General features: G+C 41.9%; 2 protein-coding genes, 1 long non-coding RNA gene and 1 other non-coding gene across 6 annotated transcripts; 3 read left to right on the top strand and 1 right to left on the bottom strand.

Moving 5' to 3' along the window:
• Positions 1-42,100: 42,100 nt before the first annotated feature.
• LOC132380488 (uncharacterized) lies at positions 42,101-64,829 on the bottom strand. The gene is made up of 3 exons (XR_009507791.1): positions 62,154-64,829; positions 61,206-61,276; positions 42,101-42,628 (listed from the first exon to the last, which is right to left on the bottom strand). It is a non-coding gene; the product is annotated as an uncharacterized LOC132380488 (long non-coding RNA).
• Positions 58,711-89,456, top strand: matn1 (matrilin 1). 2 transcript variants are annotated; one of them, XM_059949331.1, is made up of 9 exons: positions 58,711-59,033; positions 59,427-59,676; positions 64,838-65,181; positions 74,081-74,303; positions 77,220-77,342; positions 80,634-81,038; positions 85,240-85,389; positions 87,469-87,555; positions 88,464-89,456. In XM_059949331.1, exons 2-9 carry the CDS (start codon positions 59,514-59,516, stop codon positions 88,517-88,519), a joined length of 1,551 nt encoding a protein of 516 aa, XP_059805314.1. In that variant the 5' UTR covers positions 58,711-59,033; positions 59,427-59,513; the 3' UTR covers positions 88,520-89,456. The 2 variants fall into 2 exon arrangements, with proteins under 2 accessions (XP_059805314.1, XP_059805312.1); XM_059949329.1 differs by having other exon boundaries at positions 58,711-59,676.
• A 6,473-nt stretch (positions 89,457-95,929) lies between these two features.
• On the top strand, positions 95,930-139,141 carry LOC132380487 (nuclear inhibitor of protein phosphatase 1-like). Of its 2 annotated transcripts, none has more exons than XM_059949332.1 (7): positions 95,930-96,085; positions 115,739-115,799; positions 119,040-119,193; positions 126,057-126,274; positions 127,106-127,250; positions 128,497-128,561; positions 136,421-139,141. In XM_059949332.1, the coding sequence occupies exons 1-7, from the start codon at positions 95,952-95,954 to the stop codon at positions 136,778-136,780; spliced, it is 1,137 nt and encodes a 378-aa protein (XP_059805315.1). In that variant the 5' UTR covers positions 95,930-95,951; the 3' UTR covers positions 136,781-139,141. The 2 variants fall into 2 exon arrangements, with proteins under 2 accessions (XP_059805315.1, XP_059805316.1); XM_059949333.1 differs by lacking the exon at positions 95,930-96,085 and adding an exon at positions 118,555-118,720.
• Positions 116,942-117,102, top strand: LOC132380795 (small Cajal body-specific RNA 1). Its single transcript, XR_009507867.1, has one exon. It is a non-coding gene; the product is annotated as a small Cajal body-specific RNA 1 (non-coding RNA).
• Positions 139,142-144,179: the final 5,038 nt, after the last annotated feature.

The raw sequence follows: 144,179 nt of genomic DNA, 5'->3' as shown, positions 1-144,179 counted from the left end.
GTACTCTGCACAAGGTGCCTATCTCCTTGCCCCCCTGATTGTCACCCATTTACTTGTGTCCTGCACCTTGGGTGTAACTATCTCCCTATATGTCCTGTCTATCAACCCCTCAGCCTCCCAAGTAGTTTAGTGTTCATCCAGTTCCAGCTCTAACTCCTTAACACTGTCTGAAAGAAACTTCAGCTGGGTGCAATGCTTGTCGTGTAGTCGTCAGGTCTCCCTGTGGGATGAGCATTCCACTGTCCTGCCTGGCATCCTCACTGTTTCAACAGTACAATGAGAAAGAAAGAAAGAAAGAAAGAAAAGAAAGAAAGAAAGAAAGAAAGAAAGAAAGAAAGAAAGAAAGGAAGGAAGGAAGGAAGGAAGGAAGGAAGGAAGGGAAGGAAGGAAGGAAGGAAGGAAGGAAGGAAGGAAGGAAGGAAGGAAGGAAGAAAGAAAGAAAGAAAGAAAGAAAGAAAGAAAGGAAGAAAAAGAAAGAAAGGAAGGAAGGAAGGAAGGAGGAAGGAAGGAAGGAAGGAAGGAAGGAAGGAAGGAAGGAAGGAAGGAAGGAAGGAAGGAAGGAAGGAAGGAAGAAAGGAAGAAAGGAAGAAGAAAGGAAGAAAGGAAAGAAAGAAAGAAAGGAAGGAAGGAAAGGAAGGAAGGAGGAAGGAAGGAAGGAAGGAAGGAAGGAAGGAAGGAAGGAAAGAAAGAAAGATTGATTAAAGGGGAAAAATCCTCTGTGGTGGTAGACCTTCCATCTGGCTGATTGCTGGCAAAGCCAGATTTTCCACACTTTTCATGCACTGGGTATGAAGAATATTCATCTTTTGCAACATCAAATTCTAGTGGCAGACCTCCAGACACCATTGCAGGGTTTTTTTTTATGCACTTAGCTACCAGGAGGCACTTGGTTGACTCAGAGCCTGAGGAGAAATGGCTTCTAATTTTATTATTTTACTTCAAGGGTCTTGGGCCTGAAACACCAACTGCTTATTGCTCTCCATGGATGCTGCCTGAGCTGCTGAGTTCCTCCAACATTTGTGCATGTTGCTTTGGATTTCCAGCGTCTCCAGAAACCTCTTGTGTCATATAGTCCAAGATCTATTTGCCAGGGGGTTTGCTCCTCTGCTCCCCTGCCATTCTCTGAGTGTCCTACTTGTCTGAGAGGGATATACTCAAAACAATAAGTAAGGTCTAAGAGAGAAAGGAGGCACCATTTGAACTAAGGACTCTTTAGTCTCCGTAATGGAACAATGCAATGCATTAACTGGCATTCTACACTATGTATAGTGTTACAGAATTATACAGCATGGACTCATGCCATTGAGCCCAAATGGTCAATGCCAACTAAGATGCCTCATCCAAGCAAGTTCCATATGCCAATGCTTGGTCAAGGATCTTTAAACCTTGCCAACACAAGTATCTGTCGAACTCTTTTAGAAGTTACTGCACCTACCTCAAGCAGTTCATTCCACATAGAGCTCAACATATCAGCTGAATGTCTTTCCAATGGCAGTGCATCCCTTAATGCTCGTTCATTAATTACCCAGTTGAATGACATGGGCTTTCCATAACCATGATTGTTCTGGCAAATTTTTCTACAGAAATGCTTTGTCATCGCCTTCTTCTGGGCGGTGTCTTAACAACTTGGGCAACACCAGCCATTGTCAATCCTCTTCAGAGAATGTCTGCCTTGCGTCAATGGTGGCATAACCAGGATTCGTAATCTGCACCAGCTGCTCATACGACCATCCACCACCTGCTCACATGGCTTCACGTGACCCTGATTGGGGGGTGTTAAGCAGGTGTTTCACCTTGCCCAAGGGTGACCTGCAGGCTAGCGAAGGGAAGGAGCCCCTTACACCTCCTTCGATAGAGATACATCTCTACTCTGCACATCACAGAAACCAACCTCCCATCTATGGACTCTGTATTTATTTCTCACTGCAACAGTAAAACAGCCAGCATAGTCAAAGACCCCACGATGCCTGGACATTTTCTCTTCCTCCTCTTCCACTGGGCAGCTTGAAAGCATCTACCACCAGGCTCAGGATAGCTTCTACCTCACTGTTATCGACCATTAGTCCTTTAGTATGATAAGCTGAACTCTTAGCCTCACAGTATACTTCGTTGTGATCTTGCAACTGTTTGCCTGCACTGAACTTTCTCAGTAGCTGTTACGCTTTATTCTACATTGTCACGGCTTTATCTTCTTCTACCCCAATGCACTGTGTAATAATGATCTGATCTGTGTGAATAGTACACAAGCCAAACTTCTCACTGTATCTTGGTATTTTTGAGAATAATAAACAGGTTCCACAATCCAGTTCCACATCTAACAGAACATAGGTTGCGGTCCAAGAAGAGATTTCACCTCCAGATTCTCAAAACCAACTCAGGATGGCATTCAAATCACAAACAAGAGAAAATCTGCAGATGCTGGAAATCCGAGCAGTCCTGCCGAAGGGTTTCGGCCCAAAACGTCGACTGTGCTTTTTTCCATAGATGCTGCCTGGCCCGCTGCCTTCCTCCAGCATTTGTGTGAGTTGCTCAGGATAGAATTAAATGCAGCCTTTGCATGCTTTGTCAACTAACTTTAAAATTATATAATTAAATGCTTCTGATTTCTTTCCTTTATCTGACAATTAATTTCATCAGAAATAAAAAGCAATACAATACTATTACTTCTGCAAGTCTTGTCAAAAGTAAGTGTAACAACCTTAAACAACATAGGCATTGATTTACACAATGCCAAAAGTACTAATCCTAAATATTTTTTGCAGTCTTGTGTTTTTTAAAAGTTGTACCTAGTCAAACTAATAAGATCTGATGCCAAAGATTGTGCTTAAATAGTAGCAATGTAGTAAGTGTTATTTAAAGCTCCGCGGGGAATAAATTAGAATAAATATTTCCTGCTCCGTGTTATGGTGCCACTAAACACACAAACAAAACTAGTGAGGCCCATCTAATCTGTTAATTCCTGGTCATTTCCTTTTTACATTATTGATGGAACTTCAGCACAGGTTATGAAGAAAAGCTGTCCTGTTTAAAATAACTGCAATTAAATATTTATTGCTCCAGATGCCAACTTTTTAACGTAGTTCTGCAAGATTAGATGTTAACTTTGCTTTATTTTAATTCATTCATGAGATGGGGTTGTCACTTGAAAGGACAACAATCATTGGTCATAATTGTCCATGGAAAAGTAATGTTGAACCCTTACATCCTTTGCCCTTGCTTAGATCTTCCCAAAGGACCACAACCTTGCTGCTGGATTTGGAGGCTTGCGTCCCTCAATGACCCAGAAAACTATTTTGGCTGGTATCAGGGCTTTATGCTTTGGCTCTTAGTAGGGGTCACCGATGCCAAACAGGTCAAAGGGTAGAGGCCAGACTAAGAGTGACCCACCGGTCCTCCAGGTTTGGAGGTTCGGCTCAGGGTTAACAACCCTGGCTGGTAAGACAAAACTGCTATGTGAGTAAGTCTTACTATTTCAGTGAGTAAGTCTTCAACACCTGAATGCATGGTATTCCTGAGTCTCCATCCGGGACTTGCATGACTCACAGTAGTGAAAACTGAGAGGAGGCTGCTGAACACTACCAGGGATGGAGGACCTTCATTGCTGCCCTAAACACCAACAGCGTAACAGGCAAGGTTCCTCTCTCTCCTTGCTTGGATATTGGATTCCAATGTACTGTTTCCTTAAAGCACTGGGATTCAAATTGTATTGGCAAGAGACAAAATTGTGTGATGTGATTAGCACTGTACTGGACAGTAGACCTAGATTTAGTGCCTTTAATGGCTCAATGGTGGTAGTTATAGGAGGGATGGTAACATTTCCCATTTTACTGAACTCTAAATTTCAAGCAAAAGATACAGCACGCATTGTTTTACCACCTAGTTTTTACTGATAGTGATTTATTTCTTCTCGCAGGACAATGCTTTATTATTTCATGTCGTTGTTATTATCAAAGCCAGTCTCCTGCTACTGTTCAAAACCTGAAGGTACAGAACTGGGACTCAATACTCCACCTAAATGCCTGTGTCACTATAGTATACCTGCAAGAATTCCATCCTCCACCCTACCATCAACGATATCTTCAAAGGGTGGTGGCCCAAGAAGGTCATTCAGATTATTAAGGACTCTCACCTTTGGAAGCACGCCTTCTCTTGTTACTACAGAGGGGGTACAGGAACCTGAAGACCCACACTCAATCATTCAGAACAGCTATTTCCTGTCCATCCTCAGAATTGTTCATGAACCCACGAATGCTACCTTGCTACTCATTTACTTTGGCAATATTTATTTATTTTGCTATTTATAAGTAACTTAATATCGTTATATTGTACTGTGTCAGAAAACAACAAATTTCACACCACATAATACAGTGATAATAAACATGGCTCTAATTCTCAGAAATTTGATAAGGGACGGGAAAAGGACTACAAGGCTTCTCAGGATTCCTGATGACTCTCCTCAACAATCAATGTCAAATACAAATCTATAATTTCTGGTCTTTGAGTTCAAATCATAGCTTCTTCAATATGTAAGTGGATGGATGGGTTAATAAATTTGCTGATGACGCAAAGGTTGGGGGTGCTGTGGATAGTGTGGAGGGCTGTCCGAGGTTACATTGATAGGATGCAAAACTGGGCTGAGAAGTGGCAGATGGAGTTCAACCCAAATAAGTGTGAAGAGGTTCATTTTGGTAGGTCAAATGTGACGACAGAATACATTATTAATGGTAAGACTCTTGGCAGTATGGAGGATCAGAAGGATCTTGGGGTCCAAGTCCATAGGACACTCAAAGCAGCTACGCAGGTTGACTCTGCGGTTAAGAAGGCGTACAGTGCATTGGTCTTCATCAATCGTGGGACTGAGTTCAAGAGCCAAGAGGTAATGTTGCGGCTATATAGGACCCTGGTCAGACCCCACTTGGAGTACTGTGCTCAGTTCTGGTCGCCTCACTACAGGAAGGATGTGGAAACTATAGAAAGGGTGCAGACGTGATTTACAAGGATGTTGCCTGGATTAGGGAGCATCCCTTATAAGAATAAGTTGAGTGAACTCAGTCTTTTCTCCTTGGAGCGATGGAGGATGAGAGGTGACCTGATAGTGGTGTATAAGATTAGGAAAAGCTTTGATTGTGTGGATAGTCGGAGGCTTTTTCCTAGGGCTGAAATGGCTAGCATGAGAGGCACAGTTTTAAGGTGCTTGGAACTAGGTACAGAGGAGATGTCAGGTGTAAGTTTTTTTAAGCAGAAAGTGCATAGAATGGGCTGCTGGCGTTTGTGGTGTAGGCGGATACGATAGGCTCTTTTAAGAGACTCTGGAGAGGTATATGGAGCTATGGGTAACCCCAGGGAATTTCTCAGGTAAGGCCTTGTTCAGCACAGCTTTGTGGGCCGAAGGGCCTGTATTGTGCTGTAGGTTTTCTATCACTGGCAAAGCCCTCCCCACCATTGAGCTCACTTCCAAGGAGCCCTGTCGCAGGAAAGCAGTATCTATCATCAAGGACTGCCACCATCCAGGCTATGCCCTCTTCTCGCTGTTGCTTTCAGGAAGGTGGCACAGGAGCCTCAAGTCCCACACCACCAGGTTCAGGAATAGTTATTACCTCTCAGCCTCTCAACACATGACATACAGAAATTTAAGAAGTGAAAAGACACCAGAGGAAATTGTAAAATGAAGGAACATGAGCAGGAAGCTGTAATCTTACTCATTCTGCTTTTAATTCATCACATTTCTGGAGTTTTTCTACTTTTTTAATTTCTATATGTTATATGTTTTTGGAATGGCTATGTCTATTAAGTAAATTGTTTTTTCTTGTTTATTCTGTTATATTATATCCAGACGCTTACTGTGGATTGTCCTGTCTGTAATAATGGATCAGTCATAATGTAATTTGTCCGACTCTGACTCTAAAACTGGATCAGGTTTGTATTTAAAGTAAGATATGTTGTCTTTTATGAGTTTGCATTTTAAAGAAGTATTTTTATGAGTTTGATGAATATATAAATTCATAGAAATATTTTGATGAATGATGTTTGTCACTTGATTGTGCCTGTGTAAGTAATCAGATTGAGTTAAACTGCTGCAGGGTCCTGTAATGTTTTTGGTTTCACTTGGCATTTTCTACATTTATCGCCTTGAATTTGTTTGTCATTTAATTATGCTAAACACCTGGCCCCCTGTATTTCCACAGGGAACCCCTCTGTTTCTGGGAAGAGGTCTCCAACTCTGATCCAGGTATCCTTGTCAACGTGTAGTCTGGTCAGATTGTGGGGATGCCTTCCATGGTAAGTCATGCTCTTCCACTGGTTAACTTTTTCTTCTGTTGTGATGATTTCTTCATTTTTCTGGGTTGAGCTTTCACTTAAGTTTGGTGGCGTATTATGGCAAAAGAATATGTTAATATCAGTAAAGCAAAGATATACATTGCCTTTGTTATATTTTACTATTGAACTCTGTTTAAGTCTTGAAGTAAATTCTGAGACTGGCGGAAGTGGTTCTGACAGTGGTAGCCACATTTCTTCTTCTTTCTTTTTCTTCCTCTAGTTTGTGCATCTTGATCTTGTGAAGGTACATTTAGTCAACTGGAGTATTCCCTTATTAATCCTCCTTTGCTCCCTCTACAATCTGATCTCTTCTCTTGGTTTCCTTATCCACAACATCATCTGATGAATCCTCGGTTTTCATATCTCCATTCACTCCTTTCTTTTTGACCTTCCATTCATCCAGCTGGGCTTTGGTCTTGCACCTACTTTGACAAACAGCTTTTTCATCTTCCACTTGAAGTTCCTGCAATAATCTTAATGCACACGGAGTAAGTTTCGGTTCTTTATATTCATAAAAGCCAAATACTTGCAACTTTCCTGAAGCTGCTTGATCTCTCTTCCAGCTTCAAACATTTCGCAAGCAACTGCCTGATTAACATATTACAAGCCTTCTCAGAGATGTTGCCTACAAAAACTGTTGTAGTCACACCACTGCTTTTGTCATTTCCATACTTCCTCTGAGCAACATGTCCTTGGTCCAATATGCTTTCCAGCCAGAGGCACAGAGGCTAGCACCAACACCTGCTTGCTCTCTGTAGAGGAACAGTATATGGTGTACATCATGGAGATGGATGTGGCATCATTTAGTATCCTTTTTATTTTGCTTTCAGTTGGTTTTCATTGCAGGAGATGTGACATGCAAGTGGTGGATGGATTTCTGATCAAGTTGTAGTTGTTTCAGCCAATCACGCCCCCATAATTCTGGCCCTCCATACAAACTCAAACTGGTTTGTTGGTTGTTGTATTTCACTATCACAAATGTCATTTCAACAGGAGTGATCTTGTCTCTAGTATAAGCTCTTAGCTGGATATCTTCAGACTTCAGTTTACTATCTTCGAAATGCTGTTCAAACTCATTTTATGGGATGACTGAAGCAACTGAACCAGTGTCCAATTCTATTTTATTTAATTTGCCAATTACTTCTGGCATACGTGATATTGCTTACCTATTATTAGATTTCATATTGAAAATCTCAAGGGATTTTCAGTCCTGCATTGCTCCCATTCACAGATTTTCCATGCAGATTAGTGCTCTTTTTGAAACTGCAGCTTGACCTTTTAGCATTTTTTTCTTCCCTGTACAGTCCATTTGTTTTTGTCTGCCTGACATGCTCTTTGAATGTATCCTGCTTATTGCACATTGGTAAATTATTATAGTATATATCATTATTTTGTACTTTATTATTAGGTAATATTATTATTAAATTTATTATTTATTATTATTATTGCTAAGTGTGTTTTAACTGTTGCTGCTATAATGAAATAACTTCCCACTCAGGAACAATAATGTACTTACTATTATTGTTATTACTTTGTTGCATTTTCTGCAAATGTCACCTTAAAATCTGCTTTTGTTTGGTGTATGAGATGGCACAGTGGCACAACGGTGGCACAATTTCTTTCTGTTTAGACATTGCAATTTTGTTCACGCTCACTTTCATTCCTGGCTGCACTCAGTTGTGTCTCTGTTTGCCGTTTCCATTGAAACAGCGATTTCAACTACTTTTTTAAATGTGAGCTGTGCTTCGGTTAGGAGCCATTTTTTGAAAGCTTTATTGTAAGATTCCACAAACTTAGCAATCTCTCAGGGCATCACACAGCCCATTACCAGACTGGCAATGTTCAGAAAATCTCTTTTATTACCCCAGGTACATCGAAGTAGTCTCCCCTTCTTTTTGAATCCACTTATGAAACCTAAGACATTCTGCAATCAACAATGGCTATGGCTCCAAATGTTCCTACATTGCTTTAACAATTTCAGCAAAGCACATTTCTGCTGATTTTGCTGGAGTAGTTAATCTCCTAAGCAAACTGTACACCTTTAAACTCAATGCACTCAGTAAAATTTGTATTTGTTTCTCATCGGCTATTTCATTTGCTTCAAAATACAGTTGAATTTGCTCACTATATAAAATCGTTAACTGTTATGTAATCAAATGTATTTTTCTTTCTGATATAGCCAGCCATATCTGCTCTTTTTTATGATTATCTCCCAGTATTCACTCTTTATGAACCCATGAATCCTCACGTTTTCTGATGATTTTTTAAACTAAATCATGTCTTCCTTCCAAAGAGCACGTGCTATGCCGCTTCATTTTTACTCAGCAGACTCTGCACATGCTGGACTGTGTTTTTACTCCCCATTCCTCTTACTGCATCTTTTTTCGTTCAAACGCCTCACTGCACTTCAACAGATCAGTAGCCATTTCGAGTTTGTTTTAAAAATACCTGGTAGCCAATATTATGTTTTCTAACTTCAAAATGTTAAACTGGTTCAAAGGAAGACATGGGAGTCTGGAAACTTAGTGTTTTCTTTAAGTGAGGCGGGCATATATCACATATGACATATAGAAACATAGAAAACCTACAGCACAATACAGGCCCTTCAGCCCACAAAGCTGTGGCGAACATATCTTTAATTTAGAAATTACCTAGGCTTACCCATAGCCCTCTATTTTTCTGAGCTCCATGTACGTGTCCAGGAGTCTCTTAAAAGACCCTATTGTGTCGGTCTCCACCACTGTCCATTCCATGCACTCACTACTCTCTGCGTAAAGAACTTACCCCTGACATCTCCTCTGTACCTGCTTCCAAGCACGTTAAAACTGTGCTCTCTCGTGCTAGCCATTACAGCCCTGGGAAAAAGGCTCTGACTATCCACACAATCAATGCATCTCATCATCTTATACACCTCTATCAGGTCACCTCTCATACTCCATCGCTCCAAGGAAAAAAGGCCGAGTTCACTCAATCTATTCTCATGCTCCCCAATCCAGGCAACATCCTTATAAATCTCCTCTGCACCCTTTCTATAGTTTCCACATCCTTCCTGTAGTGAGGCAACCAGAATTGAGCACAGTACTCCAAGTGGGGTCTGAACAGGGTCCTATATAGCTGCAACATTATCTCTTGGCTCCTAAACTCAATCCCATGATTGATGAAGGCCAATGCACCGTACGCCTTCTTAATCACAGAGTCAACCTGTGTAGCAGCTTTGAGTGTCCTATGGACTCAGACCCCAAGATTCTTCTGATCCTCCACACTGCCAAGAGTCTTACCATTAATAATGTATTCTGTCATCACATTTGACCTACCAAAATGAACCACCTCGCACTTATCTGGGTTGAACTCCATCTGCCACTTCTCAGCCTAGTTTTGCATCCTATCAATGGCCCACTCTAAGCTCTGACAGCCCTCCATACTATCCACAACACCTCCAACCTTTGTGTCATCAGCAAATTTACTAACCCATCCCTCCACTTGCTCATCCAGGTCATTTATAATAATCACGAATAGTAGTGGTCCCAGAACAGATCCCTGAGGCACACCACTGGTGACCGACCTCCATGAAGAATATGACCTATCTACAACCACTCTTTGCCTTCTGTGGCAAGCCAGTTATGGATCCACAAAGCAATGTCCCCTTGAATCCCATACCACCTTACTTTCTCAATAAGCCTTGCATGGGGTACTTTGTCAAATGCCTTGCTGAAATCCATATACACTACATCTACTGCTCTTCCTTCATCAATGTGCTTAGTCACATCCTCAATATGATGTATAAAATTCATCTATTTATATGCATAACCTATAATAACTTATTTGAACAATCAAGAATGCTTAGTGAAACAATATACAAATGTTTGTATATACAAGACTGAATGAACTTGGCCTTTTGGTTGAGTGAACTTGGCCTTTTCTCCTTGGAGCGACGGAGGATGAGAAGTGACCTGATAGAGGTGTACAAGATAATGAGAGGCATTAATCATGTGGATAGACAGAGGCTTTTTCCCAGGGCTGAAATGGCTAGCGTGAGTGGGCACAGTTTTAAGGTGCTTGGAAGTAGGTACATAGTGGATGTCAGGGGTAAGTTTTTTTCACAGAGAGTGGTGAGTGTGTGGAATGGGCTGCTGATGACGGTGGTGGAGGCAGATACAATAGGGTCTTTAAATAGACACCTGGATAGGTACATGGAGCTTAGAAAAATAGACGGCTATGTGTAACCCTCGGTAATTTCTAAAGTAAGTACATGTTCGGCACAGCACTGCGGGCCGAAGGGCCTGTGTTGTGCTGTAGGTTTTCCATTTTTCTATGTTTCTGAGATTATTCAAGTGTTACTGAAATATTAAATATACAACATAGCTCTTTCAGCATATTTAATGTTCTGCACTTACCTGATCCAAAAGGGCTTGTTTATATGTTTAGAAAATGGTTCTGCTATTTGAATGGATAGTTTTTTACTGATGAAAGAGCGCATAATTTCAAATTGTCCATATATAGAAGTTGAGTTAAGGTATAAATCATTTGGTTGACACTTATTTGCTAGTCTATTTTCATCCAATTTAGTAAATTAGAGTGGGTTTAAAGCTAGATAAAACCATAGTTTGTCCATAGTTTAAAACAGTGTGTTTAGAGTCACCCTGGAAAATGCTATTCTTCTTCTTCTTATTATTATTATTATTATTATTACAGTTTATGTTTTCTCAGCTCAAGCTGGTAAAACCTGAGGTATGGGCATAGCCAAGCACACTCATTTCTCAAATGCTAGGAACTTTCAGACTATTACAGAAGTATTTAGTATTGTGGCTTTCTGAAGATTTACATCGATATTATTGTGTAGCCCGAATTGTTTATGCTATTGTGTAGTGCCATTGGGATGATACCAGTTGTATCATCCTTTCAAAGTCCTTACTATCAGGACAATGGATAGCATGTTCATGTTCCATAGTCTTTCAGTTTCCTCTTTTAATTCAGCATATTTCTGGTGGGTTTTTTTCACTTACTGATTTCTGTAAGTTATGCGTGTTTGGAAAGGCTGTATTTATTAAATAAGTTGTTCTTGCTTGTTTATCTTGTCCATATGATTATTATGGATTGTCCTATCTGTAATAACTGATCGGTCATGATAAAGATGTTATTTTCCTTTCTTTTTGCATTTGGACAGCTTGTTGTCTTTTGCACATTGGTTTTTTGTCCGTATCTGTCACATGTGGTTTTTCATTGATCCTATTGCATTTCTATTTATTGTAAATGCCCACAATATAGTATACGATGATGACATATATGTAGCTTGATAATAAATTTACTTTGAACGTTGAACTTTGTTCTCTGGCTCCACACACAGATTACCTCTTTGGTCCTTGGTATCCTTTTGTTCTGAATAAAAGCCTTGGAGTTTACTTAGCTTGTGACCATAGATAATGGAAAAAAAACATTTGAAGTGTCATTAGGTAAAACATTTATTGCAGGATATCCGGTGCCATGAACTGCTCTACAGCCACTGTATTTATCAGGTTGGCCCATTTGGAGTCCTGGTCAGTGATAATGTCCGGATGACAAGGTCCCATATGGAAGGTTAGCTAGGAAGATTCAGTCGCTAGGTATACATGGTGAGGTAGTAAATTGGATTAGACATTGGCTCAATGGGAGAAGCCAGAGAGTGGTAGTGGAGGATTGCTTCTCTGAGTGGAGGACTGTGACTAGTGGTGTGCCACAGGGATCAGTGCTGGGTCCATTGTTATTTGTCATCTATATCAACGATCTGGATGATAATGTGACAAATTGGATCAGCAAATTTGCTGATAGTACAAATATTGGATATGTAGTGGACAGTGAGGAAGGTTTTCAAAGCTTGCAGAGGGATCTGGACCAGCTGGAAAAATGGGCTGAAAAATGGCAGATGGAGTTTAATACAGACAAGTGTGAGGTATTGCACTTTGAAAGGAAAAACCAAGGTAGAACATACAAGGTAAATGGTAGGACACTGAGGAGTGCAGTAGAATAGAGAGATCTAGGAATACAGATACAAAATTCCCTTAAAGTGGTGTCACAGGTAGATAGGGTAGTAAAGAGAGCTTTTGGTATATTGGCCTTTATAAATTAAAGTATTGAGTATAAGAGTTGGAATGTTATGGTGAGGTTGTAGAAGGCATTGGTGAGGCCGAATTTGTATTGTGTGCAGTTTTGGTCACCGAATTATAGGAAGGATATTAATAAGGTTGAAAGAGTGCAGAGAAGGTTTACAAGGATGTTGCCGGGACTTGAGAAACTGATTTATGGAGAAAGGTTGAATAGGTTAGGACTTTATTCCCTGAAGCGTAGAAGAATGAGGGGAGACTTGATAGAGGTATATAAAATTATGATGGGTATAGATAGAGTGAATGTAAGCAGGCTTTTTCCACTGAGGCTAGAGGAGAAAAAAAACAGAGGACATGGGTTAAGGGTGAAGGGGGAAAAATTAAAAGGGAACATGGGGTGGGGGGGCTTCTTCACACAGAGAGTGGTGGGAGTGTGGAATGAGCTGCCAGATGAAGTTGTAAATGCAGGCTCACTGTAAGATAAACTTGGACAGGTACATGGATGAGATGTGTATGGAGGGATATGGGCCAGGTACAAATCAATGGGACTAGGCAGAAAAACAGTTCGGAACAGCCAAGAAGGGCCAAAAGGCATGCTTCTGTGCTGTAATGTTCTATGGTTCTATATTGGTGTGTGAGTCTGCAACAGAAATTCCAAATGATGTATTTGGTTGAATTACAGAACATGTTGCAGAACAACAAATTGCCATTATATGATGTCTTGGCATATGACAACATGTACCATAGGGGGCTGATATTAAGCAATATTTGACACAGTCACAAGTAGATATTCAAAAAATGATGAAAAAAAAAGAAAAGTGTCATGTCAAGTTTCAAAAGAGGAGTCTAGAGATGGAAATATTAGAAAATCAATTCTTGAATTTAAAGCCTAGACACTAACATACAGCCAATTAACAATGGAGAAATCAAAACCAGGAATGTGTAAAGAGTTACAATTGAAGAAAAATTGCCTTGGAGTGTTGTTAGGCTCGAGGTGGTTGCAGGGTTAAAGAGCTGTGAAATCATGAAATGTTTTGAAAGTGATGAGAATTTTTTGGATCCAAAATACATTAATCAAAACAGACATTTGTTTGACAGATAGCACAGGACAAGTTTTGGATTAAAAGCTTATAGAAGATGCATGATGAGAGAGTGGATTGCAAAGTGTTAGAGTAGTGAAAGGTGATGATAACAAAATGACAAATGTTTATGTAATTGTTATTATGCTATTGTAATAACTATATAATATTGTCTGTGGATGTACTTCAGTTTAGTTATACCAATAATAAAATATGAATACTTAGAGAATTTGTTTGTAGATCATCGTTTAAGTTACAAAAATAATGCAGATGGACCAATAACTGAAGACTTTTCTTAATAGTGTAATTGAAGCAATGTTTTTGGGTCTTCAGGAGACAGGTCACATATGAATGGAGTCACAGGAAGATATGGAATTTCCTGACAAAATAAAAGGTGCTTCATGATTTTAAGCCGGTTGCCGTTCATTACCCCGTTTGATATTCTCAGTGTGCTGCACAGACAGAGACCTACTGTCCCGAACTCCACTTGAAAACAGTATCAGCGAAGTTTGTTTGAAAGGTGCAAAAACAAATAGAAATTGTGGCCATGTTCTTCATAAATTGCAAATCCCTGAAACTGTGTGTGGAAGGTATTCACTATTTTGATTGCTAGTTTTTAAGCAGTTTTCAGGCTCAGAATATGACTGAGTACCCTTTGACTACCTTTGCATTCCAAAGGTCTGCAAGTACCTATTAGGCAAATAGAGGTACTGTTGCAGAATCTTCAGTGTGGTAGGAAGCAGTCATGGCCAAAGGAACATGATGCTGTTTTTTTGTAAAACTGTGAATATGAGTACTCACTCCTTAAATTCCTGCTTCAGAATTTTGGTTAATTTCAAGGAGCTTACTATGGTACAGTTCCATTTTTATAAGGAAAAGTTGTACTGTATTTTTCCATTATGTCTGGGGCACTTTATGTTATCACAGAATATTAAAATGAAGTAATTTAAAATGTATTATCCGGTGAATAAAAAGTCAATTGTGTAAAAGTTCATAAGTATTCAGAACTGAACAATATACTCGTCTGTAATAGTTGTAGAGCACAAGCTGATAGAGAGTAAAGTGGGAATAAAATTCTTCTTCCAATGACCTGGGATAATTCCTGCCTTTCTTTGTAATTAATAGTTGGTATGCAACATTCCAGCATTGGAGGTTGCACATTGTTTAGCTGCATTTTTTTGTGTTTTGCTTCAAGTTAGGTACTGAACAAATACACTATATTCTTCTGACTTTTGTTAATGAGAAGTCTTAAAACCTAACTCAATAATAAAATAAACTTAGAATCCATTACAAGACCCACTTAATATTACCATATACCCATATAACAATTACTGCATGGAAACAGGCCATCTCGGCCCTTCTAGTCCATGCCGAACGCTTACTCTCACCTAGACCCACCTACCTGCACTCTGCCCATAACTCTCCATTCCTTTCCTGTCCATATACCGAGCCAATTTTTTTTAAATGACAAAATCAAACCTGCCTCTACCACATCTACTGGAAGCTCGTTCCACACAGCTACCACTCTCTGAGTAAAGAAGTTCCTCCCCGTGTTACCCCTAAACTTTTGCCCCTTAACTCTCAACTCATGTCCTCTTGTTTGAATTTCCCCTACTCTCAATGGAAAAAGCCTACCCACGTCAACTCTATCTATCCCCCTCATAATTTTAAATACCTCTATCAAGTCCCCTTTCAACCTTCTACACTCCAAAGAATAAAGACCAAACTTGTTCAACCTTTCTCTGTAACTTAGGTGCTGAAACCCAGATAACATTCTAGTAAATCTCCTCTGTACTCTCTTTAACTTGTTGACATCTTTCCTAAAATTCGGTGACCAGAACTGTACACAATACTCCAAATTTGGCCTCACCAATGCCTTGTACAATTTTAACATTACATCCCAACTCCTATACTCAATGCTTTGAATAATAAAGGCCAACATACCAAAAGCTTTCTTCACCACCCTATCCACATGAGATTCCACCTTCAGGGAACTATGCATCATTATTCCTAGATCACTCTGTTCTACTGCATTCCTCAATATTACCAGCAGTGTTAAATAATCACATATTTGTAGAACAACATTCTGTCTACAATGAAAGCTTGACCTTTCAATCAGTCAATCTGAGATTAAGGTAGGTGGTTAAAAAAGAAATAGATGAATTTATTGTTATGTAAAGTCTTATTTCTAATTAAAGTGCAGGACACATTTAATATTAATGTTTCATTGGCTTTCATATTTCCTCTCTGTAAGGATTTCTATTGCTTTTAAGCTCTATTGTACATTGCAGGTGTCTTTAAATAGAAATTCCAACTACCTGGGGCTTGCAATAAACTTCATATTAGCATTAATTTATTGAATCAAAACACTCACTATGGTAGAAGCTTTAAAAAGTGTGGATTAACTTTCAAATGCTAGATCAATGGCCACAAACAAAATCTGTAAAGGTATTGGTCCAAAAATAGCTGCAAGTACCCGGGATGAAACAGAGATGTGTATAAAGGCCAGCCAATGATAAGTGTAAAAGCATAATTGAAGAAAGATCAAAAAGATGTAGCCACAAAGGAAAAAGTCATATGGACTGCTGTGGTTTACCAGAAAGCCACAAGGAACTCACCACAGCGGATCTTAGAGCTGTTGGTTTAAGTCATTTCATGTATTTATATTTGAATGCCTTGATAATTATCTGCTGAAATGTCAAAACTGTGGATTCCTAAGCAAAACTTACCAAGGCAGCACATTTGACGTAAAGGAGAGACATTCCATTGATTAATAATGACAACCAACTAGCATCATAGGGTGATACAGTACACTTGTGGTCCATCGTATCTGCACTGACCACTATGCCCAATTACCCTAATCATACCTACACACCCCAGTTCCATAGCCTTCTCTACCTGACTGTATCAAACATTTACATTGATGCTTCTTAAATGCTTTGAGAATAACTGCCTCCACACCACTCACAGGCACTACATTCCAGATTCCCACCACGCTGTATGAAAACAATCTTCATCACATCCACTCTAAAGGCTGATTTATACTTGTGCATTGCATCTACGCCATAGGTAATGTGTACCCTACGCCTTAGGGTGACGTGCACCTCCCCAAAAAAGTAACTCACGCGTTGTGGCGACACAGACCGCAACAGCTGTGAGTGGTCCACTTGGTGGCATCGCATTTCCGCCTACGCATTTCCGGTCGCTTCTCCTCCGCCACGTCTGTACACCGATGCGAAATAGATGAACCAAATCGTCAAATCTACCTGCCGACATGTGAAGATGTTCAAAATGCATTTCCTCGTCCATGTCCCTCATGAAGAAACTCAACATAGTGGCATGGAAACCCCACTGCCAACTAGTGTTTTGGCGCACTATGGCCTAGAGCGACGCAGGAGTGAAAATCAGGGTTATGGCATAGGCTGCAGCGTAGCCCGTACACACAAGTGTAAATCAGCCTTAAGCCTCACACTTCAAAAATATGCCTTCAGACCATTTTTCCTATGATTCGTTTCTCCACCCAAGGGACAAAATGCAAATTAGAACCCTGTCACCTTAACCAATATTATTTCTGCTTCCATATAAAATTTCAGGAAGAAACACTCTAGTTTCATGCCGGCTTCCTTGAACAAATGATTCTTCTCTGATAAAGGACTGATCAAAGTTCAAAGTAAATTTATTATCAAATGAGATTCATTTTCTTGCAGGCATTCACAATCGAACAAAGAAATACAATAGCATCAATGAAAACTACACACAAGCAAAAACTGACAAGCGATCACTGTGCGAAAGAAGGGAACGTGTGCAAGTCCAAAAATAAATAAATAAAACTGAGAACATGAGTTGTAGAGTTCTTGAAAGTGAGCCCAGAGGTTGTGTTTAGTGATCAGTTCAGTGCTGAGGTGAGTGAAGTTATCCACACTAGTTCAGGAGGCTGATGGTTGAAAGGTAATAACTGTTCCTGAACCTGGACGTTGGGGAGAGTTTTTCTTGTGATTGACTGAGCTGTATCTATATTTTGGCCTCTGCCCTTTAACCTGTTTGACATGGTTGTGACCCTACCAAGAGCCAAAGCATAAAGCCCTGACTCCAGCCAGCATAGATCTCAGGGGTCATTGAGGCACGCAAGCCTCCAAAACTAATTACAAGGTTGTGGTCCTCTTGGAGGAAGTCAGAAATAAAGTTTATTTTTTAACATGGTGAAATCTTAGCGCTCAGTATCATTGCACCTGCAACTTTAAGACCTTAATGGCTCTGCGCCAAACTACTCAGTATGTTTCTCTCCAGCTAAATGGGGAGATTAATGTGCATGATTTAATTGATATGAAATCATTACATCTATGAATAAATTATTGCATTTTATTCTCTACTGAAGTCTTTCATTGAAATTCTGAAGTTGATCTCTAATTGTTGAAGAATGAGTGTGTAGGCACAAGTCATCAAATTTAATTAGTCAATTACACAGTTGCGTATAGTAAATGCGTTAATTAATGCCATGCTCTGATTTTGTGAAAAATGTAATTTGTTTTCTATGTTGCTGGCAGAATCTCAGATGGTAACAAGGAAGTGTTCGGGAGCGAGATATACCAGCTAGTTGAGTGGCGACATAGCAACAACATTGCACACAATGTCAGCAAAACCAGCGAGCTGATTGAGGACTTTGGGAAGGATAAAATGAGGGAACACACACCGATCCTCACAGAGGGATCCAAATAGAGAGAGTGAGCAATTTCAAGCTTCTGGGGTCCTGACTTGGTCCCAACATATTGATGCAGCTATAAAGGAAGCAAGACAGCAGCTTTCATTAGGAGCTTGAGGAGATTTGGTATGTCACCTAAAACACTCGCAAGTTTCTACCGATGTACCATGGGTAGCATCCTGACTGGCTGGTAGGGGGCCACTGCACAGGATCGAAGTGAGCTGCAGAGAGTTGTTAAATTAGTCAGGTCCATCATGGGCACTAGCCTTCATAGAATCCAAGACATCTTGAAGCAGCAGTACCTCAAAAAGGCGACGTCCATCATTAAGGACCCTCACCACCCAGGACATGCCCTCTTCTCATTGTTACCATTGGGAAGGAGGTACAGAAGCCTGAAGGAATGCACCCAGCAATTCAAGAACAGTTTCTTCTCCTCTGCCATCCAATTTCAGAATGGACCTTGAACCTCTAAATATATCTCACGCTCTCTCACTATCCATCCCATAGGATGATGTTGGTTGCTCAGAAAGGAACAGCATGTGCGTGAATGGATTTTAGGTGAGTAGAGGGTTGCACGGGTCCAGACCCCCCTCCCTCGACATCTCCTCCTGGATCCGGCAGCACGGCGGGGTCCGAGACGGCTTGGGGGAAGTTCAGCTGCAGTGAATGGCCAGACCAAGCTTCGATGCAAGGGATGCCCCTTCCGCGCTTCACGACACGTGTTTGCTAGATGGCCGTTGACCCTACGAGAATGTTCATCCGCCTTGTTTCTCATCCTGCAGGTGTCTAGCCACCCTCCTCACCAGGTGAACCGGTTTAGTCACCGGCCACCCGACCATGCGACAGGTAGTTCCTGGGTCACTCAGACGAGTGACCTTAAACCTATAAACACTACCTCACTACTTTCCATTTCTATTTTTGCACTATTTATTTAAATTAACTATTTAATATACATAAATATATACTTAATGGAATTTACAGTTCATCTTGTGAGTTATTTTGTATTGCATTGTATTGATGCTGCAAAGTTTACAATTTTCACGGCATATGCCAGTGATATTAAATCTAATTCTGATTCATCATATATTTGATGCCCTATCCATTTTCTGTGTAGTTTTTGAAAATTTACCATTTTCCTATAAAATAATAATAATTTTAGGATTATTTCACACTTGTAATAAGGTGCGTAAATATACTGACCACTTAGATTTTGACACCATTTAAGTGAAGTCTAGACGATCAAAAACATAGTCTCTTTATATCCAGTTTCCTACCCAGACACCAGAACCAAATGATCTGGTTTTCTTCCTGCTTTTCCTTGCACTGTCATGCTCTCAAGGGTATGGGTAAAATCCGCACGTCAAAAATATTTAGTTGCTGCATAAGCTCCCTTTCAACAGTGCCACCAAGAACACACAGAAATCTTGTACTTGACAACCTCATTCAGATTCTAAAAGCTACAGAGCAATAGACATTCTAAGGTCAAAGCCAGAAAATGTTCCATATATCGGATTACTTTTCCAACGGACATCTGAAGGTCAAAGTCACAAATGACTTTTTCAGTAGAAATTTGTGATACATATTTCAAGTTGAACTTGCAACAGTGCAACAGCTGAATCGTTATTTTCTTCACTACAGCCAGCCAGGTATTTTCATAAAAAACAGTACATTCGGATCTCTTTAGGTTCATTGACCACCACCTCCTATTTTTACTGGTTTGTGATTAGCAATTCAACCTCAGTTGATATTTTAGACATTATACACAATCATTAATGTTAAGTATACAACTGGCACTTTTAGGGGAGGCCAAACTGGAGAGCGTTAGAAAGCAGGTGAGTGAATTGTAAATTGTAATTCAAAGCAGTAAACACAAAGTGATTTTAGTGATGTTGGAAACGACTGGTTTTTAAAGTAATACTTTTTAATAAGATATGGACATTTTAAGAAACTCATGTATTCTTCACACTCACTGAAAGAAAGCGGTATAGAAGCTAAACTAATGATTTATCATCTGCCTTATTTTTCATTGGCTAAGTATTAGCACATTACCCACGCTATGTAATTGTTTTAATTATGTAGCCTATTAATCAATTTATCGCTGAGGAATGTTTTTTATCTTATCTACTTTGATAGAAGAGCCATCTTTTATTTCTTTATTCCTTTGTCTTACACCCCTTAACATTAATTCCTCTCTTAGCATCATTTCTCAGCTCTTTATTTAGTTTGCTTAGTGTTTGTATGTATGTATGTACCCTAAAATAAACTGAAATCTTGAATTAAGACAGCTCTCCATCTTGACTCCTGGAAGAACTCTAAAGATCAGAAATTAAACAGAGATCCAACAGTGACTAGCAAGTACTAAATGATTTGTTGCTCCTGTCTGCGCCTTGGGCAGCAACCTTGCCATTTGTTTAGAATTTGTCTGTTTTTTACAAGGCCAAGTTACTAGCTCAATGCCCAACCCAGCATGGATGGAAAGTGTGCAAGGAGCTGGCTGGATTCGAACCCGGGACCACTTGGCTCGAAGTCCGGTGCAGATACCACTACACCAACAGCTGGATCCAACGGGATCCCACTACCAAACATATTTTTCCCTCCCCCCCTTTCTGCTTTTCGCGGCTCCCTTGTCCATTCATCCCTTCCCACCGATCTCCCTCCTGGCACTTATCCTTGTAAACGGAACAAGTGCTACACCTTCCCTTACACTTCCTCCCTCACCACCATTCGGGGCCCCAGACAGTCCTTCCAGGTGAGGTGACACTTCACCTGTGAGTCGGCTGGTGAGGTATACTGCGTCCGGTGCTCCCGGTGTGGCCTTTTATACATTGGTGAGTCCCGACGCAGACTGGGAGACCGTTTCTTTGAACACCTACACTCGGTCCACCAGAAAAAGCAGGATCTCCCAGTGGCCACATATTTTAATTCCACGTCCCATTCCCATTCTGATATGTCTATCCATGGCCTCCTCTATTGTCCAAATGAATCCCAACTCAGGTCGGAGGAACAACACCTTATATACCAGCTGGGTAGCCTCCAACCTGATGGCATGAACATTGACTTCTCTAACTTCCGTTACTGCCCCTCCTCCCCTTCTTACCCCATCCCTGACATATTTAGTTGCTTGCCTGATCTCCATCTCCCTCTGGTGCTCACCCCCCCCCCTTTCTTTCTCCTGAGGCCTCCCGTCCCATGATCCTTTCCCTTCTCCAGCTCTGTATCACTTTCGCCAATCACCTTCCCAGCTCTTAGCTTCATCCCACCCCTCCAGTCTTCTCCTATCATTTCACATTTCCCCGTTCCCCCCCACTACTTTCAAATCTCTTACTATCTTTCCTTTCGGTTAGTCCTGACGAAGGGTCTCGGCCTGAAACGTCGACAGCGCTTCTCCCTATAGATGCTGCCTGGCCTGCTGTGTTCCACCAACATTTTGTGAGTGTTGTTGTTTGAATTTCCAGCATCTGCAGATTTCCTCATGTGAGCAGCTGGCTACTAATTGATTTGGCACGCATTATTCAATTTCATGGCTGGCTATTACCAGTTTAAGCTAGGTGGCACCAATTAAAGTTTACCATGCATTTCTTAGAGTGGCATTTAAGGTCAGTATTGTAAATAATCATAGTTAAACATTTTTGCTACTTTCTGGCCAGAAATGGTTCTCCAAAATTCCCTACCTTCGTTCTCCCTGCCATTCTCAAGGCCACCAAAGCCCCATATCTGTCAACCATTGGTCCGTGATAAAATTAAATTGTGACCCTCAGCCAAAGACTTAAAACAAAAAAAAATCACAGACTCATGACACACAAAGACATCAGCACATTGTGTTCATGCCTCATGTGCTACCCACTTTGATCCTCATTTTTCAGTAGAGCTGGAGTTTTGCTGGTAATGTGAAGTTCAGATCTCCAACTATCCAACTGCTTTATTAAAGCATTCTGGGAACAGTTAAATTAGGTCCGATATGCCTCTTGGTATAAATCACTTTTCAGTCTACTTACTTTCAATGCTCAGTGCTTTCTTCTTGTTTTCCATTCTCTTTGCTTTCTTCTCTATTTCATCTTTTATTGAGATCTGTTGTCATTTCTCCCAACTTTCCAGCCCTCTCAGCAGGTTTTCCTGCTTTCTCTTCATACATCCCTATAATTTAGATCAAAGTTCAAGGTTCAATGTAAATTTATTATCATGGTACATTTACGTCACCATATAAAACCCTGAGATTCATTTTCTTGTGGGCATACCCAATAAATCCATAATTGAATCAACGAAAGACCACACCAACCAGTTCAACCAGTATGCAAAATAAATAAACTGTGCAAATAAAAAAGATAAATAATAATAACAAATAAATAAACAATAAATATCAAGAACATGAGATGAAGAGTCCTTGAAAGTGAGTCCATAACTTGTGGGAACATTTCAATGGTGATGCAAGTGAAGTTGAATGAAGATATCCCCTCTGGTTCGGGAGTCTGATGGCTGAAGGGTAATAACAGGTCCTGAACCTCATGATGTGAGCCCTTAGGCTCCTGAAGCTTCTTCATTTCAAATTGTGGAATTTTATTTCCTCTGCATGTCATTATTATGACACTGTTTTGTTTCCTTTGGACATCTTGCTGCTCTATGGGTTTGATTGTCCAGAGCTTCTACCTATCTCACTTTCAGTCTAGATTTTATTCTTTCATTTCCACCATCTAAGTAAATCCTTTCCTATGACTGAGCTGGAGGTTCGCCTCTTAAGTAATCAACTTCAATATCAACATTCTGAGTAGCCCAATTATCTCTTCCAGAATTAAAGTTTTCTACCTTTCTGGGTAGGCTTAATCTCAGATCAGTCAGTCCAGGAACATTTTGTCCATTTCCTTGAACTTGCATTTACTGGTCATCTTTCTAAGTCTTGGAAGGAAACCATCAACAAACTTATTTGGCTCTAGCCTCAAGCATTGTAATTCATGGCTATAGATGTGGTGGCATGTTTTCAGTTCTCGGTATTAGATAAATCCTTCAAAGAAGTTTATTTTCTGGCTCACTTATTTCCCAGCTGCTCTAAAGGTCTTGCACTGACATTCATAAACAGATGTAGCTACACTTGTCTATATTACAGGGACCTTTCATTACACAGTTAAATGTCAGTTTATGACAAATTGTCCAACACCTCCGCAATATTGCTGGCTAACCAAGTTATTTTGGGAAGGAATTGAGCATTTCAGGCACTTTTCACATACTCAGCATGCAGTAGGATATTGTTGCTATATTTTGTAGTGTACGGATCTATTTCTTCTAGCGCAGTAACTCCCTTTAGCATTAATTATTAACTGATAACTTACCCATGTGCATTGATTCGTAGCTCTCTCTATGAAGTGAATATACAAGTTAACCACCTCCAAGTGCATGTCTTTACTTGATATATGTCTTTTATTTGATATGTAGCTATACAGGCACAACAAATTGGCGATGAGTACAAACTTGAATGTCAGTGAATATCACCAAATGCACTGACAGTTACGAGGTGACAGAGAGAGGAAAGAGTGAGCCAGTACAGGGAAGGCAGTCACAGATGCTAGCACAGGGATGTTTGAGTGACAGTGCACAATACAACAATGAGAGATGCACAACTAGCAAAACTAAAGTGAAAATAACATGATGATGGCCTTTGTTGGGAAAGTTTTCACATTTGACAGTGCTAATGAGGACTGGGAATGGTAATGGTATAATGGTACAGGGTTGAACTGCAGTGCTAACAATGTGGATGAAGAAAAGGAAGTCTCCACACTTCTTAGGTTAATGGGTGCTAAAACATGCAGTCCCTTACTCAACTTAGTAACTCCTGAAAAGCCAGCAAGCAAGACGTTCATCAAAATTATTGAAATTTTTCTAGATCACGTATCCCAAATCCACTAGTAATAGCATAGAGATTTATATTTCACGAAAGGAACCAGTTAAAGGATGAAAGCATTTCTGAATACATTGCAGAACTGTGCAAACTTTCCCAGTACTGTGACTTTAGAGATGGACTTTCTGATGCTTTAAGGGACAGGCTTGTATATGGCATGCATAGTCAGAGCACTCAAAAGAGGCTACTGTCAGAAAGAGATGTAACTTTAGAATGGGCATTGACCATTGCAATGTCAATGGAGACAGCAGCAAAGGATGTGTCAGAACTACAAAAAAACGAGTTTAGAATGTGAAATGCACAAAATGGCCCTGAATGGTGCAAAAAGGCAAAAATGCTATCGATTTGGCAAATCCTCTCATGATGCGAATGATTTTTGTTCAAAGAAGAATTTTTCAGCAAGTATCACAGACAAGGCCACACAGAGAGAGCATGCGAGTTCGACAAAAAGCCCAACCAGAGAGAGAAAAAACACAGAGTGAAAAATTTCAGACACAAAACTAAATGAATGCATAAAGTGACTGAATGTGAAACTGCATCAGACAACACAGAATCTGACAAAGGTGTGCTGCCAGGCCAAGAACTGTAAAGCTTCACAGAAATAGAACAAAACAGATATATCTGGTGTAAAAATAAAAATAGATCTGGATACAGGGTGAGTTTTGTATGTAATTTCAGAGGGTGACTGCAACAGGCTGTTTTCTAAGCTGCCGTTCGAAAAGACCTCAGTGATACTGAAGACCTACTCAGGAGAAAAAGTGCCTCCCCAAAGATAAACAGAAAGTAAATGTGATGTACAGAGGAAAAACACTGTAGTTAGTGCTTTATATGTTGAAAAGTGAAGGGCCAGCACTTTTCGGACACGAACGGTTGAGAAAAATCCAACTAGACTAGCACATAATCAAAGCTCTCAATGACAGGCAACTGCGGCCCAAATGGCAGCACTAACCAAAGACTGTCACACTTGCTTAATGCTAATAAGGTGTTTGAGAAGGGAATTGGTAAACTCAAAGGCATGAAGGGCAGAACTGAACTGAAGAAAGCAACAAAACCAGGATTCCATAAAGCACGCCGAAGTACCTAATGCTCTACTTCCTAAAGTGGATGCCTAACCTCAGACCTTCAAGGCATCTAGTATTCTCTCCAAGGTTGAGTGGAGTGAATGGGCCACCCCCTTTGTCCTGCTGATCAAGAAAGAGGCCAGAGCTGTTTCCATATGGAGGGTTTTCAAAATGAGCTTCAACCTTGTGCAGTATCCCCTGCCGTGAATAGAAGACACTTTTATATCTTTGGCAGATGGTGAGATGTTTCCAAAGATTGACTTGTCACAACTCTGTCTGCAACTGGATATTGAAGAGTGAAGCAGGAAGTTACGCACAATCAACACTCACAAGAGACCGCTCCAGTTTAATCGCTTCGTCTTTGGTGTCACATCAGCTCCAGCAATTTGGCAAAGAGCAATGGGCCAAGCGGTCCAAGATTCCCAGGAACAAAATGTAACGTCATTATGCTGGTAAGAATGACGAAGAGCACCTCCAGAACCTTGGTAAGGTGCTTACCAGGCTGAACAAGTATGATCTGTGCGCAAAGAGAGGGAAATGTGAGTTTTTCAAGAATGGGATCTCATATTGTGGACATGTCATTGACAACCAGGGCTTACATAAATCTCAAGAGACAACTGAAGCAGTGCTACAGGCACCCAGACCTGGAAAGTGTCACAACTCAGGTCATACTTGGGCCTCATAAACTACTACCACCGGTTTCTCCCAGACATTGCTACAGTTCTGCAGCCATCGAATGCACCATTGCAGACAGGAGCAAAGTGGGAATGGTCAGAAAGATATGAAAGAGCATTCAAGGAAACAAAGAGACTAATAACATCAGATGAACTGTTCACCCATTATGACCCATCTCTGCTCATCCGACTGGTGTGCAGTATTTCCCCTTACGGCATAGGTATCATCTTGTTACACACTACGAAAGATGGATCTGAACATCCGATTGCATTTGCTTCATGATCACTGACGAGCTCAGATCACAACTACGCACAAGTCAACTGAAGGGCCCTTACTCTAGTATGGGGAGTAAAGAAGTTCTACCACTACCTCTACAGACAAAGGTTTACCCCAGTAACAGACCACCAGCCCCCTTGTATTCATTTTCAATCCCAGTGATGTCTGGTATCCAGTTGCAATGTTGGGCACTTTTCCCGGGCGCATTCCTATGACATAGAGTTCCAGGGTACCAGACAACAGAGCAATGCTGTTGGCTTGTCACGTCCTCCTCTGTTGACAACTGAAGAAGAAAAGTCTTCATTCTGTGACCCAGCAGAAGTGGACCAACTGTCGGTAGCAAATTCTGAAACACAAAGAAAAACAAGGAATAACCCAACATTGTCTAAAGTCTATGACGTCACCATGCAAGGATAGCCAGCTCATGTTAATCTTATGTTTTCAGAGTGAGACGAGACCAACTGTCTGTATTTCAAAGAACCCAGATGTGTGGATCTCGTGTTGTGGTTCCCTCTAAACTGCGCACCAGAGTGTTAGAGAATCTGCTTGAAGGTCACCTGGGTACAGTCAAGATGAGGAGTCTCACCCAGAGCTATGTGTGGTGGTCAGGAATAGACAGATCGTAGACCTGACCAAAAGCTGTTCAGGATTCCACAAAGTTCAAAACGTACCCTCCATTGGCACCTTTCCACCCATGGGAGTGGCCGCCTTCACCACGGCAAATAGTGCATAATGATTTTACCGGGGCATTTATGGACTCCATGTTTCTGATTGCTGTGGATGCTCATTCGAAGTGCCCTAAGGCCATATCAATGAAGTCAATCGCATCAGAAAAGACTGATTCCACTCAGAAGGCTATCTTCTCAAAAAAAGGCTTACCCAAACAAATTATGAGTGACAACAAACTAGAATACACGTCAGAAAAGTTCAGGCTATTCATGAAGAAAAATGGCATCAAACATTTCAAGTCAATCCTCCCCACTCAGCAACGAATGGTTAGCTGAAAGGTTCGTCCAAATCTACTAGAAGTCCATTAAAGCAATGGACACGGAGGACATTTCTCTTTAGCACAGGGTGGACAACTTCATTTTTGTGTATCGGAACTCTGTTCATGCGACAACAAATCAAACACCTGCAATGTTGTTCATGAACAAGAATATGAGATCTAGCACAGACCTCCTGAAATCGACGGTGGGAAGTGCAGAATAAACAGTTCAGACAGTTGCAAGGAGCTTTGAGGTTGGACAGGAAGTCCTAGCGCGTGATTACTGAGAAGACAAGCGGACACCCAGTAGGATAGCTACAAGAATCTGTGGATATCGGTGACCATACATAGAGACATCATGTGGATCTGGCACTGGATGCCCAGCCAAAGAGCACACCTGGGCCATCTGCATCCAACAAGGCGGACACATTGCATCCACCGGACTTACCTCTCTGTGATGACCAGGTCACCAACAGAATGTAACATGTGCAACAGAGAAAGTTGTCTTTGACAAGATTCCTGCCAAACCTGATGCCACTCCATAGATCCAGAGGCGCTATCCTGAGAGAAACAGAGTGCCACCCAAAAGACTGGATCTCTAGAATAGTGAAGTTAGTTATGTACTGTTATTTTTTTTTAAATATCAAGCAAACACTGTTATTGTGAAAGCATGCTTATTTGAACACAGTCTGTTAAAGGGAAATTGAATGTTTTGTTACATGTACAGTTTTACATTACATTAACCTAAAGGAAGAAGGAAATGCAGTGTACAGATCTATTTCTTTTAGTGCAATGGCTAACCTTAGCACTAATTATTGACTGACAACTTGCCCATGTGCATTGATTCGTAGCTCTCTCTGCAAAGTGAATGTACAAGTTATCCAGCTCCGAGTGTGTACCTTTATTTATTTAATATGTAGCTGTGCAGACACAACTTTTCAGTCAAATTCATAATTTTGATGATATTTTGGTTTTATTTTTTGGCCTAACAGATGTTTCTTAGATGCACTTTGAGACTCAAATCTGTGGTTAACGTTGTTTTTATTTTCAGGTTACAGGATAGGTGCTGCCTAGGTACAGTGTATATCTTCTATAAACAATATTATTATCTGGGTTAGAAGTGAATGGCACCTTGTTTTCTTGGATTATTGTCTACAGTTTTCCTTATAGATGCCTTAATACAAGTATTCCCTGAGTCTAGTAGGTATACTTCATAGAAACATAGAAATATAGAAAACCTGCAGTGCAATATAGGCCCTTCGGCCCACAAAGCTGTGCTAAACATGTCGTTACCTTAGAAATTACCTCGGGTTACCCATAGCCCTAAACTTCAGGTTATGAATAGTATTCCACTTGTCTTTCCAAAAATCTTTAATGTTTAATAATTGCTCGTTAAAACGTCTCTTGTCTTCCAAAGATTGCAAAATTCAGACCGTATCTGGAAATGTATTCCCAAAGCACATCAACACAAAACAGCTTTTGTTTCATTTCTTGGTGGTGGGTAAGGTCCCCGTGAAATCTGTTTGCCCACTTTGCCATTTTTTCCACTAGTTGCGTCCCAATGGTATATTTCAGATACGCAACTGAAATTTACCACACTCTTCCTCTTGAGGGCTGTGGTACAAGTACAAATGGTAACTCGCTACTGTAACAGCACTTATCACTTACTAAGAGTGTACTGAGAAATATTTCCTCCTATCATAAGCGTCCCAATAACAGCACACAAAACTCTGAACAAAAACTTGACTTAGTGGCATTGCCAACAGTTACAGACGGTGTCATACAGTCAAAGGTAGAAACAGTTATATATCAAAGTACAATAAACTTCTCACAAAAAAAAAGTGTTTTGTAAATGCAGTCATGATACGCGCTGAGTTCTAAGTGAAGGGATAAGGACATTTAAACCGCTTCTGGAGTTGATCTTTCTTTTTCTTTGTTGTGTCATGTGATATGAGGGAATGGAATCAGGAAGTGGCGAAATTCGATGTTACGCCGTTTAACGGACATTAAACAGCCTGAACTAGCCGGTTTCACACCGACAACAGTTCGGTTCATGGTCCGGAGGAAAGCGAGTGAACATCAACGAGGAACATGGCGCGATTCTTCTCCAGAATGTACCATGGCAGCCACAGGTTCCTCTGCTGCCATGTCCGAACCGGGAGCATAATCCTGACCGCCTCTTACACGGTGAGTTTTTTAAAAAAAAATGAAAACAAAGTAATGAAATGAGGTAAAACGTGAGAGGAGAATCTCGCCGCCTGAGTGAGGTTAGTGAAGTGAGGGCTTGAAGCGCCGCCGTTTTATAAATTTTTTTACCAAGGATACATTTTAAAAACCTTTCGGCAAGCATAGTTTCGTTTTAAAAGTAGGCAATCGACAATAAAAAAGTAATTTTTGTGAGGATAACAGTTTATTTTTGAAGTTTTAAGAGTGCCGGCCTTTATAGTCCCTTCGTTGGCCTTTTCCCGCCGAGTGCCGGGAATAACGGTCCTTGGGCGCGCGTTCCGGCTAATTAAGTTTAGAAAATTGAAAGGTGTTTAAAATGTATTTTAAATGATAACACGTCTTTTCAGTATGGCTACACGTGGATTACACACATCTTTGACCCAGTATTGCTGTATGGTTTGTTCAATTTTTTAAGTTGATATCCCACGGTGATCCCTAAGGGTGATCAGACACTGACATACTCATTTTCTAATACTTGGAGTTGTGGATATTGTCTGCTATTTATCAGCCCTTTACCAGGTCCTGCTATAGACTACATCATGATCTGCCGAGTTGAGAATGAAATGAATTATTATACGCTCATCAGTGACAAAATTGCTAAAGGTATAGTTGGAGATAGGTCGGTATTTGGAATTGGTTTATTATTGTCACCTTACCAAGGTACAATGAAGAGCTTGTCTTGCAAAATGTCCACACAGATCAGATCATTGCACAGAGCACTGAGGTAGAGCAGAGTAAAACAATGACAATGCAAAACAAAGCTATAGAAAAGAAATGCAGTGCCTGTAAACAATAAGGTGCAAGATCAAAAGTAGATAGTTTGTGAGGTCAGGAGCCTTAACTTGTGGTATGAGGGAATTTAATAGTCTTAAACCTCAAGGACCACTGTAGTAATATAATTTGGCAGTATAGGTGTGCACAGTTGAATGACCATAAACTGAACTTGAACTTGAAAACAATGTTGGCAATTATTGAAAGAAGTACTAATCACTTTTGATTTGTGATATGGCTGTTGCTGTCATTCCCTTAGGGACTGCTTGTTGGCCTTTAAAATGTGAAGATTTCCCCCTGAATGTAGCATCATAAAATTGTATTTGTGTAAAGCCCTCGAGCAGACATACACTTCTAGGTGTTAGGACTATAGAACTGTAACTTCAGCTATATAAGTAGACTATTTAAGTCTCTGGTGCTTTAGGTCCTTTCATCTGGTAAAGGTGATCAGTGCTATTGGGAGAATCATTTAATGCTTAAACAAACCCTAATCTTTGGGGTATTACCTCAATATAAACTCAAAGCAAAATCTGATTAAATTTTTTACAATATTTTACAGAGAAAGGTTGAACAAATTAGGTCTCTATTCATTGGAGCGTAGAAGGTTGAGGGGGGATTTGATCGAGGTATTTAAAATTTTGAGAGGGATAGATAGAGTTGACGTGAATAGGCTGTTTCCATTGAGAGTAGGGGAGATTCAAACGAGAGGACATGATTTGAGAGTTAGGGGGGCAGAAGTTTAAGGGAAACACGAGGGGGTATTTCTTTGTTCAGAGAGTGATAGCTGTGTGGAATGAGCTTCCTGTAGAAGTAGTAGAGGCCAGTTCAGTTGTGTCATTTAAGGTAAAATTGGATAGGTATATGGACAGGAAAGGAGTGGAGGGTTATGGGCTGAGTGCGGGTAGGTGGGACGAGGTGAGATTAAGAGTTCGGCACGGACTAGGAGGGCCGAGATGGCCTGTTTCCGTGCTGTGATTGTTATTTGGTTATATGGTTATTGAAGTGACTGGAAGAAATCCAGTTAATATTCAGAAATGGTGAGATTATAACCCTGTTCTATGAAGTCCAAGAACAGGGAATATATATATTTTTAGACCCATCACACTACACTGAGGTGAAGTTCCCTTTGATCTGTAAAAGGAACTTGGCAAGCACTTTAGAGGAAAAAGTCATTGGCAATTATTGAAAGAAGTGCTGATTTACTTTTAATTTGCGATACGTTCAAAGTAAATTTTATTATCAGATCATATATGAGTCACCACATTCAACCCTGAGGTTCTTTCTCCTGCAGACATGCTCAGCAAATCTATAGAACAGTAACTGTAACAAGATTCAACGAAAGATCAAATGGACTGCGCAAATACAAATATAAATAAATAGCAATACAGTAAATAACGAGAACATAAAATAACAAGTATGGCTGTCACTGTCACCCTGATAGAGACTGCTCCTTAGCCTTTAGAATCTGAGGATTTCCCCTGATTATAGCATCAAAAGATGTGTTATTGACTTGGTTTGTATTTGTGTAAAGCCATGTTTCAAAGTTTACTTATGCCCTCAAGCAGAAATTAAAGACCCTCAGGTAAAATGAAAAATCAGATGCATTCTGCTCAATGCCTTATTCAATATTTATCACTCATAACATATTAAATCTGTACATTATCTAATTGCATCTTTGGGGATCTTGTTGTGTGATGTTTCACTATTTGTGTCTTGCACATCTTAACTACAGCTGCAAATTGTAAGCCTTGCATTGCCAAGAAGCACCACAAGCCATTTAGATAGCATGAGATGGGATCAGCTTGGATGTTGGTACATGTTTTTAATATCTTTTTGTCGTATAATAAATCCAAGATGCTTGCATGCAAATCATTTCAGTTGTATTTAATGATTTTTTTCAATATGTTGAAAGTATTTCTGCCTTGTGTGTCTACAACAGATAGCTAGAATATATTCCTCCCAACGTTCCCTCTGAATCTGAGTCAATTATCATGTTTATTATCACCAGCATGTGACGTGAAATTTGTTAACTTAGCAGCAGTTCAATGCAATACATCTAGCAGAGAGAAAAAAATAAATTAAATAAAACATAATAATAAATAAACAAGTAAATCGATTACGTATATTGAATAGATTTTTTTAAACGTGCAAAAACAGAAATACTGTTTATTTTTTAAAAAGTGTGGCAGTGTTCAAAGCTTCAATGTCCATTTAGGAGTCGGATGGCAGAGGGGAGGAGGAGGTGTGTGTGTGTACACACACACATCTTGTTCTAATAGCGCACAAAGGAATTTAAACTGCACACAAACTCGTTGGCTTGTTAAGTATATTTCACAATCGTACACAAGCACATTTCCTTTTCCAGTTTCTGATTCAGACAGTGTTGACAACGTGGGGTTTGTGATGATACGTCTGCAGATTTTAAAACTGGCTTATTTATACGTTGTTATTGAAGAAGTTATTGATTCACTATGTCAAACTCCAAAGAAGCAAAGAGTGTGAAGTGCAGGAGAACTGCTACTTTATTTAAAACAGAATCGCTTATTATCCTTAGAACAGCTTTGGGTTAACATAAAACATAGAACAATACAGCACAGTACAGGCCCTTTGGCCCACAATGTTGTGCTGACCCTTAAACCCTGCCTCCCATGTAACCCCCCCACCTTAAATTCCTCCATATATCTGTCTAGTCATCTCTTAAATTTCACTAGCAATTTGCTTCTTAGTAAACATTCAGTGTGCACGTTATCACTGGGCAAAAAAATTGTGCAGCACAAGATTTTTGCACACTCTGGTCATTACAAACTAGAGGGAGCTTTGCTTCCTTCCATTTCAAATGAAAATTTGTCTGCTCATCTTTCATTTTTGTGGATGTTTGACAACTCACTGTAGAAGATCCCTCCCCACTTTTTGTGGCGGTTTTAAGGAGGAATTTGCAATTTTCTCTGAAACAGGACAGCTGAATGGATATATGTCCACTCTTACCAAATGTTGGCCAAATGACTGCTGTTAACATACACAAATGCTTTGTATTCTGACAGGTCATTTGGACAGTAATGGCTGGATTTGAACTGGTGAGATTATTCAGGCCTGAGTCAAAAGTAGATGTTTCTTTGATCGGTTTGCATTTCGAAGGTGCTTTTCACAGAGGTAAGTAAATGCTTTGTATACTTTATCTGGATTTTTTTTAATGCAGTTTAGGTGAGAAAATCTTCAGTGTTATTTACAAACAAACTGTCCATTTCTTCGATAATTGTGAACTATTTGGAGAAAAAAAAAGTTATACTAAAGTGACTAGTTTTGGCAGCAGTTATTAAATTAAATGAAGGTTGATAAAGCTGACCTGAGTGGCCCTGTTGCCTATTCAGATCATATTTACTCTGTTGAGCAACCTTTTTCTTGGCCCCAATAAGCTCATTTAAAAATCTTTTGGTGGTAAAACATATAAAATAGCCCAAGGATTTGAGTACCTCTGACTCTGAGTCAAAATTGTAGGTTTGGAGACCAATACATTAACCAGACTGAAATTTTAATGTAGTATCAGGAAGGAGCTTTCCCATCAGAGTTTCTGATTCTTGGATGGGATTGTAAACTGCAGTCCCACCTGCCCCTTAAGTGAGTAAAAGAAGTGCTTTAGCAATATTTCAATGAATAGCGTGCGTTTAGTAATACCGCACAGAAGCAGGGCCTTTAGCTCAACTGACCAAGAAGCCAATCGAAGTTTGGCTGATATCCCTTTTAAACATTCCTATCCACGTACCTGTCCAAGTAGCTTTTAAATGCTACAATAGTGCCTGCCTCAACCAATTCCTCTGGCAGCTTCTTCCCTATATATATTATGTTCTGCAAGAAAACATTGTCCATCAGTTGCCTTTTAAATCTTTTACTTCTCACCTTAAACCTATGCCTTCTAGTTTTTGATTTGGCTAACCTGAGAGAAGAAACTGTACATTCACCTTATCTATGTCCTTCATCATTTTATATATCTCTATATGGTCACCTCTCCGTCTCCTATGCTCCAATGAATGAAGTTTGTCCAATCTCCTTAAGCTCAAGCTCTTGAGTATAGGCAGCATTCATCTAAATTGTCTTTGCATTATTTCCAATTTAATGGCCTCTTTCCTGTTACAGTGACCAATAATATACATAATACTTACACAACGCTGGAAGAACTCAGCAGGTCAGGCAGCATCCGTGAGAAAAGAGTAGCCAACGTTTCGGGCTGAGACCGTTCATCAGGAATGGGGGGGAAGGGAGGGCCGAAGCCCAGTAATAGAGATAGGGGAGGGGGTAGGGCCTAGAAGCGCCAGGTGGAGAACCAATCAGAGGAAAGATAAAGGGGGAGGGGGAGGGGATAAGCATGAAAGAACTGTAGGGATAAAGAAGCAGAAAGTTGAAAGGGGGGAGAGGCAGAGAGGGACCTGGGATAGGGGGAGGGGGAGGGAATTACCGGAAATTGGAGAATTCAATGTTCATACCACCAGGCTGGAGACTACCCAGACGGTAGATGAGATGTTGTTCCTCCAACCTGAGTTTGGCCTCATCATGGCAGCAGAGGAGGCCATGTATGGACATATCTAGATGGGAATGAGAGGCATTCACCACTGACTCTGCCTTCACCACTCTTGACACCACTTTCAGGCAATTACGTAATTTGTTGTACAGCACTTTGTGTTACACTTGTTCACTGTGACATTATTGCCCTGATTTGTTTTCCCAAAATCTGTATGCAACCTAATGGACCTTTAAGGGAACCTAATCTCTCCTTGGCCACCCTTTTGCTCGTCCGATATACCTGTAGAATCTCTTCAGAATTTCCCTGGCTGTGCTTGCCAGATCTATATCTTTTTGTCCACCTGATTCCCCTTCTTTGTGTACTCAATGAGAGATTCATTTGATCCTGCCTGTCTAAGCATAATCCTAAAGTATGCCTCCTTTCTTTATCCTTAACATTTTTGCAATGTCTAGGACAATATTTGTCCCTAAGTTAACATTCCTAAGCTTTACTGCACTTCGTTTAAAGCACTTAAGGGCGCTTTCACTGTGTCAGCAGGCGGCGTGTCCAGACAGGTATATGTAGTTCACCACATGCTGCATCTGTGAGGCTGATTCCAGCGGCGCCATGGAAGTCCATAGCGGGGGTGTTCCCTTCTGCCGCCTACGTGGGATGACAACTCTATCGGGACCCTGAGGACTTGTGGAAACTGTGTAGTGGTTTCTTTCAAACTTATAGTCTTTTAACATCTTTATACTATTTTTACTGTGCCCATGATCTGTTTTTTATCAATTATGGTATTGTTTGCACTGTTGTAACTATATGTTGACTATAACTATATTTAACTATTTGGTTTTGTGTAGGTCTTGTAGCTTTAGTTTTTGGTTTATTGGGTGGTAGAGTTGGTCTCTTGACTTGGTGTGTCTGGGTAGTCTTGTTTGTCTGGTGGGTTTGGAGCTCCTTTCTGGGCAATGCGCTAAAATGGTAGCGTGATATTAATACGCAGCAGCCTCTCCGGGCTCTGGATTTGGGAATTGCCAAAGGTTGTGTGGATTTTCTGGTGTAGTCTGTTTTGTTGTGTGCTTTTCTGGAGAAACATTGTTTCATTTTTTAACTGCAATGCAGTTGTGGTTTCTAAATGACAATAAACCAAAATTCACTTCAATTCACTTCAATTAAGGACCATCCTGTGGTTGAGAAAGGTGCTATATAAATGCCAGGTCTTTTTTTCTTTCGAGTACAATTTCAGTCCTAACCTAAGAATTATTAAAATTTCAGCTAATTAATCTACTGCATTAACTAACTCAATTAAAATGTAGTTCTGTGGTTGGGACTCTTGAGTAAAATCGAATTATTGTCACTCTGCTGTAAAATCAAATTGTAGTCCATCACTCCTCAGGCAGTGTTTCATTCACAGAATGCTGATATTTCTCATAATTTCTATTAATGTATAAAAATGTACTATTGTCTTGCAGTGGACAGCTGTGCATCTCTTATTCTTGATGTTTCCCTGACTGCTGTCAGTGGCTTAGGAGCTTATGGAATTATTAAGGTAAGGATCTATCAGGTTTGTGGTAAAGTTAGCAAGAAAATAGCTCTGAATATTCAGTTTAAATTGTGCAAAGCCACAAGCTGTTTTATATAAGACAAAAGCTATATTATCATCAACAAATACAACTGGTAAGATTACCTGGACGAAAAAGCTACGAACTTTTTAATCATGTTGCGCTACAAAGAAAGACTGTCTAAGTCAGGGGTTCCCAACCTTTTTTTTAATGCCATGGACCAATACCATTAAGCAAAAGGTCCATGGACCCCAGATTGGGAACCCCTGATCTAAATTAATCTGGTGCAGAACTGTCTCTGTAGAATGGTGATACTTGGCCTCTGTTTTTAATATGGGTAGAATTCAGCAGGGTATTTAGCTTTCAATAATACTCGAATTGACAACAACAAAAGGTTCAACTTTGTCGATTTCCTTCACTGCATTTGCAGCAAGGAAGGTTTCCCGTTGGCCAATCATTTTCAAATGTTCATTTTATTTAAAAAGTATACATTCTCTGAAATTCTTCAATTCTCCGGGTAGCCAGAAAGAAATGAAGGCAGTAGGAAATTAAACCCCCAAATCCCACCTCCCACACAAAAACCGAGCAAAACGGATCAGGCATATCGACCCCAAAGTCCCCACAAAAAAATGAACAAAATGGATCAGGCACATTGAAATGTTATCATCCAAGTCTATATCCAAAGCACAGAAAAAATCCTGGGCAACACTCCCGCAGCGACAGGCTGTCCCCTCTCTGGCAGCAGAGTAGAACGATCAAAAGACAGGTGGCTGGTGCCCATCCTCTTCGATGCTTCATTCACCCTTATCACTTTAGTCGGTGAATAATGGAAGCTTTAATCAGTGAAATGGAGTAAAATATCAGCTTGCACCCCATCCTGCAGTATGCTCACTATGAGGTCCATGCACGCTGCCTCTATCTCCTGGAATCTTCTCAGAGACTGCAGAGCAACTCCCAAATGATCTCCAAACTTCCAGACTTACCTCAATGCTTCAGTCACCCTTGTTGTTTTAAACGGCGAACAATGGAAGCTATAATCAGCGAAATGGGATCAAGCATTGGCTCATACACTATCCTGCAGTCTTCTTGTCACAAGGTTCATTCACGTTACCTCTACCTCATGGAATCTCAGAAACTGCAGAGTACTGAAGCACCCAAGTGATCTCCAAACAGCAAAATACAGTCTCCAACAGATCCAGAATCACATCCAAGACAAGAAACAAACATAAAAGAAGTGAAAAAGATGGTTCCATGATCTATCCAGAAGATGTCGACCTAAAGAGCGTTGTACGCAGATGCCATCTTGACCAGAAAGAAGGGATTTTAATTCCAGTCCCCGTTTCTCATTCCAATATGCAAGTCCACAGGTTCCTCAACTGCCACAGTGAGGCCACTCTCAGGTTAGGGGATCAACACCTCATGTTATGTTTGGGTAGCATCCAACCTGATGGCATGAACATCATTTTCTCTAACCTCTGGTAACTCTTCCCTTTCCTCCTTCCCTCTTTTTCTGTTCCTCACTCTGCCTACTCAGGCTCCCCTCTTAATTCCCTTCTCCTCACCTGCCTATCACCTTCCCCTGTCTCCTTCCCTTTCTCCCATTATCCACTCTACTCTCCTACTAGATTTCTTCTTCAGTGCTTTACCTTTTCCACCTATCACCTTCTAGCTTCTCCCTTCATCACCCTCCCTCACCCACCTGGCTTCACTTATCATTTTCTAGCTTGTACTCCTTCCCCTCCACCCACCTTATTCTGGCTTTTTCCCCCTTTGTTTCCAGTCCTGATGAAGGGTCTTGTCCCAAAGCATTGACTGTTTATTCCTTTCCATGGATGCTACCTGACCTGCTGAGTTCATCCAGCATTTTGTATATGTTACTCTGGATTTCCAGCATTTGCAGAATCTCTTGTGTTTATTATCTGTTCAACCATTGGTGAATTCAGAGAATTATGTAGTTTACTTGACTTTCACCCAAGCCATGAAAACAGATTGTCCAGAAAATTACATATGTGTGGCCTTAATTTGTTTAAATTGTCAAGAATATTTCCAATTTTACAACTATGTTTGCACTTCAGAATACTTGATTAGCTTGATTAAGGTTTTAGGATGTCATAAGATCATGAAAAACTCTTTGTGATTCTAGAACGAAAGAAGAAAATTGCATTTGATGAACTAGCATTTAAAAATTGATTTTAATGTACTGACATTCAATGATTTTGAGGACAGAGGCAAGACTCTTGGATTCAGTTGTGGATTATGCCTGACCACCCACAATCCCAACCGTCTCCCCCCATGAATACATTGAGTGCATCTAGCTACAAAAAAAAACTCTCAACCAAATAACAATCGCCTAACAGCCATTTTCTATTCCATTAGAGATGGTGAAAAGAAATGGGGGAAAAAGGAAGTGAATTGTTTCAAAACTATGTGCCTACTGAACTAAGTCAGCCTTCTATGTTTTGCCTGCCTTAAAGTATAACCGTTTTTCTTTCTAAGAGAAAGCACTAAGGCGTACAGGTGTCTGCAATTAATGGACACTCACAATCGAGATTTAAGTGTGGCTGATTTTGTGGGTAGGGCGTGTTTCTAGTGCAATAACAAAGCGTATAGTACCTATTTGTTCAGCGGCCACTTGATTAGTTGCAGGAGTAGAGCCCGGTGTGGTCCATCCAACTTCAGGATTTGAGGTGTTGGCTCATTCAGAGATGTTCTTCTGCACATGACTGTTAAAACGTGTGGTTATTTGAGTTACTGTCACCTTCCCATCAGCTTGAACCATTTTTCTCTGACTTCCTGCGTTAACAAGGCATTTTGCCCACAGAAGTGCTGCTTACTGGATGTTTCTTGTTTTTTACACCATTCTGTACATGAAAATCCCAAGAGATCAGCAGTTTCCAAGATATTCAAACCACCCCATCTGGCACCAATAATCATTGCCAGTCAAAGTCACAAGTCACATTTCTTCCCTATTCTGATGTTTGGTCTGAATAGCAATTGAACCTCTTGACCATGTCTGCATGCATTTATGTCAGGGGTTCCCAACGTTTTTTAATGTCATGGACCAATAATACTGTATTAAGCGAGGGGTTCATAGATTCCAGACTGGGAACCCCTGCTTTTTGTGTTGAGTTGCTGCCATGTGATATTTACATTAACAAGTAGGTGTACCTAATAAATTGGCCTTGAAATGCTAGGATATCATGCACTGATTTGATCAATTTTGGATGAATTCTGTTGACATTTAAAGTATAGAGTATCATATTTTGCATGAGTAATTATCTCATTATCTTTAAATTTACTAACTCTTACACATGTGGGGTACGTATTACTGTTATTGATATTTTCCATTTTTATTTTCTGATCTAGTACTATGCACAGTTTCTGATTCCATTTATAATTTACCTGGTAGTGGACTTCATCATCTATAGCATAGAAGTACTTGGCATCTTTGTTCAGCTGCCAGAATATGTACATATCACACATTATGTTCAAAATGTGGTAGGTGCCCTTCTTTCTTGCCATTTTAATTGAAAATGAATGGTTTTGGTTCCTTACTAGATTGTGGTTAATGCCTGGGGTACTGGTCTCCTTTAGAAATGTAACACACATTTGCCAAAAAGCCACTTCCTCTGTGTTCTTGCAGCCCAATCTGTCTGCCGTCACCTTCTTACTCCACAACCGTATTTCTGGTTGAATTCCTCCTGTACTTCCAACTTACTCCAGTGCTCAACGTGCAGCAAGCTGGAGGAACTCAGCAGGTCCGGCAGCATCCGTGGAAACGTTGACTGCTCGTTTCCACGGATGCTGCCCGACCTGCTGAGTTCCTCCAGCTTGTTGTACATGTTGCTCTGACCACAGCATCTGCAGTGTACTTTGTGTTTACTCCAGTGCTCGAATTTTCCAAGTAGTATCCCCTGTGACTGAGAATGATTGTGATACCTTTTTGGCCCAATTGATTTTTGTAGTGCAAAACATCTTTTTCATTCATTGCTATTTTCTGGTTTGATCCTGTAGTAGAAGGAACTCTTACAGAGTCTTTTAATTGACAACTGACATCAGAAGTTGTCAGTAACTATATCTTGGTCTCCACCTATCTTGCAAGTTTTCCTCCATCTGAAGATGAGATAACCAGGTGACAAATGTACTCCTGAACCTACCATCGTCGCTTCCTCAATCATTCAACAATGCTGTCTTTTCCTCAGGCTTCCTGGCTGACTCCTTTGGGCAGGTAGCAAAGCTGGGAATAGTGTGACCTTTTTTTGGGAATCTTTTGTGGGACAGGCAAGCTGTAAGGAGTTTGTATGTTCGCTCCATGACAGCGTGGGTTTCCTCCCACAGTCCAAAGATGTACTGGTTGGTAGGTTAATTGGTCATTGTAAATTGTCCAGTGATTTGGCTAGGCTTGTATCAAGGGTTGCTGGGCAGCACAGTTCAAAGGCCTGGAAGGGCCTATTCAGCACTGTATCTCAATAAATAAAATTAAATACATGACCTGCCAAATATAGCGAACAAACTCCCCACGGAAATGGAGCTAATCTGCAGAATGAATAGGAAACTGTTCAAACTACTGTGACTAAAGAATCATTAAGTATTAACTTCCTTCATTTGAACACAAACAGAATGCAATTCACTTTGCCATGTCTGACCCTTACTCTCCAGAGAAGCTGATTCCTCACAGTCTGCTGTCTGACTTGGAAATGTGGTGGGTCTATATAATTTTGAAGATTACCAAGATACACCAAGTCCCTGATCGTATCACTTCCTCTATCACAAGATATCTACTTCCAGATGTGTTTTAACACACGTCTCTATTGCACTTCAAGTGATCTATTGCTGAACCCCTCATCCACATTTGTATCCGTCCAGCCTGGAAACAAAGATGCAGGGATCGTATCCTAATCCCTGATAGGTCCTGCACATCTGTCAACACTGGTAGTTGTTGATTCAGTGCCTCTCTCTTTAAAATCTCAACCTCGTTAAGATCATCCAAAACTTTGCTGTCTCCAATCCTGCAACCCTGCAATCCTCCAAGTACTTCCTCCAATTTAGCTACATATGTTCTTCCTCCATATTAGTGGTTTCCTCAGTTATCCATGTTCCCCAAAGTAAAATTCTCTAAGTTCATCTGCTCCTCATTTCACTCTGATACACTTAACGGCTACCTGTTTTTGTTTAGTTGCTCCCGTTTATCCATTTTAGAGTAGCTGTTAATTTTCATTTGTACAATCTTCACTCCTGTGAAATAAGATATAGAATTAGGCCATTTGGCCCATTGAGTCTGCGATGCCATTTCATCATAGCTGATCCATTTTCCCTCTCAGCCCCAATCTCCTGCCTTCTCCCCATATCCCTTCATGCCCTGACCAATCAAATCTATTGGATCCTTTTCTTACATTAAAAATGACACAAATACTGGTTTTTGAGATTTCCTTAAAGGTATGTAATCACAAGTTCTTGATTTTACAATTGGATTGGGTTGTTCTGTCCTTGTGACATAATGCAGGGATTCTAATCTTAAAACGTATCTTGGCACTGTGTTGCAGATCTGTTAATTTACTAACTTTTGAAAAGAAATGCTTACTACTTCTCTGTAATTATGGAATTTAGTTGCCCAAGTGGAAAAAAATTTTTGACTTAAAGTGGTTCACATGTTTGATCACAGGGAATCTTTATGGCTAGTGTACAGAAGGTATATTCATCCTATCGGGCTAGGTTGGGTTTGATTACTACTGAGTTACAGTGCCCATAATTAGTAACTCCATTAAACTGTTACAGTATTAACATCCAAAGGAAGAGCGGAATGAAGAAATTGTGCCATATTCATGTGACTTATATTTTTAAGTAAATGATATTTTTCTTGCTAAGTTTTATTTCCCAGAAAGAGATGCTATTTCTGGCCCAGGCTCCAGCAAAGCAATGGTTATGTATTCACTTATGTTCTTAACAGTGATGCTTTTGAAGGTAAGAAATACAGATGTTACTGAATATAAGAAGTATGTTGGTGTCTTGATAAAACTGTTAATTTGAATGAATTTTGGGATAATCTATTATTTTAATAGCTTACATCATATGGAAGCAACAGGTTGGTGCCAATGGTAAACTAGATGAATTGTAAATTGCAGTAATTAAGTCTACAACAGCTAAATGTCCTTCTTCTGTATCTGGTGTTAGTATTATCATTCATCAGATACTGTAACGCAGAAACAGCGAGCTGTTGGCAGGAGCAATGCCTCTCTCCTCCACGTTAGGAAGAGAAAGAGCCGATGGCATGTCAGACTGTCCGGTGGAAAGTAATTTGTGATGGCCTCTAGCTCATGGTCTCTTTGGGGACTTGCTATTCCTTGCATAGTGGGTGGCGAGGGGGATGCTGATGCTTTTGTTGAGGCAGGCAAAAGGAGGGGGTAGGGGAAGTTGATGCTTTTGCTGCTGCTTCTGCTTGGGAGGGGCAAGCTTTGGAGTTTGAACATTTTTCTGCCATTCATTCTTTGTGGTTTTTCTTCTGTTTCATGGATGTCTGTGGAGAGTAAGAATTTCAGGTTGTATACTGTATACATTCTCTGATACTAAACTGAACCATTGAATCTCTTACATATTACTCCGTACTTCTAAATATTCATCTAAACAGCCTTCTGAAAAATAATATAATGTGTGTGTCTTAGTTAATGTTTTCTTTAAAACTGAAGAGCCACTTGGCCATTCAAAACTTTTTGAATCAGAGTTCAGTCTAGTGAATCTTTGCTGAATTCCCTCTGTGCATGTATATCCTTGGGTAGGAAGATCCAGCCCATGCATGTTTCAGGCATGGTCTCCCTTACGGTCCTATATAGTTACAATAGTATATTATTTCAGGATGAATTGAGTACTAGAATAAGAGGTTATGACTGATGTCAAGGTAACCTGGAAATTCCTAGTTTTTCCTTTCTCCTGCTTTTGAGAAAGAATTGGATTTCCTTTTAACTCTGTTTCTTCTGGAAGAAAGGAGGCAGAGCAACTACAGTGTACCCTTGCATTATGGCTGTTTGAATAACAGAAATTTTACCCTTGCACAATACCATAAATTACAACAAAAACTGTGGTGGTTAGCACAATGCTTTAAAGTATAGCGATCCTGTTCAATTCTCACTGCTATCTAAAGGTTTGTACACTCTCCTTGTGACCACGTGGATTTCCTCCAGTTGCTCTGGTTTCCTCCCATGGTCCAAAGATGTACCAGTTGGTAGGTTAATTGGTTATTGTAAATTGTCGCATGATTAGGCTAGGATTAAATCAGGGAATGCTAGGCAGTGAGGCTCAAAGGGCCAGAAGGGCCTGTTCCATGCTATATCTCAGTACAATAAATTTTTGAGTTACAAAATTTATGTGTGGGGTGGAATAACCAAGTAAACAACTTATTTTGTCAATTTTTGTCAAGGGTTCACGTTTAAGGATAAATCACAATACATTCTGCCATAATGTTTGGGTGTGCTATATAACCTTTTCATTTCTAGCATAATCTAGGAGTGTCATTTTAAATATAGAAGAGAAGATTTTGGAAGAGCCAATTGGAATGATGAGATGCACAAAGTATAAATGTCATCGTATAGTTGCATGAAATGCTGTCTTTTACAGCTGTAAATTCTAAGTGAAATCTTAGCTCTTTTTTGGAACAAGTTGCAAAGTAGAATTAATGGTTGCTGGAATACTGGTATTCCAGGTCCTTTCTGTCTGTCTTTAGAGAAATTTATTTACCAGATGTATTGAAATACAGCAACATTTCAAATGTTCTGATGATTGCCTACAGTGTTGAAGGAGACCTTTTTGGATTGGACTAATTTTCCGTATAACCTATTATTGCATTGCCATCAACTACCCTCGATGGCCCCTCACCTACCCATTAAGCTCAATTTACAGTGAGCAATTAACCTACCAACTTGTATGTTTTTAACCTTGGAGAACTACAGGAAGAACATTCATTCTCCATACAGCACCCAAGGTCAGGTTTGAATTTGAGTCACTGGAACTGTGCAACAGTAACTCCACTAGCTGTACCACGGTACTGCCCCACTGTGGTCAATCTAAGACATGCACCTGTGCTTTTACAGTAGAAATTCCCAACAAAACTAATCCTTATCCTGTGGCGATCCACTTTCTGCGCAAGCGAACCAGCTCACAAATAGCCAGCGCGCGGGGAGAGATTTTGGTAATGCACCTCTGATGTCATTTCCGCCTGGAGAGGGCGGGTGCTAGGGATTTAAATACCAGCACCAGGAAGTTTGAATAAACTAGTCTCGAAATGACTTACCGACTGCGTGTTGTTATTTCAGCACCGTGTGTAGCACATCGCTACATTGGTGACCCCGATGGTCCAAACGGGATTTGACTGACTCTTCATCTGTTCACGCAGTTTCACTACAACTGCCGACTTTCTGGATGCTGCGACAACGCGTGTGGTTTAGCCAAGCAGAAGCCCAGTTCCAGATTTGGCAGATATCCTCTGATTCCACACGTTACTACCATGTGGTGAGCGCCCTTGACCAGGAGACGGCCGCCCAGGTTGCGGATTTCATACAGTCACCCCCCAGAAGAACGCAAATATGAAGCATTCAAGGCACTGCTCATTGGGACCTTTGGCCTCTCACGGCGTGAGCGGGGTGCCCACCTGCTTCACCTGGATGGTTTGGGAGACAGACTGCCATCAGCATTGATGAATGAGATGCTGTCCCTGGCTGGCAGACACAAGCCCTGCCTCATTTTTGAGCAAGCGTTCCTGGAGCAACTGCCTGAGGACATACATCTGCTGCTGGCCGACACAGATTTCAGCGACCCCCGGAAGGTGGCGGCCCGGGCAGACGTGCTGTGGAAAGCCAAGAGGGAGAGCATGGCGTCCGTCGGTCAGATTACTAGGCCACGCGCCCAACAGCAGACCAGACCAGGCCCGGCAGGGGGGCGCACACAACACAGAGGCAGGAGTGAGGAGGCCAGTGAACAGTGGTGTTTCTACCACCAGCGGTGGGGCACAAAAGCCCGCCGTTGTCGCCCGCCATGCCAGGGCCAGAGCCAGCTGCCACTAATGACTATGGTGGCTGGCCACCAGGACATTTGGTGACATTTGGGACTTGGACATTTGGGACAAACAGTCGGGACGCCGGTTCTTGGTCGACACTGGAGTGGAGATCAGCGTCTTGCTCTCTTCAGGGTACGACACCCGCAACAGGAAGCCAGGACCCACCCTGAGGGCTGCAAATGGCAGCACGATACGGACCTACGGCACCCGCACAGTGCAGCTGCAGTTCGTTGCCAGCTGGTTCACGTGGGACTTCACACTGGCCACAGTGGCCCAACCACTCCTGGGGACGGACTTCTTGCGAACTCACAGCCTGCTGGTCGACTTGCAAGGGAAAAGACTGGTACATGCTGAGACTTTCCAGACATTATCCCTGGGTGAAGCCAAGTTGCCGGCCCCACACCTGGACTCCATCATGCTGTCGGACAACGAATTCACCAGACTCCTGGTGGGCTTCCCATCGATTCTGACACCGCAGTTCACGGCAGCCATGCCCAGACATGGGGTACAGCACCACATTCAGACCCAGGGACCACCCCTCCTCGCCCGCGCACGAAGGCTCCCCCCAGAAAAGCTCCGCCTGGCGAAGGAGGAATTCAAGCGGATGGAGGAATTGAGGATCATACGGCAGTCCGACAGCCCATGGGCCTCCCCCCCTGCGAATGGTGCCCAAAGCAACAGGGGGCTGGAGACCATGCGGCGACTACCGCAGGCTGAATGAGGCTACGACACCGGACCGCTACCCTGTGCCGCACATTCAGGATTTTGCAGCAAACCTGCACGGTGCACGGATCTTCTCCAAGGTGGACCTCGTCTGGGGATACCATCAAATCCCGATGCATCCGGACGACGTCCCCAAAATGGCACTCATCACCCCTTTCTGCCTTTTCGAGTTCCTCTGCATGCCGTTCGGCCTAAAGAATGCCGCACAGACAGTTCAGCGGTTAATGGACGCAGTGGGATGCAACCTGGACTTCGCTTTCATCTATTTGGACGACATCCTCATAGCCAGCAGCAGTCGTCAGGAGCATCTGTCCCACCTCCGTCAACTCTCCGCCCGACTGAGTGAATACAGCCTGACAATCAACCCGGCCAAATGCCAGTTTGGGCTCGACACCATCGACTTCCTGGGCCACAGGATTACTAAAGACGGGGCAACCCCTCTGCCCGCTAAGGTAGACGCAGTCCACCATTTCCTCCGACCCAACACAATCAAAGGCCTTCAGGAATTCGTGGGTATGGTAAATTTCTACCACTGTTTCCTCCCTTCAGCTGCCCGAATCATGCGCCCCCTGTTCGCCCTGTTGTCGGGTAAGGGCAAGGACATTACCTGGGACGAGGAGTCCACCGCCACTTTCATTAAAACGAAAGAAGCCTTGCACCCCAGAATGGATGTCCCTACCGCCCTCACAGTGGACGCATCTAACACGGCAGTCAGTGGGGTGCTGGAACAACTCATTGAGGGTCGCTGGCAACCCCTGGCGTTTTTCAGCAATTACCTGCGACCACCCGAGCTCAAATACAGTGCTTTCGACCGGGAACTGTTGGCACTATACCTGGCAATCCGGCATTTCAGGTACTTCTTAGAAGGCAAGCCATTCGCCGCATTCACGGACCACAAACCGTTGACCTTAGCATTCACGAAGGTGTCCGATCCCAGGTCGGCTCGCCAGCAGTGACATCTGCCCTACATCTCGGAGTACACGACGGACATCCAGCATGTCTCGGTAAAGGTCAGCGTCGTGGCGGACGCACTCTCCAGACCAACTGTCCAGGCCCTGTCCCTGGGGGTGGACTATGCAGCACTGGCGGAGGCGCAGCAGGCAGACGACGAGATGCCCAGCTACAGGACCGCAGTCTCGGGTTTGCAGCTGCAAGACTTTCTCATAGGCCCAGGTGATAGGACCCTCCTGTGCGACGTGGCTACCGGCCAACCTTGCCCCATCATCCCGGCAGCCTGGAGGCGGTGGGTTTTCGACTCCATACACGGTTTGGCGCACCCATCTATCAGGACAACCGTCCGGCTGGTCTCCAGCAAATTTGCATGGCACGGACTTCGCAAGCAGGTCAGTGAATGGGCCAGTACGTGCACACAGTGCCAAACAGCCAAGGTACAGCAGCACACTAAAGCCACAACAGTTTGAACCTACCCACCGGAGGTTCGACCACATTCACATGGATATCGTGGGCCCCCTCCCAGTGTCCCGAGGAGCACGGTACCTCCTAACAGTGGTAGACCGGTTCACGAGGAGGCCAGAGGCGGTCCCACTCACTGACACATCTGCTGATTCCTGCGCCCGAGCACTGATCGCAACCTGGGTAGCACGCTTCGGGGTACCGGCCCACATTACCTCCGTCAGAGGCGCCCAGTTCACCTCCAGCCTGTTGGGAACACAGCTGCACCACACAACTGCCTACCACCCACAGTCGAACGGACCAGTGGAACGCTTCCACCGTCACTTGAAGTCAGGTCTCATGGCCCGCCTGAGAGGACCTAACTGGGTGGACGAGCTTCCCTGGTTCCTGCTTGGAATTCATACAGCGCCCAAAGGATCTGCACGCCTCGTCGGCCGAGTTGGTGTATGGCGCACCCCTGGCCGTCTCGGGAGAGTTCATACCAGCCCCAAGGGGGCAAGAGGAAGAACCCACAGCAGTCCTGGACAGGCTACGCGAAAGGCTTGGCAACCTGGCCCCCGTACCAACTTCACAGCATGGACTGACCCCGACCCATGTACCCAAAGAATTGCAAAACTGTAAGTTTGTGTTTGTATGAAAGGGTGGACACCGGGCGCCGCTACAGCGGCCGTAAGAGGGGCTGTTCAGGGCGATCAACAACAACGGGTCCACGTACGTTCTGGACATTGGGGGGAAAAAGGAGGTTTTCACGGTGGATCGACTCAAACCAGCCCATGTGGACTTGGCACAGCCGGTCGCGGTTCAGGCACTGCGGCGCAAAGGCAGACCTCCCAAACAGAGTCCAACCCAGACTGAGGACATTGGGGGGTATATCGCCAGTTCTGGGGGGGGGGGGTTATGTGGCGTCCCATTTTCTGCGCAGGTGAACTGGCTCACAAATAGCCAGTGCGCAGGGAGAGACTTTGGTAATGCACCTCTGATGTCATTTCCGCCCGGAGAGGGCAGGCGCTAGAGATTTAAATACCAGCACCAGGAAATTTGAATAAACTAGTCTCGAAACAACTTACCAAATGTGTGTCGTTATTTCAGCGCTGTGTGTAGCACATAGCTACAATCCCTCCTTTAATAAAAGTTTGTAGTTCTACAACTTGGATGATATGTCCTGAATAAAGACTGACAGTACTTGCCCCTTTATTTTTACTCAAAATTTGTGCTATTGTAATATTTGGAGGCTAATATTGTAAATTCAAGATCAGATTGTTGTTATGCTAAATATATACTGCAAGAATTAAATTATATTTCTTTTTAATATCTTGATTTATCTAATAAATCAAGATGCTTTACTGAAGCACTAGGGGCAATGGACATGACAGGCAACTTTCATTGAGAAATCAAATAGTTTGCTTTGTGAATAAATCTTTTCCCCAAATGGAAAATTGCTCTTTACTTGCAGTATCTAATAAAAGAACATTCCAAAAGATTAAAATGCAAAGTAATTCTCAACTACGCAAACTACTTCTTGTATATCTGCCACTGTAAAGTTCAGAAACTAATAGCACTAAATTTAAAGAGATTAAAATGGAAAAATATTTCTTCCCCTACATTAATTGAATGGTTTTCTCAAGTGATGTTATGTCTTAGTTTGGTAAAAATTAGGAGTAGAATTTTTGATCCTGGATTTGATTTTGAGAGAAGATGGGGTTCTTTTGCCAAATATTATCATTTAATTTGAATTAAGTTATATGGTATCCTTCCAATTTTATTTTTTTATATAAATAAGAAATGGTGGTTGATGACTTTTTTTATATATATTTAGATGATGGTCAAATGTATTGCTCTGGGGGGGTTGATTCCTAATGGGGCTTTTTTTGTAGTTGGTGGGTTTTTTTCCTAGTTAAATGAGGTTCTTTTTTTTCCCTTTTCTTATATATATATTTTTTTTCCCATTTTTATATTTTAAGATCAGTTTTTTCTTCAGCTTTATTAATTGTATACATATTAATCTGTTGAAGTTTTGTATCATTTTATAGTTGTTGAAGATTATATATCAATAAAAAGATTCTAAAAATGAAAATGAAAATGTTGGTGCCTACCAAACGTTGTACATTTATTTACTGGTAGGCAATCTCAATTAAAATGATAAAGCTGTTTTTCTAATCTGCCTAAGTTCTGATATTTTAGGGGAATACAGTATACAAATTAAACTCTCTTGTGTCTCTGTAAAGTAAGTATTGTGATCCAGATAATTTTCTGATTTTTGACCCTAGTGGTATTTAATCAGTACTGTCTGCCGATGCTTCAAGTTCATTAAGGAATTGGAACAGCAGAGCAGCTTGGTGGACACTCTTCTTGATCTTCGTTCCCGGGTTCGTTTAACTTGATGATCAATAAGCTGGAAATAGATGAGTGTATTAAATGTGCTGCCTTCATTCATTGGGGGCATAGCCAGTAGTTGTACTTCTCATTACAGAGGTTTTGTTTAGAACTCTTTTTTTTTAAAGTATGTGGTCTGCATGTAATATTACTTCTATTAGAACCTAAGTGCATGGTGATTTGGGCTGTGATTTATGTTGATATGAACCTGCTGGCTAGTGTTACAGGGTTGGTTTTTATGAAATTGTTCAGAATTTGTGGTAATGCACGTGGTTAAATAGATAGTAATTTGCCCATAATTAGTAAGATTTTTAATGAAAACTTTAGATTGCTGTACATCTCTCAACTCTTCCAGAGAGATCGGATACCTTCCCTACTGACAGTCTGTCAGAGTGGCACGTACGGTGTGTGTGTGTTACTTGAACATCAAGGTTATAGTAACAATGACAAATGATGAAAGAGAGCCAATCAGTGAACCTGACAACTGCGAGATTCAAAGCCACCTCGGCTTCATATGTGCAGTCAAGAACCACCTTTGGTGATTATGTGACCGTACATGATTGGTCAATCACACTAACAGGAATAGTTTAAAGGTAGCTTATCAAACTGCAGCTCTATCCCGACTAACTTTCGGAATCCACTCTGATCCTTGTCCACATAATTTTCACTCTTGTGATCGTCTTCACCTTTGCCTCGCCGTTCCTTTGTGTGCTACTACCGTTGTTCCATCTGTGTCAACTCATTGCCATCATCAACATCTGGTAGCCATTCCCAGTTTGTGTTGTGATCATTTTTTATTTTAATATCGCCCTGTTTGTGATTGATAAATACATACAGCACTATCTCTGAGCCTGACGGCAGAGAAGCCTTGAATCCTAATCCTGCTAAGAAACAGAAACTACAGAAAGTGCATCAGTACAATATTACATATCTGGAGAATGATTTTATTCCATTCCTGTTAGATCAGGGATGCCCCTTATGTCTTATTTGTAATACTGTACTGTATAATGGAGCTGTGAAACCATCAAGATTGCAGGAACAGTTCCATAAAAGACACCCAAAAAAGGCTACTTATGGAATTACTCAGTTCCAGAAGATGAAAAAAGCATTTGAAAAGTGTTGCATATGAGTCATTTGCCAAGAAAGCTAAAACTGACCTTGATAGTACTCTCTTTGCTCCTTATAACATTTCCAAAGTAATAGCAAAGTGTGGGAAAAATCTCTTACAATTGGTGAAAGATTAATAATGCCTGCTGCATCAGGTATGTTCACCACTGTTCTCAAAATGGATACCAGTGTTTTAAAATCAATTCCTTTGATTAGTAATATTTCATTGTCATATTGATGAAATAAGTGAAGACATTATGTATAACTATGCGCAGAGCTACAAAAAACAGAATTTGGGATACAACTGTATGAGTCAACTGTGCAAGACAATGAGGCATTACTAATGGCATATGTAAGGTTTATCAAAAATGGAAGTTTATGAAGTGATTCTCTTTTGTAAAACATTCAAAACAAATTTCAATGGAGAATTAATTCACGATGAGCTCAAAATGTATATTGACGATAAAAGTATTCTGATTAGGAACATGATTTCTTGTGCAGCAGGTGAAGTATCATATATGACAGGTCGCCATGCTGGTTTACTGGCACGTATGAAAAAAGAAATTCCAAGTCTGTTTGCCATCCATTGTGTAATTCCTCGTCAACATCTCACAGCCAAAAACCTCAGCCTGCGATTTTTTTTTCAAGCGTGACTCTTGTAATATCTACTGTCCATTGAATAGCAGAATATTTTACCAGTTATGCCAAGATAACAAAGAAAAGTTTGAATGCTTGCTTCTTCACGCTGAAGTGCATTGGCTGTCAAAAGGCTGCTGCTTAAAACATTTCTTTGATCTTTTTGACAATGTGGTTGAATTTTCCCTCAAAGTTGACAAGAACTTGGGAAACAAGATTGAACTTCTATATGGAAATTTGGCAGACCTAGCCAATCTGTATGACTAAATGAACATTCTATACGTGAAACTGCAGGGTGAGAATTTCAATTTAATCCTGGCAAAAAGTACAGTGTCATTTTTAACAGAAAATTGGAAATATATAAGCAAAACATCAGGAGAACAATGTTCTCACAGTTTCCCTGCATGGAACGTATGGCACTCTCTTTCACAGACGGTGATTTGCAAGGGTTCTGCTGACACCTGCAGTCAATGAAGAAAGATTTTCAGAATTGATTCAAGGATTTCAATGATCTGGAAATTCCGAATTGGGTAATTAATCCATTTCTTTGCAAGGTGGAAGAGCAGGAAGAGAACTTGTAAGAAGAAATCATCAAAATTCAGAATGATGAAGCAAATATGTTTTTCAAAAATGTCAGCTTTTGTGGTACGTGGCTACACTGTCTTGCAAAGTTTCTTGGTCTTTGGAGAAGAGCTAAACTGCTCTTCATTGCATTTCCATCCTTTTGTTGAAAAAGTCAAGTGAACCACATACTGACAAAAATCAGAAACGGCTAGGTCATTGTTACGTGTGGGGACTTGAGGATTTTGGTGTTACAACTTAAACCAGATATTTCAACCCTTGGTAAAAGCCATCAAGCTCAAGGATCACATTGATAGCAAAGTTCCTGATAGCACACAGGTACTGTGTAAGCTAGATAAAGACAAATTTGTCTTTAATTTGTAAAGACAAATAAAAATTTAAAGCACAACCATATGGTGGACATGTTTTTACACTCTGGTGGTGCAGAAAAATGTATTGTGCCTAAGAGGAGCGTTGGCAAGAATGAAGGTGCTTTGGGGGGCATTGGGCTAAAAATGTTTGGAAACACTGGGTTAAAGGAAATGTGAAGTGTCATTGCAAACACATAGAAATGATAAATGTCTGTTCAATTTGGAATCAGTTTATGTTTGTTGTAAATCAGAGTAAATTCCCTTTGTTTAGTACGTAGTTTCAGTCTTGAAGATGTAAATTATTTTTTTCTTGGGTTTTTCCAAATAGGAGGCATCTTCCCAGGGAAGTAAACCGAAAAATCAATAGTGAGTATAGTTTAGTTTAGACGGTTACTAAATTACTTAAATCATCTGTAGAAATGTTTTTTTTAAGAATCAGCCGATGTATATGATTTCTTATTTCAGGCTAGCTATGCAACTGTAGTGTATTAACAGTGTTTATTTTATTTTGGTCTGCTGTTTACATTTGTGCTATTTGAAATGTATTTGTTTCATGGTTCTGTTGAACCAATCCATTTTATGCTTACAGATTCTATCATCATTCGTTTTGGTACATTGACTTCGTGATAAACTATAACCTTTTGAGAAATCTGTCCATTTTTGCACTTGCATGAATAGATTCTCTCATTAGATTAAATTTTATTCACTAACATTGGTGTGTAATGAAAGTTATTTCTCATTCAGACCCAGCTACCAGCAAACACAGATATCATGAAGTTGCCATTATGTGAGGAGGATGGGAAAAAAAGCACCAGAATTGACATTCAAGGGATCTCCGCCTTCCTACACATCAATGTAATTTACAGTGGCCTGATGTGAATATTTGCATATTCAGTACCTATGAAAAATATCAGCAATATTGTATTGAGCTTTGAAAGCAATTTGCACTGAATGTGCTTTATAATGGCAACTTGTGAATTTTGAGAATTTTGTTTTGTGTAAATGGAAATAATAATCTCAAAATCTATGCAAGTGGGAACAGTTTGGGTTTTTATAGAATTGTCCATTGTACTTGTTTATTTGCTAGTTCTGATACTGACAGCAATTGAAACCAAGATTGTGTGTGTAAGTAGTGTTAAAGCCATACTGGGTGATAATTACCGATTCCTGGATGCTGCTGGTGTTTTCCAGATAGTTTGTTGGGTGTTGTTTTAAACAATGAGAAGCTACCTATAAATCCTGCAACAAAAGTGAGAGAACCCTAGAGGTGGCAAGCAGATCCAGCTGGCTATTCATTATTGACAGTGGAATCCATCCCACAAATTCTAGACCAATTAGTGTAACTACTTTTAAAAAATGTCATCAAAAAGTTATCGGGAATGAATTTTGAGTGGATAATAACTACACAGCTTATAACTTCCCCTTTTCATGTACTAAAACATTGCCCCACGGGGTACTGTAGTTTTTAAAACTAATACTGCTTTGTCTCCAATAATGTCAGTCATCAAACACAATTGGTATGTTTGCAGATATCAGAGTTTGTAGAAGATTAAAGTTTCATTAGATTCTTGTTTGGTAGGAAACTCTTAATCAGTTACCAGCTGTGACACAATGCAACAGAACACATTTGTCAAGTGAATTCCTTGTGTGCAATTCTTATGAACCAGATTCTAACTGCTAGCTGACTGAAAGCAGACCTGAAACATTATAATCTGTTCATTCAAAGTAATAAAGCTGCTTGTGTTTGAATGACTGGTATTAAAGATAGCTGTTAAATATTTGTGCTATTTATTACACATGATAGATCAGCAAGGTAGAACAAGATTCTCTGAGCTGAAATTCCTGGTGAATTTGGATCAGAAAGATGACTGTGTTACTTATTTTGAACAAAAAGTTAAACCACATCTTTTGATCATATTTGAATTCTGCAACATCTTTATAAGGGAAGGGCTATGAGGGAATAAGAAAATCTGCTCCTTTGATGTAGTTAAATCTTTTTCCATTTAAAAGTTCTGTTTATGAAAGCTTCACTCATTTTCATTATCTATCACAATTTTCTGATTGGGTGTATTTTAGTGTTAAGAATTTATATAAAGAGCAATTGTCTCGTACTTTATTGTTTAGTGTAAACAGTAAATTCTGTTAAAAAGTGGTATAAACCACTTCAAATGGAGCATTAGCTTTAGAATTAGTTTTTAATTGTTCAAAATCCATACCTTACGAAGAAAAAAGAGCATTGAAATGTTTAAGACTTCTAAGCTTCAAATGTGTCATTTTAGTTTTGAACTGTAAAATTGTACAAACTGAATGTAATTTTTTCCTTGCGTATTTGAAGATTCCCTATAACTTTTTGATATCTGTGGTGCGATATCTGCCCTCACATTTAGTGCAATCATAACAAATGATTTTTTAATGCTAGCTGTTCTGTAAAATGTGCTTATTTCCATAAATAAATTATACAATCAATACAATTTTATTTGTGTTGTGCCTATAGTTGTTTGAATCGTGTAGCTTTTCATAAAGGAAAGACCCTTGTGTAATAACACACTAATTATATTATTTATATTATTCCTATGTTATGTTACTGAGAATAGAGCTATTATCTTGCATTGTCTGTTGATCTCCGTCACAAACCACTTTTAGGAAAATAGTTATCGGTATTTTGACATTCCTTAATAGTTTACATGCCTTTTACAGGTGCATAGAACTTAAGTGTCTGGTTTGGGTGCTTTCAGACATATAGGGGCAAATTACACCCAAAATTACACTGGCTTTTATAAAGTAATTTACATTCCCAAGTTTCTGATCAAAATCAATTTCACATGTAAGATTTTTAAACATGTAAAATTCTTCCAACTTATCTGTGATGATTATAGTATTGTCTTTGTTCCAATTTGCTGATTTTCCTTGACTTCTGACAAAGTAGTATAGTGTTCAGCACAACGCTTTACAATACCAGCAACCTGGATTCAATTCCTGCTGTTGCCCCTAAGGAGCTTGTACGCTCTTCCCATGACCGTGTGAGTTCCTCCAGGTTTCCTCCCACAGTTCAAAGACCTACCGATTGGTAAGTCAGTCAGTCATTGAAAATTGTCTTGTGATTAGACTAGGATTAAGTCCGGGGGCGGGGGATGATAGGTGGCATAGCTAGAAGGGTCTATTCTGTGCTGTATCTCAGTAAATAAAAATATATTTTAAATACATTAAATACCCCAGTGATTTAAGGATCATTCCATTAGCTGTATGGTTGACCATAAAGAGATGTACAATCTGCTAAACTAGGAAAAGATTGCATTTTCTTATCAAAACTAAAGTGTCACCATTACATTTACTTGATGATAAATTAATTGCTTGATGCATTCAGAACCAACCTGAAAAAAACGTGTTTGTTCTGACTTTTCCTTGCTGCCAACTTGCAATCTGTATTTGTAATATATCTTTGAAATTTAATGCATTCGGCCACCTGGATCCCAGTTATATGACTAAGTTGTTAGATGAGGATAGATTTAAGATTCTGGCCAGTCTCCAAGTAGAAACCTGATGCAGTCAGAACTGTTAAACTTGATGGCTGGAACTGCAGACTCCAAAGGTGAGAAGTGGTGCGAGTCTATTGGATGGAGCTTTAAAGTACTTAGCCAGAATGTGCTTCGTTATCAACTATCAATGTGATGCCAAATCCTAAAGTATTACAGGTATCCCAATCATTCAAAGCACTGTAACTGTAATCGACAGCTGCTATTGACCATAAGATGCAGGAACAGAACTAGAAACCATTTGGCGCATCGAGTCTGCTTCACCATTGGTTGATGGCTGATGCATTTTCCCACAGTCCCATTCTCCCGCCTTCACCCCGTGTCCCTTCGCGCCCTGACTAATCAAATATCTCTGCCTTAAATATACCCAATGACTTGGCCACTACGGCCTCTTGTTGCAACAAATTCCACAGATTCATCACTCTCTAAAGAAATTCCTCTTAATCTCCAGTCTACAAAGGACGCCCCTATATTCTGAGGAGGTGTCCTCTGGTCTCAGACTCCCCCACCAGAGGAAACATCCTCTCCACTTGTTGGTAATCCCAGTTTTGAGAATCAAGGGTTTTAAATGAGCTGGAATTGCAGACTCCGAAGGTGAGATGGGGTGACAGAGCCGACTGGATGGAGGTTCAGAGTACTTGGTCTGCATGTGTTTGGTTATTAAATATCAAGATGACGCCAAATCCTGAAGTGATGCAGGTATTCCAAACACTTACTGATTCCATTGCAACTGTAGCTGTAGCCCAAGCTGTCCACAGCTGCCATTGTTTTTTTCATTTCTCTTCCAAATCAACTTTGAGCAATAGAAGGCGCAGTTGTTGGAAAAGTGAAGGTCTTGATTAGATCCTTTGATCAATTATACATCAGCAAACACCAGAAAGTTCGGCACCTGCACTAAAACTACTCTCTGCCAGACCTTGAAGCGTGCGTGCCATTTAAGGAACCATTTCTCACAGAGACCATTTTTCACAGTTGAAGATCTGTTGTAAAGTAAATTCTTGGAAAAGGACCGGAGTAAGTAAATATTTACGAAGTCGGAGTTTGTTCCTGCGCTCATCAGTAGTGGTCCCCTAATGCTGGATATAAAGCAGTGTTGTGTTTGCCTTGCGGGTTTGTCAGATTTCACGGAATATTTGTTGAAATTGCATTGGCAAGAGCGTTCCGAGTGTGAGTGTGTGTGCGCGCGCGTGTTTGTGAGTGTGTGTGTGGTGGGGGGAAACCGTAGTGAAGAGTTAAACATTTTGAACACCCCATTCATACCACTTGTAAGTGAATAAAGTTCACGTCTCCGCGCTACAAAAAGAACATGGAACATGCAAAAAGTTGTTGCAGGATCTTAGAACCCAGAGCTTCCGGCTATCGGACGGCCTGGTGGTGTTCCTGGCAAATAGCAGAGCGAGGGCCGAATGTCATCCAAAACAGTGAGGGTTTCAATGCTCCTACTGGCGAGGAGGAGGTGGGCTCCAAGATGACCCGCCATAAACCATCCGGTTTATTTTTCAGGCTCGGGGTGAATGTTGAACTGTGCGAAGAGTTTGAAATAAACTTATTCACGCGAATTCAGCGCTGGGGAAAGCGTGTAAATGGTGTACAGCGAGGGTGGGAGCACGGATACTGCCCTGCAATATTAATACCACACACACACATACACACACACACACACACACACACACACACACACACACACACACACACTCACTCCATCAAATCTTGTTGTGCTGTTGAGTCAAGTATTAATATCGAATAGGGGGAAGCCGAATTCTTAAAACCTACGGTCGTGGCTAAATGCGGTCATCGAAAAAAATTCACCGTGTCTTATCAGAATCAGGTTTAATATCTGTCGTGAAATTTGTTAACTTTGCGGGAGCAGTACAATGCAATACCTGATAAATATAGATTTTTTAAAAAACTAAATTACAGTAAGTATATATGTATATTCAACCGTTAAGTAAGTAGTGCAAAAACAGAAATAAAAAAAAGTAGTGGGGTAGTGTTCATGGGTTCAATGTCCCTTCAGAAATCTGATGGCAGAGGCGAAGAAGCTGTTCCTGAATCGTTGACTGTGTGTCTTCAGGCTTCTGTACCTCCTTCCTGATGGTAGCAATGAGAAGAGGGAATGTCCTGGGTGATGGGGGTCCTTAATGATGGACGCCGCGCATCGCTCCTTGAAGATGTCTTGGATACTACGGAGGCTAGTGTCCGTGATGTTGCTGCCTGAGTTTACAACTCTCCGCAGCTTGCTTCGATCCTGTATTCCCCCCCCCCCCCATACCAAATGGCGATGCAGCCCGTCAGAATGCTCTCCTCATCTGTAGAAGTTTTCGAGTGTTTTAGGTGACAAACTAAACTCCTAATGAAGTATACCCCCGTGTTTCTCTCTACGGCTGCATTGATATGTTGGAAACAGGTTAGATCCTCGGAGATCTTGACACCCAGGAACGCGAAATTGCTCGCTCTTTCCACTTCTGATCCCTCTATGAGGACTGGTTTGTGTTCCCTCGTCCTACCCTTTCTGTAAAGTCCATAATTATTTAAACGGTTTGTCGGAGATTAATGGGAGGAAGGGGGCCCATTGGCTGCGGACAAACGTCGAGATTTATCAGACGTGTTCCGCTCTTTACCACTTAAATGTTCAGACCAGTAAATTGTGTTTTCAAGCGTTTGTTTCCTGTACCCTGACCAGTCTGGAGACTGGGATCCAACCACAGAGGAGAATCATTTACTTATAATCTCTCTCAATATCTCTCTCTATCTCTCTCTCTCTCTCTCTCTCTCTCTCTCTCTCTCTCTCTCTCTCTCTCTCTCTCTCTCTCTCTCTCTCTCTCCTCTCTCCACTCTCACTCTCACTCTCACTCTCACTCTCACTCTCACTCTCACTCTCACTCTCTCTCTCATGACGTGGGTGGGCTGCGCAGTTAAAGGTCAGGGTGGGTCTCCGAATATCCGAAAGACGGGCAGCGCCGCAAAGGGGAGAAGAAGGCGAAATTGAAAATGCAAAGGGAAACAAGCGACGCTGGCGGAGTAAAAAGTCAAATTCGGGCTGATCGAATGGGCAAAGTTCGCAGTTGCTGATCGCAGCTAACTCACACTTAACCTCAGTGAAAATAATTAGTCAAACAACCCCTGCAGAGAAAGTTTATTCACTCCTGAGGGGGATGGGTACGTTCCACTCAAATAAAATAATCTACTATGTCGGTCTGAAGAGTGCTTCTTCTCCCGCTTTTTGCGAGGCGGAGTCACCCGCTTTCTGATTAGATCCCGACACGGTTGATTGCAATAACTGTCGGGGGGGGGGATGTTAAAATATAAATTATTGAGAGAGGGAGAAAAGCGGGCTTAGAAATAAAACGCATTCAGAAATCTTCAACGATGTAAGGTTGATGTAAGATCAATCTTACATTGTAAGATCAAGGTTGATGTAAGATCAGGCAATTTTCCTGACCTTCAGCCTGGCTGAGCCTATCCGTTTTCCTGACTCGATCATTTCCCCCTCTCTATAAACTGCGGCGGTCCAGGGGACGCTGGGGACTAAGACTTTTTTTTTAATCAAAGAGTTAAACCTCAACGCATTTCCTGAACGGGTTGTGTGTGTTTCACACGTGTCGGGCGGCGTTCCGGCCTCTGCGAGGGGTAGGTAGCATGTTAATACCTGGAGCCGGCCCCACTCTCTGCCACACAACCCTGATCTCCTGTAACTGCTCGCTCAACAAGATGAAGGGACTTCTCAACGGGCTGCTCCTTTCTGCCTTGATCCTCGTTCAAGTAAACTCGGTGCTTACACTTAAAGCAAAGCCTCCGGCAGGTAAGAAGATACGCTTATTAAAAAGTAGAATGTCGTCGGTTTCTTATATATTTTATGGGCTCAACATTAATTATAGTAAATAACCAGTGTTTATACTTTCTGCAAATTTGTGCTTAAAATCTTTCACTTTTTTTGAAGAGATTTTTGCATCCACACCAATATTGGGTAAACACTACATTCCTGATGGTACTATGCTGAAATTATAAGTATGAAAATTTAAACACAGAACAGTACCATTGCCCACAATTTTGTGCCAAACCAGTTAAAATACAAATCAAAAACACCCAATCACTAATCCCTTCTACCTACTCCTCCATATCCCTGCATCTTCCTTACACTCATGTGTCTATCCAAATGTCTCTTAAAAACCTCTCATGTATTTGTCTCTACCACCATACCAGGCATCCACCACTCTCTGAGTCAAAAACTTACCCCTCACGTCACCCTTGAATTTACATCGCCCCCCCCCCCCCCCCCCGCCCCATCCACCTTTAATGCAAGCCCTCTAGTATTAAACATTTCAGCCCTGGGAAACAGACACTCTCTGAAAACTCAATGGCTCTCATGATCTTGTAAACCTCTGTCGGATCTCCCCTCTGCCTCTGCTGCTCCAGAGAAAAGGACACAAGTTTATCCAGCCTCTCGTGATAGCACATGCTCTCCTAACCAAGCAGCATCCCGGTAAACCTCTTCTGCACCCTCTCCGAAGCCTCAATATCCTTCCTATAGTGGGGCGACCAGAACTGTATTCAATCTTCCAGATGTGGCCCAACCAGAGTTTTATAAAGTTGCAACATAACTTCCTGACTTGTGAACTCAATGCCTCCACTGATAAAAGCAAGCATGTCATAAGCCTTTTTAACCACCCTATCGACCTGTGTAGACGCTTTCAAGGAGCTATGAACTCATGTTGTCTTTTGTTCAAAGTCTTCAAATCATTCTTCAAGCAGACTACACTTACAGGCTAAGAAGTTTTAGTTGGGATTGTTTGCAGACTCTTCATTATCATTGTCACTAAGACTTTAGAAGCTCCTTCAAGGTGCATTGTACTTGGCATTTAAACTCAAATAACTAGAACTATTCTAATACATCAGCATAAAAAATAATTTTAGTAAAACAGCAACTTGTCTGAGTTAAAGTGTTAAGAAACTAGTGCTAACTTCCTGCAGGCCCATTAATAATGCCAAATCATTGAAGAAAGTACATATGATATGGATTAAATATATTAAACCAGATTTACAAGTTTAAAATATCCTAAGCAAATAGCCACCAATGTTCATAAAATGCTGGAGGAACTCCAGCAACTTGTGTGCGTTGCTTGGATTTCCAGCATCTGCTGATTTTCTCTTGTTTCTGACTATGTCACCAATATTGTCACCCTGATATGAAACAGCAGAAATTCCACATGTCTATACTTGTACCATAATACACAAGTTAGACCTCTGTTTCAGTATAAGGTGCCACCTCCGAAATTACTAGTTTGATCACTTACAATGAGCAGGAAAAGGAGAATTATCAATGGAACTGACCTTTGCGTGTCTGCCAGTTAGTTAGACCGCAGCTTGTGACAACATTATCTTCTTTGCCTTGTAGCTATGTACTATTAACAGAAAATTATTATTAAATATTGGATATCAGCTGCTAGTATCTTCAGTGTTCCCAATTTCATTCTCAACTTTCACTTAGTTGATTGTCTCATCCAAATGTTGTGATCGCCCATTAAAATCCGTCTTTACTTTTAATATGGATGGTTCCTATCAAGTTCCCAAATGTTTGACCATTTATCCATGTTCTCCGTGGTTCTTGTTGCTTCCCCACTTCACAAAGAGCAGACCATTATGTCACTTTCCTCTCAGTTTGTGAATGATTTGGAATTGATGGCTTGGATGTGAGAAGCTGAACTTGATCTTTCTAAGATAAACTATTGAAAGTAGTTTTCTTTGGAATTAGGTATTGTTAAAGCGTTTTTTTGAGGGTTAGCACTTTTGGAAATAACTTCAGCAACTGACTTCAGATGCAAATATGAACTGTGGATGAAATCTAAAATGCAGCTCTGAACAATGGGTTCCTTAGAACCAGGAACCAGATTAAAACTCAACTCAGATGTTTGTGGTGTGGGTATGAAGCGCAAGGTGTGAAGTTTGTGTGTAGTTCAAAGAAAGCATTGTGGATGCATTGTAAATATGGAATTGTCATTTGATCTTTAGCATATAAAATGTCATGTAATGTTGGGTCATGTAGGCCTTTTTCCTCCAAAGTCGGTCTCAACATAATGCCTTCTCTATTTCATTTTGTTGAATAAAGAGACTGCTTCATATCTATTAGTACCTCTCTCCGGTGACTTCGTTCACAGGTATCATGCTGTTTTCAACCCACCAAGTAGAATTCTATGTTCATGATTGTGGCATTTTAAAATAGATTGCAGACACTGTACAATTTTTTAAAAAGTAAAACCTGCTTTTTACTCCTGTTATTACCTTTGTTGTTGTCCAAGTTAATATTACTGCTGGTCCATACAGTCCAGCTGAGAGGCCATACAGTGAAGCTGAGACACATTGGATTCCGTCTGGTCTGATCCAGCATTTGCAGATTTTCTCTTGTTAGTGATTGGACACATCTGCACTCCGTTAAAGTCACTTGTGTATTTCTGTATTTTCTTTAATTCATCCTCCTCTGTTCAATTTATTGAAGACAAACCAAAGGTCAATGTCATGGGAGGTGAATTAATGGCCTGTGCATCACCTGATGAAGCAAGTTCCACATTTACTCAAAAGCTGTGCTCGGTTGCGAGGGGCGACCACGAATTATTCTCTGAGCACTTAAATTGAGAAAGTATAAGGTTTCCGACCCTAATGATGTCCACTGATCCTTATTGAAAAGTCCACAATCATACTGCTGGTATACTCTTTATATTCCTTCAGTATTAAAGCAAAAGGGCTGGTCTTGGCAACATTAGTGTTGTTTTGGTAATATAAAGTATCACTTATGCTTCAGATACAGTTTTGGTGCATAAATACTTCACTGTTGCGCAAATTACAAAGGCTAGCTTGTTCCATCGGCCTTAACTGCAATCCTTTATGCTCCTTCCATATTTCCTTATTATATGGAAGGAGGCCATTTCAGGCAATCGACTCTATGCCGGCTCAGAGCACCAGCTTCCCACTTTCTCCCCCTTGTAAAACCTTCCTCTGTTGTAGGGTAACGTACCTAATTCACAGCCACCGACTCCAAGCTGGGGTTCACTTTAAGAGGCTGGTCTGACATGATGACGAGTTCAGATGAAGTTTTGTACGGCGCAGCGTGTTCTGTGTTTGGAGAACAATAAAAGAGTTGTCATGGCTTCCCTTAAACTTAAAACCGTCTCTGCTGTTTTATTTGCAAAAACCTGCACTATCAACTTCCACAGAGTTTATCACTCACCTACGCATCAGGGCTTGAATCACCCTACATCTCTTTATGATGTGGAAGGAAACCGGAGCACCCCTATGAAACCCACCTGGTGTGAATTCTCCGCAGACAACACCAGGGATTAGGGTTGGACCCGGGATGCTGGAGCTTTGAGACTGAAGACCTACGAGCTGCACCAGTGGGCCGCCCCAAATTAATCACAGAAAGCGTTGCTTCATTCATAGTCCAATACTATGTGGGCTGCGGGTGTTGGTTTGATGAATATGGATATTGCCCACTGCACATCTCTGGTACCACGTGAGGGCCAACCGAAGCTGTATTATTTGCCTCCATGCTCACTGTTTAGACCCAGATGTTTAATCCAACTGTTAGGTGGTCAAATTTTTCATAAAACAGACCAGGGCTGATGGAAATCACATGAAATGCTGCTGCAGAGATCTTGTTCAGGATTGGCAATACATCTGACACCAAAGCTCAGGAGGAGGGAAAGAAGATTATTATAGCAATAAAGGAAGAATTTTCTTACCAAAAAAAGAAGTGGTAATACACCAATATTTCTCCAGAACATCAATCCAATAATAGCACATTATAAATCTGCATACTCTCATTTGTGAGTTTATCATTATGTATTATGAATAGCCCATAGAGTCATTGAGAAGAACATCACAGAAACAGGCCCTTCAGCCCATCTAGTCCATGCCAAAATCTCTATACCTTAATTTTACATCCATTGTATTTACATCTTTTAAATATTCAAACTAATATGTGTATTTTTATTTTCTTAATTACATGTTATTGTATACTCATGTTTTCTAATCAGGTTATATTTCTCTCCCAATTCTTCAACAGTCTTTGTAAAAATCACAGACAATACTTAGAGAAAAGGAATATGCTTCATCCAGTACGATAAAAGCAGGAGGTGTCAGAAATGAAGAACAGGGACTCCATGTGTCTGTGAAGCCACCATGTGTTGGACTTCTGTGTCCCACAATAAAAAATAAAGTTTTATTTTTCTGCAGCCGGCTGGTGGTGTAGTGGCATCCACACTGAACTTCAGGGCGAGTGGTCCCGAGTTCGAATCCAGCTGGCTCCTTGCATGCTTTCCGTCCACGCTGGGTCGAATAATCAAAAATGCTAAAGGAACGGCAAGGTTGCTGCCCGATGTGCCACAAAGCACAGAAAGGAACAATAACTCCTTTTCCATATTTCCGTGATAAAAGAATACAAGAATCACAATGACAGTAGTGGAACCAACTGTCCCTACAGAGCACAAATGTGGAATAATTGCGCACTTAGAGGGTGTCTGATGCAGGTCTGACACTTTAACTTATCCGAGTACCCCTAATGTTGCAAAGCAACGTCCTTTTGCTTCTACACTGTAAATATTCCTTCAAAGAATATACCAATAGTTTACCTTAACCCTGTATTATTGTAGATCCTACACTGTGGTTAGAACACAAGCAAAATGCAATTACTCAGTTTTTCATTTATGAATCCCACACCCTAGTAATTTTACTGATACGTTACTGATAATGTCCCCCGGTTGTTGTCTGAACTAATGGAAAGTTGTAATTGAATTGAGGACAATATTCAAAGACAAATTTGAAAATAGAATGCACAGGACCACTGACAGAAATCAAACAAATTCTGCAAAGCCAAGGATCGTGCAATACAGAAAAATACTTGACTCCCAATTTTGTTTTCACCTACATTTTGCCCTTTTTTTCACAACTTTCTTTATCTCTTTGTGCAGGTCTTTGCCGAACTAAACCAACTGATCTGGTCTTCATCATTGACAGCTCGCGGAGCGTCCGCCCAAAAGAATTTGAACAGGTGAAAGTATTTGTATCCAAGGTGATTGAATCCCTTGACATTGGACCAAATGCCACCCGGGTTGGACTGGTCAACTATGCCAGTACAGTCAAGAACGAATTCAGCCTCAAAACACACCGCACCAAAGCCAGCCTCCTGCGAGCTGTTTCCCAGATCGAGCCTCTTTCTTCGGGCACCATGACTGGCTTGGCCATCCTATTTTCTACCAATGTCGCTTTCAGTGAGGCTAACGGGGCACGAGTGAAACTAACTGATGCCAGCAAGGTAACCATGGAAACGTTTTTAATGGGACTGTCTGAAACAATAATAATTTAATGACATTTGACTTAATTTTCTTTTTAGTGTTAAACTAAACTCATTTCTTTTAAACTAACTTGATTACGACTAGCAAGGCTTTCCATCTAGCCCGATCTTATTTGAGGGTTGAGTGGATTTTTCTAGTGTAAAGGCCAGCAATAGGTTTTCATCATTCCAGGAATACTTCGGCATTTTCGTCAAATGGGCATGGAGTAAATCTGGTTAATCTTACATCTTTATGTGTTAGTTGTGTGCCTAAACTATTGGAAGCTTTAAACCAGGGAACAAGGTGCTGTAGAATGTGCAACAAACTATTTGTTGCTTTTTGAAGTTCTTGAACATTTGAAGTTGCTTGGTTCCTTAAGGTGCAATTAACCTTGCCTTGTATCAGCTTTGCTGGGTCTTGCACAGAGCGTTTATCATTGGTACTCAATTCTAGTCAACGTGTTTGGCTCTTCATTCTCCTCCGCTTGTGCAGAATCGTCAGAAAAGACGTAAAGATGCTGGTGGCCATGGAAAGCTTCTGCTAGATCTTTCAAATGTAATACAGGTTTGCGGGTTTATTGATAATTAATCCCAATGTGGTGTATCCCACAGTAATAACTAAATACCAGTGACTACTGGGACTCCTTTGTCTTATGTGTGTTACTGCCTGTAACGCCGTTGGCATTTAGGGCAGCAATGAAGGTTCTCCATCTCCATCATGGCTTCCTTCATCGTCTCAGCTTCCTCCCGGTTTTCACTACTATCAGTCATGCAAGTCCTGGGTGACGATTCAGGAACACCATCCCCAGGTGTAGAAGGGTTCTTCATTGCTATCTCTGTAACAGTTTTGTTTTACCAGTCAGGGTTGCTAGTCCAGAGATGAACCCCTGAACCTGGAGGAGCGGTGGACCACTCTTAGCCTGGCCTCTACCCTTTGACCTGCTTGGCATGGGTGACCCTAACAAGAACCAAAGCCTAGACTGCAGCCAACATAGCTCTCAGGGTCATTGAGGGACACAAGCCTCCAAACCTCAATAACAAGGTTGTGGACCTCTTGGAGGTTTGTCCTATATGACTTAATATAATTTCACGTCTATATCATCCCCAATTCAACCTCAGTTCAGCCTCTGGAATACTTGTTCATCCCACTGTTAATTGTAGACTTGTTTATTCCAAAGCTCTTCTGACTGGAATTTGGCAGTGTGCAAGTTCTTTATTCAGTTTTGGCATATAGCGATTTTCTTCAGCTTTAGTTTTGTGATCCTTAACAAGTATAAAAATGAAAACTGATGTTCTCCTCTCATTTCAGCTTCCATCTACCAGTGTTAAAAGCAGGCAGTGGCAGCTAGTATGTATTAGAGTCTGACTTACATATTTTCTTCTGCTATAATGGCTCTGTAGAACTAACCAAGTTAACACCTCTGTCTTTTTTTACAACCATAACCAAATGTGAGTAGATGAACAGAAATGTAAATTAGAATGGTGGTGAATATTGGTAGCTCGGGCTGAGGCGTTCGATGTTGTGGTGCTCGACAAGCTTGGCTGTTTATTTCATCACCAGTCAAGGTGACATCCTCAGTGTGTAGTTCTTAGATTTTCTCTCTGGGAGTGCTAGTGTTTATATAGCACCCCCCCCCCCCTTCCATTCGCATGCCTCAGTCCTGATTGGCTACCCTTTCAGTTGACCCTTGAATTCTATTGGCTCACATTTCCTAAGAGCCAAGGAAATGTGAGCCAATAGAATTCGAAGGTCATTTGAAGGGGTAGCCAATCAGGACTGAGGCAAGTGAACGGGGGCCTGTATAAACGCGAGGACTCCCAGAGACAAACACCAACAACTATGCACTGAGGATGTCACCTCGACTGGGGAGGAAACGTCTGCAAGCTAATTGCCACGCTCAGCGAACAGCGCAACATCAGAAAAATAAATTATTGTTGATGCTTAAGATCTGTAATAAAGCAAGGGAGGGTCAAAAACACACAGTAGGTTAGCCAGCATATATGGTGAAGCAGACCACAGTTTGAGCTGATGGCTTTTCACCAGAACTCTTACGAAATAGTTTTTACCAGAAATTCAGGCTCTCTGCGTCAGTTTGCAATGCGGCCCGCTCTATCACGTCCTTAGAGTTGCCATCACGTCGTGGAGTTTCCCTGAGAAATATTTTCTAAGAATTCTGGTTCTCAGTTCACTTTAATCAAGCTTTAAAAGAAGGATCTCTTTCAAATGGTGAAAAAAAACGAGCTGAAAGTAAAACGGAGTACAAAGAGACTCCAGTCATAGTTCTAGAGGGGACTGTCTGAGTAGAGCATAATGCACATGCTGTGTGAAATTGTTTGACAAGGTATGTCCACACAATATTGAATGAAGTTACAGTTACAGAAGGATTAGTGTTTTAAGGAAGCATCATTTTAAAAAAATTACACCAAAGAATAAATGGAGAATGTCATCCATCTGAAGGCAGTTAATCTAATATTTAATGGTACAGGAGATAGACAGTAGTAGATGGAAATGTAGAAGGCAGGAAACTTCAACAAATCTTGCTTCTTTTGCTCAAACGCTATGAGCTAAACTCAGCCGCGTGGGCACCGGACAGAGGCTCCTGCAAGGAGTGTATTATTGGGAGGATTATCCTAGGTTCAGGGGGTTTTTGCCTAGGAGAGAGTAGATATATTTATTTACTGAGATACGACACAGAATAAGCCCTTCAAGCCTCGCCCCCCTCGGCAATCCCCCGATTTAACCCTAGCCTAATCTCGGGACAGTTTACAATGACCAATTAGCCTGCGAACCAGTACGTCTTTGGACTGTGGGAGGAAACCGGAGCACCCGGAGGGAACTCACGCGGTCACAGGGAGAATGTACAAACTCCATACAGGCAGCAGTGGGAATTGAATCCGGGTCGTTGGTACTGTAAAGTGTTGTGCTAACCACTGTGCTACTGTGCTCTTAAGGATAAAAGTCCTTAGAGCAGCTCAGTCACTGCCAAATCTCGGCTACTAGAGAGATAAACAGAACTATTTATAAAGTAAAACATTTTTTAGTAATAAATATGAATCCATGTCTTTATGTACTAAAACGCTGACTGTAGGCACAACTAACTGTGAATGGAATTTTACAATCACTAATGGGTAGTAACACAGAGTGTTCTGACAGCTGAGCAAACTATGGACATAGAAAAAGGCCCTTCAGCCCATCTAGTCCATGCCCACCCATTTACACTGTCTGCTCCCTTTGACCTGCTCCCGGACCTTAGCCCTCAATACCCCTACCATCCACGTAACTTTGCTTAAACGTTAAAATTGAGCTCGCATGCACCATTCCGCACTCTCATAACCTTATAAGCGAGGAAGTTTTGCCCCATGATCCCCTTTGAACTTTTCACCTTCCACCCTTGACTGATGACCTCCGGAGGTAGTCCCAACTAACCTCAGCAGAAAACGAAAATCAAGTCACAAAACAAGAGAAAAATCTGCAGACGCTGGAAATCCAAGCAACGCGCACAAAATGCCGGAGGAACTCAGCAGGCCAGGCGGCATCTAGGAAAAGTGTACAGTCAACGTTTCGGGCCGAAACCCTTCGGCAGGACAACCCGACTGTACTCTTTTCCAAAATGCTGAGTTCCTCCAGCATTTTGTATGTGTTGCCCAGTGGGAAAGCCTGCTTGAATTTACCCTATCAGTACCCCTCATAATTTTGCATACCTTTATCCAACTCCTTCCAATCTTCAATGTTCCAAGGAATTCCAGGGACTGTTCCTATTCAATCTTTCCTTATAACTCAGGTCTTCTAACTCATCACTGAGTTACTTGATCGGAGATACTTCCCAATCCACTTAGGATTTTCCTAACAAAAATAGTTTATGAAAGCAACACAAATGCCACTAAGGAATTTCTCTCCTTACAACCCAACCCCAGTGCTCTAATTAAGTTCAAAATTTGCGAAACTTGCTAGCTTGCTAAAGTTAAAAAGAAATATGCAGCAGGTCAGCAGAATGTCCCTGGAGGGTGACATTTCCAGGTCAGCAATATTTAGAATCTCTTCCGATGTGAAGTTTCTCTCATATTCAACTGGACAGTTGTCACAAGACAGTGTTGGAAGCATGATGTTGTTTTTATGTATTGGTAAAATCAATACCAATTTCAAACTGAGGAGCCTGGGATGGAAATCAGGAAAGGTCTAAAGGAAGTGTGTGGCGCGTGGCTGAGTGGTTAAGGCGTTGGACTGTCAATCTGAAGGTCGTGAGTTCGAGCCCCAGCCAAGGCAGCGTGTTGTGTCCTTGAGCAAGACACTTAACCACACACTACTCCGTCTACCCAGCTGAAAATGAGTACCGGCAAAATGCTGGGGGTTAACCTCACAATAGACTGGTGTCCTATCCGGAGGGGGGTGGGGGGAGTCTCATACTCCTAGTCGTTTCACCCCATGGAAACTGGCATAACACCAGCCAGATGAGCCTATAAGGCTCGGGACAGACTTTAACTAACAAATAGAGATTTGGGAAGGGAATCCCAAAGACTGTGCAGAAATTTTGGTCTGTATACATATATACATAGATAGCTAGGGTGCTTAAGACTGTTGCAATTACTGTAGTAATTTTATGTATTGCACTGTACTGCTGCAAAAGAACCAAATTTCATGACATATATGAGTTTGATTCTGATATGGGTCTCCATTATGGACTAAGAGTGGGAAGGGGGCAGGGAGAGGGGAATCATGGTTGGGAAAAGGGGAACGGGAGAGGGGAAGGAGCAGGAAGCACCAGAGAGACATTCTGTGATGCTCAATAAACCAGTTGCTTGGAATCAAATGACCTTGCCTGGTGTCTCAGGGCTGGATGTGTCTGCACCCCCTGCCTCTGGCACTCCTTCTCTGCCGCTTGTCCCACACCCCTCCTGCAGCCTCGCCATTCCCAACATCCTTTGTTCCCATCAGATTTACAAGCTTGCTCTCTGCTCCGTGTGACAGATACAGTGCAAAAGTCTAGATATATATATGCACTTAAGACTTTGCACAGTGCTGTCTGTGCAGAAAGAGAAAGTTAGGATGAAGAGCAGTGAAAAAGTAAGGTAAATTGGAAAGAAAAGGGATAAATTATTAAGCATGGTTAAGAGTTGTCAGACCAGCACATTGTGTAAGAAAAGGTAAACCAGCAGGTTAAAGATAAGGTTCTGGGAAAGAATTATTTTTACAAAGGTGTGATCAAAGTCTTGATCCCAGTAGAAATGGATTCAGGGGAAAGAAAAATTACACAATGTGGGTAATTTGTAATTAAGTAGGGGGAGAAAAACAGGATACAAATAGGAGAGAAACACCACTCTAAACCGGGGTTTTCAACCTTTTTTTTAATGCCATGGACCAACACCATTAAAAAAGCATGGACCATGGTTTGGGAACTCAGGCTCTAAGTAGTAGTTAGTTAGTTAGTTACTGGCTTTTACGGCAGCAATGAAGGTTTCCATCTCTGTCTGTCCTTGGCCATCTTCTCGATTGTGCCCCTGGTGTGGTTCAGGGACCTCATTTCTGTGTCTATGGAACATCGCCAAGTTGCCTTTGGACTCCTGAGTTTCCTCTACCCTTCAGGGGTCCAATGAAGTGCTGCCTTGGTGATGGAGTTGGCCTCTGTTCTCATCACACGCCCAGTCCATCTCCAACGTTTCCTCATGATGATTGTGGCCATGTCCTCTTGGTGACACTGAAGGAGATCTTTCTTGGCCAGAAAATGCAGAGGATCTTCTGGAGACTCGAGGTGTGGAATGACCGCACGTTGGCAAGTTCTCTCTCTGTCAAGCGCCAGCATTCTGACCCATACCAGAGTGTGGACAGAACACAGCTCTGGTACAGCTTCAAATCGTAGCATTGCGGTAAATGGATACCTGTCAGGGAAAATAAAATTTTGAAGGTCAGAGAAGGACCTGTATGCTGTCATTTTTTTCTCTCTCTTGTGTTTAAAGTGATAATGAATAGCTGTGATCGATCCACTAGATGTTTTATGTCTTAGCCAGAGTTATAGTTTTATCATTTATTGTGAAATTGCTGTAGGGGAAAATGATTTGGAAGAGAAAGACCACAATTTCTTTGAGGTAGTTTTGGAACATCGAGATACCCTTATTAATCTGCGGTTTGTGATGTTGATGGACGAGAAATTGTTATCTGTAATCACACACACAAAATGCTGGAGGAACTCAGCAGGCCGGGCAGCATCAGTGGAAAGTAATAAACAGTCGACATTTTGGGCTGAGACCCTTCACCAGGACTGGAAAGGAATGGTGAATAAAAAGGTTTGTGTGAGGGTTAAGGAGGTGGAAGGGGATAGGTGAAGCCAGGTTGGGGAGTGGGGAAGTCAAGGGCTGGAGAAGAAAGAATCTGGACAACAGCAGTAGAAAGGGGAGGATGATGGGACCCGGGGGTGGGGGGGAGTTGATAGGCAGGTGAGAAGAAGTGAAAGGTCAAAGTGACGGATGAAGGAAGGGAGGAGGGTGGGAAGAAGATTTGTTCACTGGAAGGAGAAATAGATACCCATGCCATCAGGTTGGAGGCTGCCCAGATGGAATATAGGTGTTGCTCCTCCACCCTGAGGGTGGCCTCATTTTGGCAAAAGAGGAGACCATGGATCAACATGTTGGAATTGGAATTTTTTTAAAGTCTGGCCACCAGGAAGTCTCACTTGTGGTGGATGATGTGGGGGAAGCAGTAATTATGGTTTCATACATCAATTAAACTCATTTAGATCCTGCGCAGGAAGGTCTCGATGCACAGAGAACATAGTTTACATACCAGGCTGATGGTACCAGACGCCTCACAGTTGTGGAACAATTATTACATTTCTATACTGGAGAACTTAAGATGATTTTACTTCTGATGTATGTCAGATTAACCTGCTTTCACAAGCTGAACCTTGAAAAATTGTAAAAGCCAAATTAAAATCTTAGCAATTATTTGATTTTCAGGTGATCGTGGTGGAAATATGTAATAAAGCAGAAAATCTGATCTGTGCTCTCAGCAAGCCAGGCAGCATATGTGGGAGAGAAACCAAGTTAATGTTTCCAGTCAGTGTTTTCTGATCAAGACATGATTGAAAGCCATTGACCTAAATACATTAACTCTTTCCTTTGCCACAGATGCTGAAGGACATGCTGAGTATTCCAGTGTTTTCTGACTTTATTTCAGATTTTCGGCATCTGCGGTATTTTGCCTCTAGTGAAGTGCCTTGATTTCTTTGGAGATGGCTGAAAACAGAGAATGCAGAAGCTTAGAGTCCTTCTTCAGGGTTTTCACATGGAATTTCTAAACTGGCAGTAATATTTAGAGTGTATAAGGACGTAAAATAGCTGTCATTGCTGCTGCAAAATCGGGGACACTATAGAGGCTACACTTCCTTTCAATGCCCTCACAAGGGTAGTGCCTTTGATGCCCTATACTGGGCACTTACATCACAACAACCAAGTTAGTAGACTCAGTCTGTTTTCCAAGTGTCCTCAAAGAGCATTAAGAATCAGACGGTGTACCTAATGTAATTACTTTGTGATTGAAAAATCTCCGGGAAAAATATTCTACCAAATATGTAGTTATCCCAACCCCCACCACTACATAAGCATCACCTAGTGTCACTTTATGTACAGTACATACAATCTGTCTGTGTATATAACAGTCGTGTTTTAGAGGGTCGTTTTTATATTTGTATTTATTGTGGGGTTTTTTTTCTTTTTTATTGTGTTCGTTATGCTTACTGTGTGTGTGTGTTTTTTGTGTTGTATCAGAGCCAGAGTAACAGTCATTTCTTTCTCCTTTTACATTCAGAGAAAGACATTGAGCAATCTTGAATCTGGATGTTATTTATTCATTTATTTATTTATTGAGAAACTGCGGAATGGCACTTCTGGCCCTTCGAGAGGCACCGCCCGGCAATTTCTGATTTAATCCCAGCCTAATTATGGGACAATTCCCAATGACCAATTAACCTACCAACTGGTACACCTTTGGACTGTGGGAGGAAACCGGAGCACCCGGAGGAAACCCACACGGTCACGGGGAGAACGTACAAACTCCTCACAGGCGGCAGCGGGAATTGAACCCCGGTCACCAGTACTGTAAGGCACTGAGCTAACCACTATGCTGCCCCCACATTGAATCTTCTAAGTTTTTAGTTTGGCTTTTGCAGTTTTCAAATTTAGTTTTGTGAAAGGAGATTAATTCTGCATGCTTCCAAAGTAATCTTAAGAACTCCAATACAGAAATACAACTTTGATACATTCAATTCAATTTATGTTCAATTGTCATTCAACCACACATGAATACTCATGAGTACAGCCAAAGGAGACAGCGTTACTCCAGGGTCAAGGTACAAAACACAATACCCACAGCACAAAGCACACACAAGGTAGCAAGCACAAATGGTATCACAGTCACAATCCCAAAGCTCCACCAATCCACAGTCAACTACAACAGAGCCCATCTCCCACCGAGCGAACACTGGAGAGCAGCACCAACTCCAGCATGGACCCCCGTGCCACACTGCCCCCTGGTGGAGTGCACTGGCCCCAACATACAGAATATACATGTATGTAGTCCGGGCTGGATGCAATACCACGCTGGCCCTACATCTGGTACAATCAGTCTGAAGTATAAACTATGTTCTTAGTGTGCCTCTTCCAAGTTGCCGTTACCAGTTTTATTTCAAGTTAAACACTTTAGAAAAGCATTGACTAAAGTTACAGCAATTATGACTTGATAACGGTAACAAATACTAAAGTACAGTAACTGTTTCACCTTATTCCAATGTGTAAACTGGTGATACGTGGGGAAGACCGCCCACAAACTCAGTCCATTCATTTGCAATCACTGCAAGGAACATGACCAGCTTTGTGCCCATTCTGCCCTCAGGTTGCCATCATCGTGACCGACGGCCGCCCCCAGGACCAAGTGCGAGATGCTGCCAACCACGCCAAACAGAAAGGCGTCGAGATCTTTGCGATCGGTGTGGGCAAGGCAGAGATGAAATCCCTGCGTGAGATTGCCAGTGAACCCCTGGAAGACCATTTGGACTACGTGGAAAGCTACAGTGCCATCGAAAAACTTTCCAAAAAGTTTAAGGAAGCTCTTTGTGGTGAGTAAAACAGCAAAGAATATGGAAGATCTCAGCTCAGTAGGACAGACTACTTCACCCTCATACTTGTGAGGTTGCAACCCAAGTTCACAATTGTCAGTTGGTGCTTACACTAGGCTCATACTAGTTCAATTCTTAAAAACAGTATTTTTATGTATTATCATCATAAACATTATGCGCCGTGTCGTATTCCCACAACCATGGTTGTTATTGGCAAATTCTAGCAGAATCAGAATCAGGTTTATAATCACCAACATATTGTTATTGAAATTTGTTCATTGCATACATAATATAGAAGAAGGGGGGGGGGGAGAAAATTAATAAATAAATAAATAAATAAATAGATTGCAGTATACGTATGTTGAATAGACTAAAGATTGTGCAAAAACCAAAATAATATATATTTAAAAAGTGAGGTAGTGTTCACGGGTTCAATGTCCATTTAGGAATCGGATGGCAGAGGGAAGAAGGGGTTTGCCATTGCCTTCTTCTGGGCAGTGTCATTACAAGATGGGTGACCCCGGCCATTATCAATACTCCTCAGAGATGACCTGCCTGGCATCAGTGGGCGCATAACCAGGACTTGTGATGTGCACCAACTGCTCGTACGACCATCCACCTCCTGCTCCCATGGCTTCATGTGACCCTGATCTGGGGACTAAGCAGGTGCTACACCTTGCCCAAGGGTGACCTACAAGCTAGTGGAGGGAAGGAGCACCTTATACCTCCTTTGGCAAAGACATATCGCCATCCTGCCACTCAATTTTTATGTACATTGTACATAAAATACTGTATGTTTGCTTTATTAAAAGGAACTTAATGGAATTTATATCATAAACAGAGCATACATAATACCCCTTAGGTATTTTGTAACATTGTGCAACAAAAGTTGGATTTAGGCTTCAAAATCTTTTATGCATTCAAATTAATAAATTAATCTCTTGATTTTCTAGCCTGGACTCTCCTTCACTTTTACATTTTGAGATACATAGCAGGAGACCAGAAACCAACTATGTGACTTCAAAAAAATTGGAATTTGGATTTAATAGAATATTATACAATAAATTCCCACATTAGCTAAGTTCATCCATGAAACCTTGCAGCTTCCTTATCTGAGAAAGGATGTGCTGATATTGGAGACGGTTCAAAGGAGAGCCACGAAGATTATTCTGGGAATGAAAGGCTTGTCACGTGAGGAGCATTTGATGGCTCTGGACCTGTAGTTGCCTGAATTTAGAAGAATGGGGGGGATGGGATCTCATTGAAACCTATCGAATGTTAGAAGGCCTAGGTAGAGTGGGTGTGGAGAGGATGTGTCCTGTAGTGGGGGAGTCTAGAACCAGAGTGAACAACTTCAATCTAGAGGGATATCGACCTCGAATGGACATGAGGAGGAATTTCTTTAGCCAAAGGTGGTGAAACTGTGGAATTTGGTGCCATAAGTGGCCGTGGAGGCCAGGTCATTGGGTGTATTTAAGGCAGAGGTTGATAGATTCTTGATAAGTCAGGGCGTGAAAGGTTACCGGGAGAATAGGGTTGAGCGGGAAGTGGATCAGCCATGATTAAATGGTGGAGCAGACTCAATGGGCCAAATGGCCTAATTCTGCCCTGATATCTTATGGTCTAAAAGTATCTCTCCCTAAAGATGGTTATCCTTCAATTGTGCTTGTTTAGAGTATCTCTGCTCAGAGGTTCAGGTACACTGATAAGGGAAGTAGCTTTCCTGATGTTCTATCGCAATTCTGTTGATGTTGATGTTGTGGCTTTTGGGTAAATCAGTCTCATTTTTCTAAAGGATTTGGTCAGCAACATCACTGCAAAGCTGGACCAACATGAAACAGTATTTGGGGAAGGTTAAATACTTGAGAATGAAATGTTTCTTTGGTTGAGATGGTATTATCTGCGGGAGAAATAAAGGAATTCTATTTGAACTGATTATAATAGGTGATCCAACAAAGTTAAGAATTGATAGATGTTGACCAGCCTTGTTAAACATGAGCAAGAAATATCATTAAAAGAATGAGATCCAAGATATTCTGACACATTCATGGAGCTAAATGTTAATATTAATCCAGCTATTCACTGAATCAATATTAAAAGTTGCTGGCCAACTTTCATCGACATGCGATAGAGAGCATACTGACATTCAGAATGACTGTGTGGGACTCCAGCTGCAGCGAGACAGATCACAAAGCACTCCAACGGGTCATTAGGATGGTTCAGCACATCACTGGGACTCAACTACTGGACCTGGAGACAATCTACAAGACTCGATGCCTACGGCAGACTCACAACATCATTTAAAGACCCATCCCATCCCAGGCACCATCTGGTAGGAGATTCAGAAACATCTTAGCAAAGACGTTAAGACTGAAAAACAGCTTCTTCCCAGAGGCTGTTGTGCAGCTGAATAAAGCCACATCCTGGCTTGCTGGTGGTCTTTGAGTGTCATGGACTGCCAAAGTCGCTTGTTGCATGTAAATATGGGATTTCTTTTAATCAAGTTGTACAGCATGCATTGTAAATAAATGTTTTGCACGGACTGAAGTAACACTGCAATCTCATTCTCTTGAGCAATGACAACAAAGTTCTACTCTATTCTATTCCACTCCAAGAGAAATGCAGCTGTTGGAAGAGGGAAAATCAGACAGAGCTTGGGTACACGTGGTTGGTTTGAGAAGCTATTTTTGTGGTATAGACACAAGGGAAAACAAGACAAATGCTTAATAATATAAATAGAACCAAGGGACTGAGGCACTAGTGCTGGAATTTGAGCGGTCTGCTGTGAATTTAGTTGTGGGAACTTCTGGGATTAGTGGAAAAATATTTCCCATACTGAAATTTTTTCTCAACGTTCTTATGGCATTCAGAAAGAGCTGGTGTGCCCTGTCCGATAATTGTTATGTTGTCTTTCAGTTGCGGATCTGTGTGCAAGTGGGGATCATGACTGTGAGCAGATCTGCATCAGTACTCCTGGCTCTTACAAGTGTGCCTGCAAAGAAGGATTAACGTTAAACCCAGATGGGCGGACGTGTGGAAGTAAGTCTTTGGCTTAAAAAACAGAAGTTAGCTAACCGCAACTCCTGCTTGCTCAGTTACATAGATACATGTCTTATGCATTTGTCCAGGCAACTATATAGATAAAGTTCAAAGTAAATTTTATTATCGAAGTACATATACATCAGCACGTAAAACCCTGAGATTCTTTTTCCTGCACGCATACTCATCAAATCTATAGAATAGTAACTATAACAGGATCAACCAGAAGACAACAAACTGTGGCAATGCAAACATAAATAAATAGCAATAAATAACGAGAATATGAGATAAAGAGTCCTTAAAGTGAGATCATTGGGTTGTGGGAACATCTCAATAGATGAGTGTGGTTATCCTCGTTTGTTCAAGAGCCCGATGTTGAGGGGTAGTAACTGTTCTTGGACCTGGTGGTGCGAGTCCTGAGGTTCTTGTATCTTCTACCCAATAGACAATAGGTGCAGGAGTAGGCCATTTGGCCCTTTGAGCCAGCACCACCATTCACTGTGATCATGGCTGATCATCCTCAATCAGTACCCCATTCCTGCCTTCTCCCCATATCCATTGACTCCACTATCTTTATGAGCTCTATCTAACTCTTTCTTGAGAGCATCTAGAGAATTGGCCTCCACTGCCTTCTGAGGCAGAGCTTTCCACAGATCCACAACTCTCTGGATGAAAATGTTTTTCCTCAACTTCGTTCTAAATGGCCTACTCATTCTTAAACTGTGGCCTCTGGTTCTGGACTCCCCCAACATCGGGAACATGTTCCCTGCCTCTAGCATGTCCAATCCCTTAATAATCTTATATGTTTCAATCAGATCCCCTCTCATCCTTCTAAATTCCAGTGTATACAAGCCCAGTGGCTCCAATCTTTCAACATATGACAGTCCCGCCATCCTGGGAATTAACCTCGTGAACCTTCGCTACACTCCCTCAATGGCAAGAATGTCCTTCCTCAAATCTGGAGACCAAAACTGAAGACAATACTCCAGGCGTGGTCTCACCAGGGCCCTGTACAACTGCAGAAGGACCTCTTTGCTCCTATACTCAACTCCCCTTGTTATGAAGGCCAACATGCCATTAGCTTTCTTCCCTGCCTGCTGTACCTGCATGCTTACTTTCAGTGATTGATGAACAAGAATACCTAGATCTTGTTGTACTTACCCTTTTCCTAACTTGGCACCATTGTCAATGGCAGCAGCGAGAAGAGAGCATGGGCTAGGTGGTAGAGATCTTTGATGGATGCTGCTTTCCTTCAACAGTGTTTCATGTAGATGTGCTCAGTGGTTGGGAGGGCTTTACCCGTGATGTACTGGGCCAAATCCACTACCTTTTGAAGGATTTTCCACTCAATACCAAGCCGTTATGCAGCCAATCAATACACTTTCCACTTCACATCTATAGAAGTCAGAGTTTTTGATGTCATGCCAAATCTCCCCAGACTCCTAAGGAAGTAGAGGTGCTGGTCTCACAGGTTTTCAGTTGTTAGGGTGTAATCTAGAGTTATGGTATATAGCAAATAATAATTTTAACAGCAGCCAGTCTTGAATGTGAACTGTAGATTGAATTTAAAATGCAGCTCTGAACAATGGTCTTCCTGGAGCTGCAGACTGGGTCTGATTGCAGACCAGGAAACACCCCAGAAATGTCTGCATATGCATGAATGCAACTCAGAGACAGTAGGGATTAGCACTCATCTTGGATGTGTTGGTGTGAAGATCTACATGTTTGAAAACTATACATAATTCAAAGAAAGCATTGTAGATAAATAGTAAATATGGAAATGGCCTACTGTTACCTTTGATCTTTTCATATAAAAATTCCATGTAATATTGGGTCAGGGGAGCCTCTTCTTCCAAGATTATCTTGAAGGCAAATAACGATTTCTATATCGACCAGTATCGTTGTCTCTCCGGTGTCGTTGTTCACTGTCGCATCGGCACTTAATGGTGGGATAGGTCTGTATGCAAGCATTTGTTTTATGACTACATTATTTTAAGGTAAAGTTTGTTCTCTGTGCTATACTCTGCTCCACTGCCTTAGATAGGCACATGGATAATAGAAAAATGGAGGATGTATAGGAGGGAAGGGTTAGATTGATGCTGGGGTGGATTAATATAGGTTAGCACAACATTGTGAGCCCAAGGGGCTGCACTGTTCCATGTTCTACGTTGAAATGCAAACAGATAATTAGTTATCTACACCTTAGATCAGGGGTGTCAAACTCATTTTAGGTCACGGGCCGGATTGAGCAAAATGCAGCTTCATGCGGGCCGGATCAGTCGGACGTGTGCGAACGCAGCTTTCGTTGCCTCCGTTTTTTCAGCCTGCTCTCATGTGCCTCAGTCTCTGCTATAACTACAAAGTGTTTCACTTTACAAATTCCGTTTCTTATGAAGAAGACTGCCGAATAAACACTAAAAACCTTGTAAACCTGGTACCTGAATAAACTCAGCATTAGCCATATCATATGCCATAGGCGCTTCGATTACTGGGGCCAGCTTTAATAGTAATTAGATATTATCTCGCGGGCCAAAGATAATTCCACCGCGGGCCGGATTTGGCCCGCGGGCCTTGAGTTTGACATATATGCCTTAGATCCTAAGAATAATGATATTTTGTTCATTCGTTACGTGCCGTGCCTTATGACGTAGGCGATCACGGTCTTTCCACGACTGTGATTGTTCTTGGCAATTTTTTCTACAGAAGTAGTTTGCCACTGCCTTCTTCAGGGCAGTGTCTTTACAAGACGGTCGACCGCGGCCATTATCAATGCCATTCAGAGGTTGTCTGTGGTCGCATAACCGGGACTTGTGATATGCACCCGATACTCATACGACCATCCACCACCTGCTCCTTTGGCTTTACATGATCCTGTTCAGGGTGGGGGTACACCTTGCCCAAGGGTGACCTGCAGGCTAGCGGAGGGAAGGAGCGCCTCACACCTCCTTTGACATAGACGCTTCTCCACCCCGCCACCCAATAACAATATTTATAGAATGTAAATAGCAGCACTACTCAATAAATGAACATAAACATGCACTAGATTTTCCTTTTGTAAACTGACAATGTAGATTGTGCAACCCACACTGAACACTGATCTCTTTTTAATTTTGTTAATTACTTATTCGTGATTTTTCAAAGAAAAGCTATTTCAAGAATTGCATTTATTCTTCTAAATTGGAAATTACAATTGCTGCATCGGCTGCCCTTGGTCCTGAGAACAGGAGTGACACAATAAAAAGTTAAATTCTTTCTTTATTTATTAATGCCTGCTTTTAATTTTCCTCCCAGCTTGCAGTTCAGGAGCCGTCGATTTGGGCTTCATTATAGACGGATCAAAGAGTGTGAGGCCCGAAAACTTCGAGCTGGTCAAAAAATTTATCAATCAGATCATCGACTCCCTCGATGTTGGCGATCAGCAGGCCCGGGTTGCTCTTGTTCAGTACTCGAGCTCAGTCAGGACAGAATTCCCCCTCAACAAGTTCAAAACGAAGCAAAGCATCAAGGCGGCGGTCAAGAAGATGGAGTACATGGAGAGAGGAACAATGACAGGCCTGGCTCTGCAGCATCTGTCTGAGAAGGTTTTCGTTCCGTCACAGGGAGCACGAGAGAACATCCCAAAAGTCGGCATTGTCTTTACTGACGGGCGCTCACAGGATTATATTAATGATTATGCCCAAAAGATCAAAGCTAAAGGTAACACTGCAGAAATACCCTGTTAAGATATCCTATGGGAGGAAATTGCAAAACCATGGGGAAAGGGTTGAGACATTCTTTTTACTTTCTTTCTTTCTTTCCTTCCTTCTTTTCTTCTCTCTCTCTTTCTATCTATTGGCCCATTCAGTCCCTCATGCCATCAAACCCCTGATTTAATCCTAGCCTGATCAAGGAACAGTTTACAACGACCAATTAACCTATCAACCGGTACGCCTTTGGACCAGAGCGGCCAGAGGAAATTCACCCTACCTGTTCCCACTTGCAAAATAGTCCCGTGATAAGCTGAACTCAAAACAATTTGGTGCAAAAATTAACTTAAAATAAGTCTGCAAGTAATAGATTGAGAGTCAATAAAAGGGTTGAAATTTGTTTTCCTGGAGATGCATTTTGGGGGTTGATTGCAGACAAAGAAACACTCAATTTGACTGCAGAAGTCTGCACATGCATGAAGGCGGCCCAGAGTCAGTCAGAATTAACATCCAGTTTGGGTGCCTGGAGTGTGGGTGCGAAGAAGGAGGTGTTTGAAAACTATATGTAATTCAAAGGAAGCATTGTAGTCACATTGTAACTATACAATTGTCCTGCTGTTACCTTTGATCTTTAATGAATTATTTATGGACAGTAATGGGGTGCAAAATGTTGACATGAGCAAATAATAATGTACAGACATCCTTTTCCATTGACCTCCACTGCAATGCACTCTGTTACTTTGAGTACTGTGTACCGTTTTAGGCTCCTCATCTTAGAAGAGATGTGCTGGCATTGGAGAGAGTCCAGAGGAGGTTCACAAGGATAATTCCAGGAATGAAAGGGTTATCATACGAGGAACGTTTGATGGCTCTGGGTCTGTATGGCTGGAATTCAGAAGGATAAGTGGGGGGGGAAGCTCTCATTGAAACTTTTAGAACGTTGGAAGGCCTAGACAGAGTAGATGTGGAAAGGATGTTTCCCATGGTGGAAGAGTCTAGGACAAGAGGGCACAACCTCAGGATAGAGGGGTGCCTTTCAAAACAGAGAGGCAGAGAAATTTCTGTAGCCAAAGGGTGGTGAATTTGTGGAATTTGTTGCCACATACAGCTGTGGAGGCTGGGTTGTTGGGTGTATTTAAGGCAGAAATTGATAGGTTCTTGATTGGACATGTCACTAAAGGTTACGGGGAGAAGGCTGGGAAATGAGGTTGAGGAGGAGAATAAAAAGGATCAGCCATGATTGAATGGCGGAGCAGACGATTGGCCAGATGGCCTAATTCTGCTCCTATGTCTTATGGTTACAAATATATAAGGTTGTTGGCCTGCTTCCTGGTTTCTACGTGTGCAGGAGACTGTCTGGGTTGTCGCGTTATCATGGCAGTCATAGAGCACTTTGGCTTTAGTGGCCATAGTTCTATTAGTTTTAAATGACAAAAAAGGACAAGACAGAGTGTTCTGAACTGGAACAGGATTCATTTTGGGGGAATTGGACAGGATTTAACAGGTTCATTGGATGAGTTTTGTTTGAATGGTAAGTAAAAGGCTTACTTATGCTATACTTGTGAAACTCCTTTTTTACCGGGCTTCTCTTTAGATGCAGCTTGTTAGCCCCTCACTAACAGCCGTCGGACTCAACAGTGAGAAAATCCCCCTTCTCAGGCTGCGTACATCTAGGGTAGATATGACTTGGGTTTCCAAACCTGGGAGATTGGGATGTCTCACCCACCCGAACCCTGGTCTGTGTGAACACCGTGTAATTACTGCTCCATGCAATCGCCCGTTGGCAAGAAATACCAGACTGTACCTGGCATACAATTAGAAAGAAAGTACACTTATAAATGGAAAATTAACCAAACTTTATTAAGGAAGAAAGGGGAAAAAACAGAAAAATAAAACAGAAGAGCCCATCATAACTAAAACAGTCAAGTATGCGCAGGCTGGAGCTCAAATCTTCCAAAAGTTTAGTGCCCGGTATACCAATGGTGCCAACTCCTATTCACTGACCACTGGTAGGATTTTCCCTCTTGGACTCCATCAAGTTGCACATCCTTGTTGGATTGAATCCTACGGCCAGTTCTCTTGGGCTTCTTCTCTCTTTATCTCCCACTGAAAAAGACGTCGGCCCACCTCAGTGTCCATCACAAAACCTCTCCACCCAGCATTTTCTGGAACCTTCTCCCAATTCTACCATCCTGATTGGATGACACGACATTCCTAAGCAAGAGTATAGTAACCTCTTTAATGGTAACCCAAACACTACCAGCAGAACACACTGCTTCTACAGAAACCCATTAAAATGAAATACCGTACAACATTAGTAGTAAATTCTTAGCCAGGGCGTGACACTTGTATTTTGAGTGTGATATCAGGCATCCGGAAGCAGCATGTTCTTATTCAGGTGAAGGGCAAACCAGACTCATTTTCTAAATCAACACACACAAAGAGGAAAAGGTTTTACACGGATGTCGCTTTCTTCACAATGTGTCAAGAATTCCTGTGTTGAATGACATGTTTAGAAGAAAGCATTGATGAGGAAATCTGTTGCGTTATCATTCTTGTACATTTAAAATAAGTACATTTGTTTAATGATCTGTATGTTGTTCCTCTCCGCGCTCTGTGGTGCATCGGGCGGCAGCCTTTTGCAGTTTACTTAGCATTTGTCTGTTTTTACAACCGAGTTGCTAGCTCGATGCTCAACCCAGCATGGATGGACAGCGTTAGATTTGATCCAACCGAGAGAATTAATATAGACTTTGAATTTGATATTTCCACCCCAGCCATGGTTTCCGAGAGCAGATAAATTGATAAAACCGAGGCTTTGGAACCTTCTAGGAATTGAACGTGTTGACACAACAAACACTTTTGCTCTCTAAAGAAAATATTCCCACATGTCAGCTCTCTGTGTAGAATGACAAACTTCTGAACTGTCTGTCACTGTCGATCAGATTTTGCACCAGGTTTTATCTACCACAGTTCTTTATTTCCATTCCTGTGCAATCATTGTATTCTATCAATGTGCCCCTTTCACAGTATCTGCATCCTCCCGGGTCCTCAAATCCTCAAGGTCCTTTGACAAGCCTGACACAGAAAACAAGAACCGATGAATCAGCCTGAGAAATCAGGTTGGAAGAGCATCACCTTATATTCCGTCTAAGCAGCCTCAAATCTGATGGCATAAACATTGATTTCTCTAACTTCTGGTAATCACCCCCCTCCTCTCCTTCACCATTCCCCGTTCCTGTTTCCCTCTCTCAACTCATCTCCCTCTGGTGCTGTTCCCCCTTCCCATTCTTCCATGGTCTTCTGCCCCCTCCTATGAGATTCCCCCCTCTCCAGCCCTTTATCTCTTTCACCAATCAACTTCCCAGCTCCTCCCCCTCTCCCGGGATTCACCTATCACCTGCCAATTTGTACTTCTTCCCCACCAGCTTCTTACTCCGGCTCCTCCCCTTCCTCTCCAGTCCTGGTGAAGGGTCTCGGCCCACCACGCCGACTGTTCACTCTTTTCCATAGATGCTGCCTGGCCTGCTGAGCTCCTCCAGCATGTTGTGTGTGTTGCTCTGGATTTCCAGCATCTGCACACTCTCTCACGTTTGAGAAATCCACATAGTGAAGCCACGCTGCCCCTTTCAACAATCAAATCCGGCCACCACTTCCAACAAGAGTCAATGAATGGGGATGAGAAAACAATTCCCCTGACTTCTTTATTCCAGACGCACAAAGCTACTCCTGCTCCAGATGAAAAAAAATGGTTAATTGCACCCACTAAGGGAATGGACCTGTGAATCTGTGGCACTAGTGTGCTCAGCATAATTATACATTTTGTTATTGAATAACATAGGAGCATTCATCTTTCTCTATGTTACTTGATCTTTGGGGGGTTTCAACTTTGTTATGCCATGATCAAGGAGTCCATGGACCAGGTTGGAAACACCTGCCTTAGAGCCTAGAGTTTTTATTCTTGACAATAGTAAGTGGCAGGACAATGCCAAGTTCATGTAACAATACAAGCAATACAAAAATGGTAATACTTTCCCCTACTGGGCAACAGCGGAGAAGATTTTCAAAATGCAATCAGTAATTCACTCTTCCTGACGAAGGGTCTCGGCCCGAAACGTCAACCATACTTCTCCTTATAGATGCTGCCTGGCCTGCTGTGTTCCACCAGCATTTTGTGTGTGTTGTAGTAATTCACTCTTATATGTTTTCAGGGGTTAAGATGTTTGCAATTGGAGTGGGGAATGCCCTGGAAGAAGAATTAAGGATGATTGCTTCAGATCCAGTCAAAGATCATTACTATTATACCGCAGATTTCAAAACAATGAATCAAATCGCAGACAAATTACAGGTTAAAATATGTGGTAAGTTTTTTTTTCATTTGCTTTGAAAATAGTTCAGTATTGTATTTTTATTTCTCTAAGTCTGGATTTTCAGACTAGGAAACTCGGCAAATTCTGTTCCGCCCTCATCCCTGGGCAGAATCTTGGATTTCTGAACATTTGATAGTGGGAAATAATCGATATTTTAGTATCACCAACAATTTAATCTCTTTTTTTCCACAAACAACAGAATATCTGCAGATGCTGGAAATCCAAGCAAAGCGCACAAAATGCTGGAGGAACTCAGCAGGGTTTTCTGAAGAAGGGTCTCGGACCAAAATGCCGACTGTACTTTTTTCCAGAGATGATTCCTGGCCTGCTGAGTTCCTCCAGCATTTTGCGTGTGTGTTGCTTAATCTTTTTTATCGTTCATTCAAAACAGGCGTAGAATCACGTAGTGTTTATCTGAGGAATTAATTAAAATCTTTTTGAGTTGGAATAATCAGAATCAGATTTAATAACACTGGCACATGTTGCTGCTTTTGCAGGAGCAGTACAATGCAGCACAATATTAGAGAAAAAAAGACTGAATTGCAGTATATTATTAATTATTAAATAAGCAGCACAAAAAACAGAAATAAAAAGCAGTGAGGTAGTATTCATGGGTTCAGTGTCCATTCAGAAAATGAATAGCAGAGGGGAAGAAGCTGTTTCTGAATCATTGAGTGTATCAGCCTCATTTTGAACACTGTGGAAATGTTTTTAAATGCTTTTATGGTAAATGTTCAATTAAATTTATCCAATTCAATTGCACGAATAAACACAAAGTCCACTGCAGATGCTGGGGTCAAAGCAACACGTACAACAAGCTGGAGGAACTCAGCAGATCGGTCCACAGATGCTGCCTGACCTGCTGAGTTCCTCCAGCTTGTTGTACGTGTTCAATTGCATGAGTGTTGTTGGATGCCAGATGTTACCCAGTGCTGGATCTATGTTAGTTTTCAGCAAGTCTGTCTCCTCTCGACTGACTACAAATTCTGCTACAGTGTGAATGCACTGACATATTAGACAGACCCCGAGGGATCCTGAGGGAAATTGGGTTTCGTTACAGTTGCACCAACCAAGATTAGAGTAGAAATATAGCAAAATAAAACCAGAAATAATTAAATAATGATAAGTAAAGTATGCCAAGTGGAAATAAGTCCAGGACCAGCCTATTGGCCCAGAGTGTCTGACACTCCGAGGGAGGAGTTGTAAAGTTTGATGGCCACAGGCAGGAATGACTTCCTATGTCACTCAGTGTTACATCTCGGTGGAATGAGTCTCTGGCTGAATGTACTCCTGTGCCTAACCAGTACATTATGGAGTGGATGGGAGACATTGTCCAAGATGGCATGCAACTTGGACAGCATCCAAATGGGATCACAGATGGGAAGTGTCATAGTGGACTGACTGAATGAAAACTGCATGAGATAAATTTTGATTCAAGTGTTTAGAGAGCAAAAAAAATCTTCAGATTCTTGAAATCTGAGATAAGGGCAGAATATACTGGGCAAACTCATCAGAACAGTCAACATCTGTGAAGAAGAAAAGAGTTAATGTCTCAGGTTAATGGCTTTGTAACAGAACAGTTCTTATAAGGGACTAAAACATGACTTTAACTGAAATACGCCTTTTGATTTTGTGTTTTATAATCTGTGTTTTCACTCATTTTTTTGCTGCAGTTTGTGCAATTTTTTTGCACGTAGGGGTAGGAGTGGGGTTTGATGTTTTTCTTTGAGTGGGGTTATTCCACGGTTCTTTGTTTCCTGGCTGTCTATGAGGAAGACAAATTTCAGGGTTGTATGCCGCATGCATACTTCGATAATAAATATACTATGAACATTATCTTTCTGTCTCTCCCCACAGGGGTTGCCTGAGCCACAGAATTCTTGGGAGATTTAAGTAACGTTCGCTTTGCTATAAGTTCATTACTATCGGTGGGGAAATAGCACAATTTTCCAGCATCTGCAAAGTTTTACCTACCAATAAATATTTCTACTGGGACCTGCAAGCGTGATTCACAGAGAAGTTGAAAAACATTGATATTTTTTCCCTCACGTAGCTTCTTTTTGCTTTCAGTTGAACCTGAAGACCCATGTGCCTGCGAGTCACTCGTGAACTTCCAGACAAAGGTGGAGAAAATAATTAAAACACTGACGTCCAAACATATCCTTTTAATCTCTCGTGCAGTTTATCTGTGTATCAATATATTACGTAGGCCTCCATTAGTCTCGATAGACCATGGAGCAGTCAGTTTCATCATCATCATTATGTACTGTGTTGTATGATGTATGGTCATGCTTGTTCATGCTGTTGTTCCTTTCTCTATTCATGACCATGATCGTTTTTGGCAAATATTTCTACTGAAATTGTTTGCCTTCTGGGCAGTGTCTTTACAAGATGGGTGACCCCCCCAGCCATTATCAATACTCTTCAGAGATTGTCCGCCTGGCGTCAGTGGTCGCATAACCAGGACTTGTGATCTACACCAGCTGCTCATACGACCATCCACCGCCTGCTCCCGTGGTTTCATGAAACCCTGATTCAGGGTGGGGGGGGGTGGTTAAGCAAGGGAAAGAGGTGGGGAAGGGTGAGGTAGTGCAGGAAATGAAGAAGAGGAGCACCCGTGTAAGATTGCAACATGTGTCTCGCTCTTTAGAAGGCTTACTGATATTATTTTAAAATTCATTTACGGGACGTGGGTGTCGCCAGCTAAGCCCATCCCTAGTTGCCCTCGAGAGGGTGGTGATGAGCTGTCTTCTTGAACTGCTGCAGTCCCCGAGGTGTGGGTACACCCACGATGCTGTTGGCGGGGCAGAGGGGGAAATTCCATGGTCTTAACCCAGCGCCAATGAAGGAACGGCAACATGCTGCCTATTCAGGATGGTGAGTGTCTTGGAGAGGGTTTCCAAGTGGTGGTGTTCCCAGATGTCTGCTGTTCTCATCCTTCTAGACGGTACTGATATATAGTTTAGGTACTTGATTCGTTTAAAGTTTTACACCACTTTTGCCTAAACCATTATACTCCAATACTTTGACTATCATGCCGTATGGTCCTTAACAAATTTTTGCACTAGGTGCCTTCGGGAAAAAGCTGGCAGCTCTTGAGAACAGACTTCTTGTCAAATAGACACCGCTGCACTTTTCCTGACAACTGTTGACATCACCAAGTATACTGAAAACACGCTTATTTAACATACAGGGGCATCTGAATTACTAAACAAAAATGCTTTTATTTTAAAATGTCTAGACTAGTTACCGTATCTGTATTAAGAAACCCTATAACAAGGGTTCCCAACCTGGGGTCCAAGGACTGCTGGCTTAATGGTATTGGTCCATGGCATAAAAAACGTTGGGAACCCCTGCCCTATAATAAGAAGTACAGTCACTTTCATTTGAACAATGCACTATGAAATAAACTGGAAACACTGACACTTCTGGTGAAATATTTTGTATATTAAAGGAGAAATATGCTAAATATAAAACTAAGTCAGAATTTGATTTGTATTTATATAATAATTTACTTGTTTGATACTGATATTGGCAGATCACTCAACCATTTTTACCCCAAGCTCATGTATTTTGTCCACTGGCTAAATTAAAAGTCTCATTAAAAGAGCATATGTTCTGAAAATAGTCTGATACACAGGAACAAACTTCCACAGTTGTTCCGTTCTAATGTGAGACAAACAGTTAAGGCGTGCCATATTTATAATTTTTTTGGACAAAACCAAGGGACGAAATTTTTAAAATTTGCGTGCAGCCAAGAAAGCGGAACACGAGTGTTTCACCCGCCTATTGCAGTCCTCTCCTGATTGGCTATCGAAGGGGAGTGTAACAAGTGAACAGCAATATACCATCTCCTTCATGCTCGTGACCAGAGATCTATTTCTAACTCAAAATGTCTTATGTGTGCCTTTTTTTTTAAAATTCAGATATTTATATAAGTATATTTAAGAAGAAAAGGTATCATGGAATCTTCAGAGTTTTGTTAGGATGTTCTGTTTTGTCACTTTGGTAAAACTGTATCGTGTCAGGAAATCACAGGAAAATAAAAGTGGCCTAAAAAGTTCAAATGTCGCCCTTCATTTTTTTTCTGTTCTTTCGTGAGATTGTTGGACACTAGAGTCCCAGGATTAAAATGTTCCATCTTTCACACTGAGAGCTTGAATTTAAAATTGATAGAAAGAAGACAGCAATCGTTATGTCTTGTAAATTCAAAACACTTAACTAATTCAAAGGAAGACACGAGAGTCCGGAATGCAAGTCTAACTTCAAGGTTACTTCAAGCAAGCCACGTACATAACACATGGTAGCATGATGATCTGTGTCATTCACATATTTATACATATATTCCATAATGAATTATTTAAACAAATAAGAATACTTAATCAACCAGTATCTATATATAAGATTACTCAAACTTTACTTCACTATTAAATACACAACAGTAAGTTCATTTTCATTTCAATAATTCCCAGAACAGTACTATCAGATTTGCAAATTGGAGCACAATATTGATCTAATGCAGATTCTTGCTGCTGCCAACTGGGATCTTAACCTTTTCTACAAGGGATAAAAAACTGAAAATGTCAGAAAAACTTAGCAGGCTAGCCAGCAGCTGTGGATAGAGATGCAGAGTTACCACTTCAGGTCAAAGTCCCTTCTTCAGAACTGGAGAAATGAGAAAACGTTACCCCAAAGGGACATATTACAAAATAAACAGCACTCTTCCAGCTATTAGGTAGAGTTGCTATTAATGAATGAATGCTGTGAAGATGAGAGGAGGGTGGGCACTACATTCCCAAGGTTGTCCACGGGACTTAAGACAGATGTGTAGAAAACAGACCTGGATTGAATTGTAAATATGGAACAATCCCCCAAGAAAACAAAAGGAATAGAAGGCAGATGGGTCCAGGAAACAAGACTAATTTCCTTACCAAAACCTGGAAGAGCTTGAAAACCTTGAACCAACAATCATGGGAAGTATCTCAGACTGAGACTCAGAAAATGCTGGGTGCCAAGGCTGGCGAGCATAGTGTACAAGCTTTGTCTTTTGTCAAGCATCTTTTTTGCTACGTCCCAAAACAAACAACAAATAACTCAGAGAGGATCAATCATCAGTACATTTATTTTATGTGTAGTAAGGGGAGACTATCGCCACACAACCACCGGTATTATACTCCAAACAAAACGGACAGTATAGTCACTCCTTTATACATAAGTACAGCTACCCACACCTTGGTTCAAGGAATCCGTGTACTTGGCATTCAGTCAGTAGTGCATCTGCTGGTCTGCAGTGTGTCAAGGACTCAGATTCCATTGGCATAATGCTGCACAAACACTATTAGCAAAGCACTCTGGTATAGTACAGGTTCCATTTTGCTACAGACAAAAATGCCATTTTGCTGCTACACATAAAGTACATATGTAGATGTTTCATACTGAAAGTTCAAATAAAGGTAAGTGTGACACCTTTCAACAGATATCAGTGTTCTCTCTAAAATAAATTCAGATTTTGATCAGCAACAGAGATCTACAGTAGCAACCTAGAAAGGCGCCTGAGAGAAAGTGCAACTTTGACCTTCTTAAACAAAGTAAGGTTGTACTTGAGATTGCAGGTGGTTACAGATCTTACTGAGGGCAAAAAAAAATGCAGTTCGATTGTCAGGCCTTTAAATAGCACCAGCTCAGGGGCCTCACTGGTGCCCAGTAGCAAACCTCAACATTGCATCCTTGCTTTTATATTTTAGTCTTTTTGAAATGAATGCTAATATTCCATTTGCCTTCCTCACCACTGACTCAACCTGCAAATTAACCTTTTAGGAATCTTGCACGAGGACTCCCAAGTCCATTTGCACTTCAGGTGTCTGAATTTTCTCTCTATTTAGAGGTGATGAAATAATCTACAGGGATGGCATTCACATGTGACAACAATAAAGCAAATTATTCTTAAGGCTGCATGGTGGGGTTTAGAGTTGCAGGGGGATGGGAACCAGAGTGCCAGAACAGTTAGCGGTTGTGGAGGCTGATGTTGGTACGACCTCAGACAAAGTCAGGAATCAAATGGTTGAGCATGGTGCCACTAGTGTCCTCAGCTGCGTATGCAAGAAATATCATAAGGAAGGCAGATAATAGTGCGGAAGGTGAGGTGGCTGGTTTACAAACATAGGAGAGGCAAAATTGCAGTTAACAGGATGAATTGCAATGTAAAAGGCAGACAAAATCAAAAAGGGTGAATATAGGTCTGAAGGTATGGTATTTGAATGCATGCAGTATATAGAGTAAGGAAGTTGAACTTGCAGCACAGTTGCATCACTGAATCATGGCTGAAAGAAGATTATAGCTTACTGTCCAAGGATATACATTGTATTGAAAGGATAGGCAGGAAGGTAGAGGGGTGGCATTGCTCTGTGGTAAAAAAAAATTAAGTCAATCATTGGAAAGAGGAGACATAGGTTTGAATCATTGTGGACAGAGCTAAGGAACCACAAGGGTAAAAAGACCCTGATGGGAGTTGTATGGTGGTGGCATCTGTTAGTCTCACGAGACTATGGATCTGCGCCTGGAAAATCTTGCGAGTGTCCTCTCCAGGGCGCAGGCCTGGGCAAGATTGTGTGGAAGACCGGCAGTTGCCCACGCAGCAAGTCTCCCCTCTCCACACCACCGATGTTGTCCAAGAGAAGGGCAAGGGCCGATATAGCTTGGCACCAGTGATGTCGCAGGAGTTGCCAGAGCGAGGTTGAAGGCAACGTCGGACTGCCTTAGGGACTCCAGCTCCGGATTTGTCCCCAGGGTTTACTCCCGAAGCCTTTCCCATGAGTGGGTATGGCCGCAAGGCAGCGGAGGTTTGAGATCAGAGTTTTCCCTCTCTTAGATGGACTGCCTTCCCAGGCTGACGAGCTCCATCTACCTGAAGCACTGGTTTTAGGGCGCCAGGACCCGCCCTCGCCCCTTCTCCTATCAGTAGAAACAGTTCTGCCGGGCTTCGAGGCTAAGCCACACAAGAAGACCAGGAGGTGGACTTGGTTGTCAGAGGCTATTTGAAGCACATGCTATGAGGAGCACTCTTAGGTTGTGGGAGCTTGTCCCTACTACCACTCCTCAACTTGACAATCTTGGAACCTGCAACCTTGGGAGTTGTATACAGACCCCCCCAGTGGCCTACAGCTTAGAAAGGGAGAGAGAAAACGCATGCCAGAAGGGCAACGTTACAATAGCTATCGGGGACTTCAATACGCAGGAAAATTGGGAAAAACAGGTTGGTGCTAGACTCCAGAAACAGCTCATGGTTGAACCCACTACAGGATCAGCTACTCTGGATTGGGTGTTGTGCAATGAACCAGAACTGATTAGAGAGCTTCAGGTAAAAGAACCCTCAGGGACAAGTGATCATAATACGATCAAATTCACCCTGACATTCGAGAAGAAAGAAGCTGAAGTCAGATGTATCAGTGTTACACTGGAGTAAAGGGAATTACAGAGGCATGAGGGAGAAGTTAACCCAAATTAATTGGACAAGGACACTGGCAGGAATGATGGCAGAGCAGCAGTAGCTGGAATTTCTGGAAGCAATTTGTAAGGCATAGGATATATACATCCCAAAGCAAAGAGGAAGAAGTATTCTAAAGGAAAGATGTCAGAACCTTAGCTAACAAAGGAAGTCAAAGCCAACATAAAAGTCAAAGAGAGAGGTATATAATAGAGCAAAAATTAGTGGGAAGTTAAAAGATCGGGAAGTTCGTAAAAACCAGGTAACTTAAAAAAGTCATTCTGAAGGTAAAGATGGAATACGAAAGTAAGCTAGACAATAATATTGAAGCGGGTACAAGAAGTTTCTTCAGATACACAAAGTGTAAAAGAGAGGAGAGTGGATATTGGGCAGCCGGAAAACAATGCTGGAGAGATAGTAATGGGGGACAATGAAATGGCAGATGAACTGAATAAGTATTTTGAATCAGCCTATGGAAGACTCTGTCAATATGGTGGAAGTTCCAAGTATCAAGGGTCATGATGTGAGTGATGTTACCATAACTAGAGAGAAAGTTCTTGGGAAACTGAAAGGTCTGAAGGTAGATAAATCTCCAGGACCAGATGGTGTACACACCAGAGTTCTAAAAGAGGTGGCTGAAGAGAATATGGAGACATTAGTAATGATCTTCCAAGAATCACTAGATTCTGGAATGGTTCCAGAAGAGTGGAAAGTTCCAAATGTGACTTCACCCTTCAAGAAGGGAGAGAGACAGCAGAAAGGAAACTACAGGCCAGTTAGTCTGATCTCAGTGATTGGGAAGATGTTGGTTATTAAAGATGTGGTTTCAGGGTACTTGGGGGCACATGATAAAAGAAGCCAAAGTCAGCATGGCTTCCTCAAGAGAAAACCTTGCCCGACAAATCTGTTGGAATTCTTTGAAGAAGTAACGAGCAGGTTGTCAAAGGAGAATTGGTTGATGTTCTGCACTTGCTTAACAAGCTATGAGCCCATGGTATTTCAGCAAAGATTCTAGCATGATCAGCAGGAGGCAAAGAGTGGGGATAAAGGGAGCCTTTTCAAGCTGGCTACTGGTGACTAGCGGTGTTCCACATAAGTCAGTGTTGGGATTGATTCTTTTCACTTTATATATCAATGAATTGGATGATAGCTTTGTTGCAAACTTTGCAGACAATATGAAGACATGTGGAGGGGTAGGTAGTTTTGAGGAAGTAGAGAGGATACAGAAGGGCTCAGCCTGATTGGGAAAATGGGCAAAGAAATGGTAGATAGAATAGTGTTAGGAAGAGAATGATCACGCACCTTGGCAGAAGAAATGAAAGGGTTGACTATTTTCTAAATGGAGGGAAAATACAAAAATAATGAGGTGCAAAGGGACTTAGGACTAAAGGGTAATTTGCAGGTTGAGTCAGTGGTGAGGAAGGCAAATACAATGTTAGCATTCACTTCAGGAGGACTAGAACACAAAAGCGAGGATGTAATGTACAGACTTTATAAAGCACTGGTGAGGCCTCACTCGGAGTATTGTGAGCAGTTTTGGGCCCCTTATCTAAGAAAGGATGTGCTGAAACTGGAGAGGGTTCAAAGGAGGTTCACAGAAATTATTTCAGGATTGAATGGCTTGTTATATGGAGAGCATCCGATGGCTCTGGGCCTGTATTCGCAGAAATCCAGAAGAATGAGGGGTGACCTCATTGAAGCCTATCAAATGGAGAAGGGTTCTGTTACGAGTGGATATGGAGAGGATGTTTCCTATGGTGAGAAGGCAAAGACCAGTGGACACAGCCTCAGGACGAGGGGCATCCTTTTAGAATGGAGATGAAGAGGAATTTCTTTAGCCAGAGAGTGGTGAATCTGTGGAAGCCAAGTCATTATGTATATTTAAGGCAGAGGTTGATAGATTCTTGATTGGTCAAGGCACGAAGGGTAACAGGAAGAAGACAGGAATTGGGGCTGAGAGGAAAATTGGATCAGCCATGAATGATGGAACAGACTCAATGAGGCCAAATGGCCTAATTCTGCTCCTATATCTTATGGTCTTATTTCTCTCCACTTTTTAAAAAAATCAATTGTTTTATCAACTGCCCTTTTTTTTCTTACTTGACACTGTAAAAGTACAAGCAGGCAATTTTGAAGACTGTGAGGCATTGGACTAATTCGATGTATAGATAGGTATTACCAGTGGATGAATATATAAAAGGTTGCTGACTTAAGTGATTGCCAGCAATCATGACAGTGTTTTTGTTTGCCCTTGAGAGCCCCTGCTACCATCTTCTCATTGCTTTGCTGGAGGCAGCAGTAACCCTATCAGAACCACACTGACAGTGCAGTCAACCTGAGCTATTTGCCTCAAAAAAGACAGCTGGACCCCCATCACCCAGGACATGCCCTATTCTCATTGCTACCATAAGGGAGGAGGTACAGAAGCCTGAAAGTACACACAACGATTCAGCAACAGCTTCTTCCCCTCTGCCATCTGATTCCTGAATGGCCCTGAAATCAATGAACACTACCTCACTGTTTTTTTATGTTTAGCTTTTGCACTACATTTACTTAATTTACCATCTAATATATACACATACTTACTGTAATTCTCATTTTTCTCTATTATTATGTATTGCATTGTACTGCTGCTGCAAATACCTCAAATTTCACATTATATGCTGGTGATATTAAATCTGATTATGATTCTGAGTTGTAATACAGTATTCACCCTCCAAAGCCTGAAAGGCGGCTATTTCTCCCTCCTTCAAATCCTTTAACCATTACACGGATTTATAGCAAAAACAAACTACGGTAGTAGAAATTCTCAGCGCGCCGAGCAACATCGGAGGAGAAGTCAGTCCCCCTCACCATCGAACTCTGACTCCTCATCGTTCTCTCTCTCTCTCTCTCTCCCCAGTCCTGATGAAGGATCTCGGCCCGAAACGTCGGCGGTAGATTCTGCCCCGGCCTGCTGAGTTCACCAGCATTTTGTGCGTCTTGCTCCCCGCGGTGGGGGTGGGGTTAGGTGAATGAATAGGACTACATTTCCCAGCGAGCAACGCGGCGATGACCTGGGCGCACGCGCATGAATGGCTTGCGTCGCCCGCCCGCCCTTTCCGCCAATGACCCAGAATCCGGAGCGCGCTGCAGCTCTCACCCTCTCGATGTGATTCAAATGCAGGCGATTCAGATAAAACCCGTGTTCGAGTGTCCGACATGGTGAGTCCGCGGCGTTGCGGTTCGAGCTCGGGGGGAGGCTGTGGCGCGCTGGGCGTGGAGGCCCCAGTGGTGAATGTGGTCGAGGTTGACCGTGGGGGGGTTGGGGGGCCTGTTGTGCTAGGCCGCAGTGTGGCTCCCCAGTGGCGATGGGCGAGGCAAAGCCTTCTGCTCCCTCCCACCTTGCATTACTCCATCTTATCTGCAAGCACCTTTATCTCCCTACACCCTCCAATAAATTTCTCTCATCACGTTCCCACACCTCCATCCCTCCCCAACACCACCGTTCTCTGTCATGTGTCTTCCCCCCCCCACACACACACACACACCTTTACCTTGAGTTTACTATGTAAAGCAGACGATTTATTGTTTGACAGATTGCAGACATGGATTCAGATGTTGAAGACTATCACACTCTCTTCTGCAGCCCCGTAATTTATTTTTAGGATAGGTATAATATATTGGTGTGCTGAGTGCAGGTGGCATCAGCTTACCTCTGCGATTTGTAGGAATGGTGGACAGATGTAATTGTGTGGTTTGGAATCTATATTGCTTCAAACAATATGTTTGGACTGCTGTTATATAAATGCCAAGGGAGAAAGTTTCCTTTGTGCAGGGGTGCCCAACCTTTTTTTTAATGCCATTATGGAAAGGGTCTGTGGACCCCAGGCTGGGAACCCCTGGCACTGTTTGCAGCAGTCAATATGAAGCTAATGGTGGAAATGTGTGACAAGATGGTGGGAAACATTTATAGGCTCCAACGAAGAAAGAGATCAACATTGTTTTGTTAACAAATTCTGTGTTCAGGATTATTTCTGGATTTGATTCCAAAACTGTATTTTTAAGTGATTGGGAGATTATACTTTATTTATATTTCTCAAAGCAACTTGATCTTAAAACAAATGTAATTGATCGGGCAGGGAAGGTCCCATAACTGTGCTGTGTCTGTAAAATAAATGTGAAAACACAGGGTGGAGGTGCAAAGCAAACATACTTCTCCAAAGGCAAATGCTGCTTTGATGTACGTTGCTAATCTTGGACAAACTGCAAAATTTTGCCAGTCAAATATTGAATAGATGGAGGTAGGTTTCTATGCCCCAGCTCTAAACTCTGTACTCTTCCAGTGATTTTATGTTCTCCATTGTTCTGACCTGTCAGAACCCAGCAATGCTATGCTTTAAAAACCATATCCTTTCCATTAAAAATAGCCCGACTTCTCCAGCCACAACTCAACCCTCACCTGCCTGAAAATAAAGGTAGAGGGTTCACAACTTTCCAATCAAGTTCTGATTTGACAGTTCTACTCCAGAGACTTCGGTGTGTGTTTAAGATGGTGAATCAGTTAGTTGCTGTGCGAGGGAGAGGTTGGAGTTTGCAAATCTTTGTTTCTTTTTCATGCGGGGGTGGGGTGTTGATGTCTTCCTTCAACGACTTGCATGGTTTGTCTGTATTTCCTGGATAACTGGAGAAGACAAAATCTCAGTTGTTTTCTGTATACATACTTTGATAATAAAATGAGCCTTTGAGCAATTGTTAGATTCTGTACAATATCTGAAGTTGTGGAAGCTGCTATGTAAGTGCATATCTTTCTGGTAATCTACTTTTTTTCTCCTACATTACCTGCTGTCTCTGTATCGGGCCATCTGGTGAATACTGTTTTGCTGGCTTCTAGATTTTTCCTACAGGGGCTTCAATTTGTCTTTGTGCTGCAGTATTCTTTCCTTTTGCATGTGCTGATTTTGTGTGTGGGGGGGGTGACATTGGGCAGTATTATATCTATAAATCCAAGTGTTTTAATCTCTAAATGGTTTTGACTTTCCCAATCTCCTGGTCTCATAGAATTTGCATTGCTCCTACTCTCATCTCCTGTGCATCACCCGTTCTCTTTAATTTATGATCAGTGCTTGTGACTTTTGTCATCTATGCTCTAAGTTTCCAAATCTCTCTCATCTTTTTAGTCTCCCAAACAAATCACCCTGCTGAACTTTGCCAGTTTGACCCAAGGTTTTAGACACTCAATTGCTTTAGCTCATTGCTACCATCGGGAAGGAGGTACAGAAGCCTGAGGGCCCACACTCAGTGATTCAGGAACAGCTTCTTCCCCTCTGCTATCTAATTTCTGAATGGGCATTGAACCCATGAACACTACCTCATTACTGTTTTTTATTTTTGCACTGCTTATTTGTGGTGGTTGGCATCCATCTGTCTCAAAGGACAATGGGTGATGATGATCATCACGAGCCTGGGGAGAAGGTATGGAGATCCTGAGATGCCCAGTCATCAAGATCCCCCTCTCGGCCTCACCAGTGTAGTCCAAAGGGAAGCTGAAGCAATACGTTTGGCACCAACTTAGCTGTAGGAGCTACTGGAAAGATGTTCACTGATGCCCAGCCACCTTAAACGCTCCACTCTGGATTTGCTGTTAGGGTTTACTCCCGTAGCCTTCATCCCTACCGAGGCAGTGGGGCTATTTACCCATAGCTAGGTATCTGGTCCATGAGCACCAGGTCGTGCCCAGATGCCAATCGGCCTGCGTGCAGGGCCCAGGCCTCCTCCCCTGCAGTTCAGCCTGAATTCAAAAGGAGTTCAGTTTCCATGTGTCACCAGCACTACATGAGGCTTGCTGTTGAAGAGGCTACGTACTGGCAGGGAGAGATTTACACACTCAGCTGTCCTTTTTGCAAGACTTTAACTATTTAATACAAATATATGTGCTTGCTGTAATTGTTTTTTCTATTTTATCATCTTTTGCTGCCACAAATACAACAAATTTCATGACATATGCAAATAATATTAAACCTCATTCTGATTATACATCTTAAGGAATATTTGTGTTAATTTTGCCTTTCCTTTTTTTGTTTTCATTTTATTCGCCTTCTAAGCAATTTCGTTTTTGATTTTCCTGCATTCTGTTGTGGTCTTAATTTCACTTTCACTGCTGTGCACCTTTGGAAAGTTTGCTTGCTTTAACCATTGTGAAAGGTTTCAGTCCTTGCTTTGAAGGATATGCCCATCATCCATATGAAGCTTGAGTTTTTTTACATAATTATTCTTGACAACCTTTAGCCAAGTCAGTGCAACCAGATAATGTTGTTTAATAGAAAACAAAAAGATGCTGATCTGAAATGAAAACAGAAGGTACTCAGTATGTTGGGCAAAACCTGTGGAAAAGAGAAACAATAAACATTTCAGGTCAATAAGTCCATTGGAACAAATAAAAGGTTATTGATCTGAAATGTTGATCCACTGTTTCCAGAGATGAAGTTAAAAGATCAGTCCCAGAAGAAGGATTCTGATTACAGAGGCGAGTCAATTATGGGAGGAAGGGAAGGAGGAGGGGCACCAGGGGCACGTGATGAGAAGAAGAGGCTACAGTGAGGAAATGAAGAAGAGGGAAGGGAGAAGGCAAAAATATGTAAATTGGGCATTCCTTCTTCCCCAACCCTTTGCCTTTTCCACTTATCATCTCCCAGCTTCTTACTTCACCCCTTCCCCACCCTCCTGGTTTCACCTATCACCTTCTAGCTTGTCCTCCACTTCACTCCACTTTCTTATTCTGGCATCTTTCCCTTCCTTTCCAGTCCAGATGAAGGGTCTCTGCCCGAAACGTTGACCGTCTTCTCATTTCCCTAGATGCTGCCTGTGTGGTAGAGTATGTTCTCTCAGCATCTTGGACTTCCTTGCCTCTGGATCAATATCTTACTCCAGCAAGACTCTTGAGGTGGTTGTGTACAATAGATAGATACTTTGAAACCAAAGGAAATTACAGTGTCACAGTAGCATTACAAGTGCACAGATATAAATATCACTAGACAAGCAGAAATAATAAAAATTAAGTTAATACAAATAGTCTAGCAGGAGGGGTTCATCACTTCCCCGGTTATCGGTTGACTCATTATAGAGCCTAATGGCCGAGGGTAAGAATGACCTGATACAGCGCTCTTTGGAGCAGTGCAGTTGTCTTAGTCTATTCCGAAAAGTGCTCCTCTGTTCAGCCAAGGTGACATGCACTGGGTGAGAAACATTGTGCAGAATTGCCAGGATTTTCTGTAGGGTCCTTTGTTCTACCACAGCTTCCAGCGTGTCCAGTTTGTCTCCTATAATAGAGTCAGCCTTTCTAATTGGCTTATTGAGCCTGTTGGCATCACCCATGTTGACGTCATTGCTCCAGCACACCATGGCATAATAGATTGTACTGGCGACAGCGGACTGTAGAGCATGTGAAGGAGAGGCCTGCATACTCCAAAGGACCTCCGTCTCCTCGGGAAGTAGAGGCTATCTCATATTGAAAGAAATGACATGCAGAAACCATCTTCCACCCCTCAGTGAGATTTGGAACCCAGAAAACTGATCTGAACTAGGATGCTTCAATGTTGAGCTCGGCAACTGCTGGAATATGGTTTTGTTACTAAGGCCAAATAATCATGGCAGTTGGAGACACCCTTTTTGAGTTAAATAAATGCCTTTTGATACTTCAGCCTCTGTCACTGAATTGTCGCATGTGCCCCAACCCTGCAAGTAATGGACAGGGCCAAAGGGAATCCTGCTCTAAATTTTGAGCAACCTCTGGTCAGGATTCCATCAAATTATGTGCCTTTGAAGTTGGTAGAGGTTTCAGATGAAAACTATGAGATTAAGAGGCGATCTGATGGTATTTCTTCACATGGAATTATTGGAGTTTGAAATGTAGAGACTCTTGGGCAAGTGTCATTAATGAGGAAGGAGTAAGGAAAATTAAGTCCAAAGGAACATGTACGCAAATTAATGACTAGGTTGTGAATGTGGCATGTTGGCAGATGATACGAAAGTTAGTGGTGTGGTGGTTCAGAAGGTTGTCCCTGATATAGACCAATTGGAATGTTCAGTCAAACAGTAGCAAAGGGAATTCAATCCCCACAAGTGGGAGAACATGCGGGGCATTGTAGCGGTGTGCTACAAGCAGCGCTAAAATTACGACACGGAGTCGGTAACTGCAGTCGAAGGAAAAACTTTATTCGAAAACTTCAGCCTCACTTTTAAGCCTCTGTCAACCGGCCCCCCATGGCGAAGAGGCTCCAAAGCTCTGTGCTCGCAAACCCCCGTAGGCTATCTAATTGTGAGTCGGTTCGGATACGCTAGGAAATGAGGCGCTACATAACCCCCCCCCAGAACCGGCGATACACCCCCCAATGTCCACAGCCTGGGCCAGAACCTGCTTGGGAGGTCGGCCTCTGCGCCGAGGCGCCGGAAACTCGGCCGGTTGCGCCAGGTCCACATGGGCCGGCTTGAGGCGGTCCACCGTGAAAACCTCCTCCTTCCCCCCAACGTCCAGCACGAACGTGGACCCGTTGTTCCGGAGCACCGTAAACGGCCCCTCGTATGGCCGCTGCAGCGGTGGCCGATGCCCGCCCCTTCGCACAAACACAAACTTGCAGTTCCGTAGGTCTTTGGGTACGCAGGTCGGGTGCCGCCCATGCTGTGAAGTGGGTATGGGGGCCAGGTTACCGAGCTTCTCGCGAAGTCTGCCCAGGACTGCAGCGGGTTCTTCCTCTTGCCCCCTCGGGGCTGGTAGGAACTCCCCGGGGACGGCCAGGGGCGCGCCGTATACCAACTCGGCCGACGAGGCGTGCAGGTCGTCCTTGGGCGCTGTGCGGATGCCGAGAAGGACCCAGGGAAGCTCGTCCGCCCAGTTGGCTCCTCGCAGGCGGGCCATGAGGGCCGACTTCAGGTGACGGTGGAAACGCTCCACTAGCCCGTTCGACTGTGGGTGGTAGGCAGTGGTGTGGTGCAGCTGAGTCCCCAAAAGGCTGGCCATAGCTGACCACAGGCTGGAGGTGAACTGGGCGCCTCTGTCGGAGGTAATGTGGGCTGGTACACCAAAGCGGGATATCCAGGTGGCGAGCAGGGCTCGGGCGCAAGATTCGGAGGTGGTGTCGGTGAGCGGGACCGCCTCTGGCCATCTTGTGAACCGGTCCACGATAGTCAGGCGGTAACGCGCTCCGCGCGACACTGGCAGGGGGCCCACGATATCCACATGAATGTGGTCGAAACGCCGGTGGGCGGGATGGAACTGCTGCGGTGGGGCTTTGGTGTGCCGCTGAACCTTGGCCGTCTGGCAGTGCATGCACGTTCTGGCCCATTCACTGACCTGTTTGCGGAGACCGTGCCAAACGAACCTGCTGGAAACCAGCCGGACAGTTGTCCGGATGGAGGGATGCGCCAAGTTATGAATGGAGTCGAAAACACGTCGCCGCCAGGCTGCGGGGACGACCGGACGGGGCCGGCCGGTGGCGACGTCACAGAGGGTCCTCTCACCTGGGCCCACGGGGAAGTCCTGGAGCTGCAAACCAGAGACTGCAGTCCTGTAACTCGGAATCTCCTCATCTACCTGCTGTGCCTCTGCCAGTGCCTCAAAGTCTACCCCTTGGGAAAGGGCATGCACGGTAGGGCGAGAGAGCGCATCCGCCACGACATTGTCCTTACCCGAGACGTGCCGGACATCCGTTGTGTATTCAGAGATGTAGGACAGGTGGCGTTGCTGGCGGGATGACCAGGGGTCGGATGCTTTCGTAAACGCAAAGGTAAGCGGTTTGTGGTCCGTGAACGCGGTGAAGGGCCGACCTTCTAGGAAGTACCTGAAATGCCGGATTGCCAGGTAGAGCGCCAACAGTTCCCGGTCAAAAGCACTGTACTTGAGCTCGGGTGGCCGCAGGTGTTTGCTGAAAAACGCCAGGGGTTGCCAGCGACCTGCGATGAGCTGCTCCAGCACCCCACCGACTGCCGTGTTTGATGCGTCCACTGTGAGGGCGGTAGGGGTGTCCATTCTGGGATGTACCAGCATTGCGGCGTCAGCCAAAGCTTCCTTCGTTTGAACGAAAGCGGCGGCGGACTCCTCGTCCCAGGTAATGTTCTTGCTCGGACCCGACATCAGGGCGAACAGGGGGCGCATGATCCGGGCAGCTGAAGGGAGGAAGCGGCGGTAGAAATTGACCATACCTACGAATTCCTGAAGGCCTTTGATCGTGGTGGGTCGGGGGAAGTGGCGGACCGCATCTACCTTAGCGGGCAGAGGGGTTGCCCCGTCTTTAGTAATCCTGTGGCCCAGGAAGTCAATGGTATCAAGTCCGAACTGGCATTTGGCAGGGTTGATTGTAAGACCGTACTCACTCAGTCGGGCGCAGAGTTGACGGAGGTGGGACAGATGCTCCTGACGACTGCCGCTGGCTATGAGGATGTCATCCAAATAGATGAACGCGAAGTCCAGGTCCCGTCCCACCGCGTCCATTAACCGCTGGAACGTCTGTGCGGCATTCTTCAGGCCGAACGGCATGCGGAGGAACTCGAAGAGGCCAAACGGGGTGATGAGAGCCGTTTTGGGGACGTCGTCAGGATGCATCGGGATTTGATGGTACCCTCGGACAAGGTCGACCTTGGAGAAGATCCGGGCGCCGTGCAGGTTTGCCGCAAAGTCCTGAATGTGCGGCACAGGGTAGCGGTCCGGTGTGGTAGCCTCATTCAGCCTGCGGTAGTCGCCGCACGGTCTCCAGCCCCCCGTCGCTTTGGGCACCATGTGCAGGGGGGAAGCCCAGGGGCTGTCGGACCGCCGGATGATCCCCAATTCCTCCATTCTCTGGAACTCCTCCTTCGCCAGTTGGAGCTTGTCCGGGGGAAGCCGCCGAGCACGGGCATGGAGGGGTGGTCCCTGTGTCGGGATGTGGTGCTGTACGCCGTGCCTGGGCATGGCTGCTGTGAACTGCGGTGCCAGAACCGATGGGAACTCCACCAGGACCCTGGTGAAATCGTTGTCGGACAGCGTGATGGAGCCGAGGTGAGGGGCTGGCAACTGGGCCGCGCCCAGGGAGAACGTCTGAAAGGTCTCGGCGTGTACCAGTCTCTTCCTGGGCAGGTCAACCAGCAGGCTGTGAGCTCGCAAAAAATCCGCACCCAGAAGCGGTTGGGCTACGGCGGCCAGTGTGAAGTCCCACGTGAACTGGCTGGGGCCGAACAGTAGCTGCACCTGACGGGTGCCATAGGTCCTTACTGTGCTGCCATTCACGGCCCTCAGGGGGGGACCCGGTGCCCTGCTGCGGGTGTCGTAACTCGTCGGAGGTAACACGCTGATCTCAGCCCCAGTATCGACCAAAAACCGGCGTCCCGACCTTCTATCCCACACATACAGGAGGCTATCCCGATGGCCAGCCGCCGTAGCCATCAGCGGCGGCTGGCCCTGGCGTTTCCCGGGAACTTGCAGGGCGGGCGGCAACGGCGGGCTTCTGCGCCCCACCGCTGGTGGTAGAAGCACCAGTGGTCATTGGGCCGGGGGTTAGTGGGCTCTGCGGCCGGGCCTGGACTGGTTTGCTGCCGGGAGCGTGGCTGGGAGATCTGTGCGATGGACGCCCCGCTCACCTTTTTGGCGTTCCACAGCAAGTCCGCCCGGGCTGCCACCTTCCGGGGGTCACTGAAATCCGCGTCGGACAGCAGCAGGCGTATGTCCTCGGGCAGCTGCTCCAGGAATGCCTGCTCAAACATGAGGCCTGTGTGTCCCTCGGCCAGAGACAACATCTCATTCATTAAAGCCGATGGAGGTCTGTCGCCCAAGCCATCCAGGTGCAGTAAACGGGCAGCCCGCTCGCGCCGTGAGAGTCCGAAAGTCCTGAGGAGCAGGGCTTTGAATTCCGTGTACTTGCCGTCTGCCGGGGGCGACTGTACGAACTCCGCGACCTGGGCAGCTGTGTCCTGGTCGAGGGAGCCCACCACGTAGTAGTAGCGGGTGTCTTCTGAGGTGATCCGGCGAACGTGGAATTGGGCTTCGGCTTGCTGGAACCATAGGTCCGGGCGCTGTGTCCAGAAACCCGGCAGTTTCAACGAAACCGCATGAACAGAGGCGGCGTCGGTCATTTCTGGTCCAAAAATCGTTTGGACCGTCGGGGTCACCAATTGTAGCGGTGTGCTACAAGCAGCGCTAAAATTACGACACGGAGTCGGTAACTGCAGTCGAAGGAAAAACTTTATTCGAAAACTTCAGCCTCACTTTTAAGCCTCTGTCAACCGGCCCCCCATGGCGAAGAGGCTCCAAAGCTCTGTGCTCGCAAACCCCCGTAGGCTATCTAATTGTGAGTCGGTTCGGATACGCTAGGAAATGAGGCGCTACAGCATCACTGTAAAAGGTGTCTGTAAAATGGAAAGTTAGTGAACAAAGGGGTCTTGGGGTACAAGACCATGCATCACTATAAGTGGCAGCATAGGCAGGTAAGGTGCTGAAGAAGGCGGATGGGGCTCTTGACTTCATCTGCTCTGTCATGGGATGTGAGCTGGGATGTTATGTTCCAACACCGGTGAGTCCGCACAAGGAATATTGCGCAAGCTCTGGCTGCCATGCTACAGATTGGATGTGATTGCACTGGCGATAATGTAGTAGCAGCTCTCGGGAATGTTGCCTACATTGGAATATTTGGCTATTAGGAGAGATTGGATAGGCTGAGTTTAGTCATACAACACTACAGCACAGGAAAAGGCCCTTTGGTCCATCTAGTCCATGCTGAACCATTAATCTGCCTAGTCCCATTGACATTTACTATAGCTTTCCATATCCCTCTCATCCATGTGCCTATCCAAATTTCTCCTAAATACTGAAATCAAACTGGATCCACCACTTCTGCTGGCAGTTCGTTCCACAGTCTCACTACCCTCTGAGTGAAAATGTTCCTCCTCATGTTCCCCTTAAACATTTCACCTTTACTCATGAGCTCTAGTTGTTTCTCACCCAACCTCAGTGTGGATAAAAAAGCCTTCTTACATTTACTCTATCTGTACCCCTCATAATTTTGCATACCTCTGTCAACTCTTCCCTCAATCTTCAATGATCTAGGGAATAAAGTACTAACCTTTTCAATCTTTCCTGGTAACTTCCTCAAAAACACTCTGCAAGATTGGTTAGATGTGACCTACCATGCAAAAACACAGGTTGACTCTCCCTAATCGGGCCTTGTCTATCCAAATACTCATTTATCCGGTCCCTTAGAATACCTTCCAGTAACCTTCCCATTATTGAGGTTCTGACAGCATCCTTGTAAATTTTCTCTGCACTCTTTCAATCTTAGTTACATCTTTCCTGTAGGTACATGACCAGAACTGCATATAATACTCCAAATAAGGCCTCACCAATGTCTTGTACAACTTCAACACAGATCCCATTTCCTATACTCAGTAACACACACAAAATGCTGGTGGAACACAACAGGCCAGGCAGCATCTATAGAAAGAAGCGCTGTCGACGTTTCGGGCCGAGACCTTTCGTCCTGACCTCCTGACGAAGGGTCTCAGCCCGAAACGTCGACAGTGCTTCTCCCTATAGATGCTGCCTGGCCTGTTGTGTTCCACCAGCATTTTGTGTGTTGTTTGAATTTCCAGCATCTGCAGATTTCCTCGTGTTTGCTCCTATACTCAGTACATTAATTTACAAAGGCTAATGCCAAAAGCTTTATTTATGAACCTATCTACCAGTGTCGCCACTTTCAAGGAATTATGGATCAGTATTCCCGAATCCTGCTGTTCTGTTACACTCCTTAGTGTCCTACCGCTTACTATGTAAGACCTTCCCCGGTTGGCCCTTCTGAAATGCTACACCTCACGCTTGTCTGCATTAAATTCCATATACCATTTTTCACCCCATATTTCTAGCTGGTCTAGATCCTGATGCAGCTTTTGATAGTTTTCCTCATTGTCCACTACACCACCATCCTGGTGTCATCCTCAGATTTTCTGATCCAGTTTATCAACACTATCATCAAGATCCTTGATGTAGAGGACAACAACAGATCCAGCACCAACCCCTACAGCACATCACTGGTCACAGGCCTCCAGTCAGAGTGGCAACCCTCTATTACCACTCTCTAGCTTTGCCTACAAAGCCAATGTCTAATCCAATTTACTATCTCATCTCGAATGCCAAGCATTAAAGGGACCTTGTCAAATGCCTTGCTAAAGTCCATTTAGATAACATCTCCAGCCCTACCTTCATCAATATTCCTGATAACTTCCTCGAAAAACTCGTATGAGATTGGTTAGATATAGCTTAGCATGTAAAAAGCCATGTTGATTCTCTCTTATAAGTCCTTGTCTATCCAAATACTCATATATCCAGTCCTTTAGAATACCTTCCACAACTTTCCCACTATTGATGTCAGGCTCACCAGCCTATAATTTTCTGGCTTACTCTTAAACAACAGAACAACATCAGCTATCCTCCAATCCTCCGGTACCTCACCTGTGGCTAAGGATATTTTAAATATCTGCTAGAGCCCCTGCAATTTCTGCATTGGCTTCCTGCAGGGTCTGAGGGAACACTTTGTCAGGCTTTAAGGATTTAACCACCTGACTTGCCTCTTCGCAACAAGTACCTACTCCTCTGTAATCTGCATAGGGTCCACGAAGTTGATGCCATTTTGCCTTACTTCTATAGACTCTTTGTCTTGCCTCCTGAGTAAATGCAGAGGCTAAAACCCGTATAAGGTTGCCCCCATTTCCTTTGGCTCCACACATAAATTACCATTCTGATCTTCCAGAGGGCCAGTTTTGTCCCTTCCAATCCTTTTGCTCTTAACATGTCTGTGAAGTCCCTTAAATCATCTTGTCTGCTAGAGCAATCTCATGCTTCTTTTTAGCTCTCCTGATTTTGTCCTTAAGTGTTCTCTTACATTCCTTGTACTCCTCGAATACTTCATTGGTTCCCACCTGCTATACACCTTTTTTTCTAAAACCAGGGCCTCAATATCTCTCGAAAACCAAGGTTTAGAAAACCTGTTATTCCCGCTGTTAATTCTGATAGGAACATACAGACACGGTACTCTCAAAATTTCACTTGAAGTCTTCCCAATTACCAAGTACACCTTTGCTTGAAAACAACCTGTCCCAATCCACACTTGCCAGATCCTTACTAGGTGATCTAGTATCACACTGTCTCTAGTTGAGATTTCTATGTACTGATTAAGAAAACTTCCTTGAGCACATTTAACAAACTTTTTCCTATGCAGCCCTTTTACAAAATGAGAGTCCCAGTCAACATGTGGGAAGTTAAAATCACCTACTATCACAGCCTTATGTTTCTTGCAACAGTCTGTGATCTGTCTACAAATTTGCATTTCTAAATCCCACAGACTGTTGGGTGATTATATATAATCTTATTAGCATTGTCATCCCCTTTCTTAATCCCCAGTTCTACCCATAAAGCCTCACTGGATGAGCTCTTTAAGGTTCTCCAGTCTGTCTCCAGTTCTCCAGTTTGTCCTGTCTGAGCACTGCTGATCTCTGCACATTTTCCCTGACCAGTAACACCATTCCTACCCCTTTATTCTCTCCCGCTGTGCTGTATCTAAAACAAAACACTGGAAAATTCAGCTGCCGGTCCTGCAACCGAGTCTCACTGATGGATACAGTGATGTACTGATGGATACAATTCCACATGCTGATCCACGCTCTATGTTCCTGAAGGTTCTGTACTCTATTTTAAGCTACTATGCTCCTGCGTTGAAGTATGCAGAGCTCAGAACAGTAGTCCCACCATGCTTAACCTTTTGATTCCTTTGTATGTAGGCTTAACATATTTCCACAATCACTCCACTATCTGTTCTGGTGCTCTGGTTCACATCCCCTTGCAACTCCAGTTTAAACCCCTCCATGCAGCAGTAGCAAACCTTTCCACTCGGATGTTAGTCTCCCACCAGTTCAGGTTCAAACCTTCTTTTCTGTACCGGTCCTACCTTCCCTGGAGGAGAGCCCAAAGATCCAAAAATCTTATGCCCTCCCTCCAATGCCAACTCCTCAGCCACGTGTTAAACTGTATGATTTTTCTATTTCTGGCATCACTGGCATGTGACATGGATAACAACCCTGGAGGTCCTGCCCTTTAATTTAGCACATAACTCCCTGAACTCATTTTACAGGGCCTTGTCACCTCTCCTCCTATGTCATTAGTACTGATGTGGACCATGACCTCTGGCTGCTCACCCTCCCACTTAAGAATGCGCAGAACTCAGTCCGAGTTATCCCTGACATTGGCCCGGGAGGCAACATACCACCTGGGTATCTTGTTCTCGTCCACAGAACTGCCTTTCTGTTACTCTAAACAATAAATCCTTTAACATTACAGCTTGTTTCTTCTCTTCCCTCACCCCATCTCTCCTGAGCCACAGAGCCAAACTCAGTGCCAGAGACCTGGCCTCTGTGGCTTTCCTTTGCCAGGTCACCCCCCCCCCCCCCCCCAATCAATATACAAAGCAGCATATCTGTTGAGGGAAACAGCCACAGGTGTGATCTGCACTGGCTGCTTATCCCTTTCCCCCCTTGATGGTCACCCAGTTACCTGTGTCCTGCACTTTGGGTGTAACCACATCCCTGTATGTCTTGTCTATTAACCCCTCACTATAACACAGAGTGTTAGAAGCTGCAGCTGGATGCACTTCTTGTAGGTAGGATGGGTTTTCCCTATCAGGAAGAGGTTGAGGGGTGGCCCAGTAGATTGAGAACACAGAACAAGGAGCAGTACTGCACAGGAACAGGCCCACCATTTTGGTGCCAACTATCATGCCATCTGAACTAATCTATCTATATCCCTGCATTCTCTGCCAGTTCATGTTCCTAACTAAATGTCCCTTACACATTGTAATTGTATCAGCTTCCACCACTGGCAAAGTAATCCGGACATACACATGTAGACACACGCACACACACCTGTACCTAATTAAGCAGCTACTCAGTGTATGTTTGTAGTCTTCTGCTGCTGTGGCCACATTAAGGTTCGATGTGTTGGACATGCAGAGGTGCTGTGTTGTTGTAACATGTGGTTATTTGAGTTACTATTGTCTTCCTGTCAGCTTGAAGCAGTCTGGCCATTCTCCTCCGACCTCTCATTAACAAAACATTTTCACCCACAGAACTGTTGCACTCTGGATGTTTTTTAGCACTATTCTCTGTAAACTCTAGAAACTAATGTGTGTGAAAATCCCAGGAGATCAGCAGTTTCTGAAATACTCAAACCTCCCCATCTGATACCAACAATCATACCACCATGTCACCAAGATCACATTTCTTCCCCATTCTGATGTTTGGCCTGAACAGCAACTGAACCTCTTGACCATGTCTGAATACTTTTAAGCATTGAGTTGCTGCCACATGATTAGTTCTTAAGTTATTTGCATTTACGAGTCTCTAATAAAGTGGCTACTGAGGGTATATACAAGACACTCGCAACAACCTACCTGCTGGTTTCTTATAAAACTACATGACTGTGTACCTAAAAGAACTGATGCAGTTTTAAAGACAAAGGGTGGTCACAGCAAATATTGATTTTAGGATTTTTTTTGCTGTTTACTGCTTTTTATAGTGAATTTTTGATAAAAAAAACTTTTCATTGCAGTATTTTTTTAAAACATCTTCACTTTACAGAATTTTTATACATGCGACTTAGAATTTTGCACAGTACTTGTTGATATACCCCACCCTGACGAGTGGGTGGGGGTGTGTGTGTGTGTGTGTGTGTGTGTGTGTGTGTGTGTGTGAGAGTGCCTGGGATCCAGCCCAAGGCCCCTACTGAACTGCCACCACCAGGACCCCTGTGCCACAGCAGGGCGGAGCCCGAATGCTTCCCGGTGTCGGCCTTGGGCTTGGTGGTGTCCTGATTCTTACACACAGCAATGTATGTTATATAATAAATAGTACCTCTTAAATCTCCTTTAAACTTTTGCCCTCTCACCCAATGCACCTGTAGTATTTAACATGTCCACCATGGGATACTGGGAATAAGGCAAGAGAATATAGTTTTAAGATACAATTCTGGATATATGAGGGTAAGTGTTTGACTTGTGGTAGAAGGAGTCAGGAATGCAGAAGAGTTGATGGAGGCAGATACCTAGGATGCTTTAAGAAACTTCTAGAGAAGTACTTGAATTGCCAAGGCATAAAAGGCTGTTAGTTTGAATGTGGAACAATGGGGGGGGTAGTGTCGATTATAGTCACAGTTGGTGGAATGGATTTATTGAGGCATGGACTTGGGTTTGTGCTTAAAGAATTTGAGTCATTCCTCTGAAAGGTTGAAGCAGTCTTTTTTTCTGAACAAAGAGATAAGTTTACTGTATTATGGTAATGTTTTGATGCAGGTATTGGTATCTGTAAGATTGTGTCATGGTCTGAGAAAGGATTCAACCCCATGCCTGTAGCATTTGGATATTCAGGGATGTGATTACACTGAAGAGAGTGCAAAAGAGTTGTTTCCTGAATTCGCTGTGTAGAGAGAATACATGAACTGGCTTGTTATCTGTGGATTGATAGAGGCTGAGGGAGCATAAATAGGATTAATAGAATCTTTTGCCTTTGTGGTTAGTGATATGTATTAAAAATTATCCTTCCAAGTGGCCCATTCACCTCTATTTAGTGCCCCAAACTGTCCTTCCAGGTGAGGCAACACTTCACCTGCAAATCTACTGGGGTCATCTAGTAGCCCTGGTGTTCCTTATGCAGCCCCTCTACGTTGATGAGAACCATCATTAGTTGCGGGACCACTTCGTCAAGCACCTCCGTTCCATCTCCCAAAAGCAGAACTACGTTTTAATTCGCATTCCTGTTCAGACATGTCAGTCCATGGCCTCTTATGCCATGATGAGGTGGTGTAGCAACACCTTATATTTTGTCTAGGTAGCCTCCAACTTGATGGCATGAATTTCGATTTCTCCTTCCGGTAATTTTTTTCTCCCTTCCCTCCCCCCACCCCCATCTTTTCCCCTTCTCTCCCTCCTTTTCCCCCTTCCCTCCCTCTTTTCCCCTACCCTCACCCCTTTTCCCCACTGTGACCTTTCACCTCTTCTCACTCTGAATTCCACCCCCCCCCTTCCTATTCTCAACTCTCCTCTCCTATCAGATTCCTTCCTGGCTTCCCCTTCCAGCTATCCTCCTTCCCCACTTACATCCCCCTTCCACTTCAGTCCTGAAGAAGGGCCTTGGCCTGAAACATCAACTGTTTATTCATTTGACCTGCTGAGTTCCTCCAGCATGTTGTGTGTGTGTTTAAAAATAAGGGCAGAGATTTAAGATGAGAAAGCAGTTTTAAAGGCGGTCTGTGGGGGAAGGGGTTTACTCAGAGCTGGAGGAGATGGTGGAATCAGATACAATCATTGTTTAAAATGATTTAGACAGGTAATTGAGTAAACAGGTCATGGAAGCATACTAACCAAATGCAGGCAAATGGAGTGTTGTTGAGAATAAAGATCATCATGATGTTTGCAGAAGAGCCCATTTTCTTATTGTGTGACTATGGCTTTACAATAGGAAACGCTGGTTACTTAACCTTCTTATCATTACCATTGACTGTAAGAAATGGCAAGACAAACTGCCGGAGGAAAATAAATATTGAAGGACAAAATCATAGCTTAGCTTTAATAAAATGATTGAAACCCACCATTAACTGCTGTCATGGATGTAACAGAAGCCATTCACCACAGGTAGCAGCAGAATGTTTTAACTAGCTGCATCAATATGCATATTCTCAGCGTGTGCAAGTCTTCAGCTACACCAAGTCAATGCCTCATCACCATATTGGCCGTTCAACCTACTGTGAGAGAAGCATCCATTGTGCTTGGTCTGCCTTGAGGTCCATTATAATTGGCATCAGAGAGCAGATTGTTTTCATAGCAGAAAACAGCAAGACGAGATTGGTGGGAATAACCAGGAGATAAATCAATATGCAGGGTGCTCCTGGACAGGGGAAAGTGATCAGAATCAGGTTTGATATCACCAACATATATTGTGAAATTTGTTAACTCTGCGACAGCAGTATAGCACAGTGTATAATAATAGAAAAAAGCTGAATTACAGTGTGTATGTATATGTGTGTATATATAGAAAATCGAATAAAAACAAATTTAAAAAAGTTTTAAAAAAGAAATAAAAAAGTCGTGAGGTAGTGTTCATGGGTTCAATGTCCATCCAAAAATTCAATGGTAGAGAGGAAGAAACTGTTCCTGAATCGTTGAGTTTGTACCTCCTTCCTGATGGTAGCAATGAGAACAAGGTATAACCTGGATAATAGGGGTCCTTAATGATGGATGTTGCCTTCTTGAGGCATCGCTTATTGAAGATGTCTTGGATACTGTGCAGGCTAGTGCAAGTGATGGAGCTGACTGAGCTTACAACTCTCTGCAGCTTATTTTGATCCTGTGCAGTGCCCTTCCCCCCCCCATACAGGACGGTGATATAGCTAGTTAGAATTCTCTTCATGGTACATTTTGTAGAAATTTGCGAGTTTTTTGTGACATAGCAAATCTCCTCAAACTCCTAATGAAATATAGCTACTGTCACGTCTTCTTTGTAGTTGCATCAATATGATGGGCCCAGGATAGATCCTCAAATATATTGATATCCAGGAACTTGAAATTGCTCACTCTTTCCATTCCTGATCCCTCTGAGGACTAGAAAATAGATTAGCCAAGAAACACACGACCTAAGAGAAAATAGATTTGAAGGCCAATACCAGCCAATTCCATTTGAAGAGATACCTCAGAGACCTCTTTGACCAAGATCTGTTCTTTGAAGTTGTTTGGGACTTTATTTCACAGTTTGCTGTGCTATGTATCACAGCTTTGGCCCTGCCACAACCTAACAAGATGGTGAAATGTCCAACAATTGGCTATAAAATGAGGAGTTGGGAAGAGCACACAATCCCTTCTAAAATACAAAAATAAAGAAATACTTGTGTCAATTTGAGATCTTTTCTCTCTGCTCTGGGAAGAACGGAGCATCCCAGGATATGTCACATATAATTGTAATCAAGGAAGGAGATTTGTTCAGTTAACACACACAAAATGTTGGTGGAACACAGCAGGCCAGGCAGCATCTATAAGGAGAAGCACTGTCGACATTTCAGGCCGAGACCCTTCGTCAGGACTAACTGAAAGGAAAGATAGTAAGAGATTTGAAAGTAGTGGGGGGAGGGGGAAATGCGAAATGATAGGAGAAGACCAGAGGGGGTGGGATGAAGCTAAGAGCTGGGAAGGTGATTGGCGAAAGTGATACAGAGCTGGAGAAGGGAAAGGATCATGGGACGGGAGGCCTTGGGAGAAAGAAAGAGTGGGGGAAGCACCAGAGGGAGATGGAGAACAGGCAAACAACTAAATATATCAAGGATGGGGTAAGAAGGGGAGGAGGGGCATTAACAGAAGTTAGAGAAGTCAATGTTCATGCCATCAGGTTGGAGGCTACCCAGTATATAAGGTGTTGTTCCTCCAACCTGAGTTTGGATTCATTTTGACAGTAGAGGAGGCCATGGACAGACATATCAGAATGGGAATGGGATGTGGAATTAAAATGTGTGGCCACTGGAAGATCCTGCTTTCTCTGGCAGACCGAGCGTGGGTGTTCCGCGCAATGGTCTCCCAGTCTGCGTCGGGTCTCACCAATATATAAAAGGCCACACTGCGAGCACCGGGCGCAGTATACCACACCAGCCGACTCACAAGTGAAGTGTCGCCTCACCTGGAAGGACTGTCTGGGGCCCTGAATGGTGGTGAGGGAGGAAGTGTAAGGGCAGGTGTAGCACTTGTTCCGCTTACAAGGAAAAGTGCCAGGAGGGAGATCGGTGGGAAGGGAAGGGGGGGACGAGTGGACAAGGGAGTCGCGTAGAGAGCGATCCCTGCGGAAAGCAGAAAGGGGGGAGGGAAAATGGGATCCCATTGGAGGTGGCGGAAGTTACAGAGGTGTGTTCAGTTGTGATTGGTCTCCTTGCTTTTAATCTCAAAGGAATTTCAGAGGAATTCTTGGTTGCCTCCTCCAGAGTTGCAATGTGTATTCCATCCATCAAAATGTGCCAATGTGGTAAATCCAAGAAGGGTGCATGGAGTAGAATCAACCACAAATGGCTGCCCTTTAGTATCCTAAAACCCTTCAACTGAAAACAAAAATAGACGAGGGAAACACTCAGGAGGTCAGGCAGCACCTTTACAAAGACAGAGTTGATATTTCAGTTCAGAGACCCTTTGTCAGAACTAAAATCTCCTGAATTATCGAAGATTCCTCACAAATTTAATACATCACCACTCTCCATTTACTTCACAGTAAGATACAGACTGATGTCCCTCAGTGAATAGCCAATCTTAATCCTGATTGAAATAAGCAAAGCTGTGACTCTGCACCAATTCTCATCTCATTCCCCTCAATACAATACAAACTTTACCTCCAATGATCTTATTGGACTAGAACAAATATACAATGTGTGCCTATCTTCCACACTTTGCCACGTAAATACAGTGCATTGGCTATAAAGAATTTGGTTTTCCATCTGTTCAGGAAGGTTAGTCTATAGATGGGGACTTTTAAGTGGAATGAATTTTGATTAATGCTACAGAGGATACAAGAAATGTAACAACTCCAGGATTTGAAAGCTCTAATTTGTTTCAAGGAAACAAAATAGCTTAAGTTGATAGTTAGGATCTAGCTTCAACCTGGTTGGCTAATTCTGCTACATGATGGGTTCAGTGCCTTTGCTCGCAGAGATTTTATACAGTAGTGAACTCGATACCTATATTTCCTTCTTGTAAGGTTTTGCCTGCAGTCGTAAAAAGTTGATTTTGAATTTGAAAATTTTATAGATTTTGGACAAAACGTTGTAACTTGACATCTTGTTTTAAATTCCAGGGGAGGGAAGCCTCCACCGGGACTTCATTTGGATGTTGTGAAAGGGGACAAGCTTGTCGAGGTGAACATTTGTAATTCCTTGTAGATTTTGTTCTGTGTATAATTCCTTAACACACATGCCACAGCAATTATATTAGTTACGATGGCTGAGATTGTCTGGTGATTGCTATGCCTAAAATGCTGAATCCATCCTGATTTGAACTGTAATTTGTGAATCTCTGTTTAACTGTTTAGAAATATTTGAGGAATCTAGATGAATGTTTGAGCGGGTTAAAATGCCATTTTAAATTACTGTCTGACATTCACTGTTCCTACTTTCATTTTAAACTAATATGAGCAATGCTCTGGAAATTTAAATTCCTCTTTGATCTATGATCTCACACCCCTCTAGATACTCCCCAATGCTTTTATCGATTCAGTTCAAGCTTAATTGTCATTCAGCCATATATGACTACAGCCAAATGAGATAGCTTTACTCTGGGGCCAAGATACAAACCACAATATCGACAGTCACACACAGTACAAAGCACACATAGCATGTACAAGATAGCAAGCACATAAAGGTATCAGTAAGATACAGCCAGACACATGCCACAGAAATCGGCAGTTGACCAAGTTAAAGCTTTTCTAATGCTGGGCGAACACTGAGGGGCAGCACCAACTCCAGAGTGGATGCCACACCGCCCCCTATGGGGCATACTGGCTGTGACACCACTCTCCTGATGGCTATGACAAGCGACACCAAAGCTTGAGGCCTAGTCTTCGCACATACAAAGTAGGAGCATATGTAGGGTATCATTAAAATACAACCACACATCTTATTATACTTAAAAGTTCACCTCTTAAGTCAGAGGTTTCCAATCTGGGGTCCACAGACCCTTTAATGCTATTAGACCATGGCATTAAAAAAAGGTTGGGAACCCCTGCCTTAAGTGTACTGTCGGTATCTCTACTTCCAAAGTGTCTTTTAAATTTTACCTTAAACCCCATCTTTATCTTGGGTTAGCCTTGCAAATATCTCAGTCTGTACCTTTATATCTTTTTTATGACTATTCTGTGAAAGTCTTTAAAAGTTATCCTTTGAAAAAGGGTCACTGCATGAACCCTTTTGTTATGAAGATCATTTGTTCTTTTTTACCTGTTTCTGGAAATATTTTTCTGCTTGCCAGGATCTGAAAGAAAATTTTGTGTTTAGAAATTATAATGCACCAGATACTAACCTGGCTATCAATGTCACAGCTCTGATCGATGCTTGAGACAATCCATGATGGTTGGGTCCAAGTGGTGCTAAATCAAAGTAAGCCTGGAGAATATTAACTCAGCGTATGGAGAAAGACCATGAGATATAACTCAAAGGCACATTTATTAAAAGAACTGTAGTTTGTTATTTATACAGAATTACTGGAATGGAACATCTATAAATGTTCTGTGTTTTTATTTTGGAAGAGCTCAAAATTTTCATCCAACAACGTGCAGAAAATAAAATTGATAATTGTCAGCAGTGATCTTGGTATATATAGGAACCAGTGGTTTTGTTTCTTAAATATTAGCAAAATATATTTTTAAAAATAAACAAATTATGGACAAGTATTTGACTCATTCAATACAGGGAAAAGTATTTGAACTCCAAAAAGGGTTGGGAGGGGAGATAAAATTTAGTGAAGAGGGGAAGAAGTATTAGAATGTAAAACTTCAAATGCAGGACACTGATTTTTAATGCAGTAACGCATATCTCGCAGTTTTTTAATCAATGAGGGATTTGTGAGATTTTCAGTCCTTATTTACTGCCCGTTATGCCGCTGATGTTTAGGGCAGCAATGAAGGTCCTTCACTTCTAGTGGTGTTTGGGGCTTCCTTCATCATATCAGTAGCTTCCTCTCAGTTTTCACTACTATCAGTCAGGCAAGCCCCCAGTGGAGACTCGGGAATACCATCACGTTCAGGTGTAGAAGGATTCTTCTTTGCTGTTTCCATAACAATCTTGTTTTACCAATTAGGGTTGTTATCCCTGAGCTAAACTTCTGAACCTGGAGGACCAGTGGTCCGCTCTTAGTCTGGCCCCTGCCCTTTGACCTATTTGGCATGGGTGACCCTACTAGTAGCGAAAGCAGGAAGCCCTACCTCCAGCCAGCATAGCTGTCCAGGTCATTGAGGCACACAAGCCTCTAAACCCAACAACAAGTTTGTGGTCCTCTTGGAAGATTTGCAATCCATCGAGTTCAGAATTCTTGGCTTTCAGCGTATCCCTTCCTTATTGCCAGTTGATGAACTTTTTTTAAACCCGCTGGTTTTCAGAAGCTTGTGTAAAATTGTTATTCTCCCGACAAATGCTCTGCTAATATCAGAAATTTGAAATTAGAAGACATTTCAAGGTTTAAAGTAATAAAATGCAGAGGACTAGCTGGCTGGCTCATAAAGAATTACTAGCTGTTGCAGTGCTATACAACTGCAGTGCAATTGTCAGCATGTTTTATACATGCATGTTTGTACAATGTAGCATGGAAATTTAGAACCCAGGGAGGTCAGAGAATGGCAGATATGAAATCTCGATCTAGTCTAGACTGCAAATTCAGTGGCGATTCAATAATGTACTGAGCTGAGGGATCAGATGCACTTTCCATCTGGCCTCTTGGCTTTGGAAAGTCACAATTTATGCATCATTCATCTGAATTGGATTGTTGACCTTCAGCTAAAAGGTGAGTAGCTGGGTTTTGCATTTTGTTTTGATTAATTTTGGTATTTCTAACTTAACCTGAATGTAGTTTTAAATGCATTTAGTCATTTCAGTAAAACATATAGGCCTTCTGACACTACAGGTTGTCAGGCCCTCAGAGGTCAGCAGACAGGACCTTGGTTTCCTCCCTCTGCAGCCTACTTGCTGCTTGTGGCCTGCCGTGTCTTGCTGAACAGACAAATGTTAGCAGCTGAGCATCTGCTGAAGGTACCTGCAACTGTCAGGATCCCAGGAGACGTGAAGATAAGGTGTGGGTCAAGTTTCAAAATTTCGAAGTGCATTTAATATCAGAGTATGTATACAGTGTCCAACCTGAAATTTGTCCTCTTCACAGATATCCACGAAACAAAAAAAACCATAGAACGATAGAAACATTGAAGCCTCGAAATCCTTGCCTACTAAACTTTTTTTTAAAAAATTGTATACAATAGTCTAATTTACAGCCTGAACAAATAAAACTTAAGTTTACCATGTACTGTAATTTTTGTGAGCAGATCTGGGAGGGTTAAACACAAAAAAAAGTTTAAATATCTCAAATTTTAACATGTATTGTTACTTTTCTTGCAGAAACTCATCATTGATGAGAAAAAATATTACCTCTTTGGAAGGAATCCTGACATATGTGATTTTACCATTGACCACCAGTCCTGTTCAAGAATCCACGCTGCATTAGTCTATCACAAACATTTGAAGAGAGTTTTCATCATAGATCTGAACAGTAGTAAGTGTTATATGAAATTATGTTGTGGAAAATGTTTGCAGTGTTGACCTTTAAAGAACTCTAGAATTCACAATTTAGAGGCTGCATTACAGCATAGAGGTAAATTTGAGTAATATGCATTCTAAGATCACACAAATTAAGCTTTAAACCATACGGTAATCCAGCATCCTATTATGCTAGCTTTTGTCTACATTTGAAAAATCAGAACAATGTTTGTTCCCCTCCCCAGTTCAGTTGAGTTGTTCTCCAATCTTGGCTATCTATTTGTGTCACCGTACGAGGAAGCATGATCAGTGCCCTGTACATTTGTGGTGTGTCCTCCGAATGCTTGGCCTTTATATTCTTATCAATCTGCTGATTAGCCATCATTACAGAAACTCAGTTGTGATGTAGCGAGGGTGTCTCGTTGCTGATTGGTTGTGTGGTACACTTCACACGTTATGTTCTGGAATTTTGTGCCCGCATTGGCTTGTAAGTAGGATCAAGGTCTACATGTTTGTTTACAGAGTTGTCTGCGGAAAATCATGCTTCTAGGAATTCTCTTGCATGCCGCGTGTTCACTTGAGCTATGACTTTTCACTGGTGCCCAGTCAAATTTGTGCCCCTCTCTATCTTCACGGGTAGAGACTAGGGAGAGTCGGTCATGCTGCCTCACAGCCAGTTGATGTACGTAGACCTCGTGGATAGTATTCCACAAATGAACAGCACATTGTTGATGTCTCCTCGTACGGTGACGAAATGTTTGGAAATAGATTGCTAAAATCAAGAAACAACTCAGCCCAACCATCAACCATTCAAACTGCACAGTTCTTTCCAACCATATAACAGTGTCAGTAGTATCTATAGTTGGAGCCTCTCTCAGTGCTATAGCACCCAAGTAGAATGAGATTATGTATGACCTTAACACACTAGCAAATGGTAAGTAATTAATTGAACTACAAAAATCATAAGACATCATTATTCACAGGGACAAAATTTACGTGCCATGAGGAAGGAGTAAAGATGTGGTATTAATAAAATAGGCCAGTGAAAATCTTTATAAGAATCCTCAGCCATTAATTAAAGCTTCTGAATTGCCACTAGATTTTTTCAAATCTTGACACCTGTCTCTGGTAAGATGACCCTTTGTCAAGATATTGTGGATTTGCTGTTAATAATTTTGAATCTTTATTTGTTAGGAACAAGATAAGATTTTATGTTTGTGGAATAACTTACAAGAAATATTTTTAAGTGCTGTCCACAAGTGGTTAAGGACGAAGGAAATGTTTTGCAGATTCAAATTTGTGTTTTTACTACTTTGAAGACCACATATCTGGATTATATGTTTTTTTTCTGCCTGCAACACGGTGTTCCTTTAAAATGTCCCTTCAAGTTTAAAAGATATGAAGAAATTTTGTACAATCTTACCACCTCCATCTTGCATCATCATCATTAAGTGCCGTGCTGTATGACAGGCGATCATGGTCTATCCATGACCGTGATTGTTTAGGGCAAATTTTTCCAGAAAAGTAGCTTGCCATTGCCACCTTCTGGGCAGCGTCTTTACAAGTCAGGTTTAGAGATTGCCTGGTGTCGGTGGTCGCATAACCAGGACTTGTGGTTGCGCCAGCTGCTCATACGACCATCCACCACCTGCTCCCATGGTTTCATGTGACCCTGATTGGGGTGTTAAGCAGGTGCTACACCTTGCCCAAAGGTGAACTGCAGGCTAGCAGAGAGGAATGCCTTACACCTCCTATGGCAGAGATCTATCTCCACCACACCACCTTAATACTCCCTGATGCATAATGATTATTGCTCTAACCATTAGTTTCCACTTTATAATCTTTTCGAGTGCTGCTTTGAAATAGTTTGTGCAGAACATAGCATTTGCTGAAACAATACATCTTTTGAAACAAGAAATCAATGAATCACGGATGCACTTTCCAGTGTCTGCAGACCCAGCAGTTCCTTTTGCTCAGCCCTATACATTCAAACACTTAAAACACATGTTCATTCCAACAGGCAAACAGCTCAAGTACATTCAGAGGACAATTTTAGTGTTTCAGTATGGGTCGATGATAATTTAGAAAGGAAAATTTAGCATGTTCATATCATTTTGAACAGATATGTCTTAAAACTAGAGATGTGTGTGTATATGTATATATACATATACACATATATAAAATATAGTGTTAGTTATGATTTTAGTAAAGAATTTGCATCAAACGTGATCAGAAATACTCCAGTGAATGTGTTGTCTGGTCATGCTGTTTTACCTGCTTTATATATTAAAAAAAATTGCCACTGTACAATCATTTTACTATTAGTTCTCCTTGCTGTCCCTGAGTATCTGGCAGTAACCATCCTTCTCCACATCATCATCATTATATGTTGTGTCATAAAATGTAGGCATTCACGGTCTTCCACCTGTCTTTAATCTGAGAATTTCTATTAAGTGCTTCAAAACTTTTGCCTGTCCATCCCTTGATGTAACTCATGAATGTCATGCACTGTCAACTGCGTCCTTTCCTTCCCTCAATTTTTCCTGTCACTGCCAGATGCTCGAGCTTCCCTTTCCTCAGCACATGTCCCAGAAATTCCAGCTGTCATTACCTGATTGATGATGTCAGCTGTCTTCTTTTTCCAACACTTCCTTATTTGTTACTCTGTCCTTCCACAATATTTTCAAAATTCTTCTCAAAAAACACATCTTGCTTTTATATTGTGCAACATTTCCTTCCATGTACTGGTTCAAAAATTCCATCTCATAATCCAAAGTCAGCTGCAGCTGCCCTCAAATTGTAAAATTTGACAGACAGACAGACATACTTTATTGATCCCAAGGGAAATTGGGTTTCGTTACAGCCGCACCAACCAAGCGTAATGTAGAAATATAGCAATATAAAACCATAAATAAATAATAATAAGTTAATCATGCCAAGTGGAAGTAAGTCCAGGTCCAGCCTATCGGCTCAGGGTGTCTGACACTCCGAGGGAGGAGTTGTAAAGTTTAATGGCCACAGGCAGGAATGACTTCCTATGTCACTCAGTGTTACATCTCGGTAGAATGAGTCTTTGGCTGAATGTACTCCTGTGCCTAACCAGTACATTATGGAGTGGATGGGAGTCATTGTCCAAAATGGTATGCAACTTGGACAGCATCCTCTTTTCAGACACCACCATCAGAGAGTCCAGTTCCACCCCAACAACATCACTGGCTTTACGAATGAGTTTGTTGATTCTGTTGGTGTCTGCTATCCTCAGCCTGCTGCCCCAGCACACAACAGCAAACATGATGGCACTGGCCACCACAGACTCGTAGAACATCCTCAGCATCGTCCGGCAGATGTTAAAGGACCTCAGTCTCCTCAGGAAGTAGAGACAACTCTGACCCTTCTTGTAGACAGCCTCAGTGTTCTTTGACCAGTCCAGTTTATTATCCATTCAGATCTCCAGGTATTTGTAATCCTCCACCATGTCCACAACGACCCCTTGGATGGAAACAGGGGTCACCGGTGCCTTAGCCCTCCTCAGGTCCACCACCAGCTCCTTAGTCTTTTTCACATTAAGCTGCAGATGATTCTGCTCGCACCATGTAACAAAGTTTCCCACCGTAGCCCTGTACTCAGCCTCATCTCCCTTGCTGATGCATCCAACTATGGCAGAGTCATCAGAAAACTTCTGAAGATGGCAAGACTCTGTACAGAAGTTGAAGTCCGAGGTGTAGATGGTAAAGAGAAAGGGAGACAGGACAGTCCCCTGTGGAGCCCCAGTGCTGCTGACCACTCTGTCTGACACACAGTGTTGCAAGTGCACATACTGTGGTCTGCCAGTCAGGTAATCAATAATCCATGACACCAGGGAAGCATCCACCTGCATTACTGTCAGCTTCTCACCCAGCAGAGCAGGGCGGATGGTGTTGAACGCACTGGAGAAGTCAAAAAACATGATCCTCACAGGTGGGAATTTGTGGGAAATGTTGTCCTGTCGTTGCTTTTACTGCACTTTTTTGTAATACAACCTTGACCACCAAGTCTTTTTTAAAACCCCCTAGCTGATGTATGTGTATTTGGTAATTGCATTTGCATAAGATGTAGAAATCTTAGGTTAGACAATATTTAGAGTATGTGTACAGTTCTGGTCACCACATTAGAGGAAGAAGTGCAGGAGCAATTCATTAAAATGTTTCATATATTTGAGAATTTGAGCTATAAGGGAAGGTCAGAAAAAAATCAGATTATTTTCTCTGCAACATTGGAGGTGGTTGGGGTGGTGGATATAAAATTGAGGGTATAGGTTTAAGTGATCAATCCTTTTCCTGGAGTAAAAATCTCAAATATTCATGGTTGTAGCTTTAAAGTTAGGAGGGTAAGATTAAGGAAGGTATATGGAGCAGGTTTTTTTTTTAAGCAGCAACTGGTAGGTGCGTGGTGATTGTGGCATTATGGTGGGCCAAAGGGTCTGCTTCTGCACCGTACTGTTAAGCTTGTGATGGCCAAAGCAAATCAAAACCAAAACAATTACTGTTGCTGGAGCCCCCATGGTTTTGTTATACTTGCATGACATGGCCTCTTTCCTGTGATGATTGCTCCAAAAGTCGAGGATAAGCATTCAATCCTTTACTAAAAATTAGCAAAGATACAATCTTAGGGGTCTGTATTGGGACCACTACTTTTCACATTGATTGTCAGTGATTTAGATAATGGAATTGATGGCTTTGTGGCAAAGTTTGCAGATTATACGAAGATAGGTGGAGGGGTACGTATTGCAGCAGGACAAATTGGAAGAATGGGCAAAAAAGTGGCAAATGGAATACGGTGTTGGGAAATGTGTGATAACACATTTTGGTAAAAGTAATAATAGCGCAGACTATTATCTAAATGGGGAGAAAATTCAAACATCAGGGGTGCAAGGGGATTTAGGAGTCCTCGTGCAAGATTTCCATGAGATTAATTTACAGGTTGAATCTATGATAAAGAAGGCAAATGCAATGTTGGCATTTATTTCAAGGGGAATAGAATATAAAAGCAAGGAGATAATGCTGAGGCTTTATAAGGCACTAGTCAGCCTGCACTTGGAGTATTGTCAATGGTTTTGGGCCCCATAACTCAAAAAGGATGTGTTGTCATTGGAGAGAGTCCAGAGGAGGTTCACGAGGATGATTTCGGGAATGAAGGGGTTAACATATTAAGCGGCATTTGGCGGCAGTGGGCCTGTACTCACTGGAATTTAGAAGAATGCAGGGGGATCTCATTGAAACCTACTGAATGTTGACGGGACTAGGTAGGATGTGGATGTGGAGATGATGTTTCCTGTGATGGGGGTATCCAGAACTAGAGGACACAGCCTCAAAAATGAGGAGCAACCTTTTAGAACAGGTAAGGAGGAACTTTTTCAGGCAGAGAGTGTGGAATGCTCTGCCACAGACTATGGTGGAGGCCAAGTCTGTGGGTATATTTAAGGCAGAAGTTGATCGCTTCCTGATTGGTCAGGGCATCAAAGGATATGGCAAGAAGGCAGAGTGTCTGGGGTTGAGTATGATCTGGGATTAACCATGACGAAATGGCAGAGCAGACTCGATGGGCTGAATGACTTAATTCTGCTCCTATGTCTTATAGTCGCATCTAAGCGAAAGTTAAGTGGAATTAAGCATTACTGAGCGGTCAGTAAAAGATATGACATCCAGCAGTCCCCAACTACTACAGACTGCAAAGAACAAAGCATGAAGACGTAACTTATTCCCTTCGCTTTAACCACACTCCCACTCATGTGTCTAGTTACCACAATAAACACACAACACAGAATACAGTGCAGATAGAGAACAGATACCTGGCTCATAACTAGGGAGGCACAGTGGTAAATTCTGCTGGATAAATAGTGAAAGTAAATTATTGTATTATTTCAAAAGGTGTTTATTTTTTTTAAAAAACTAACTACAGAGGATTTTGGTTAATTGGGACACAGTATGCTTTGTCCCAATTAAGTGGCTGCCGAAGTTTCACGGAAATAGTTAAAAAGGTATTTAAGAAATACAAACTGATTAACAAATTATGCATTTAAACGAAATAACTAATTAAAATACTACAAATACTACTATAAAAATGTGAATTAGTACAATACTTAACGACAGAAGAATTCAACTGTGTCACGTTCTTTTGACTATAATGAACAAAATCAGCACAGACACCATGTGTAGATAACGGACTGCCTTCATACAATGCTGTTGATGATTGCACCCTACATATCTTCATTTTCATTGTAACATTCAAGGTGGTTGTCGGTATCTTCACATTCTTAGCAGTTCCTAACTTGTTGAAATAGTGAAGTTGTTTCATTTTCACCACTGGCTGTTTATGGCATCTCCCAAGTCTGAATGCTTGAAATTGCAGTGAGCAAAACCATTCTGAATTGTCTACTGCTATTTCTCATCAACATCAGTGACAAAAATCACTGATTTTTGAAGATAAACACACGTCACTGACGCTATTTAAAAACTTCACTTGAAGCATAGTGTTGTGTCTTAACAGCCGCACAAGTCCACTTAACGGATGCTAGTTAGAAGCTGTTTGGCAACAGTCTCCTGTCCCGAATAAGTGAAGGGAATCTTGGCTGTTTTCTCAATTAGTTTTTGTTCTTTAGGATTTATACCAAGTAAGTGGCTGCCCTATTTACTGATGGCCCAATTAACCAGAATCCACTGTATTACCTAAATGGAATGAGTTGTATCATCTTTTTCTCTTCCCCTTTCCAACCCTCCTTTCCTACTTAATAACAAAAATAGGCTACAAAATAATTTGCTACAAAGTGATTTGGCATTTGACCAATCAAACTTATTTCTGCATCAAGAACTAAATAGGTTTGCATATGCACTTATGTTGCAGCTCACGGTACATATCTGGGCCGCATTCGTTTAGAACCCCACAAACCACAGCAAGTTCCTATAGACTCCACGCTGTCATTTGGAGCCTCAACACGAGCGTACACACTACGTGAAAAACCACAGACAATGCCCTCTGCGGTAAAGGGTGATGAAAATGCTGTGGAAGATGATGAACTAAAGGGCTTGTTGGGTTTGCCTGAAGAGGAAACAGAACTTGATGTGAGTCCTGATTCAATGTTTCTTCTGCTGAGCGGTATTGATTAGTACTAGTTAAAGGAAATAAATCAATTTTCAAATCCATGTAGTTATATTATTCAATGACATCAATGGATTCTTATTGATTTTGGTACAAAGTTATTTAATGGTATGCATGTCTGGTGACCATGACTTAATAAGGTGATATAATGCTCTATGTAATGTGGACATAAAGAACTACAACTTCTTAAGCAATAATTTCAAATTATAGCGAAATGGCATGCAGTTCCCAAAGTTTAGTCTACCTCTCTCTGTTGGAATATTAGAAAAAATTCATGTTGATTTATCAATTAGATTTCTGCATTGCTTAAGGGTTATTTTCTGGCAGTAGTATTGGTACACATTTAGTAATCTATATGAGTTTCAATTGATGCTTCTGTCAGTTTTAAGTTATTGGTTATTGAAATTTAAAGAAATAATTTCTAAATTAGAATGAATGTTTACTCCGCTACGTGCTGAGCTGAGGCTGTGAGTCTGCTCCGGGCTTCGTGTCTACAGGCTCCGTGACGTTTACTCTGCTGTGTGCTGAATTGAGGCTGAGGCTGTGGGCCTTCTCCAGCTGCTCTCTGGGCTTCATGTCGGCTGGCTTACTTCCATTCTAACTGCTATTTGCTTACTTTTATTGTTTGCGTGATTATTTTTCTCTCTGTCACTCTGCACATTGGGTTTTTTTCCAGGTTTTTTATGGGTTCTTGTTTTGTGGCTGCCTGTAAGGAGATGAATCTCAAGGCTGTATAATGTATACATGCTTTGATAATAAATTTACTTTGAACTTGAACTTTTTTCTTAACTTAGAATCTGACAGAATTCAATACAGCTCATAACAAAAGAATATCAACGCTGACAATTGAAGAGGGGAATTTGGAAATACAGAGACCAAAACGTAAAAGGAAAAGCTTCAGGGTGTCATTCAGTGATGATGAAGAAATAATAAACCCAGGTATTCCCATCTTTTACTTTCTCCATTTCTGTCACATGAAATAACGTACACGTTGGGTATTTGACATACAAAGTACACAGCTTAGACTATCGTGCCAACTGTGGGCTTGTGGACTACTCCAGCTTGATATTGTTGTGAAGATGCCCTCAACGAGCAAAATGTATTATCTTGGATATCTTCAGCAAGACATGAAGCAATTTGATGTTTTTATATTAAATTTGTGAGGTAGTGCATAGTATATGCAGAAGTATCACTGTTTACATTGTTAATGTCAAGTTCATTTTACTACTTCACCTAATGCAATCAAAACATTCCTTTCTAAATCACTTAATCTTTCCTCCTTTCACCTCAATTTGTCCTTTTGGTAGTTTGCTTCACGTTCTAAACATTCTGGCCAAAAGTTCAGAATTTCTTAGTTGATCTATCAATGACTTTTTGATCGTGGCTACTAGATCTGGACTCTGTCAAGCTTCACTTGCCTAGAGAAAAGAGCAGCAGTCTGCTTCCTGCACTTTCCTCTGTTCTTTCATCATCCCATGTAAAATTTCCTTTTAACTTTCTCCTTTAACTTGATAGCTTTTTTAGATATGATAACCACAAATTATACACAATGCATTGTGGTGTAAAATGTGATTCTAAATATTTTTCTGCAATTCATCTATACATCTCCAGAGAAAATTGTACTTGCGTGGTGTTTTTGTGATGTGGTCATATTAACCACAATTTGCATATGGTCCTATTTTTTCCGACTAAAGTACTGTACCATTGTCATTCAACTTAATTTAATGATTTTGTATTTTGTTTCACATCTTCATTATTGGTTATAGCTGTCACTTGTAAAGGTTTCATTTATATTTATGATTGCTAGATCTAAATAATTTGTTGCTCTGGCATGTGCATATAGCTAATATGCCTTACACACAGGGTTATTGTCTAGAAGTGGCATTTTGTGAAATGCACATTTGTCAATACAGTAAACTAATCAGCTTTAACATTTTAATACCGATCTGATGTAGAGGAAAATGTAACATTATAAGCTGTTAATTCTTGAAGCACGTTTTCAATAAGTTTGTATTCATGTCAATGATCCTTAACGCCTTCTGGACAAACTGGCATTTTTGTGACTAAAGTGACTACAAGAGGAAATTGTAAAGCCCCTTTAGAGTGATCCTAAATTGGTCAAGTTTTTTTTCTTCAAATGTCTTAAACTAATAAATTTTCTTTCCTATCCTCATCCCTTTTGCAGAGGATGTTGATCCTTCAGTTGGTCGCTTCAGAAACATGGTTCAAACAGCTGTAGTTCCACTCAAGGTAAATCAGCCAATGCATGGTTTGTTGTAAGTTTGTCAGACAGCAATGAGTTTATAAATTAACTCACTGTTTCTGATTAGTTATGATAAAGTTGACCCTGCTGATCAATATCCATTTGTACACCCAAGCTTGCTTGCTTGGTCTTTAGCTCCCAGAGGAGCATCAGCCGACATCGTCCTCTGAGGTTAGTTCATCAATGTTTCTGTCATCCATTATATCCATTGCACAGGGGATTGGCCTATACACCGTCACTAGAGCTCTGTTAGCCGGCCTTGCACATTTCCACCTCTCATGACGGGGACAAAAGGTTGGACTTTGAGAGGCCTCATAGCTGTAGTTGTGTTAATTTTTTTTATAGCATGGAACAAAAAAAGAGCACAGCTCAAGAACAGGCCATTCGGCCTGTTGTACTGAATCAGCTAAAAAGGAAATCAAAAGCACCCAAACACTAATCCCTCCTATCTTCACATTATCCATATCCTTACATCCATGTGTCTATCCAAAAAGCCTCTAATGTATTTGCCCCTACCACCATTCCAGGCATCCACCACTCTGAGTAAAAAAAGACTTAGCTCTCATATCCCCCTTGAACCTCACCCCTTTCATCTTCAATGCATGCCCTCTGGTGTTAGACATTTCAACCCTGGGAAACAGATAATCTCTGTCCACTATATGTATGCCTCTCATAATCTTGTAAACCTCCACCAAATCTGCCCTCAGCCTCTGCTGCTCCAGAGAAAACGAACCAAGTTTATCCAGCCTCCCGTGATAGTAAACCAGGCTGCATCCTGGTAAACCTCTTCTGCACCCTCTCCAAAGCCTCAACGTCCTTCTACAGTGTGGTAACCAGAACTGTAAGCAGTACTCCAGATGTGGCCTAACCAGAGTTTTATAAAGTTGCAACATAACCTCCTGACTTTTGAATTCGATTCCTCAACTAGTAAAAGCAAGCATTCCATAGGCCTTCTTAACCACCTTATTGACCTGTGTAGCTACTTTAAAGAACCTATGAACTTGGATCCCAAGATCTCTCTGCTCAACAACACTGTTAAGGACCTTGCCTTTAACAATGTACTGTCTCCTTGCATTTGCTCTACCAGAGTGCAACACCTCACATTTATCTGGGTTAAACTCCATCTGCCTTTTCTCTGTCCATATCTGCAACTGATCTATATCGCACTGTACTCTTTGCCAGTTTTCTACACTGTCCCCAACTCCACCAATCTTGGTATCATCCGCAAACTTACTAACCCACCCATCTACATTTTCATCCAGGTCATTTATATACATCACAAACAGCGGAGGTCCCAGGACAGATCCCTGCAGAAAACCACTAATTACAGACCTCCAGCTTGAACAAGTCCCTTCAACCACTACCCTCTGTCTTCTATGTGCAAGCCAGTTCTGAATCCAAACAGCCAATCCGCTGCAGATCCCATGCAACTTAATCTTCTGGATTAGCGTCCCTTGAAGGATTTTGTCAAATGCCTTACTGAAGTCCATCTAGACAACATCCAATGCCCTACCCTCATCAATCTCTCACCTTGTTAAAAACTCGATCCAGTTGGAAGGCATGACCTGCCATGCACAAAGCCATGCTGGCTCTCCTTAATTAGGTCATGGGTTTCCAAATGCTCACATGTCCTATCCCTGAGAATTTTCTCCAGCAGTTTCCCTACAACTGACGTGGGACTCGCCAGATTTTCCCTGTTCGCCTCTTAAATAGAGGTACAACGTTAACCTTTCGCCAGTCACAAGATCTCGCCTGCAGCTAGAGAGGACTGAAAGATAGTGGTCAAGGGCCCAGCAATCTTGTCTCTTGCCTCCTAAGGAGGCTTAACACCACGTCCTCCTTGACCTCTAAACTCCCTAAAGGTATTTAAGCACTGATCTCTTTATCCTCCATATCGTTTTCCTTGGTAAGTACTGAAGCAAAGTTCTCATTAAATACCTCACTTACATTCTCTGCATCCAAGCAAATGTTACCCCCTTCATCCTTGAGCAGTCCCACCCTTTCCCTAGTTATTATTTTACCCTTGATGTATGTATAGAATGGCTTAGGATTCACTTTAATCCTACTTGCCAGGGGTAGGATTAAGGATCATGGTCCCTCCCGGCTTTCCTAATTCCCTTCTTTGATTCTTTTTTAGGGTCTTTATACTCCTCATACCTCGTTTGATCCTGACTTCCAAAACTTCACATACTTTCCCTTTTACTTCTAGACTAAATTCATCACCTCTCTGGCCATCCAAGATTCTCTTATCTTTCTATCCCTGTCCTAACAGGAACATACTTTTCCTATACTCTGTGCAGTTGATCTTTAAAGATGTCTGATGTGGACATGCCAGAGAAAAGGTGTTCCCAATTAATAATTCTTAGTTCCTACCCAAGGCCCTCGTAATTTGCCCTACTCCAATTTAAAACTCTCCCACAAGGACCATACCTATCTTTATATGTAGCTATTCTGAAACATAAGTAGTTGTGGTTACTGTTCCCTAGCTGTTAAGCCAATCGGCCAGACTCATTATCCAACACCGGTCTACTATGGCCTCTCCTCTCATTGGACCGTCCACATATTAATTCACAAAGACCTGCTGGATACACTTAACAAATTCAGCCCCATCTAAACCCTTTGCACTAAGAAGGTCTCAGTGTATATTAAGGAAGTTAAATTCTGCCACCCACCCCCCCCCCCCCCGCCCCATGACAACAACTCAACAACCCTGTTATTTTTGCACATTTCCTTAATCTGTTTCTCAATGTACTGGAGGCTATTAGGGATCTGTAGTACAATCCCATCAATGTGATTGCACCCTTGGACTCAGTGTCTGACCCCTCCATTGCGTCTCCCCTGAGTGCAGCTATGATACTGTCCCGATTGATAGTGCAACTCCACCTCCTCTTGTATGCACCTCTCATACAATCTCTTCTCCCTTCTGCCGTCTGGGAAAAGACTCCGAAGCATTTGGGCTCTTACGACCAGACTATATAAATTTCTTACCCCAAGCTATCAGACTCCTCAATACCCGAAGCCTGGACTGACGCCTTGCCCTACTATCCTATTTGTTATTTATTGTAATATCTGCACTTAATGCAGTCCAGTGTAGGTCTGTAGTCTAGTATAGCTTTCTCTGTTTTTTCTTATTACGTAGTTCAGTCTAGTTTTTTGTACTGTGTCATGTAAACCATGGTCCTGAAAAAGTTGTCTCATTTTTAATATGCACTGTACCAGCAGTTATGGTCGAAATGACAATAAAAGACTTGACTTGACTTTTCTAAAACTTTGAAAACCTGGTACAATAATCACCATTTCTAGCCCTCTCTCAACCAAGCTTCAGTAATGGGTACAACATTGTAGTTCCATGTTCTGATCCATGCGCTAATTTCACCATTACCCATAATACACCTTGCATTAAAACAAACACACTTTAAACTCTCCGAACCATCGTACCTGTTACTTTGATTTCATCCACCTTGGCGTCTACCTTCTGGTCCGGTCTTTACTGACCTGAAGCTCCAGTTCCCAGCCCCCTTCAAAGCTGGTTTAAAATCTTCCAAGTAGCATCAGCTAACCTCCCAGCCAGAATATTGGTTCTCCTCCAGTTCAGGTGCAATCCATCTCTCTCGTACAGGTCACTCCGTCCCTAAAAAAGATACCAATGATCCAAAAACTTGAAACCCTGTCCCGTGTACCATCTCCGTAGCTACTCATTCATTTGTGCTGTCACCTGATTTCTACCTGCACTAATCCGTGGCATAGGGAGTAATCCAGAGATTACAACCTTAGAGGTCCTTCTCTTCAGCCTCTTTCTTAACTCTATATGCTCACTGTGTCAGTCATCCTCTTTTCTGCCTATATCGTGGGTGCCAATATGCACCACAACCTCTGGCTGCTCCCCCTCCCCCTTGAGAATATCCTGTAGCTGCTCGGAATCTCTTTTGCAGCCACAGAACTCTTTCTGTCCTCCTAACTATTGAGTCCCCTATAACTACCACTCTGCCTGACTTTACCCGTTCTTGTCGAGCCTCAGATCAGAGCCAGCCTGGCAGCTGCTGCCGCCATAATCTGATGGGTCCTCCCCCAAGCAGCATCCAAAGGAGTATATTTGTTGCTGAAGGGAGTGGCCACACAGGAACCCTGCACTGACTTCTCCAGATGGTCACCCTTCTACTGTCCGAAGCCTGTACTTTGCATGTCACCACCTCTTCAAAAGTCTCGTCTATAATATCTTCAGCCTCTGAATGATCCTTTTTTTTATTCAGAAAAAAAAGATTTACAGAGTGCAACACATAACACGTGCAACTTGTGTACATTCATATATTGTGATAAAATTGATCGAAATGTTATAGCATAACACATAAAGGTATACCACTCTGTAATCAAAAATTTAAAGATAAGTCATACATCATAAAAGAAATTTTTTATATAAAAAAAGTCAACCCCTACCAACTACCAAAGAAAAAAGCTGATGGATGACAATGGATAATTAGAAAAAAAAACATATTCATTTAAGAAGATAAAAATATACATAAAAGTCTGTGCACTGTTAAACTTAATAAATTGGAAGAGTAATTTAGGAAAGATCCCCAAGTATCATAAAAAGATTGTTTCGAATTTAAGACTGAGCAGCGGATCTTTTCTAAATTTAAATCAGACATAATATCACGTAGCCATTGAAGATGTGTAGGAGGGGTAGACTCCTTCCATTTAAGCAAGATTGCTCTTCTTGCTAAAAGTGAGGTAAGAACTAAAACCTGTAGGTTAGGAGTATTTAAAGTTATATCTTCATTTGCAATAATACCAAACAAGGCAGTAAGGGGATTTGGGTCAAATTGGACCCTAAAAAGTTGAAAGAAGGTATGAAATACTTCCCGCCAAAACTTTTCAATTTTAGGGCAAAACCAAAACATATGAATTAAAGAGGCATCAGCAGAGTTGCATTTATTACAAAGTGGAGAAACATTCGGGTAAAAACTGGAGAGCTTCTGTTTAGAAATGTAAGCTCTATGAACCACTTCAAATTGTAGAAGAGAATGACGAGCACAGAAAGATGATTTATTAACCCGTATAAGAATTTTATTCCATCTATCATCAGAAATCTGACAATTTAGATCATCCTCCCAAACTTTTTTTCTTTTATCTAAAAAGTCTTGTCTAGAATCAATCAACAAGTTATAGATACCGGTAATAGAACCATTAACAAAAGGTTTTAAATTTAAATGATCGTCCAGTAAATTTTTATCAGGACCTATAGGAAAAGTAGCTAATTGGAAACGTAGAAAATCTCTAATTTGAAGGTATCTGTAAAAATGTGTTTTTGGGAGTGCAAATTTATTTGACAACTGGTCAAATGAAGCAAGAGATCCTGAGATAAACAGGTTCCAAAAACACTTAATACCTAGTTCATCCCAATCTTTAAAGAATTTATCAGTCATGGAAGGGATAAAAAAAAATAATTAAGGAGAATGGGAGATGATAATGAAAAATTCATTAAATCTGCAGATTTCCTTGTGTTTGCTCTTTAAATTATGTTATCTGTTTTATTTGCTGAAAAAGAAGAGTATGATCCAAGAAGAGAGACAATAGAGGAATTTTTTACAGAATTAACTTCTAAGGAGTCCCATGATGGGCAATCTTTACGATAAATATAATAGGACCAGAAAGTAATGTTCCTTATATTGGCAGCCCAATAGTAAAACCTAAAATTGGGTAGGGCTAGTCCACCCATCTCTTTATTTCTTTGTAAGTAAACTTTACTTAAATGAGCTTGTTTATTATTCCAAATATAAGAGGTTAAAATTGAATCTAAAGAATCAAAGTACGTCTTAGGAATAAAAATAGGTAAAGCCTGAAAAAGATATAAAAATTTAGGAAGAATCTTCATTTTAATCGAATTAATTCGGCCAATTAGGGATAAAGAAAGAGGGGACCATTTAGAAAGTGTCTTTTTCACATAATTCAATAAGGGGTTTGAGTTTTCTTTGAATAAATTCTTGAAGTTTTTAGTAATTGTTACACCGAGATATGTAAATTGACTTGTAACAACTTTGAACGGAAATTTGGCATTTAATGACTTTAGGTCATTTAAAGGAAATAGCTCATTTTTATGTAGGTTCAGCTTATATCCTGAAAAAGAACTAAACTGGGAGATTAAAGAAAGAACCAAAGGCAAAGAAGTTTCAGTGTTAGAGATAAGAAGTAAAATATCATCAGCATATAATGAAGTTTTATGAGACATACCTTCCCTTAGTATACCAGAAATGTCCTTAGATTCTTGAAGTGCTATTGCTAAGGGTTCTATAGCTAAAGCAAAAAGTAAAGGACTAAGAGGACAACCTTGTCTAGTTCCCCGCTGTAATTTAAAGGGCTTAGAAATTTGGGAGTTAGTAATAACCTGAGCGGTAGGAGACAAGTAGATTAATTTAACCCAACGAATAAAATTAGGCCCAAAATTAAACTTCTCTAAGGTCTTAAAAAGATAATTCCACTCAATCCTATCAAAGGCTTTTTCTGCATCTAAGGATAATATACACTGATATTTTTTTGGATGGTGAATATATCACATTCAATAACTGACGTATATTAAAATGTGAGTAACGATTTTTAATAAATCCTGTCTGATCATGTGATATAATAGATGGTACGAATTATCCTGAATACATCCAACTCCAGTTTCAACCCCTTGACCCGTTCAGTCAGGTGCTAAAGTTGGGTGCGCTTCCGCAGATATAGTCATCAGGGAAACCGTCGGGTGTCCCGAATTCCCACATTTGACAGGAGGAGCATTCCATCTTGACTTCTCTATACCAAAGGAGAAAAAGGGTTGCCTCTTAACTGTGCCTTCGCCTGTTAAGCCAAAGCTTAACTCTGACAATGGCTGCTCTGCTTGAGCCTGCCCTCCTTTTATTTGCAGCTGAGGTTAGGCCTCTGACGCCAACACTTTTTGTTCCTGCGCAGTCCAAAGCGACTGTTCAAATCAGTCCCAAATCTGTTCCTTTTATCCTCTCTCTTCACCTCTGTCGGGCTCTGTCACCAAAACAGTTTTTTCACCTGAGAAAAGTTACTATATTTAGATTGTATAATTAACTAGAATTGTAAAATACTGTCAACAACACACACAAAATGCTGGTGGAACACACCAGGCCAGGCAGCGTCTATAGGGAGAAGTGCTGACGATGTTTCAGACCGAGACCCTTCATCAGGACTAACCGAAAGGAAAGATAGTAAGAGATTTGAAAGTAGTTGGGGGAGGGGAAAATGCGAAATGATAGGAGAAGACCAGAGGGGTGGGATGAAGCTAAGAGCTGGAAAGGTGATTGGTGAAAGTGATACCGAGCTGGAGAAGGGAAAGGATCATGGGACGGGAGGCCTCAGGAGAAAGAAAGGAGGTGGGGGGGGAGCACCAGAGGGAGATGGAGAACAGGCAAACAACTAAATATGTCAGGGATAGGGTAAGAAGGGGAGGAGGGGCATTAACGGAAGTTAGATAAGTCAATGTTCGTGCCATCAGGTTGGAGGCTACCCAGCCGGTATATAAGGTGTTGTTCCTCCAACCTGAGTTGGGATTCATTTTGACAATAGAGGAGGCCATGGATAGACATATCAGAATGCTGTTGTATTTTTGGAACACCTATAAGTAAGTATTACATCGTTCCTTGAGGTACTAAATGTTACTTATTAAACTGCTTGCTCTTTAAGCATCAATAAGTTAATGTTTTTCCTTATTCACATCATTGTCACATAACTAACTGTTTAACCACAGTAGTTAGCCTTCCTATTATCATGATTTCTTCAGTACTGTGAAATATTGTTTTGAAGTTTATCAAAGGCTAATTATGTTTTCTTTTGAAACTTACAGAAGAAGAAGACAGAAAGCCCCAGTTCACTGGGTTTGGAAGATGGAGTTGCTAGGCGTATACAGAATTTCCCATTCAATGCTGGTTTATATGGTGGCCTCCCTCCAACTAGTGGCGACTCTGCATCTCAGCTACACGGCAATACAATGGGCACGGCTATGATAGGAGGACTCCCTATGCCATTCCCAAATCCTGCTCCTGAAGTGGACTTGGCACCAGCTGTGGTACCAGCATCTGTGACTATAAACCCCGTTTCAAACCCAGGCGTGTTCAATGCAGAATCTGTTAATGAACCGAAGAAAAAGAAATATGCCAAGGAAGCCTGGCCTGGCAAGAAGCCTACTCCGTCATTGCTTATTTGATAACCAGTTTTTTTATATATAAAAATGAAATAAAGTCACCTAGGATTTAAGGACCAAGAGGGGCTTTCTTTTAATTTTGTTAATATGCCCAAAAATTTTTACAAGCTTTGTACAGATGTTTGTACATTTGTGTAATAGGTTTGGCCTTTCCAACATATACTGTTATTGCTTTTTACTTCTAACCTGTATTTCAGTGTAAAATACATTTGGCATTGCCACTTTGTTAGACTAAAGTCACATAAACTATTTTTCTGCCATGTGTGCTTTGTTTTCATGTCTAGGTTAGGGTAATAGATGAGGCGTTTCACTATTCTATAATTTGTTCTAAGTTTAGTTAAAAATAAGAGAAGTAAATAAGTAATGTTTCCTGTACACTGCAGAATTAGGTCATTGATTAACATTCAGACTACAAATTTTTTTTTAGCTAATGTGACTGCTCTGGGGGGAAAACTGCAACACTCGAATAGCAAATTTACACTGTAGATGTAAGATGAATAAACTCTTCTCAGGCTTCCTGCCAGGTACAAGTATCAATTTTAACCAACGTTTCAATGACAGGCTCTGCCATCATCACCTATTCAGCAGGAAACCCGAGAGGAGTTTATTTGGCGTATACGCCAGGAAAGCACTAGATCCTTTTTCAAGTTTGCAAGATGTTGTACCACATCACACTATTTTCCCTTTTTAATGATTTTCTCTGGTTACTTGATACATCATAACTATTTTACACTATTCCAGCCTTGCCCATTTTAATCATGTGTGATTATATTTGAGAATGATGTGTACTAGTTGCAGAATGCTATTGACATTTAATCACTGGAACGCTATTTTTCAAATCATTTTAAAGAAAAGTTCAGTCTAAAGACAGGTAATGTTTTATGGGCTTTGTAGTCTGTTTTTGTAAAGTGGGGCCATTGTACTTGTGTTTATTCTAAAGTGATCAATCATGAAATTAAAACTACTCGATTTTTTTTGGGAAACAAGTTCCTCTGTAAAAATTACCTACATTGGTGTGTGCTGAATATGTAGAATTACCCACAGTTCTTTGTATTTAAAATATCTAAGCTGTCACCAATGTGCCTTTTAAGTTGAGAAATAGTGGGTTAATTTTGGAGTATTTACCTGCCCATCAACTTCTTTTGGTGCTCCTCCCCCCTTCTCTTTCTTCCTTGATCTTCTGTCCTCTCCTATCAGATTCCCCCTTCTCCAGCCCTTTATCCCTTTCACCAAACAACTTCCCAGCTCTTTACTTCACGCCTTCCTCTTCTCCCGGTTTCACCTATCTCCTGCCACCTTGTACAACTTCCTCCCTTCCCCCACCTTCTTACTCTGACCTCTCCCCTTCCTTTCCAGACCTGATGAAGGGTCTCGGCCTGAAATGTCGAATGTTTACTCTTTTCCGTAGAATCTACCTGTCCTGCTGAGTTCCTCCAGCTTTTTGTGTGCATTTCTCTGGTGATTTGTGTAGCTGAGAAGTATGTTTTTTCCATTTTTTAAATTAACTTTTAAATATAGATAGTGGTTTAAAAATTGGTGTATGTTGCCAAGAATTCAATCTAGGCCATCACTCCTGTGGTCAATGATACACTCCTAGAGATCGAATCTTTCCAATGAGACATTAAGCCAAGATGAAGCGCTGCAGGTAAATGTGAGGGATCCCTCTGCATTATTCCAAGAAGGGATTGCAATTTCTATCATCCTGGCAGAATTTATCCCTTGAACATGATCTGGTCACTTAATTCATTGCACTGTGATGCTGACTCTCCGCAAATTGCCTTCTGCATTACTTCACAACAGCCACTTTGCTTCAGATTTGTACCATTGGTTGATTTGGTTATCCATGCTACATAAATGCAAGTTTCTTTACAAACTTAGTTTTAATAAATACACTGAAATCTCTTGCCTGTTTAGGGCAGCAATGTAGATCTTCCATCTCTGGTGGTGTTCCTCATGTCCGTAACTTCCTCTCGGTTTTCTCTACTGTCATTCACCCAAGTCAGGAATGCTGTTGCACTCAGATGTAGCAGCGATTCTTGATTGCTGTTTCCATAACAATTTTGTTTTACCAGTCAGGGTTGTGGGCCCTGAGCTGAACCCCCGAACCTGGAGTATCGGCGGATTAGTTTTAACAAATTTACTGAAATAGAACTGCAGAACTATCAAGTCAGCCGGTTGAATTAAATGATCAGTCACTTTTTGAAGATTGTTTTGTATTTAAAACAAGCCAGGATTGCCAAGACAGATGTTTAGAATTTATTTTGATTTTTCATTATCTTGAAATCTAATATCTTTGGAAATTAATCATTGTAGATTGAGACTGCAGCTGTTGTAAATGGACAATTAAAAAGATGGAATTATGAACTAGGTGTGTCAACATTAGTAGTGTGTTAATGTAAACGATAGATTTTTGAATTGCTGTTTGGTTTTTGTGTATTGCCAACCAATTCATTTTTTAAATTTAACTATGACTTGCTCAGTGTTGCTGACATTCACTTCAGACCTCATGAGTCATTGGGCCGTTCATTCCTAATTAGAACATTAATTGAATTTAGAGTATTTTATACTTTGTATCTTTCAGCTGTGGAATTTTATGAGCTGTGACGAGAGGTTCTTGTTAAGTGAGGAGATGCTGAAATATATACCATTTCTCTGGTGAATAAAGAAACATGATGTTTGAGGCACATAATGGGATAAGAAGTCCTTACCCAGCATTTGGTTTTCAGAGTGGTAGTAATCATTTTTACTTTATTGTCAATTATGCTTTTAATAAAAGATGGATCCTGCATTATGAGAAATTGGGGGGGGGGGAATATAAATGCAGTAACCTGTTGAACTAAAATGCAGGATTGCTAATGATATTAATTTCTAAAATCCTGCACTGTAGGCCAATTGGAAAGGTTCTGAATATGCATTTTGGTTTGATATCCGTATTGCTGTTTCTTTCAGAATCAGGTTTAATGTCACTGGCATCTGTCGTGAAATGTGTTGTCTTTGCGGCAGCAGTACATTGCAATGCGTAATAATAGAGGGGAAAACTGAATTACATTAAGTGCAAAAAAATAGAAATAAAAAAGTAGGTTGTGTTAATGGGCTCAATGTTTATTCAGAAATCAAATCAAGCTGTGCCTGAATCCTTGTGTGTGCACCTTCAGGCTTCTTTACCTCCTTCCTGATGGTAGCAAAGAGAAGAGGGCACGTCCTGGGTGGTGGGGGTCCTTAATGATGGACATTGCCTTTCTGAGGCACTGCTTCTTGAAGATGTCCTGGATACTACAGAAGCTAGTGCCCCCCCTCCATACCAGACAGTGATGCAGCCAGTTAGAATGCTCTGCACATAGAAATCTGTAGAAATTTATGAGTTTTAGGTGACATTCCTCAACTGCTAATGTTGTGCCTTCTTTGTAGCTGCATTGATGTTGGGTTCCAATTAGCTCCTCAGAGATATTGACGCCCATGAACTATTTATTTAGTAATATAGCAAAGAACAGATCCTTCAGCTGCTACTAGTGTATACACTCAATGTATGGAAATTGCTAGCACACTTATTGTAGTAGTCTGCAATTAATTCAAGTACAGTTGGGGGATAAGACATTGCTAGTTGAGGATGAAAAAACGGAAGAGAAAAAAACTTTATGGAGTAACTTTGGTTTTTCTCTGAACAATGTGCATTTGTTGGTATCTGCAATGCACACCAAGAACCCAAGGATGTAGGAGTGGACCACTTGGCTTCTCAAGCCAGTCCTGCCATTTAATCTGATCTATCCCAGATCTTAATTCCTCTGTGCCCTCAATGTATCTACCTCCACTTTAAATACTTACAATTAGATCAGATTCAGATTTATTGTCGTGCGGAGTACAGAAACAAAGCCAATGAAATGCAATTAGCATCTAACCAGAAGTGCAAAAGAATAGTATTATTTACAAAATAACTGCAAATAAAAAGTAAGTGCCACAGCACACAAATATAAAAGTACTGAGACAATCCAATATGGGTGCAATACTGCTTTATGGTTCAACTTCAGCTGTTTTTCCAGTCTGAAGTTGAACCATAAAGTAACTCAATGGCAGAGGCTAGGCCACTGGGCTAAAGTGAAATATGCCAGCTTTCTCCCTGCCCCAAGTGTTTCTGAATTCAGTAGGTGTAGTGTTTTGAGAAGAAAGAGCCTTGTGACTTTACCCAAATGTTGGAAGTCTGCATTACTAGTATTAAGGAAATACACAGCACATTAAATATTAAATCTAAGAGTTGCTTGTAGAAGAATTTAGCCAGTCGAACACTAGTGGAAAAAGAAACCAGTTACCATTTCAGGCCGATGATCCTTCCTCAGAGCGGGAAGAAAATTGGAGAGTTATGTTCTCCAAGGAATATAGAGGCATTGACCCAGAATAACATACTAAATGCATAATCTATTACCTGATTCCTTCCTGTGGTGACTGAATGGTGTATTTTGACAAAACTCTGAAAGGACATGTTATATCATTTTTTGCAAATCATTTATACAACCTTTAACACTGGATGCAAATACTTTTTTTAAAACTACTTTGATAATCATTATTAGTGATAGCTGACAGATTGTTTCTTCACGTGTAATCTACTCACTGAACTCGTATGCAAACTCAGCTCGTTAGCTAGCTCAGCAGTGAAGAGGCCAGCTCTCATAAACTATATATGTCTAGGGTTGATATGATTTGAGATTCAACCAAACATGAATGTCATGATATTCCAATTAAAGAAACCCCAATTTGAGCAAATGCTGTGTAAATACTGTCCATACACAATTATAAGCCAGCAAGAGGTAATGTACACCACATAAAATTTGTAAAATAAAGTATATTCACCAATTTTGGCTTTATTAAAGTTATTAAAAGAAAAAAATGAGGAGCCCATGACATTTAAACTGGTCTAAATGTGCACATGACTGTTGGAGCCCGTCTCTTCCAAATCTGGCTATAACTGTTACTCAAGGCACTGAACTCACCATCTGTGTGAAAGCACCTGCCACAGTCTGAACTCCCTGTGAAGTCCATCTCGAACACTCTGGCTCTCTCTCAGGAGTTTTGTCCCTTCTTTTTGGAGCTATTCATCTGTACAAAGCACTTCACGCCACGGGACTGTCCTTTCCATGGCATCTACCCTTCTGACCCACTCTGCAACTCCCACTTTAAAAAAAAACCCAAACCAAACTGCTGCCCATCACAAATCTCTCCCTCTAGGACTTTCTCCAGATCCCACCATCTTGATTAACTGTCACAACATTCCTAAGCTGAACAGCAGGGTTTCTTTAGCCAAAACCAAAAACTTCTACCAGCAGGACACAGCTTTTACAGAAAACTGCTAAAATGAAATGCCTACACATAGCAATAGAAATCTTAACCTGGTCTTAACATATTATTTGAAAGGACACTAGATCTCCACGGGTTGTGGCAGGGATCTGTTTCTGTGAACGGTTCATAACCAGGACAGTTGAAAACACGAATGGTCCCCAGGCAGCAGAAGATGCTTGTAGACCAAAAGCTGCAGCAAGCAAATTCATCCTGCCAGGTCTCCCAAACGCTCATGCAGGCTTTTCACAAGTTCAAGGCTAAAGGTACATCTGAGTATGTATGCAGTATACTACTGAGATTCATCTTCTCCAGGCAGCCACGAAACAAAGAAAACCATGGAAGCTATTCAAAGTATTTATAATCTAGACAGGACCTGTGCCCTTTACTCAGCAGGCTTGTTTACAGCAAAGTTTTTATATTCTGGAGAGTGAGTCATGTAGTTATTTCTGTTTGTTCATCAGCTATAGTTTGAGTTTCAGTTATAATGAGAGGTAATTTGCACAATAGGCAGATTGTTTTGTATCAACTGCCCACTAAAGTAAGTTGCCAGCCAAAAAAAACTTTACATTAAAAAGTTCTAAAACTGTTAGTTCAATGACTCGATTTAATATCAGAGAATGTATACAGTATACAACCTGAAATTCTTTCTTGTTCCAGAAATCCACGAAACAAAAAAAAATCCAAAGAATGAATGACAGAAACATGAGACTAGCAGAACAATTTAAGTGTTTAGTCTAAAGGTGAATAAAATTAATAAATTTGTAGTTTAAAATAATGGCTGGAAAGGTAAGCAATATTTACTTTTCTATGAGCTTGAGAGGAAGTGTCAGGATGTCAGAGTGAAGGAGTAGGATGCCGCTGAAAACTTCACGTAAATGACCTGGGAGCATGCAGAAGCCCAGTGTAAATGGCAGATAGGGCACACCATGACACCAACTGCACGCTCATGTACCCCTACCCTGCTGTGGAAAAGTCTGTAGTCTGAAATATTGACTCTATCAGTCACATTGGAACTAGAGTATCAGCAAGTCATCCTTGAACTTAAGGGCTCTGCGAAGTCCAAAGTAAATTAATGTTCAAAGTACATATATGTCACCATATACAACTCAGAGATTCATTTTTCTGCAGGCACACTCATAACAGAATCAATGAAAGACCATACCAACAGAATGCACAAGCAGTGTGCAAATGCCAACAATGTTCAAATACAAAAAACAACTAAGTAATAATAAATCAATAAGCAATAAATATTGAGAAGAGTCCTTAAGTTGTGGAACGCAGCTGGCCAGGCAGCATCTATTGGAAGAAGTACAGTCAACGTTTCGGGCCGAGACCCTTCATCAGGACTAACTGAAAGAAGAGATAGTAAGAGATTTGAAAGTGGGAGGAGGAGGGGGAGATCCAAAATGATAGGAGAAGACTGGAGAGGGAGGGATGAAGCTAAGAGTGTTGTGGTTTTTCGTGCCTCACAAATGACCAGGAGATGCAGAATATTCTTCAAGAAGGGTTAAACTTTAATTTGCAAATCAAAGCTGAGACAGTCATTGAGCTAGTCGCTGATTGCCCACCGATCCTCGGACACGGCATTCTTTATAGCAAAATCCTGGTCCAGTTGCATTAGCATATGTAATTGATCTTTAGTTGCGTATTACACTTACTACAGGTACATCATGTCCCTATTGTTCCTATCAATTGGCTTAATCATGTTCTAATCTACATCTCTTAGCTACCTCTCATTAACATACCATTGCTTCTACATTTTTAAGACTTCAGTCTCCTACTAAATTGGGTACATGCATAGCAAATAATAAACTCAGAACTGAGCAATGTTCTAATCTACATTTCTTTAGCTACCTCTCATTAACGCACCATTGTCTTCTACATTCCTAAGATTTCATCTTGGGTACATGCATAGCAAGCTGACTACATAGTTTTGGTTACACAGCAAATGATACAAGTTTTATACTCCATGATATTTAAGAGCTGGAAAGTTGATTGGCAAAAGGGAGACAAGGCTAGAGAAGGGAGAGGATCATGGTACGGGAGGCCTAGGGAGAAAGGGAGAGCAGGCAAG

Source organism: Hypanus sabinus, chromosome 24, assembly GCF_030144855.1.
Source record: "Hypanus sabinus isolate sHypSab1 chromosome 24, sHypSab1.hap1, whole genome shotgun sequence".
NCBI classification, from domain to species: Eukaryota; Metazoa; Chordata; class Chondrichthyes; order Myliobatiformes; family Dasyatidae; genus Hypanus; species Hypanus sabinus.
This window is presented reverse-complemented; position numbering and strand designations above follow the sequence as displayed.

Bases quoted from the DNA above. Each gene is read 5' to 3' on its own strand.
- LOC132380487 (XM_059949332.1), top strand. From the start codon at position 95,952: ATGAATGGCTTGCGTCGCCCGCCCGCCCTTTCCGCCAATGACCCAGAA. The intron at 96,086-115,738 runs GTGAGTCCGCGG...TTTAAATTCCAG, and splicing joins GTGTTCGAGTGTCCGACATG to GGGAGGGAAGCCTCCACCGG. The intron at 127,251-128,496 runs GTATTCCCATCT...TCCCTTTTGCAG, and splicing joins TGAAGAAATAATAAACCCAG to AGGATGTTGATCCTTCAGTT.
- matn1 (XM_059949331.1), top strand. From the start codon at position 59,514: ATGTTAATACCTGGAGCCGGCCCCACTCTCTGCCACACAACCCTGATC. The intron at 65,182-74,080 runs GTAACCATGGAA...TTCTGCCCTCAG, and splicing joins AACTAACTGATGCCAGCAAG to GTTGCCATCATCGTGACCGA. The intron at 85,390-87,468 runs GTAAGTTTTTTT...TTTTGCTTTCAG, and splicing joins ATTACAGGTTAAAATATGTG to TTGAACCTGAAGACCCATGT.